Source organism: Sparus aurata, chromosome 4 (genome assembly GCF_900880675.1).
Source record: "Sparus aurata chromosome 4, fSpaAur1.1, whole genome shotgun sequence".
Taxonomy (NCBI): domain Eukaryota; kingdom Metazoa; phylum Chordata; class Actinopteri; order Spariformes; family Sparidae; genus Sparus; species Sparus aurata.
The window spans coordinates 13,021,717-13,162,481 of NC_044190.1; the positions used below are offsets into that span (position 1 = coordinate 13,021,717).

The 140,765-nt window shown below is 40.9% G+C and overlaps 1 protein-coding gene and 1 long non-coding RNA gene across 2 annotated transcripts; one reads left to right on the forward strand and one right to left on the reverse strand.

The window, feature by feature from the left end:
* Nucleotides 1–73,926: 73,926 nt before the first annotated feature.
* LOC115580321 (uncharacterized) lies at nt 73,927–79,254 on the reverse strand. The gene is made up of 3 exons (XR_003983845.1): nt 79,114–79,254; nt 78,871–78,951; nt 73,927–74,754 (listed from the first exon to the last, which is right to left on the reverse strand). It is a non-coding gene; the product is annotated as an uncharacterized LOC115580321 (long non-coding RNA).
* Nucleotides 79,255–79,840: 586 nt separating this feature from the next.
* tshz3b (teashirt zinc finger homeobox 3b) lies at nt 79,841–120,957 on the forward strand. The gene is made up of 3 exons (XM_030414565.1): nt 79,841–79,979; nt 80,514–80,990; nt 115,612–120,957. The coding sequence occupies exons 2-3, from the start codon at nt 80,951–80,953 to the stop codon at nt 119,259–119,261; spliced, it is 3,690 nt and encodes a 1,229-aa protein (XP_030270425.1). The 5' UTR covers nt 79,841–79,979; nt 80,514–80,950; the 3' UTR covers nt 119,262–120,957.
* Nucleotides 120,958–140,765: the final 19,808 nt, after the last annotated feature.

Below are 140,765 nucleotides of genomic sequence, written 5' to 3' on the forward strand. Positions count from 1 at the left end.
ACCTGTCCGAACATACAGCACGTGCTCCATGGCTGCTTCTTCTGGCAACACATCTCTCTGCAACAAACTGAAACAAGCAAAACACACTGAGATGACCTCCCAATTACAAGATATAACAAAATTAAAGTAATTTTGAGAAGAAAAAAAATCTCACACTTTTTTCCAGGCGGGTGTGAAGTCCTGATATCAAAATAAAAAAGGGTTAGATATACTCGGTAATTTACTCCAGTGAAAAGTTTTAATTATGCGTCGATTTTTTATCGTTGTAGAAGTTCATTAATTAGGTTTTTATTGTGGTTGGCGGCACGGCTGAAGAGTGGCGAGGTGTCAGGAGAGAACAGGAGCTAGATGTGACAACAAGCAAGGTGACAAAGAAGAACTCAGAGACACAGCAAACTGACCTTGCAATGTTTTTCACTGATGTACTTCACTTTTCAACACATTTACAACGTGTGTGTGTGCGTGTGTGTGCATGTGTGTGCTTGTCTAAAGCTGTGATGGTCTCTATGTGTGTGAAAACTGCCATGAGTGTGCCTAAACAAACTTCTGTAATTAAATTTAGTTTTATTATATTTATTTGTGTGTGTGTATTTCTATGGATATACTTTATGACAAGTTTCATATTGTGTTCATACCCTGTTGGTAATAAAAAAAAAAAGTTTCATATGTTTTTTATATATCTATAGGGGCATCTATAGAGTGAACATGTCTACAATAATAATACAACACAGTATGTGAAAACAGTTGTGACAGTGCAATCTCCTTTTTTTCTGCAGGGGCTGGATGAAATCACCCTGCTGATGTCATCGTCATTCTACAGTTTTTTTCAGGGTGTGAGTTTAAAAGGCATGGGCATTTAGCAGGCAGGAAGTGTCCGACAGAGGACATTAATTGCACCATGTATAACGTGCAATAGGTAAGATTTTTAGTTTGAAACATTCAAAAATGAACAAGTATAATTAACAGAGGCAGTTTTGAACATATGTTGTGTTGCAGAGATATTTAGTAAAGTTAATATGCTCACCAACCAGATCCTAGCAACTTTGTACCCCATGAGGTCATAGTCCAAAACATTATGAAAAAACTGACCCGAGCTCCCAGCCCGGACAGTGTCAGCTTTTAGGAGTGCTAGCTGCATAGCTAGCTGATCTAACTAGCTAATGACAGTTATAGTTTGCAGCAGTGAGCAGTAACTCATGCTACCCACTATTTGTTTGGGAGGCAGCGCAACACATGGTCAATTCTTACATATTGCACCTTTAAAGATTAAGTTCACATATCTACTACTTAACTGCCATCTCTACTCGCCTGCCTGCCTTCAACTGCCTTCAAGTCAAATTCTGCATATACATCATTCTACACAGTGGTGCTCAAAATATTCAATTGTTGGAACAAGAAGAAAAACACAGTTTTTACTTTAAGGATAACATGACTTTAGTATTTGTGTCTATTTTGTGTTCGACTGGAGGGAATAGTTTTGTCGGTGATGTTTACAGCAGGAAAGCGTTTTTTTAATGTATTTTTGGTAATTGGGTAAACCAAACAGGTTTAAGCTATATTTAAGGCAACATGTCAGATAATACATTATAACACAGGTATGTATTACACGATTGTTCACACAAGCAAGAATGTGCATGTATTTATATAAGACAGGTGTATAGTGTTTGAAATCAGAGTTGATACAATATTCAGGCCATGCAGCAGGAGAAACTGAACAGGCACATTGAGTTAAAAACACTTAAAGCTTTGGACAAATCCAGGTGGTGTTGTACAAGGTCCAGGCTGCAGAAGAGGGTGTCGAACCCCCTCCAACAACCTTCTCTATCCTCCCCTAAGTGTCCTCACATTTAGATCTTTTCTCCCTGACCCCTCTCACCTTGTACAGTACCCCTCCACGATCCGTACTCTAATCCAGGTGCTGGTCCTTCACTAAGTCATCCTCATAAATAAGGTCAGCGCAGACAAAGAGAGGAGATGTTAGGGTAGAAAATCACATCAGCGGAATAAAACCTGGTTATTTTTTCTACGTTTGTAGGAATCCTTATTGTGCGAAGGGTCAAGCGCCCTTCGTTTTGCTCTGTTCTCATGGGGAGGTGGAAGATGAGAGGAGAGAGAAAGAAAAGTTCATTTTATTACACAAAAAAAAGAAGAAAGAGAGAATGAGGGCAGGGATTTCGCTGACGATTGGGGAAGAATGAAAAGGTTAATTGGGCTATTATCCGGCTGTAGTTTTTGAAGGATTTATAAGATGTCCAGGAGTCGCTCTCACTTTCTCTCATTCTGTTCGAGACGTGTGCTCATGCACAAGTGCAAGCTGCCTCACACATGTCCACGTATGCAGGCACAGTTTTCATCGGAAATTTAAACAATTAAAAGAAGACATAGCATAATGAATGCTACGCCACAAACTTTATCAGTTTTGCTGTTTGTTCCGCACAATTAATGGTGTAATTTAAATAATAAAACAAGAAGGAGCTGTGGGGTGATGCACATGTTTTAGGATCAGAATAAGCTAAGATGATGTAGCAATGTGAAAAAGAGAGTAATGTTCAAGAAGGACGTGGGCTTAAAATTAATTCCTAGACACAAAAGGAGTACACCAATAAAAAAAAAAACAGTAACAGTGTGTAATTCCACCTAAAACCACAAATTTACACTCACATTTTAACAAGTCTTTTTGTGCTTGGATGAAACAAATAACATACAATGTCCCAATTAGTGAACATTAGAGATGCTATATCAAAGCCAAAGCTTTTTTAATGAGTCAGCATGATAAGGATTCTTATGCGCATGCTCTGTAGACCTAAGGGCTGTAATGCACATGCTTTGTCCACCCTATTCCTAGCCCCCATGATCCCTTTCATAATTCATGGGAGTGACTTCTGGTTCATCCCATCACTTAACTGGAACCAGTGTTGTCCAGGGTAAGAGGATAATAGTTCTCTTTCTTAGAGTGATTGGTATGGACTTTTACTCTCTGTCGATTGGACATTCTGACTTTGTGGCAAGCCTGGCTATAAGATGAGGCTATAACATGAGACTGTTGTTCACTCATGATGGACTAATATGGACACATGTGCAGACACACATGTAATCTGTATGTACTGTCTAGAGCTTGAATTCAGCTCTGTATGCTACTGCTGTAATATGTTTTGTCAAAGGTCATAACAAAAGAAAAAAAGAGAAGAAAAGAAAAAAGTAAATTGCAAAAGACAAGAAAAGATCAGGATGAAGATTTTATCCTGTGGGTAATGGGGGCGGGACTTGATAAGCTTTGGCTTCTCCCGCTTTTCCCTTTCGGCCATGTGTGTTGTATTATTTGAACAATGATGAAATGTGATGTTTATGAATTGACATGCCCGAAATAAATAAATAACATAAATAAATGGTGTATCATTCATGCATAAAGCTCATTGTGAACAACATTTTATTGTGTGAATACTACTATAACACTACCATTATCTATTTTTATCACTAAGCCCACTAAGCTAATAATTTCATAGCCTTGAAATTGACTTGTTACAATCATTTGTTATTTACACTAGGGCCAACAAGCACCAGAAGTACCACTCATAGTCATTTCCAAGGTTACCTGAATATTCTAAAGTGTGACGAATGTCTTGAGTTAAGCAACTTTGATTGGAATGAAGTAGCCAGAAAATGCCATGCTTCAATGTGCTGTCTAATTCTCTTAAAAGTGCATTTTGTTAAATAGTTGACTGTTGAGTCATTTTTTCAAATTGTCAAAAAAAAACCTAAAAACTTTGGGTTGTGCATGAACCCACAGTGTTGGTTGTTGACAATCTGGGAAAGAGACTCAAAATCATCTTCAAAGAATCTTCTTCTATAATCACTAACTGCACCTGTAATACATGAATTAGACCATGAATATACAGAAAATAAAGCAATTTCTTTCAAAGATGTATGAAAGTTACTCTACTGAGCAACATTATGCATATGGGTACAGGTCATAACCCTTCTGCTAAGGTTGATATTCAGGAAAATAGAGGAAACCACCACATACATTTAAATTAAGCAAAATGGGGACCAGTGTAAGCACTGCATTTAGAGTTTCCCCACACAAAATTGAGCATACAAGAGTTCACGATGGTCTGATTCTGAATCATATATTTATCAATTAATCAAGTCTGATTCAATTTTGTCTCTTTACTGAGTGTTATCTCCTCAAATAAATATATGTAGTTTATGTCCCAATCATGCTAACAGTGTGCAACTGAAAACATTTAAATGTAAAATCACCTACAAAGAGAGCTCTTCATGTAACCTTGGTGTTAACTCGAGTGTTCCACTGATGCTATCACAAAGATACAATGCCTATCTTATCAGTGGCTAAGGCATCATGCAAATAAACCCAATCAATGAGGAGCTTCTCTGTCAACAGGACGGCACAAGAATAAATGAGGTTGAATACATGTATAGTAATGTAAATATAATCTGCAAATACATGTGCAGTTGTTATTGAGACTGAACCAAACAGAAATTAAATCAAGTTGTCATGATGGGAATGATAGCAGGTTCCTATGCTTGGAATTATTTTGGCTGAGGACACGCAAATAAAGTGCAACTTTCCACATTGTGCAGGATCATTTCAGTCTTTCATGGGCAGAGTTTATGATCTGATACACAAATGCAATCACCAGAATTAATGTTGGCACTGTCATTTCTGCAAAACCACTGATACATTGAAACTTACATTCAATACATGTCTTTTTTGTTGCAACTTACATTTGTTAAGATTGATTTTTCAATTTTAACTTGTGACATGTGGCACATGCTCTGGCTACATTTAGTCACACAATCCATGGGGTTAGGAAAAGATCTGTTCTGGCTTAAAATACCTATTTGTCACCACAGACATGGCTTAAAATGGCCTGACTTCCCATTGAAAATATCTGTTTTTAAGTCACCAGAAATGCAGTGCTACTCTTACAAATGTTGAAACTCCATGAGATTTCTCAGATCCGGCAAGTTCAGGCTACATCTCTTCTGTAGCAACACAGAGAGCGGAGATGTTCAATATGGAATCTTTAATGCAAAGCTTTACAAACACTGTAACAATGCCTAAAGAACAGCCTGTCTCCTGTAGGTACACCCACCTGTGAGCTTATGCAGACACACATATACACGCAGCAGCGCACACACAACACACCACAGTCATTTCTTTACTTACTTATTTGCTTACTTGAGAGAGAATGGAGGCAGAGGGTAGTACGCTGCCCTTGAGAGTGGCCCCTTGATTAGCAACCACTCATTTGTGATGTTCTCTGGCAAATCAGTGGCCATTCACATGATGAAGAATGCTGCTGAAAAAATGAACAGCTGTCACCGTGTGATGTGTTAATTTCCTGACAGTCTCTGCGCTGAAACCAATTACTGATTTAAGGGCAGGGAGAGAGAAGCCCTCTGCACACGCTCATTAGGCTCCTTCAAGACTAAAAGGATAAAAGCAAAACAAGGAGAGGAAAAGAGCGAGAGAAAAGAAAGAAAGAAATAGAGACTTTCACACTCTTGCTGGCAGCTGAAAGCCTTGTATGTACAAAATGTCACTTTAGAAATAATTAAAAACAAAACTACTGGAGACTATTGCGTTTTCCAAGAATCACATATTAGTGAAATTATGTTTTGCAGTAAAAATAGTATTTACTTAGCACGGTAACATTGTGCAATCCCACAGTTCTGTTTTTTACTCTCACCTCTTCGACTTTGAGAAATATACTTCCATTATTCCATGTGACCGTGAATGTAGTGGCCTTTAAACTATTGGACCAATTACTCTCACGCTTCCCATATTTATATGCATATTCAGCATGTAGTACGTGCTGTATGTTCATATTAATCTTACTATATTGCTACCACTTCTAGGTACTAGATACTCCTAGGTATCACTAGGATTCAAAATACCTTCCTTGTATGAAAATGCAGATTTCGTCAGGCCAAGGAGAAGGACTACAGTGGTTGAGACAGACTCCTGTACATACAGGCCAGATTCACTGACAAAGGGGCTCAGTAACATAAAGAAGCTACACCGTAAATCTAGAAAACATGTATACAGACTACAGGAAACAATTCTCCTTAACAGTGGAAAAACATCACCATCAACAACGCAGCACACACACATCAGGCAATGTGGACAAGGCATCAGAAATCACATAACTTTAACCACAACTTCAAACTGTGCTACAATCTTCCTCACCCTGCTGCAGTCTAGTAGTACCATAGAAGTCACCACCGGTGTTCTCCATAGATGTGTGCTCTCCCCACTGCTTTTCACTCTCTACTCTGTCAAGTGCACCTCAGGAAGCCTGTCTGTTAAACTGCTTAAGTTTGATGACACAACAGTTATCAACTTCATCTGTGACAGTGACATGTCTGCAAAGGAGGTTGAACCACTGAAAATTTAGGAGATAATAAAAGAACCCTTCCAACTCTGCTCCCATTTGTACTCAAAAACACTGCGTCTGGAGATCTACATGACAGGGCGGCTAAAGTGGGTGTCCATTATAAACTCAATCATCAAAAAGGAATGTACAGAGAATGTACTTTGTGTGCCAGATCCAGCAACCTGGACCTGTTGATCCAGTTCTAGCCTGCATTCATCTAGTCTGTTCTCTGCACAGCCATCCGTCTATTTTGGATCAGCCACCAAACCGAACAGGAGTAGACCATAAAAGACAGTTTGGACTGCAGAAAAAAATCCCTGGTGCCAACCTGCCTTCCCTAAAAACCTTTACATGTCCAGATTCAAGGAATGGGCAGGAACCATCACTGTTGACTCATCACACCTGAACGCAATGTTTTTCAACTTCTCTCTGCTGATAGCTGAAGAGCACTGTACACCAAAATGACCAGAAACAGTGACAGTTTCTTTAGAGAGGCCATCAGTGAGGAACAGTTAACAGTCACATACTGTCAGAAACAATGCTTGTGTAACAATGCAACAAACAATGTTCATAACATTACATAATCCATTACTGTCAAATGAAAATTGTGAAGTTCCATATGTTGTTGTCTATGGTGTCACAAGGTTGTAATGACGTTTAAACAACAACAAAGGTAGTGGGGTATCTTAAGTTTTGCTTGATGCCTTACATGAGAAGGTATTAAGCTAGCAGAATTATCCTTGACCAGCTAGGACCAGCTCGCTAACGTACCTTACAGAATTCCCCCCACACACAATGTAAAAAATAATAAATTAATGAATTAATCAGTTAATTAATGCATATGGCAGGACTGCAACTGATCTCATGTAATATGTTTTTTTTTTTTCTGTGAGTCTGGCCAGAAGAGTCCAACTGAGAGGGTATGCACTGCTAGTGTGCATTGAGTTAACACTTATATATCCATATATCCATAACTTTCAATAATTCACTCATAATTCAAACAGGTGAGACTTGCACAAACTTTCGTGGCACAAGCACAACCAGGCCCACATGCCTCTTTGAGCTTGGTTTCAGACTACTGTCATTGTGCACCAGAAACCTAGAACAATGACAATAAATACCAACACATACAGTAGATAGCACGTTCAACCAATAGTCAAGCAAGCAGACAATATTGAATTACATCTTATTATAAGATATATAGTTAAAGATTTACATTCTATGAACCTCAAACTATCTGGCAGACATATCACACCAGGTCCTTTCTACTTCTGAAACTCTCTTTCACATTGATAACCCACGTTATGCTCCATCTGTGTCTCCCAGACCCTCCCAGTCTAAGGGCCAATGGGGGCAGCCATGTCCCTTGTGGGCCTGCTTGTTCTCTACTCCCTTCCACCAGTAGAGATAATGTGGGAATATTTATTCACCGTCCTCTGTGACCCGCTGTGTGTGCGGAGTGTGATGCAGCTGTAATTGGGCCGGTGGTTAAGGGGGCTGCTGGGTTATTCCAGAGACGGGCCCGGCATCTTTAGAAACATGGCCCCCGGTCTGTGTCCCCATCCCTGCTCCCTCGCTCAGCCTAATCTGTTAATAATACCTTTGTCTAATGGTGTCAATGGCTATATATCACCTCAGGAGTGAGGAGAGGGAGGGAGAGGAGAAGAGAGAGAAAGCGATGGTGGTGTAGATTCAAATGTATGCTTTCGGATACTGCTGGATAACATACCAACCAACAAATGACGACAGCCATCTGATAGTCACTAACAGAAATGTTGAGCATAATTCGAAGCTGGTTTGTTTGTTAGGCTTAAATGTTTGGTTTTTTTTTGTTTTGTTTTTTAACAATATAAATAATGGAAGTGGATAATATTATAGAACTATGTGATCGTACAATTCAGTTCAAACGTAGTTTATTATCTCCAGATTATTTTGGATTAGATATTTATTTTAATTACTGGATTGGTCCAAGGGGAGGTATGGAGGGTTAGAGTGATGCAGTAACATAAGTAACATCACAAAATCTGTGACATTTGTTTAAAATAGATAAATAAGGCAATAATAGGTTACATAAATACTGCAGATTATTTTTATTATCATCACAACTGCAGGGGAAGGTAAATGGGATTTTTTTTAATGCATTTTCTGACTTGTATGCTGTATTGATGGGGGAAAAAACACCTTAGTGCCTTAAAACAGCCATGAACGCTGGCCCTTAAATCAACCGTTCAAGTCCCTAACAAGGTTAGTCGTCACGCGGCCATGGTCACCAATTGCTTTGAAATGAAGGCAGATATTAATGAGGTCTTAATGGAGCAGGGCTTTTGTTGGAAACGCCTTGATGTTGAGAGCTAAAACAAAACATTCTCATCAGCAGCCTTCCCCAAGTCTTTAGAGATCAAATTATGTCTAGATATCAAATAAATGAGTGACTTCCACTTAATTTCACAAAGAAAAGAGGATGAGAAAAAAAAATAATTGATTCCTTGACTTTCTTACAAGACAGAGAATTGTAAAACAAACTAAGAGAGGAAGAACAAGTAATTTCTTTGTTCATAAATAGATGATTATTTTTAATTTCTTCAGATGAAATGCAGAGTGTCTCCCATGAGATGCACTTGGCTAGTTATTCTGCAGTGCCTGGGTATTTTATTTATAAAATTGGGCTTGAATAAACAAACTTTATTTTTCCTGATAAACTGTTAAAAGGCAGCTGTATGAAGTGTAAAAAACAAACTTTTTCTGAATAAACGCAGGCCAGATGACTCTTTCTCTCTTTAATATATACAGTACATATATATTATTGCTTTTGCATTGTTTTCCCATTCAATATATCCACATGCACTGTTATGCTTTGCAATTATGCAATTATGATTTTGTATTTATTTCAGTACAGATCTGTTCTAATGTGGCCTTTGCTTATATGATTAATTTATATTGTCTCCCAGCACTATATATTAAACATCATTACACATAATTTGTTTTAAGCACAACTTGTATCATTCCTGCAGTATAAGATAATTACCTCATTATGCTTCTGTTTTTAACTTTTGACAACCTCCTGCAGCCAGTGCTTAATCAAGGGAGAAAAGGAGGAAAAAACTTCTTATAGCTGCGCTTTGAATGATGTTCCTTTTTATTATTAACCTACAGCATCACCCCCCTCTGTTATTTCCCTCTGGTATTGTGCATGTCTCCAACTGGGCGAGGTATCCTCCCGTGGACGACGACAGTGACTGCTACCCCTGGACAACAGTGTGGGAGGACAGCTTGATCTTCAGGCTTCTCTATTGACTGGGACTGGTGCAGCGGTTATGGCTGGCTGCTTCCCTGAGGCTAGTATTGACACCTAGGTTCTGGTTTGGATAGCAGGGTCGCAGGACTAGGACTCTCCTCTTTTGATTAATTGAGCACAAGCCTTGATTAATGATACCTTTAGCCACTATCCTCTTGCCGTGAACTCAAACTTTTATATAGCTACGCTACAGGAGAAGTCCTCCTGCAGAGAAGTCAGCATGAGGCAGCTGTTGAATCTTATTATATTACAGTCAAAATCAAGCCACATTATTTTGATTATTATAATTATATTAATCAAAATAATGTGGCGGAGGCTGGAAGTCAGCTTGTTACCTCAGGACCTCAGGTTACCAATAATCTGAAGAAATTTTAAAGAATATAATTATAATTTTTAAAATGTCTTCAGATTATTGGTAACCTGAGGTCCTGAGGTTACACGCTGACTTCCAGCACTCGTCAATGCTTGTTATTTCCTGGATATTGATTGATTTGATTTGTTAAAAAATCCAGTATTGTGATTGTGGCTGCTCACCATGTCATAATTTCCCTTGTATTTCTGTAACTGGGTGACTTTTCATGTACATTTCAATTTATGCAATAATACTTTTGATGTACAATTTTGGGGGATTTTGTGACCTGTTTTGTCACCTTAGCTGTTCTCATACAGTAGGTGGAATCGCAACATCATCTGCTCAGTCTGAGCACGTGTGGATACCAAAGATTTTCCCAAACACTGTCTTACCTCACCTTACCTTTTAGACTGCTCACTGAATAAGGGAAAACAGTTACATTTAAGTTTCTACATCTCCAGAGTATCTTCATACATGGTAAAAACAGACATTGCATCCACCGTCTCACCCCAATCACACCTAAAAATTAACAAAATGCTTTCAGTCATAACTGCCATGTAGTGTCACTACATCTTTACATAGCTGCTGTGCTGCACATAATGCAGCTGAGTCATCAGCGATAGTTCACTGAGTCACTAAAGACTCTGTGTTATCCTGCGTGAACTGGAAGCTCCGCAGAGGTCCTCGCCTTCCCCCTCGCCTTATTACTTGTTTTAAAGTAAGCAGCTTGGGTCGGTACACTGGTGTGGGCTAATGCATGCAGTTTGCGCAGCTGCGGCGCGGGACGGCAGACAGCCGATCATGGCGTGATTTATGACGCTGACCGCTGGCTGCGTAGTGCAGGCTAATGACACATACACTAAAGTCATTGATTTGTATGAATGCCCTCCGCTCTTCATCTATCACAATTTAATGTTGGAGTTTGTAATGCAGAGGTAGAGAGGAGGATGAGGTGGAGGGAGAGAAAGAAAGGGAGGAGGAAATGGGGGATGGAGCATCCCAAAGAGGAGGTGAAGCAGAAGAAGAAGGGAGTAGAGAAGAGAGAATCGACATGCAGCCACAATACAGGCTGGCATAGATGCCGTGGGAGAAGAAAAGCAGGTAGGATGAAGGTAAAGTGGGCTCTGGGTACCCCAAGGCCCAACACTCTCCTCCCGTCCCCTCTTCCCTTCCAAGTCATGAGTCATTTGCTGCTCCTCTAATGCCTCCCCCTTTTCCTCTGCTTTTATGGAAATGGCTGTGAATTGTGCACACTGGACACTGTGCTCAATAAAGCAGATAATAGCAACAACAAGGAGCGAAACGCAAGAATTACCTTTAGTCTGCAGGAGGGAGAGTCTGATGGATGGATGAATGGAGGAGGAGACCAGAAAAAAGGCGCATGATGAAAAAGGATAGGTGCGTATGCATTTTAAATGTTTTAGTAATAAAAATGTATTCAGAATCTTCTTGTATGAACTCATTTAGACCCACTAGCAAATGTAAGCATTTTCTATGTTATCTAGTAACAGTATACTTCAATATGACAGCTGTGTACAAGTGTCCTCATGGCCTGTGAGGCCCATTTTCACTTGGGCAGAAGGAAGAAGTGTGTGTGTGTGTGTGTGTGTGTGTGTGTGTGTGTGTGTGTGTGTGTGTGTGTGTGTGTGTGTAAATGAAGCTAGTTGTATGTGCGATGCATGTTTCTCAGTTTGCTTCCTGCCTCCCTCTTTGTCATGCCTGTGTATCCCACCCTTAGTGAAAAAAATATGACGGAGAATGTGTGTTGCAATCCATAAAGGTCTCTCAGAAAGGGAGAAACAGATAAGTTAAAGGTAAATAATAAAGAATGGTAAGTGGTACAGGACAGCACTAAAGTCGATGGATTTTGTACATTAAATGCATGTATGCAGCATGCACTTTATGTGCAGCTTGGGTGATATATATCAACTCTGAAATTGCACAATATGTTAAAAACTATGCATTTTATGTGTAAAATTATCTGAATCATTTAAAGATTTTCAACCGTTCCTTCAACCGTCTGTGGCATAAATCACATTTACACAAAGAAAACTAAGGGAACCAAAACAGAAGAGACATAAAGTAAAATATGGATATTCAAATTTATATCAGTAGAGACCAATCTTGCAATTGGCAATTGGATCACATGCACCGCGATGCCCGTTAACATGTTCTGACTTTGGTCTACTACATAGTGATAACTATATTATTACATGAGTAAACACTTCATAACTGCATTAAAAACAAACATCGGGTTATAAAGTGTGTAGGGGGCACCCCCCTAATTTTGGCCCCTTGTTAGAAACATGGCCATCTTCAGACCTTAATTTTTCGATCTCAGCAGCACGCCTGATAAGCTTCACGACTGCATCTTGCACGGTTGTTGCACTTTCATGTTGACAAAAGACGGACATACATACATATACAGTTAAGTCCTGGCAATGACCACATTTTGCCACGATCACTCATACAGGATGAAAACATTAGCAGCCAACACCGTCACAGCCGTTCAATATTACAATTAAAGGGTTAGTTCATCAAGTCATGAAAGCATGTTTTTTAAGTCAATTCTTACTGAGGTTTCTGCCAGCACCCAAATACAATTGAGGTGAATGGAATTTAATTTGTGGTGCTCACAGCACTAAAGAAATTATGATTAAGAAATTGAACAGCAAGTTGTCTTTCTAGAATCGAGTCAGCCTGTGCTAAATTAATAACTGCAATCCAATGGGATCTACCAACTGAAATGATACTGTGTCCTTTTTTTTATGTACTTTAGTTTAGACAATCAAACCGATCACTATACTTTTTATCCTTATGTATTGTTTCAGAGGGATACAATTAGCTTTAAAATGTGGAAGAATATCAAGTTATATTCAGTGGAGTTCATTGTTCTGAGAAGGATGCCCTTATCTTTCTTTTTCTCACCATCTCCATCTTTCTTCTCTCTTGATCATCTTTGTCTCTCATCTGATGACATGTTGCAGATGGAGCCATGACTCATGGATTACATCATGCCCTTTAATTACAGTGTATGTAAACAAGCCTGTCAGTTATGCTAATCTGAACCATGGCTGGTTGGGGGAGACAATAACAACAGATGAACAACAGGAAGAGGACCAGTTGGACACCTGTTTCTCGGCCAGACCTGTCTCTCAAACCTTCACACGAACATCATGTAAGAACATTTGGAATGATTCTGTTTCACCTCCTTTGCTTCCTCACTCAGGCTGGATCATTTGGAGTGGGAATGTACACAACCTTGTTTTCATTTATGACTGCACACAACTCATCTACAATGAAAGTCAAGATAGTCATATCTGGAAATAACACTGATGTTTGGGCTCTGAAACATCTAATTGGTTCCATACTTAAGAAGACATGTACGAATTATTGCAGCAGGTTTTTATCTGTGTGTTGCTGCTGAGGGTTTATAAGTAAATATTACACACAACAGCTTTCCATCTAGCTTGTGTTTTCCTTCATTTACTTCCCATTTTTCATGCTGCCAATATGTCATCTGGAGCCTTTGATACATAGGGAGCCTCCATACCCTTCTTCTTTTCATCAACCGAAAGCTATCGTCCCTCGCTAACCCCTCTACTGAACAAGCTCCTTCATCTCCTTCATTCTTCCAAAAGGAGTAACAGCGAACAGGACATTCATTTATAGAGTTTGCGAACGCCGTGCAGTGTGTGTTTTTTGGAGTGGATGCACATTTGCAAGGAAATCAACTTTTATAGTGGTGAGTATCCTATACCTATTACTTTAAATAAGGAAAATTGAACTGATGCATGACATGTTTTCAACAACACATTTCCTTTATTAACACTACATGGAAACGGTTTCCGTAACCTTTAACAAACTGCAAGGAGTTTGGATACAAACCAGTCTCAAATTAATATCTCTGTATTATTTATATAGGCTAACAACTAACCCAACAGCCAGAATAAATGTTGGCTATGTACATTTTTGCAAAACCACAGATAACTTAACATCTCTTAATGCTGCAAGTCTAGGTTTAGGTTAAATTTGATTATTTCTTGCTTGTCACAGTGCTGTGCTCATGGTCTGCTTATGTTTGGGTACAAACAACAACAACAAAAAAAACACCTGGTTAGAAAAAGGAAAACATCATGGTTTGGCTTAAAATAGCCTACCTGTTTTGGTCTTTACGAAAATGGTTGGAAATGTCCTCAGGTCTCCTTTAGAATCACCTGGTTTTGTCGTGACGAAGAATGGCTGGAGATGGTCCTCCTTCCCGTGAAAAAAAAGGTCACCACATAAATGGCAAAATCAAAGAGAGCTGCTTGGCACCTATGTGGACTTGGAAAAACGCCCCTCTACTTCCTTTATTGTGAAGTGTTGAGGAAGAATCGAGGTGTCTGTAGCTGCTCTGCTGTCTGGTGGTAGGGCACTAAAATACAGTTTACTATGTTCCACCTTTGTCATATTGCAGCTTTTCACTGGTCTTCACTTCTAGAGGCCAGTGGTGCTTATACTACTTTTGTCCACAGGGGCCACCAGAATGAACAAAAAAAGAAAGCTCTTTTTAGCTGCTTTCTCCAATCTCCTCACCTTATGGGGCTCATGCAACTTCTGTTTCAAAGTCTAATCATTGTACACCAACATCTCCCAACAACTTGGGTACATAAATATAGTACTTCTTGCAGCAGAAAAAAAAATAAAACAGGGTACATAAAGTTCACTAATAAAGGAGAATAGAAGCAACTGACTTGTTGAAACAGCTCTGCCACACCATTCAAAGATAGGAGAAAGGTGAATATTGGCTGGCATATGACTGTGGATGCTGAGAAAGGTTTGATTTGTTCATAAGTTAAGACATTTATTTGACCTTCACATCAGAAAATGTAGGTAGAGGACAAACTGAAGTGCACTGCATCAAAATGTTATAAATTACTCTTATAGTCTAGAATTAGACTATAAATTATAACTAGCGTAATTTCTTTAGAAGTGACATGAATCATTTAATAAAGCTTTCCATACTTAACTCGAAACAGTTTTTCATTCATCTTCACACTGCTGTCCAAGCATCAGTAAAGTCAAAGTGAAATGTCTGAACAAAAAAAAAAACAAACACTTCAAGCCTGGTGTCCATGTACTCCAACCAAATACCAAATAAAGTTATTCTTTGCAGTCACAAATAGCATTGATGTAATTGTACCTCCTTTCTACTTGTTGTGGCTGGCTTATTTTGCTGGTTCTGGTTTATTTAGTTGAACTTTGCACTAGTTCCCCTTGCACAGATGTAGAAGAGCTTAGCCAGTGAAAACAATGGCCTTCCTCTACACAATGCTTTGTTTGCACAAGTGGTGAGTGTAAACCATTAATTTTTTAATAATTAATTAAAATATAATGAAATCACTTTACTTTCATCATTCGCTGGGCTACCTTTTGTTTGTAGCACAAAAATACATTGTACAATCGCCACGTTCTCTTTACCAGTTAAATTGGGTGTTAACTGTACACTTTAATGCACAGCACTGTCGATTATTTATGTGTATAACTTCATTCATTCTCACTGTGAAATATCTTAAAACTTCCCTTATGAGCCCCTGAAAGCTTAAAATGGTGCACACAAAAACACAGCCTATCACTTAAATGTATCCAAGCTGTTTATTTGATTAAAACATTCTGGGATTCATTCATGAACCATATGGAAATGGTTGTACAGCTTGAACCTGGGAGTGGAGTCTTGTACCAGCTCATGTTTGACGAATGTCAAACACACTTAATTGGAAAGCCCTTTTGTTCTGGATGTTCATTTGCATTCAGTAAAACAAAAACAAAAGCAGCTTGTTGCATTTCACAAATGAATAGAAGATTTCTTGAACCATGAAATGAGAGCATGTCTGCTTTTATCATATCAATTGGCATTGCCACTCACAGAGAAGGCGCGGATGATTTGGAAGTATTGATAGTACAGATACCAAATCAATAAATGTTTTTATTTTGATGCCATCATTCTCCTGCACATTTAAATCTGGCTAAACATCTTTTCATGCAAATCCCAAGGCTTTTGAAAGGACAAACAAAAAGTGATAGTAACTCAGCTTAAAAATACATAAACGTGCACACCGATTTGTTAACAACATTAGGACCAACTTATATTGTGTTCACAAGCATATAACCTACCGATACGATATATTTAAAAAATCTACACATACATATACACTGAACCTTACTGGATAACACTTGTGGCACATGAATTCAAACACAATGCTTCATAAGCACTTCATAAGCACCCTCTACAGAGAAGTAAATTATATGTTTAATCCAAAACAAAGCACGATATGTATCAAGAAAACTATTTTGTTTTTACACAACAGTCTATATATTGTTGCTTAGCAAAATTGCTGATGTTTATCATTCTGTTAAAACTGCCTATGTGTGCTTGTCATGGCCTTTTAATCTTCATCAGTGCAGCATTGTTAGGGTTTACTGGTATATGGCGGAAATTGTTCAGCTTTGACTTTGCACTCTGTATGCCCAGGTGAAGATGCCCCTTGATTAAAAAGAAAAGCAAATACCTTGCTACTATTACCAAACACCCACAAACACACACAAAAAAAACAAATCCTTTTTTACTTAAAGCTTCCCTCAAGGCGTCAGTCACCCCTCCCCACCTCCCCAATGCTGTAGGCTCATAGATTTAAGCAGCCCGCTTGATTGCCAGAGCCCTCAAACCTCGTCTGAGAGACGATAACGAGACGTCACAGCTTTACACTCAGGTTTTAGAAGGAGAGGGAACATTTGTCATTTAAGCGTCTCTCCGGTCTGAGCGTCTGTCAGCCCAGGCTCCACTCTAACGGCAAGACGGATCCAATTACCAGCCGTGGACATCTCTAACAAGGTGCCAGGAAAAGGCTGCCTGGACAAACAACGCCCGGGCCCAATAATGAGAGGCCCTCATTTGAGTGATTTGAGTCTCTTTCTCGTTCTTTCTTACTCTCTTTTATGTATTGAAAACTGCTACAAAATATGCAGTGTTCTTTATCTTTTGTTTATTTTTTCTTTCTTTTTTTTTAAGTTTTGGTCATACTTTTAAAAGAAATGAGAGGGGAGAAATTGAAAAGAAATGAAACATGCATATTAGCATAAAACTTTCTACTGTACCTGTAACACGCACTTGCATGCTGGCAAATACACACAGTGCTCAAACTTTGGAACAGGTGATTATTAATCATTCCAGAGCTGAGCTTGTCAATACAAATGATCCCAATAACAGTGCCGCATCTACAACACGCAACAAAGGGAGAGAAACACTTTCACAAGTAGCTCATTTCGCCTCATTCTCTCGCATAGCTAACCAGGCCATGGATTGTCAATGCCGGGGCCAGGATCAATGAGCCAGAGCTCGGTGCGTCTCATCGATCCCCCAACTCCCAGATATCAAAGCGACTCTTCATCAACAAAAGCACTTTGTCCTTCCCAAATAATCAGATCGAAGGAGCTCCTCTCCTGAGACAGAGTCGCTTCAGTCTCAATAGCGCCACGTACCCACCTCCCGGTTCCCTCCCTTCTTTGCGCTGTAGTCCCCTCCACCCCCCAACCCCTCTGGGAAACCGGAGCGCTTTGCTGTCCTCACAGCTTCCTGTGAGTGAGACGCATGTTCAACAAATGACTGCATGCTGAGGACTTGTGTATGAATGTATAATCCAAGCAACATGAGCAGGTACAAATCAATATGGTTTTCCTTGCAAGAAGGAGGAGGAAAAATTTAAAATTCTCACTGGGTTGCAAAACAGTAAATGCCTTTTAAGTGTTTGTTTATAGATGCTTTTTTTTTTTTTTTTTGCTGTGTTTTATAAAAAAGGCAGCTCACAAATCACAGTGTGTATGGTCTCCCTGTGAAATACCTGATACTTGATTGATTACAATTTTAATTACTTTTGTAAAAATGTTGTCATACAATACTTAATAATTGCAGTGTATCAGCATACTTAGCCCTTGAGTCCTTTTTACAATAGCAATGCACTAAAATAGAACCAAACTATAATTGTCCCTTTCACTTAGTCAAACAAAAAAACAAAAACATCTCATATACATTATACTTTTAACTCTTAACATGTCATCGCACTGCAATTACGTTTAAAAAAATCTGGAAATGTTCATCTCTATTTTACAGCCAGAATTTTCTGAACTTTATCAAATATTGTAAATGGTGTATCTTAATAGTGTAATTTGTATCACTTCCTTAAAAAGTGTCCAAAATTGTATAAATTGTTCTGTTTTGTTTCCACATAATGACATTACTGTACTCTAATTATGAAATAGGTACCAAGTAATTTACAATACTTCTACCCTTGTACACAGTGTCTCAGTGAAAGTACCGACTGTGTATTTTATATACATATCTTTATTTTTAATTCTACCAAATATGTTTAGGCCAACTGTGTATAGATGATGACCAGAATATTGTATGCATATATATATATATATATATATAAAGAACCCTTGGTCCTTGAACTCTTGATTTGAGTTGCAAAACACTCCCCCCCAACAAAAATCTTTTGAACATGAATAAAGAGAAGAAATCTTAGGAAGAACCACGGACGAGGAATCCCTCCTCCACTCCTCCACTGACAGCATGCAATCAATGTTGTCTGTACAGAGCAAATCCATATAAGCACATTATATACAGATTACAATAACACATCATCTGATACAAGTAGATTATAACATATATGTGAATAATTTCAGAGAAGAGCTGGGGAATGCTTGCAGGATCCAGTGTTTGTGATGGAGCCAAAACAAGGTAAATAAAAAGATTTTTCAAACCTTACAGCTGCTCAACGGGGATAGAAGTATGTTAAGTTTTGATAAGAATTAGTAGAAACAAAAACATTGTTTTTATTCTTTTGTTTTAAGTGAATGTGTTCAGTATTGTATTCATCTTAAATCATATGATTTGTCCCAGAATATTAGTGTCAGTCAGTCTGTGTTTTATAGTCAGGGAGCAACGTCAAACAGGTGAGTAATTCAAGTGAAGGCCGTAATTTGCATCCATCAACCTGGCTCCTTGGACAAACCCAAATTTTTTAATTTCTCTCCCAACCAATGGAAATGCATTTTTACTTGTCAATTTTGGAGATATTAATAGATGGGGCTGCAGTGACCATTCATAAATCTAGTTTAATATTTTAAGAGGGTCTTTGGGCAGAAAAAAAGAAAGGAAAAGGAGAGAGAAAGGAAGGTAGAGGAGGGAGGATGGTGGGGGTCGAACTTAACTCGCTGCCCAATTTGATCAATCGCCACAGTCCTGCCTCTCTACTCAGAAAATTAGAAATGGGAATCTTAAAATCTGGAGCCGTTTATCATCACAGGTAACATGGGGGGGCCGGATGAGACTGTATGTGTGTGTGTGTGTGTGTGTGTGTGTGTGTGTGTGAAAGAGAGAGAGAGAGAACGAGAGAGGGAAAGAGAAGGTGTGTGCGTGTGTGTCTGTGGAGGGAATCGGTCTGGATATTTTAGGGGCAAGGCATAATCTAAGTTTCTTTCACTGTAAAGAATTATCAGTGTGGAATAAGCTTTACAGAGACACCACACGCACACACACACACACAAACACACACACACACACACACAGTCCGGGATGACATAGCTTTGTTGAGCAGTAAAGAGGTTTTCAACTTAGCTGATAAGCATCGACAGAGGCAGAACAAAATTGGAAACTTTTTGTTATCTTTCCATTGTAACAGTGGAACAAGTCAAAGTTGTTCACAGACACACACACACGCACAAACACACAGAAACAACACGTTGGCTGTTAGTTAAACTGGCACTCATTAGGCACATATTTTAATAACCTGACTCCCTGCTTGACACGGAACCCTCAAATCCCTTCGTACTCCTAATTGTTTTGATTAGCTGATAAAGCTGGTGTACCTAAGTGTGCTGCTGGAGTGATGGTAATGCATGCAAGTTGCATAAAGTCACCGAATCACACCAGAGGAGGAAGGGTGTAGGCAAACTGAAAAAGATGTGAGACTTGCAGAGAAGGAGATTTTTTTTTTTTGTAAATGAGATGAAGATATTTGATAGCATGGCTCAAGATGTTATTTAGAGAGGAGGCTAACTAAGGCCAGAGTCAAACCTTTATAATTAGGAGACATGAGAATTTACTGCCGAGCGGTCAGGGTGTTCCTCTAATAGAGGTGTCATATGTGGACTGCTAAACAAGTAGCCTGAAGCTTGCTGCCCATTTGTTAAAAATAAAGTCCTAACTACTTGACGTTAGACGCCCCCAAATTTCATGATGTGTTACAAAATAATGACCGGCGGCTTGCAGAGTGCAAGACTTGCTCTCTTTGTCAAATGAGCCCATGTGTTATGTTAAAGTTTTCTTCATACTTTAATCATTTGTTTGGAAGAAAGTGGGAGCCCCTTGTAACGTATTACTTTGAAAACTTTGAAAGGGACAAATTAGGAACAAACGCACATTGGTCATTTGTTCCATTGCCTAACTCAATGTCCACCTCTGCATGTCCACCTCTGGATGGCATCGGGAGCAGCCTTATAATGGTAGAGAAAAAAAAAAAAAAACTCACATTATTAATTTTTATGTCAATGAAAGTGCTTTACAAGTGTGCCTCACATTCACCTATTCATATACACTTGTGCACCATTGGTGCAATCTGGAACAATTTGGGTGTAGGTTTCTTGCTAAAGGACACTTTGATATGTGGACAGGAAGAGCTGAGGATCAAACCATCCTGGTCTCTTGAAGAAATACAGCCCCAAAGAAAACATACTTCAGCCATCTAAGTTGTTAAATTGCTACATTGTTCTTGCAATGATGTACCCAAGTTCCCGGAGCCAAGGTTTCTGGAGGAAGCTTCATGAAGCTGCTTGCCAACACTGGTGTGGATAGGACCTTGTCCTGGATTTGTCAGTGGTTCTATTGGCCTGACGGAAAGTTGCATCAGTTCTAGTGGACTTTCTTACAGCCTGCAAATGAATAGAGTGAATTGCTTAGAGTCCCTTCACACTCTATTGCTACCTCACACCTCCTACAAGTTATAGGACTAGTTTTTTGTTTGTTTTTTTTCTTGGCCATGATGCTGTCTGAGTGAGCATTCCTTTATACAGTATAACTCTGATTTGTCTGGTGGTGTTTCTCTGGTGTACTTCATCACTGGCTGTGACTTTCTTTTTATTTGACACCAAAATGAGAAAAATTAGTTTATTTTATGGGATCAATTAGCCTAAACATAGAGGAAAATTCCAAAGTGTATTATGCATAACCTCCAAAGATATCAAGTCTTAACTTTTCCATCCTTTATTCAGACTTTAAAGCTTCCCTCTGTTACTGAACCTCCCCACTTTTTTAGCTGGACTTTAGATTTCCTTCCCTGGTGATGAACGTAATTTTTCATTGTATGACTTGTGTCTATTTTTAGGGCTACAGGCCTAATTTATTTACTATGAACCAACTATATTATTATTATTATCATTAGAGTTATTACTAGAGTTAAAGTGATCATTTTTTATTTTATTGTATATTTCTATTCACTATTTATCTATCTTTTTAATTAAGTTTTTTTTTTTTTATATTTTTTCTGCCCTTCTGTGAAATTTAGCAACCATGTTCGTGACAGCTCCAAGTGCTAATCTGACCATTCGGGTTCAAGAGTCTACCTGAGCAATACATATTTTGTTTTTTGCAATGCCATTTAGATGCACAAATAAGATGTAGTTTGTCGACAGATAGAGCCTGACAACAGTCTCCCCTTTCTACCAGTGTTGCAAAGTCTGTGATTTCTAGGACAATTTAATTTGTAGATGCAAGAAGACAGGCGGATGGACACCCCTCAGAGTGTACAATGTCTTGTCTCCATGCCATCTTTGCTGTCCCGGCGGCTTTGATTCAAGCAATTACCAAGCGACTGGAGACTCATGCTGACATTTGTCTATCAACAGAGCTGCAATTCACTTCTCTAATTAGCGTCTGTAGAGATGGAAGGAGGAGAGAGTGCAGGTGGGGGAGAGGTAGAGAGGGGGGACACCCAGACTGAGTGAGAGAAAGATGATCAAGCCGTGAGAGTTGCTTGCTTGGACAATTAGGGGCTGGAAACTATCACTGAGCATGATCCTTTTCGCCGACTAAAAGCCGGAAAAAAAAAAAAAAAGCCTACCACACAATTTCCTCCCACCACACACACATTGTATTTAGTGCTATATTTGCCATGCAGACGGATGTTGGTATTTATTCTGATTTGTTTGTGGCCCAATAAGTGCAGGATTGCAATGCCGTGCTTCCCCAGTGTGAAGATGGATTTCTGGTTCTTTAGCCATTCTCTTCCTCTGAGGGCCTGGAACAAAGCAGCATCTGCACCCAGGAGATAGCCTGGGATAAAATATGTATTAGTTTCTTCCAAAGCCCCCCTCGCCTCTCTGTCTCATACCACTTTGGATGACAAAAGCAGAGAATGAGAGGGAGAGAGGAGATGGGAGTTGTGCGGAAGATAGTGTAGATTTGAATCTACTGAATCTACTTACTGGGGGAATAGCCGGCGTTCGTGCGACAACTACTGCACACCAGCACATAAACACCACAACAAACAGCAATATAGTGAAATGCTGCTGCGATTCACCACTTTTTTATTCCTATGCAGTGTCTCGTCTTACCGCACCACCCCCCATATCTGTAAGTAAAACCATTTAGTCGACTCAAATTTCTTCCATATTCTCTTCTCTGCCCTGGTTTTCTTTCCCCCCGCTTTTCCCTTTTTCTCTTCGCTCCACTCTCTGTTTTTCTAATTTCTTCTCTTTCCTCCTCCAGCTGACAGGCTCTGGGTTTTCAAGAGAAGAAAGCGGGCATTAATTAAGACAGTGCCAGCTGTAATTTTCTTGGGAAGTAAATTTCTGCACAACTAAAGGTTACGGGGACCTTTTCACTGTCAGAATTTACTACAGCCCGTGAATGTTAATGCAGCTAATGAAGACATGCTCTCAGAGTCTGAACTTAAAAAACTACCACTAGCAGGAGAGGGCGAGAGAAGGAGGGAGGGATGGAGGACGGAGGCAGATTGCTGATGCACTGGAAGATGGTGGAAATCCTGCCATGTGACAGATTCATATTTATCATCATGATTTGTCTCAATTGACAGAAGATAGTGATCAGTAAATCTATTACTGTATTTTTGATTAATATTTATATGTGTTTTGACTCCTGTGTTACTGAAATCACTGTAGGCATGATTTACATTGTGTATTGATTTTAGAAGAGCCAAGAGCATCAAAATTACAAAATTATAAGGTGAACAAACATAATTCAAACTGTATGGATTATCTGTTGCCATTAATAACAGAGACAAGCAGGATAGTAAATTAATCAGTAAAAAGAATATGTATTTTTCATATATATATATAATAGTATATATTTTGTGTTTTATTATGGATTTAAGCTAATAGCTATTATGTCTATTGTTTTTGGTTAAGTTTTGAATTTTATTGGTCTGTCCATGAAAATGTCTTTCAGCAGTTGGATGCAAGTATAAATCCATGACCTTGACCTAGAACAGTGTAGGGGTTTGGCGGGCATAGCGGGTGTTGCAGTTGCCTGTGTTTTCCTTGTTTCAAATCCAGTGTACATGATGAATGAATGGGCTCCAAATGGCTGCGATCTAGATAACAAATCCGGCGGCAGCAGCAGCAGCAGCCAGGTGAACAGGCTAAAAGAGGCACAACACTGGAATACTTGGAGATCAACATCGAGGTTGGGATGAATGTAAATTTTGCACAGAGCTTCGATTTCAGTTCAGGATATTCATCTTGAAGTTGTTGGATGAAAAAATGATGATCACTTGTTTTAGATGTAAACAGTTGGCGCTGATTTAGCAACATGCATTCAGCGTGTAGTCTTTTGTCTCTATAATATGGATGGATATTGGTCTTACTCTTTTCCTAACTTTTTCTTACTTTCTTACATGTAGAGTCTCTCAATTAAACGGAAAAGAAAGGACATAAGTAGCTTATAGAAGCTGTCTCTATTGTGAACCCCTCATCTTGTGAAAATCTGTCAAGGTGACTCAGGAAGAAATATGAACAGAAGAGGTCATATCTTAAAGCATTTTTTCATGTTATGTTCAGTGACATTAGCCGACTTCCTGACTCTCTCCTGCTTTGAAGTTACAGTGACAGGAAACCAACTGAAACACACCGTTACCTTGAATAAAATAACAGATTAACCTATACCATTCATTCAGACTGAAAATGTCAAATGCACTAGTCAGGTTCACCAGAAAATTTTCTGCAGAAAAAGACTGCAAGGACCCTGCTGTTCAGAGAGAACACATGTAGAAACATTTATGAACTAGCTAGAATGGTGTCACTGGCATACTTTATCAATCATCAACGGGTAATCAGACATTTTAGATAGAGAATGTATTGGCTGAATGTTTACTGACATTGTGTTTTATTAGTAGTCGCACAAGACAAACAAACCAACAAAAAGTTATTTTTTTTGTTATGGTTATGCTAAGGTACATAAAGCACTTGTCTTGGTTCAATATTCAGAAAGGCAAGAGAGATTTGAGGTTCAGGGGTGGACATCGTTAATTAAATACCATTTAACCAAAAGCAGAATCTTTAACAAACCTCAACAAAAGACATGATAAATATTTATTCTGCATAGAGTCACTGTAGTAAGTGTAGATATCAGTGCAAGCCTGCAATTATAATACATTCGTTTAGTCTGGTTAGACATTTTACAATAAACCTTGATGACTCACTCATTCTGACTTTTGGACTACACACCAAAACTATTTGGTTAGGTTTAGGAGAGGATCATATTATGGGTTAAAATACACTTTAACCTACTGAAATGTAAGTGATGTAACTCACGTCATGTAGCATATTGCCACTTACGTCTAGGTAAGTAAGTTACGCTGTTTATGTATATTAACCCAGGTATGTAGCAAACCCGAAAAAACTAAACCTTTGGCCTTAAATGGGATATGAACCCCGTCCTCTGAAGGTACAATCCACTGTATAACCCATCCAACCCTCCTGACTTGGACATGTCTTGGTCTTTATACTACTCCACTAGTGTGGACTGATGACTGTTGTATTTGATCAATTGAGAGTGAGAACAGGATTCTGTTTTTCATCAAGATAAACCTATTCAAGAGATTTGCACTTCTGTTGACAGTGTGGATGTCACAGACATAGTGGCTAGATATTAATACAGTCACTACAGTGCGGGTCAGGTTTCAAACAGTTTTCTCTTTGTGCACATTAAATCTATTTAAAATGGAAGCTCTACCAGTTGAACAACATTAAACTATCACAACCTCCCTATCCATAAAAAAAAAAAATCTTACACCAGACACAACATTTCAAGGGGAACAATGTACTTAGAGCATGTTTCATGCTGCAGTTTCAACTAAGAGTTGGGACACACCACAGTTTCTTTAACTATTACAACAATCTCAATAATCCAGAATCCTTAGTTGCCCAAACTCAAGATAAAAACTCAAATAGGTCCAGTAGATCAGATCGCATTGCATTTACAGACCAGTTATTTTTTTCAGTTAGGTGTGAGGGCATCTTGGCCAACAACATTTTGATTCAGAAGGAGCTGCTTCAAAAGGCCTTGAGGCCACTCACAAACAAAACACACCTCTGTCTGATAACCAAAGAAATGAGCAAAAATAATGCAAACAGATAAAACAGTGAGAGAAAAGGAGATAGAGAGCAAGTGAGGGAGAGGTAGATCAATGACAAGGTCAGAAACCGCCGAGGAGCCGGCGGACCTGGAGAAGTCCTGGAGAAAAGTAATATTTAACCCGAGGCTAGAGAATAATTTCACTTTCCCTCAGATCAGTTTAAAAAATCTCTTGCTGTCAGAGCTTGGCAGATTTATACAAATTAATGGCCTTTAGTTGAAAATCTCCCAGCGCTTGGATTATTAATTGTTAAAGTGCATACATTAAACAAAATGAGCAAAAAGTCATTTTCATAAATTATCTCATACTAAAAAAAACTTTGTAGGTAAAATGGATTGTTGGCTTGGCTTTTGTACAGACAGAGAGTGATACTTAAAAAGTAACTACCATACATGCAAGGTGTAACAGAGAGGGAAGAGAAAGCAAAGGAAAGGTAAAAAAAAACTAGATGAAAGGACCGAAACTGAGGAAAAAAGACAAAAGGAGAGGTGAACTTATAGTTTAGAACAGATCTTATTATGCCTTTTTGGCTTCTTTCTGTATATAATGTGTGTGTGTGACAGAGAGAATTAAAACAACATAACCAGAGAAGTGTGAGTAGCAGGTATTGTTGTGTTGCCAGGTCTGCCTGCTGTCCTTGCAGAATTATAATTACGGACCACCACAGTTAGCTAAGCTTGCTCCAACACATCGGACTGGGCTCAACATGCATACCCACCCTTCTGCTTGAAAAACAGAAACTGAGCGTTGTTCAGTTAGAGTCTGTTGATTTTCATTTCATCTGCCATTGAAAAGAAAAACTAAAATTGACAGAACACTTATTATCATAATGTAAACAATCACAACAGAAGCATCCGTAGAAAATCAAAACAATACAGAACAACCACAATACATACTCTTACGGTTATGAAAATTAATGGTGATTGATAACGTATATATAAATATATATATATTTTTTTTTTTGTTCATGGGGACATTAAATTGATTTTCGGACAAAGAAAAAAAACATCCTGATTTGAACGTTATCAAGTCTTCATATTAAACAAGACCACAGCAAAATAGCAAGAGGATGGCAGGACATCAAATAAGAGTAGTGTACAACATGTGTAACTATTCCTTTACAATGCTATTCTAGTTCACGGAGTTGGAGATTAAGTAATTAATTCATTTATTATGAATTAATTCATTTTTCTATTTGTCAAACTTAATGAACTTTTGTGCAGTTAGCATTACAATGGATCCCCATTGTGACCAACACAAGAAGTTTCCTAAATCCTTAAGCCTTTATGGGTTTTTATTTTTTGACCAATAAAAGAAAGATATGATCAATATTATGTTATATTGTTTATTGTTTCATGCCAAAGAATCTGTGAAAGTCATGTGACACTGCTAAAGCAGCTTCATACAGTAATTTCCCAGGAACTTTTACGATGTCATCCAAATTTGCACTTTGCACAAGAAGTGTTTGCCTTCTTTGTACAGTATTGAAGTGTGTTTCAGACACTTCCAAATTTCTCCTCAGAATTACACTCTCATTGTCCACACACACACACTCTCTCTCTCTCACACACACACTGGGCTGAGTGATGGGTACTTGAGGTGTCACTGGTCCTACTGGCAGGGATAGAGAGAGAGGGCGGCAGGCAGAGAGTAGGATGAGATGTTATTTCCTAAATTTGGCCCCTAGGACAAAGGAGAGGCCTGTTTGATATTCATCTATCCGCCAGTGGCAGACTGGCGGGGGAGCCTGTGAAAATCTATTCACTATGATAATGAACAAATTGTCATACATTGGGCTCTGTCTCCCCTTGACAGTGATAGTTATCAAAGAGAGAGATCGAGGCAAAGGCCGAGTGTGTGTGTGTGTGTGTGTGTGTGTGTGTGTGTGTGTGTGTGCCGCCCAGATTGTCTCCGTTCCAGAGCAGTGGCTGTCATTAGAAAGACAAGCCTCCTGGCAGGAAGCTCCTGTCATGTCACAGCCTCACACTTAAATGCTGTCACACCTGATTGATACATTCAGCGCTGCTAGTTGTGTGTGTGTGTGTGTGTGTGTGTGTGTGCGCGCGCGTGCACGTCTAAATAGTACTCCAGATTAATGGTTTTTATCCCTACATTTAATTGTAGAACCATTTTTTCACTACCTGCGGTGTATTATCATGTTTTTTTCTTGATAATTCATTTCAGGATCGATTTATAGGATGTTGTTTTCAAAAAGGAGGACTACCAAAGAGGTTCCCAAGTCATGAATTGAATGTATTATTTTCTGCAAAGGCAAATGACAGAAGTTAGCGGTTTGGTGAAATGTCAAAGGTCATGGCAAAATTTGGTATCACCCAAAATTATACGCAAATACAAATCTTGTATCAGCCCAGTTGCCAGAACAAAATGTTGGCATTTTATCTTTCTGAAACCCACTGAAGGTTTCAATTTCATACCTGTCATACACTACGTACCAAATTGACATTTTAGTAATACATGTCATATCACAATCACATTTCATGTTTATTTAAGACCTGACTTATCAGTTGGTGAAGGGGATGGTGGTGGAGGTGTACCTTGGCAACAAGGCTGCCAAGAGAGTGACTGCAGTTTGAGGCTGTGTTTCAACATTTGTACCACTGGATATTAGTAGGAAACTTTGGGACAATTTCCAGACATGTTTGTGGTGAAAAAAAAAACTTGTCACCACAAACAAAAACCTCGGAATTCTCCTGCTCTGTTCTCTGCTGCAGCAGAAAGAAAGGTAAAGTTTCAACATATCTGCGAAGAAACATACATTGCATCTTTTTATTCTAATGAATCCATCTTTAAAAAAAAATATATCATGATTGTGTATAGATAAGGCATTCTAAGCACCTTATGAACACACTGCTTATGATATTATTAATGACCTAACATAAGATCGGGTCATGCAGTATCTAAGGAGGCAAAATGTTTGTGTAAACTTTCCTTTGCATCAGTGATTGTTACTTGTCATCTGAAACATACTGCATTGCTCTGATTTGATGTTAAGACAGATGCTCAGTGCACTACCACAGTACAGTTTCACTCATGTTATGTTCTTATCAAATGTGTGTCAGCTATTATGTAATTTGCATGCAATTAGCATAGAGATGCCCAAAGGGTCTGAGGTCACCCAGAGTAAAAAGTCGAACATGTCGGTTAATCGGATCACAGCTCACATTCAGTGCAGAGATAAATGTATTCACTGGGGGGATTCTTTAATTGGAAGTGGAACATTGTGCTTGGTTGTACCTGAGGACAGTTTATATAATTTGCATATACCATATGATTTATACAGTCTTGTACTTGATTTAAGAAAAAAATAGAAATAGAAGCAAATCCTCCATGTATTGATTATAACGATTTCTAAAAAAGACAGATGATTCATCTTTGAACACTTGGATAGCGAACATTAATTCATAAAGAGGACTTTTTACACTTTACACAAAAAATGGTGGTATCGTGGAAAAAAGTCACAATCACAATGGAAGCTCAAACATTCATTCTTTTGGTTAGTTGTCACTCATTGAAGGAGTCCTTAATGGCCTTGCAGTTGTGGAAGTATACATGTTTTATTATCTCTGGCTAGTGAAATGGCAGAATGACAGGTTATACTGGGAACTTCTGCAGGAGTTCTTTAAGTTCCTATCCGTAGGTGTCTGCTTTGTCTCAGGTGGACATAATTTACAGGAAGGGACCTCTGAATTCCAGAGAACAGAGCAGAGAGATGACAAAGCGGTAGCACAATCAGTGTCAGAATTTTTTCAGTTTACGGAAGTTTTTCAAAGTATCAACAATCAGTTGAAAGAACGGAGGCGTTACAGGTGCTATTAGACATCATAACCAATAGTTTCATTCCTAAATGATTGAATAGGTTGATGGCTAATGACTCCCAAAACAACATATCAACACCACCTTGTGGTTTGCTATAAATTAAGTACATTACTTCTATAATTGTAATAACAGACACATTAGGCATGTGACATAAGTTAACTACATTAGAACTAACTGTTGACTTTCAAACTTGACATGAAACATGGCCTTCTGGGTGGATGGTCTGTCTTTGTTTTACCTATCCATCTACCCTGCTGTTTAAACAGTGGTGGAACTGTTAAAGTATGAAAATGTACATTTACATTTAGTCAAATACAGTGTTTAACTTATATACTTTAATTTATTGTATTGTCTTTCCACACACTTTTATACTCCTACTGCACTACAAATAAGATACAGTCTTCTCTTATACTCCACAATTATTCTACAGCTTTATTAGTTACTTTACAAGGTATTAGTTTAAAATTGTACCCACAAAAATGATGAGCTTATAAAAGTACAATGCCTTTTTAGAGGTTTAGTAACCAACAGTAAAGAGCTGAACGAGCATCAACAGGAAAGTCACTGTCTTGCAGAAATCATCATTGATACAGCTTCTCAAAAGGATTTGCTGCTTTCCCTTGTAATTATTTTCATCATTTAAGTTTATAAATTGTATTATTAGTATTAATTAAAGAGAACAATGTCATATTTGTATCTATCTTTTTTTTTTACTAACTTTACAATAAATTCATTAACTTTTAATAAAGTCATGATTATTATAAATATAAGATGCAGTATTATAAAACATCATTTTAAAAAACAGCTCCACCTCTGCCAGTTGCAACAGTACAATCTTAGCTTAGTGTTGTTAGTGCATAAGTAATAATAATCCAGTGATATTTATATAATGATATGACAGTTACATCAAGTACTGAAAAACATACAGAATATCCTAATAAAGAATACTTGAAAATAAGTACCAATGAAGAGCAGGTGCTGAATGGAGGGCTCTGTGGGTCACCACCATCCATACAGGTATTAGAGCTCTTCACCAGATGCCCACCATAATGCCCTTGACAGTGGAAATCCAAACAAAGTGTGTATGCTCCAGAGGACGTGTGGTGAATTACCCTAGGGAAATAGTAAAAAATAACAGTAATAAAGGCGAGGCTGTAGGTGGCTCTCAGAATGCTTGGCCTTATATTGTAGATAAATCATCCTAATGGCTGACTTAAAAACTTTGCATTCTTAAATAGGGACGAGGGAGTGTAATGCACATACAAATACAAATATGTATAATACATGGATGTAAGGCCTTGTATTCAAATGTGGTGCACAGGTAGCATTTGAATTATTGATATTTGTATTTTAGAAATATTTGATGACCTCAGTCCAGTCTTGCCATTCCTGCTAGAGTCACAGGGACAAACTCCATATCTGCACAGCATTTGGTTAATTTACTTAGTCACTGATGCACACATTCTAAAGATGCCTGTTAAAGTGGTTCTCAAAAGTCAAATTTTTAGGGGGCCAAGCCCGAGGGGCTTGCATACGCGTTTCCTAGGACCAGTGGTGCTAGGAACCCTATTGTAATTGTAAAGATTTTTATTTTTTTTTTTCTAAGGCTAAAAGTGGTGCTGCAGGCTAAACCGTGCAAGGGAGGGTGGTGCAATTTGGAGGGTTGGTCCAGACTCCTGCGAATATCTCAGACACAAAAAACTACATATATTCGCCTGCAGGGGGCGCTATAACTTAGGCCAACACGTTTTTGCCTATAACTCCCAAACCGTATGTCGCACACTCAAAAACCTTGTATCCCCAGATTCCCTGAATGGAGCTGAATCACTTTGCGATTGGCCACGCCCACTTCCGGTTAGAAAGTTTTATCGCAAAATCGCAAAAACTCGAAAACCTACTTTTTCAAACTCCTCCTTGGGATTTTGTCCGATCTGCGTGAAACTTGGCACGTACACTCTTCAGCTGGACCTGATCTAAAGTTATCAAAAGATTTTTGCTCGGTCAAAAAATGCGCAAATTATTCATGAACACATTTCTGTAGTTAGCTATAAAAATGTAAACTGTTTGATATCTCGGATATCTAAATGCTGTGAACACCAAATTTGAGATCCTTGCTTGCCATGACACTGGGAAGGGATGAGCCCAATTTGGCGAATTTTGGCCACTAGGGGACGCTACAAATATGGGAAGTTAATATCTCTTGAACGGCTACACGGATTTTTACAAAATTTGGTCGGTATGATGTAGGGCCAATCCTGAGGCCATATCTTGAAGGTGGTCATGACTGCTCAATGTTGGCGTGGCTTATTACAACATAAACAACAAACATTAATTTCAGCCAAACTATTATGCTGAGAGCTTTGTAATGTATATGGTACAGATAGAATAGGACACAGTTCTTCCAGACAAAAAATTGCACTTGTACTCCACTAGGTGGCGCTATAATGGATGCAATCGCGTTTTTGACTGTAACTTCCACATTTTAAATACCACATTTGCAAACCTTATATCCATATGTTCCCTGAATAGAGCTGGGTTTTCTGACATAGGACACGCCCACTTCTGCTGCACATTGTGTTCGCTAAATCGCCATGTATGCAAAACCTACTTTTTCGAACTCCTCCTTGGGATTTTGTCCGATCTGCATGAAACTTGGCACGTACACTCTTCAGCTGGACCTGATCTAAAGTTATCAAAAGAATTTTGCTCCGTCCAAAAATGCGCAAATCATTAACGAACAAATTTCTGTAGCTAGCTATAAAAATGTAAACTGTTTGATATCTCGCTCAAACTAAATGCTATTAACAACAAATTTGAGTTCCTTGGTTGCCATGACACTGGAAAGGGATGAGCCGAATTTTGCGAATTTTGGCCACTAGGGGGCGCTAAAAAGATGAGAAGTTTTTATTTCTTGTACGGCTTCACCGATTTCACGAAATTTGGTCTGTATGATGTAGGGCCAATCCTGAGGCCATATCTTGAAGGTGGTCATTACTGGTCAATGTGGGCGTGGCTTATTACAACAAATCCAAATCGGCACACATTCAGCCTTTTGCACTTCCAGTGCACTTCCCATTACAGCGAATACCACAGCTCAGACGTTGGCCTGTGTCCTCACTTTTGCCCAGAGCCCGTCATCCTTTGGGGCCAACTTCCGTGGGCTCTGCGATGCGTGGGGTCCGAGTCGCGCGGGGGGGCTTGGCCCCCGTTCATAACTGCTTGCAGTTCTAGTTTAAATTGTCGTTACTTTTATTGACCAGTGGACAAAGATTAAGGGCTCTATCTTATGCTTGGTGCAAAGTGTGGCACAGCACAGCAGTGTCATTGCTAGTTTCAGACTGATGCAGTGATCATTTTCACACCCAGTGCTCATTGTAATCTAGAGGCAGTAGAAAGCAACAGCATCATAGACCATCAAAAAGCTGTTCTAAAGTCAAAGGTGCAGTCTGTTTATTGCTATTTGAAGGAGGGATTATTCAGAAAGTGTGATGCGCCTACACATTATTTTAAACATTTCCATGCACACAGTAATGTCACTGTTACAAATATCATGGCAAATTTAAGCAGGAAAACTAAAAGCTGTAGTTATAAATTCTCCAAAGGACCTAGAAATAAACTTTTAGCTTCTGAAATAAAAAATGTCTCCACAGAATCTCTGGATGTGTAGAAGAACATAGAATGTGAATTAACATGGAATACTTACTGATCCTGTCGGCAAGTCAGGAGTTTTAAATAATCAATGAAGTTTATCAGCTCTTTCGCATCTGCATGTTAATGTAGAGATACAAATTGTTTCTGCTGCAGAAGGATCGCCGTAGGTCATTAAAATGTTCCTCATTAAGGACATATTTCAGCTCTCTCATCCCACCAGTTAATGATCAGGATGATACGTTTTATGACCTGTCCAGCCTGATCCACAGACTGCGATCCACACACACACAGAGGGATGTGCAGCAGCGCTCCTCCTCCTCCTCCTCCTCCTCAGTCAAATATCAGTGTATTTCTTCATATGCAGTCAAACAGAGTTGCTGACATACATCACACCACATCACTGTCCCTCAGCAAAGAAGCGCACCATTGTTAAATATGATAACCTCGTGAGGCACCTGTCTCGTGAAGGGAATGGTAGATGACACTCGGATTGGTTTCAATTGGGTTCCGCCCAAAACACACACATGAAAGGTTCAGAGTCTGAATACAACCTCTTTGCGCCGTGCGACACACTTTGCGGCCAGCTGTTTAAGTAGCTAAATGGACTTGGACAGGCCCTAAATCTTGAGGGGTTACCGAATGGTCAGAGCATCCTTGTCAGGAAAACAACCACAAAGGTATACTGTGACAGTGGGTGACCTTTAGTGGCTGTAGTAAGTGTTACGGCAGCAAAGGAGGAAGTCGAGTCAAACAAGCACAGAACTTTAGGAGATCTCTGTTCATGCCCAGTGTGACTAAATAATGTGACTAAAGTTACGTATATAGCGCAGGTAAGTTCGTAACTGAAGTAACTTAAAAAAACCTACTGATTTTAAGTAGTTTTCCTGCCTAAACCCAATCAAACCAGGAGCATACAGCAAAGGCCTGGTACACCTGTCACTGGTTCACTACAATAGCCTGTTTTGTTTGTCTTTGTTGGATGCTGTTTTTGTTTTGTTGTATGCTGTTTGCTGTCTTCTTTTTGTGATGCACTGTGGTTTTGTGAAAGCACCCTACATTTTGTTGTACCTCCACAGTACAATGACAATAAAGGCTATTCTATTCTATTCATCTATGTTGTTTTGAGAACAGTGATGTACAGTATGTCATTTTAGGAGCCACATAAATCGACCTATTCAGGTAGAAAGGTATACCTATTAGGTGTGAGGATGTGTGAAATATATGTGCTAGGTACCTCAACAGAAGTGTAAAGAAGAAACTTAATTACATTGAGTGGTACTTTTGGTACCATCCAAACTTTTGTTAATGGAAACACAGAAAAAAATAACATTCTAATGTGTTACAAACTGAAGTGAACTGAACTGCATGGTGAAAGCAAATTTTAGATGACTCGGCCACCAAGACGCCCACAGATTCCTGTCACTTTCCATTGGTCTTTGTATATCAAAAGTGGCTATGATGAAACCAGGAAATCTGAATATTTAAACATGTGTTGCCAACCCAGCAGTTTACCTGGAGAGGATTATTCACATGCAAAACAAGCACACCTAAACAGAAATCTCTGATGCTGCTCCAATCCGCTTAACAGACAAACGACAAGAGAAACAAACGCTCCCAGCAATCTCTACTCTACCTGCCTAGCACGGCCAAGTGATGGAAAGAAGCAGTGGGTGAGTGGGTGGATGGGGGGGGTCACTGATATACATGCCGTGCCCTTAAGGAGATGACGGCCCCTGTCACAAGGCAGAGGGCCCTGCGACACGCCGGGATATAAATCTACACAGGAGATAAAGAAAGTACATGATGAATTAAGCCGGTGCATATAAATTCTTAAGAGCCTCCATTTTAATGCCGGTCATTATTCAACAAATTTTTCTAAGAAATGCCACATGGGCAGGAACAAGTAATTAGGGAGAGAAAAGTGAAACTGTCACCCGTAATGGTTTACTCCACCGCCTCACCTTATCAGGGGAAGAAGAGAGAGAGGGAGATAGAGAGAGAGGGGGGGACGAGAGAGAGAGCTCCATGGGGCCATGCTGTAGCTACCAAACTGCCATTAGGCCAATTCTGAAGACTAAGTGTTCGGGAGCTGCAAATCTGCCCACAGTCTCAGTCCTGCATTCAAAGCATTGTTAAAGGGAATGTTGTTTTCCTCACCTCAGTCTCCCGCTCTCCCTCTCCCTTCTTCCGCTCTCTCAAATCGGCCAAGGCCTCAATAAATCTACGGTCACGGGGGATATTGTTAGTGTTGGCCAAAGTACTATTAAAATGAAGGTAAATTTATGGATGACACTTTGTAACAATTAATCAGGAAATGTTGATTAATAAAGTTGGTCGGTTATCCTCCTGAAACCGAGGGAGGCTTCGCCACATTGTCAGGCTGATCATTTTATTCATTATTTTTGATTAATGTACCCAGATACCCTGACTCTAAGAGAAGAGGAAAGGAGGGAAAAGGGGGGTGTGAGGGGGCACTTATCCTCTATGCAAAATCATAAATAGTGAATGAGTGTGTATACGGGTATAACCTTGGCCGTGGCAAAGGGATTTGAGGGGAGGGTGGGTGGGATGGGAGGAGAGGGGGAGCGAATGTGCGCATTCAGCAAAATAAACTGCAAGTGGGGATTAAGGAAACAAAATAGGTGGGGGGGGGGGGCGCGGTTTGATGAACATCACCTCTCTGGACCTGTCCGTCTTCACTGGACGCCCATGATTAATTAGTTTGTTTAGATACTCAATTAGCCCAGCCATGCAGAGAAAGGCATGGACAGAGCATGTGTGAGAGAGAGAGTGAGAGAGGATGGAGCGATGAAGGGTCAGGGAGGGGGCGGGGGGTGGGGTGTTGTGGGGCGGGTAGGGGGTTAAATAAAAACGGTGGAAAAAGATACAGAGAGGAGGTGAGCTGGAGGAGGGAGAGATGGAAACCTGAGATATGGGAGAACGGATCAGAGAAAAGTGCGAGGATTACTTAGCCGTGTAATGTAATGTAATTCTCTTGTGTGGATCTGATGATAATCTTAAGATTCGATATCGGAGGTTTTTAACTTTTTATACACAAAGGATCCCCAAAATGCTGCATTGAAACATGAATTATCATCTACCTACATCCCAACGTTTTGCCCAGGTACAACACAATCGATTTGTCCCCTTACTTTAATTCAAGTTGTTGTTTCTATTTGGCCGAAACACGTTTCCCGACCAAGGGGGCCCTTAATGACTGATATATTTACATTAAACATGAAACATGTTTCTGCTTAAATTTCTCTGTCAGAAATGAACGTTTGACCAACGGAATGTTGTTTTCGAGGCCAAGGAAGAGGCAATGGCATTACTTTGTCCTCATTAATCAACTTACCATTCCACTGCACTGCCCTCTTGGGACTTTAAATCAAAGTTGATGAGTCTTAAATCCAATTTAGGCTCAGGGACTCTGATTAGGGGAATATGTGATCTCAGGTGTGAGAAGGTTGATTTTACCCCTCACGACTGACAGCAGCTGATGGTGAATCATCTCTGTCAATCAGCTTTTGATTATAATTTTTTTTTTTTCAAAACAAGCTTCATTGTATATATCTAATATGTAGCACAATTAGATGCTGCAATATAGGGAACAGAGGAAAATATTCAAATTAATTCTTCGAGGTCAAGCTGATAAAAAAGCAGTGAGATTCTCCTTCAGCCTTACAGTTGCCACACTAAAAAGTCAGAGTGCACTGATTAAGGGCCAGGACTTAAAATAAAACACTTATCAAGTGCATCAGAAGCCTGTGATATGACAACCAGTTTTACCACAAGCGACTCATACATTAAGAGTGAACTATTTTGGCAACTTTCTTGCTGATAAGTACCATTTCAAGTCTCCATTATGAGAGCAGCCTAGTGTGTGATGTGTGCCACTGACTGTTCAACTACTTTTGAGTCTATGAGCTCATCTTAAACTAAGTGTTTTATCCAGTGGCCCTATTGGCAAATGCTTCAGGAAACCTTTACCTCATCTAGTCTTGCTAAGAATCTTTGTAAAAAAAAAAAAAACAAGTAAGTGTGCAGCATTTGCTTCAGCTGTGTTGGTTAGCAGTTGCTCTTAAAGTTCAAATGATATTGTCTATGTGATAAGGCATCACTTGTCGCCCTGCATTTACCAGTGTCTGAGAAGTTAAGTGCAGCTCAGGCTGCATTTTTCTATGTGCACCTGACCCAGTCCGACCTGAACTCCACTCGAGCCCGATGCAGTTAATGTAAGCTGAAGCAATGAGTTTGTGTTACCCTCTCATGCAGTTGTTACCATGGTAACAGCTTGCCTTGATTACAGACATGGGTTGTGTACACTAAAAAAGTTAAAAAGTTGCCAATGTCTTGCATCAAAAGCATTGTCACATAAATAACAAAACTTAATAGAATAGTACGAATGTAGACAGTAGGTCCATCAGACATTATCACTCTGTTTCTGTCATCATGTCATTTTAACTATACTTTATTTCTCCTTTTTTATGATTTATTTACAAAATTGAACCCAAACCCGGCCATCATTTCAACATTTTTGTCCAAACCAGAATCAGAACCCTTCATTGACAAAGGATGCATTCAAGGATATTTCAGCAGGGGTCACTTGCAGTGTTCAAACTGCTGACAGTGGGTTGAAAGTCTCTTTGATATATGGTGACACACTTACATTTGAAACAGGTAGACAGTTCAAAATCCAATGAAAGGAAGGAAAGTAGCAGGGAGGTAGGACATCTGCAACAGCTAATCATTAACATGACAGGTCATCTGACAACATGTTATATGCTAAGTAATACATCATGTCCTTTGAATGCACACACAAGAACGTCAGTTTGCTTGTCTGGAATACAGCTCAAAACCCCAAACTGAACTTAAGTGATGCTCCCACAGGGCAGAGAGAAATAAAACATGACTTCTTCCTGCAGTATTTTCTGTCCAGAGATGTTAGCAGATGGTGGAAGTAAATAAAGCTGACTAGAATTAAACAGAGTACATTATTATCAACAACTGTTAACACAGTAGGCATCCCATCCCTTTTACTAATAAGTATAGATTAGTCAAAATGTCCTTTAAATTCCACCTTTGGAGTGCACAGCGTGATCGGATTATTACAATTTCTGCTGCTCCGGGGCTCTCAGTCATAACAAAACAAAACAAAACAAAAACATGTAAATAGTATGGGATGATGCGAGTTGTTGTCGTCTGATAAAAGAAATCTATCAATTTAGGCACAAATGTTAACAGTATTTTTTTTTAAAAGGTTTTATTCATATACATTACTCTCCCCTTGAAGTTATAGTGACAAGCCACCAATTGAAAAGGTTACTTTAGACAAAATGACGGCTTTCTCTGGGTTATTACATTATTAAAAACATTTGTGGTAACATAAGTGCACAACTTAACAACATGTACAGCAAATGTCAATTTTAGACATTGTCATGTGAAAATGTTGCATTTTATATCTTTAAGAGCATGACTTCCACTTTTATTAAATGCCATTGTACAAGGAATTTTAAAAGTAGCTGCAGCATGTGGAAGAAACTAAAACAACATATTTTGTCTCACTGCTTCTGAGAATGAACTTGATGGTATTAAAGGTCAAAAGCAACCAAAAAAAAAAAGATTTTAGCATAAATCACTTTAGGCTTCAGTTTCAGTTGACGTGAGGCATGTGTCATTGTTGGAGGTAGTGCATGTTTTGTGCATGTGTACTTGAATGTGTGCGTTGATGTGTGTTGATGTGTGAGATAGTGAGAGAGATATACTACTATTTAAAAGGTAGGTAGGTAGGTAAAAAAAAAAAAAAAAACACTGATTGCATTACGTTGTAGTATAAATTAAAATGGATGAATATCTGTCAAAGAGTCCATGTGTGCACACCCATATCCTCACACGGTCAAGCATGTGTTCAGTCAGGAGCAGTATGGTGCCATGAAGCCCTCTTTTTCACTTTGTCACATCAAATTTGCTAAAACAAGTGTGAAAACACAACTGTTCTCTCTGACTGTCTCTTCTCCTTTGTTCTCTGCTCTGCTCCCCTCCCATCCACTCTCTGCAAGCTGGGACAAATGGCTGCTTTGGGACAGTGTGTGCTTGTGTGCGACTGTGTGCATGTGTGTGTGTGTAGGGGGTGTCTCATTGTGTTACGTGTGATAAACTGCTGTGACAGCAGAAATGTTTGTGTGACAAGCGCTCCGCGGTTGGAGTCCATTAGCTGCCTCTTTTGAGTCTCCTTGGCGGGTTATCACTCTCTCTAACACACACACACATACACACACATACACACACAAATAAATGCATATACTTACTCGCACACACATGTACAGCGCAGAAACGAGTCAGCTTTCTACCACTCTTGGTGCTTGTGTCCTAGCAACATGTGTCTCAGTGCATCGCTCATGTGTGCAGGGTTTATTGTGTATGTGTGCGTATGTGTGTGTATGTGTTTTCCTACAGCTTTCATGTTAGAAAGAAGAAATGTCTGAATGGTTGGACTTAATAATCCTTATGCATGGTATTTCATACATAAAGGTTACACGACTAAAATAATGCTCACCAGTAGCAGTGGCGGCATTTTAAGGGAGGACGATGTGAGAAATGATAGTCATCACAATCTATGTTACAAACCCAACATGGAAAAATATTATACATTTGTTATGTGCCACAATGGATTTTCAATATGTTGTAGGTCCAAAGGATTAAACTCTTTATATTTTTTCAAAAGAGTCCACCATACATTTTGTATATACCATCCCTGTAAAGGGCAGGAATTATGTTGTGATTGAAGTGACAATTGTACCACAGTGTGACTCACAATAGACCGTACACTGTGCTTTTTATTGCATGCTCTATTAACTGAAATTGTTATAAACCCTATCAAAGTAATGAACTAGTCCTATGTTTGGATTTACAACAGTGCTTTATGGTGTATTCACCTTCATCACACATGCAAGCCTAGTTTGTGGCAAAGGGAAGGGCCACAGCTTTGAATCTGGATACTTCATTAGTCAATCCAGTCGCCAGAATAACTGCTGGCAATGTACAGTTCTGTAAACATAGATTTATTCAATCTTACATGTATTTCTCTTAGTTGCAACTGTATAGTTTTATTTTGGGTTCATTTTTTAATTCATATTGTGACAACATTGCGCTTATAATCTGGTTAGGTTTTGGTGCAAAAACTGCTTGGTTAGGGTTAGTAAAAGATAATGCTTAGGCTTAAAATCGCTGGTTTTGTAGTCACAAACACCGCCAAAGATGTCCTGACGTCTCATCCAAAATAACTGGCTTTTTGTTGCCGTAAACACAGCTGGAATTTGCTATATAAATATATATCTGGTGCTTCCTCACAAAAAAGGTTGGATGCAGTGGTCAATGGGTTTGCAGCCTTCTTGCCTAGTGTTAAAATAATGCGACATGTATTGTAGAAATGTCAAAACGGTGCATATGACATATACACATTTGAATGTGTCCATGATTTGCTGAAACATTGACAGCCAACATTTATTCTGGGTACTAATCAGCATCAGTTGTCCATTTTTCCTGCAATGCATGACTTTATCAGGAAGATCTAGCCATGGCCAAAATGATTCCATATTTACTCCCTAGCGCACTTGAGTAACTTTCCATTTGACCTGTGTGCCCAAAAATGATCCTGAATTGTACACACTTCATTAACCTCAAAATTCATATTTCATTCAATGTCAAAGTGGTATAGAATGGTAAGTGTCCACTGCACTACTTAAAGGCAATTAAACATTGTAAAAACACGGTGTCATGTGTCATCTGTCAATGATGATGCAATGATAAACTGTTCATTTCAATCTTGTAGGTGTCAATTTAAGGGGATCATGAATGAGTAAACAAGTGGGAGATTTTGGACAGACCAATGTTTTCATAAAACTAGCAGTGACCTGATGATGTCACTTGGTCCTTCATGTTCTCCCCTGGTGCAAGATTAGTACAGCATGAGCCTGTCTCAACCCCCCCTTCAATGGCTCAATAGTATTTGGAACAAATCGCTCCATTCCTCGAGTCCAAAATTCCCCTTGGAGCAGGGCTGCTCTTGTATCGCCGCTGTCTGGCGTTTAGCCCAGCCTCGCCTTCCAAATGGGTCTAACCTTGAGGGACTTGTTTGACCCCCCCCCGACCAACACCATCACCACGCCACCCCCAACTCCCCAGTTCATGCACATGTGCACAAACGCATGCAGATACACACTTTCCCAAACCAAGTGGATTGAATAATTGATGCCTATCGTTCTGATGCATTTGTTCAGCTACACAAGTCAGACAGGGACTGTCAGAATGTCTGTGTGTATGCGTGCCTCTACTGGTTACTGTGTGTGTGTCTTCCAAAATCCCCCACTCCCCCATCATCACAGAAAACATGTACTGTCCCCTCCGACATTCATCATAAACTCCATATGTTGTTTTTCCCCCCCTCTCTGTCTCTCTCGTTTCATTCTCCAAGAGACCCAGAACTGACAAACACACAAACCATTTCTGATGTGAAACAGTGGACCAGACGAGCTTTTAGACCTCTCACACTGACAGTTGAGGGAATAGAGTGTGGAAGGCTGTGGGAGAGCCATGCAAGTTTAAACAGACAATAAGAGAGGGGGAGAATAGTTTGTTTTTAAAAAAAAAAACGGGAGAGAGAGATGTTGACAGATGAAACAGGGAAGAAAGGCAGAGAGCAGCCAGAGAGGCACTGAATTCACTTTGTGTATTTCCAAGTCAAATGTCTCAACTATTTTGCCTCTGTGGTGGCAAAACTGTGTTTGTGGCGTGGCACAATGTCTTCTGTGTCTTGTTTGAGGGAGAAGACTGTCATAACACAAAGAGATATCAGCCTTTAAAAGACACGGGCAAAACCAAGGACATGGCAGCAAGTTATTCAAAATGTGGCTTTACCCTTGAAACAGACACAGGTTTATCGTGGTAAACTAAGGTTTTATTTGGATTGGGGTCATATTTATATCAAGTAAGGTCAGTATTTATATTACATAAGTGTTGTTTTGTTTGCCGTGAAGTGGTAAAATAGGCAGAGAATCCCACTGTTCTATCCTTGCAAGTAGCCACTGAAAATGACGACAGAAAGACAACAAGAGGAGAAGGCAATAACAAACATTCATCAAAACTACAGGGAGGATGGGGCTATTCATTCTAGAGGCAGAGAAGAGAAATATCATCAATATTTGACATTGTTTTATGGAGAAGCCACTTGATTTCGTCCCAGGTCCTGTGCGGGTGACCAGCAGCAATCAATTACCATTGACAAGATTTGTGTACATGGAAGGCCTTCGCACTTTGTTTCGCTCTGCCCTGCCTCTGTGAAGTTGCCTCCTCAGAGATCACAAACCAAGTCCTTAGTGAGTGTTCCATCTTCCCGCTGACTGCTTGGCATCATTACTCTAAGCCTGCCAGTATAAAGAGAATATTGGACTAATTATGTGGTGTGCTAGTGAAATTCAAAGTGGAAATGGGCCTGTGTTCAGCAAACACTGATGATGAGCAGACTAATGCAAAAGTTTAGAACAAAATTCTTTGTAAACTGTAGTGCTCTCCATTATTGCTACCAAACGTATATGTAATCAGAACCTAAATATCCACAGTAGGTGAAGAGGGAGTAGGACATTGTCAGAGCCATTTGCTTATAATGTAGCTAAATGTAAGGTATATTCTTTAATTAAAAATGTGGTGATGTTGCTCATGTAATTACTGAACAAATATTTGTCATGGTGAATTATAATAACAATGCTATATTGTACTATGAAGTTCCATCACCCATATAGGCTAGTAGTTTGCCAATGAATCCCTGACCAGACAGCAGCACTGATGCAGAACAATTTTGCAAAACCCTGGAATACATTTAATGACAAAGTTTCATAACATTAAATGCAACCGTTATGAAATAAGATAAATAATAACATTATATCATATAATAATAAATACATTATGGGACCTAGTCTCCAGAACAATATGTTGGCAATTTATGTTTATGAGAAACACTGATACCCTCAAATCTGTCTGTGTCATATATGACATATTGACATTTCTATGGTGTCAATAATGTCCGCATTACATATATATGAGCTGATTTGTAGGAGAGCGCCGGGACGCTGTGTCTGCATGCGCCACCATCTTTTTCATGTCAGGGGACGGATGGGACGTCAGTGGCATGACAGCTGGCGAGACGGTTACAGAGACCGCTGCTCAAGACAGCATGAAACCACTGAATATTCTTTACAAGATGTCAGGACAATTTCCAACTGTGTTAATGGTTATTTTGGCTTAGTGGAAGACAGTACATTTCAGCCAAAGAAAATATTAACCTATTTGTCTTAATCATCATTAATATATTATAACAAGGTTAATAGAGTGACATACTGGGAGCTGTCGAAAATTGGGGTTGTTTTGGGTGTAATATCAGAAAAAAAGATTTAACCGTCATAAAGAATTAGGGTGAATTCTGAAATTAAAGAATACAAATACAAATCAAATATATAAATTTAAAATACAGTCTGGTCATAATAACATGATAACGTGATATTAGATTCACCACTATTTAAATGAAAAAAAAAAAATAATAATAATAATGTTTGTCTGGTACTTTGGTGATTTTAACAGGCTGATAAGGCTTCTAGCAGGATAGGCCGGATAGGATTTTAGCATCATGTACACTAATGCGCAAATGTAAATGTCGTAAACGCACATGACCCGCATTAGCAAATCAAGGTAATGATTTCAGACCATGAAAGCTTAAGTGCTTGTTTTTCTTTTGTTTAACAATGGCTCACTTACGTTCCTCCACACCAAGTTTGTGTGTGTGTGTGTGTGTGTGGGTGAGTGAGAGAGAGAGAGAGAGAGAAAGAGAGAGAGAGAGAGAGAGAGAGAGAGTTACATAGTAGTTGATTTGTGTACAACAAAATAGTGCAGGACTTTTACATGTAAATGAAAGTTGGTTACATTCAAGCCATTCAAGCGAAATTTGTTCTCACACATCGTGATTCAGCCTATAACCCCCAGCTAAAGTTCTCTGGAGCTTAGAAACCTGGAGCCTGTGGCAATTTTAGCGATGCATTTTACCCCAACTGACAAACATTGGTTTGCCTGAGCTGAAGGTGGAAGCGACCATAGCGACTGCATAGGCCACAGCAAACAGGAGTGTTGTGTAGCCTATGGCATCGTAAAAACATCTACAGTGTTTGTGTAATTACTCTTGCTGCCAAAAGGGGGAGACCAAATGTTCCGCACTGCAGGTTTTTATAATTAGTTTTACAGCGTTACAGTGAAACCTACTAGAAAATCTGAAACATGCATGTGTATCATCTTTCAGAGCCCCTAAAACGTTCCCATACAGTCTCGTTTACGTTTGTACCATATTCCACAGAAGAAATCAAGCTATTTGACGAAAAACACTGATTAAAACAAAAAGCACTTGAGCTGCCAAATGCTTCATTATTTTCACTACTCAATATGCAAAATCATGCAGCAGCCCACTCAAATCTAATCAGATCATCTACTCCGTGGAGACACCTGTAGTTTAAATATGGTGTTGCACGCATTGTTCCTTTGTGACAGACATACAACAAAGAATTATATAAAAATGCCATCAAAGGATATTCTGCAATGTGATCTCACTTCCTCTCTGAACAATGGATTTCTCCCTTTGGTTTCTTAATTCACAAAGGGAGGCGGTTGCATAAACTCATACCAGAAAAGCAAAACGAGCCTCCAGCTGCAGAGCATTTTACTTGTGGATTATGCCGCACTTAAAGCCTGCACATTTATCGTAGGAGTGTTGACTGTGACCCATAGTAATTCTCGATGTATAGAGAATATTTTTGCATCGCCACATTACTCACTCATAATGGCTGTGTGAATGGCCGGTCACTTTAGACTGTTGAGGCTGTAGTAATGTAGCGTAGGTAACAGCGGTCCCTGTGAGTGCCGCAGCACTAGCAGGTGATTTGTAGCTCAGGGAGACTAATGAAGTGGTCGCTCTGCCACCCTGCTTCTTTTGCAAGATCAATTCGGCGTCAGGGCGCGTACGGTGGCCGCACTTTATGAATGATGGAAACCTCCTTAGGCCATCCATATACCTGTATCCCCGGCATCACTACCCCCCCCCCCCCCCCCCCCCCTACACTTTCCCCCCTCAGGCCCCCCTGCTCCAGGAGGCAGAGATTCAGCAATCTTTCTTGTTTGGAGAAAAATACATTACCATCGGCCTCCCTGGCTCTCCGGCCTTTGCCCAGCACACACACAAGCTGTATACACACCTGCACAGCTCGATTCTATGTCTACTAAAGGAAATTAACAATTGTGTGTTTTGTTCTGCATGTGTGGATCTGCACACACACATACTCACACACTACTCTTGCCTTTGTGTGTTTCCCCTTTTTCCTCCCATCAAACCCACTTCCAGGGTTGTCATCATTAGTGAATATGATCGACGTGAGGCAAGGCTTTCTGCCATGCTTTGGCCACGATGACATCCTCTAATACAGAAAAGGTGTTCAAGAGGCTGGAGAAAAGAAGAGCTTTTAAACTGTTAATGCATAATGCGATAGATGTTTTAGTCAGTGGATAATAATGAAAATGAGCTTAAGAGGCGAGCAAGGGAGCCAGTCGCTCTCTCCCTCGCTGGCCTTTGATCCCATCCAGTCTGGCTTTTAAAGCATCTGCTTCCGTAATGAGGAAGAGTTTACCATAGCCGATGCAGATTCAGGAAATGAATTCAAAAGTTAATGGTGTGTTTGTCCCGATGATTAAGAGCTGCGCCTCGTTCTTTATGACATTGCTGATCCTCGCCATAAAACAGGTTGTGTCGAAGGGAAAAAAAAAAGTATTTATCATAAGTTATAACAATTATCCTAAAATACCCGGGGAGCAATTATGGCTGTTTTAGCTGTGGTATTCAGCGTAGGTGCTTTTAATGTGACGGGATGAGTGAGGCCTTGGGCTGGTGGGTGCACAGGCTGATCTTTGTTCCAGCATGTGTCAATAAGAAAAATCTGTCAGGGGTGTTTTGCTGTTCCGGGATCACAGTGCAGCTCATCTAAAGGCGTCAGTGGCAATTTGAGAGCAGGACGTCATATATAAAGATGTCATGAGCCGACGCCTCCCGCTGAGAGGTTGAAAGGGAAAAGTAGAATGACAATGAATACTTGCCACAGTTTTCTGGAAGCTATGAAATTTAAAGGCCTCCCCTTTCATTTCTTGGTTAGATTAAAATATAAAGAAAAAAAGGGGGGAGGGTGGATGGGAGGGAAATTGAGACAACAGATCGTGACTAAGACTCAGAGGAGGTGGGAACAGGGTGGTGAGAGGACAGGGAAGAGGGTGCTTGAAGCCTTTAGTGGTAATCTTAACTTTTGAGATTGATTGGTTCAAGCTCCCTGCAAATCAGCACCTGCATGGCAGTCGTCCTCTTTAATGATAATCTGGGTGTCAGCAGCCAAAGAGGGAGAACAAAATAGGTGGCAGAAGAGGAAGGCAGAGTATAGTCGTCCAATTGAACCCAGCTGATGGCCTCCCTCCCTCCTTTAGCATCTCTCACCTTCCCTTCATCCTTCTTCTCCTGGCTGAGAGGAGAAGATGAGCAGGAAGTGTTTAATGTTTCCTCTGATGCCACAACAGAATGAGCTGGGCCCCTGGCACCTGCACTGGAAATGAGCTATATGCCGATGATCCTGTAGTTTAGAATATTTTATTGCTGGGAGAAACTGGATTTCTTGTTTTATCAATAAAAGAACTTGTGTCTGGTGTCAGGCACGCAGTATGATTAATTTAAGGTCGTTTTATGCAGAATGTAGCCAAGTCGCCAATATAATGTTGGAATTTTACATTTCTGCAAACAGCAATATGTTCCAATCTGTACGTGCAATTTGTGCCATGTCAACATTTCTACTACACGTGTCAAGTCGTTTTGACATTACATCTGAATGGGATGACTTTCATGCCAGGAGGTGGAGGGGAGAGGCGCCATGTGAGGCTTTGTGAGATGGCTTCCAAGTCAGAGCCTGCTGTTTTGGATGGCGTTTCATCATCTTTAAACCACTGGATACTTTTTACGGAGGAGCTTGGATAATTTCCAGCAATGTTTACGGTGACAGAAGCCAAAATATAATCTTTTCTGAAGCCTATCCAAGGGGTTTTTCTGCCTAACAATAACCAGACAATAAGCACAGTATTGTCACAGTATCAAATTGAAAATTCAACTTAAATAAATATAAAGTTTCAACATATCAACACTTTACCAAGCCCACATTACCAATGTCTATTCTGATGATTGGTCGACAGAATAAAAAGTTAACAACAGAAGGAAATCCTGATTTGTAAATCAGATAAATAGATTTACCTTAGATTAAACACTGCTGCAAACCAGTATTCATATTGTCGGTTTAAATTGTATTCAATAATATAAATAGATATATCTGAAAAAAGTTCATCACAAGATCCCTTGGTTCTTTTTCTTTTTCAGTGTAGAGTTTTCAGTTATTCCCGTCGTTCTGCTGTTACCTGAGCATAGCTACCAAGTAAAACAATGTCTCTTCCTGTTTTGATTGTGCAATGTCAGACATGCTTCAGCCTGATTGCAGACCAAATAGCACAGCAAAAGCGCTGTTTATAGGGAACCAATCAATACCTGGATGGCGTTATTTTTCTACAGCCATTACACTGTGCAATCAGAATTTTCTTCAGTAGATACATTAAAGCAAGAAAAGTTATCTATCAGCAAAGAAAGGTTTTTGACAGAATACACTTTGAAAACATGACAGCCTTGCTAGCTACAGAGCAATCTTGGTTGTTGTTTCTGTATGGACAATGGTGTGACAAATGTCTTGAGGATCATTTTTCTCCTATGTTTTGCACAGTTTTCAGGTTGGTTTCAACATTTGTTTGATCGTGACTCTATACGACAACACTTAATAAAAAAAAATCTGCTTTACACACATTTTGCGTGGAGTCTTCATACTAAAAAACAAGTGAAGTGAAATGTCCTCACAGAGACCAAAGTATACCAAAAATGAACGCCCACCCCGGCCACAGTCTGTTCACCCTGCTGCCATCTGGCAAAAGATACAGAGGTATCCACTGCCGTTTCACCAGACTAAGGAGCAGCTTCATTTCCTAGGCTGTGAGACTACTAAATTTACCATCAGTTAGGGGTGGGCGATACTGCAAATTTTGGTATCGATCTGATACCAAGTAATTACAGGGCCAGTACTGCCGATACCGATACTGATACCGAAAATTCCTGATCATTGAATGATGTTGTACTTTTGCCTTCAATTAACTGATCATGATTATGATAATAATAAAACGCAGGACAAAGATTTTAGCCAAATAAGAATATATTTCATATTTCACAAATATTTAACATAATTAAATCTATAACCTATCTTCATGGAGCTTCAACTTCAACAGATACACAAAAGGGTTATTATATTCTGCCATATTCATACTTCAGAGTGAACCTGGGTGAGCAGAGTGAGAGAGGTGGAGAGGAGCACTGCGCAAAAGGACTGAGAGAGATGCTGCGATCACACAAACTCTGTGAAGAAATACAAGTGATTTGCTGAACTTATAGAAGAAAAACTACAACAAAAATATCTCATCGCGCTAGTATCGATTCGATACCAATACTCATCTTGGTATCGATACTATCTATATTTGGATCGATCCGCCCACCTCTACCATCAGTCCTCTATTTTCCAAAATAGATGTCGCAGGATTCAAAGGACTCAAGCATTGTTTCGTATTTGAAATCCTCATGATTTAAAAAATGACAATATATTTACCTTGTACATCGTACCTTGCACATACACAAATCAATCTAGAGGCATACTTAGAAAATTGACTGTCTCTGTAATGAGTCATCCACACAAACCTTAATTTTCTTTCCCCGGCACACAAACAGACAAAAACTACACTGCATCACACACATGTACCACAGCTGGCTGTACCACCACACACACACACACACACACACACACACACACACACACACACACACACACACACACACACCCACCCCTCCAGAGCAACAGGGGATAAGATTGACCACGAGATACAGTATCTGTGCAGCAGCCACAGCAACGGCGGCGGCAGCACTGAAGCCCTCTCCTTGTTTCCCCTGAGTGTTCTACATTTATTTTTCCTTTATATATTATTCAAGTTCAAATAATTAATTCAGGATATCAAATCAAGATGTAGGAAATCAATCAAGAGCCTTTTTCAATCTGCCTTTCATTACACAGAACCCCCGGTCCTGGCTGAGCCTGTAGCGGAGCTGGCCTGGACTTCTATAAAGACAGACTGAAACACTTACGTGGCATCCCGTCCGCTGGAGAAGATGACTGCTTTTCTTTGCACGACCATGCTGAAGTACTTAAGCTGCATCCGATTGGGTGGTTGGAATTATTTTTGTTTAGCGCTGACATAAAAATGAACCACATGGCAGGCTGGGATCTAATGGTCCAGTGTGATAATGACTTTTTTCGCCGTTTTTACATCACTTTTAGGGTCTTTAAAGTAAAATTCAGTTGTTCTATCAGCCGAATGTTTAAGTGTGACAGAGACTACTTTTAGAGGGGGGAATGAAAAGATAACCGTGTTCCTTTGATTTCACTCAAACTTTATTGGCTCAAGAGAAAATTTCATTTCACAGCCAGAAAAAAATAAATACAGTGCATGAAACATGAAACACATCCTTTCTGGATACATCCCAACTTGAAAAAAAAAAAAAAAAAAAAGGATCCAATGCGTTTGTGCAAGATGAAGCAGCTTGTAGCCTGAGCAGAGATTAAGTAAGAACAGATGTTATTCGAAGAAAACGATCCCCAGTCACCAGACATGTATACATGTTCTCTTTATGCCCGGTCCTCTTGTCCCGTCTGCTGTCACCGTGGCTGCCAACTTTATAGGAAACCCACAGTGATCCCGCTTAGAATCAATAATCCCGGTCGAATGATACCGAGGGGCTGGATTCATCTCATCCTCATTTAGGTGGATACTTTAGCTACATTTGGAGAAGCCATGACTCTCCCGTCTTGAGGCAGACGCAATAATGTTGCGGTAAAAACGTCGGTCAAAGAGCAGTGAATGCGAGGCGGGAGGGGGGAGGGAGGGTTGAGGACAGGTAGTGAGTTGTGTGTGCGGCTGTGCAGTTGGTGGAGGGCAATTTATTGAAGGAAACGTATCTATATTCTCGTAGAGCCACTGTGAAGCCGAGATCTCCATCGGGGTGATAATTCGCGGTTGTTAAAGTGACACAGTGTTGGTAGGCTGGCCGAGGCGCGGAATGTGAGGGGCCAGACCTGACAATTAGAGCTCTGTATATCACACACACTCTCGAAGGAGGGATGGAAGAGGAGAGGGCAGGAGAGGTCAGGACGCACACACACAAACACAAACTCAGGGACAAATCTAACACACACTCGCAAATGAAGGGAAGCGCGGCAGTGGAAGTACTGTAAATACAAAGCACGCAGACCCCTTTGGAGAGGGAGATACCGTGCCGCACATACACAAAGCAGATGGCTCACATTAACAACAAAACAGAGCAAACAACAGAACAACAAAACACTTCGCAGGTAAGTGCATAATAGAGGTTAATTTAATTTCCCCTCGCCGCTCATTTCTAAGCCATGAGACAAATGTGACTGATAGCAAAAAGCCTGTGCATGCACATTGTGCATTTGTATCAGCCTCATCTGACTCGTGTTTTACATCATTAACCATCACTTTCTCTGACACCGCCTCAGAGTAATATGGGCTAATTGGACAACAGAGGAGGCGGCGCACTCTACAGCACATAATAAACAATTCAAAACTCCCATACAGGTAAAAAAGAAAAAAAAAAAAGAAAATAAATCTATCTCCATCCTCAATACACTCACACAAACATGCACATGCTTAATACATTTATTTTCCCATTGCTCTCTTTTGGGCCGCATCGTCAGACAGCCCGGGCCGAGGCGTACGAAACAAGCATCGATATGTGTCTGCGATATGAAGGTGAATAATTGTTGTAATTAATGACCTGTGGGTATTAACTGGAGCCATCTGACGGACCTCTGAGGCTAATTCTGCGACTCAGCCTATTTGGTATCTGTAGCATCATTCACATTCTCAAAACAGCATATTAAAAGATTCTTTAATTGCACTTGTGTTGCACTATGCGTATTACGTACAGTTATATGTGTGTGTTTGCCCTTGTGATTTGCTCAAAACTTCTCCTCCGTCAATGTGTGTGTGTGTGTGTGTGCGTGTGTGTGTGTGTGTGTGTATGTGTGTGTGATTCCAGCGTGTTGTTTTCCGCTCACGTCCGGCCCCTGTTCCTCAGTGACACACACACAAACCTGTCCAAAGTGTCTGAACTTATTCCGTGTAAGATAGCTGCAGCCATTAGCTTCCTGTGACCTTTTACCACTCTTCTTCTGCCATCACATTCACATTCCGCCTCGTCTGTGTGTGGGTTGTGTGCGTGCGTGAAAGTGTGTCTTTGACAACAAAAAGTGCTCTGAAATTTCCACAAGTCCACATACCAAAGGCTACTGGTGCCGCGAAAACAACCATAACCACCCGCAGATCTGTGTAGGTATCCACCGTATGTGCGCCGTTAAATGTTGCCATTGGTATATAACCACATGCACACACACACACACGCACACACACACACGCCCACATGCCCACACACACACACACACACACACACACACACACACACACACACACACACACATGCGGGGATGTATTTGCAATGGATTTTTCCTTTTCTTTTATTTGCTGTAATTGGAAAATAATTCAGGCAACGTCAGGAGGAATCAATAAAGAATTAATGAAAGGAGAGGGGGAGTCATTAAAGGCAATAAAGAGGGAGAGGTTATGATGAAGATGGCATCATGGAGACACAGAGGAGACAAGTGCTGCTGCTGCTGCATGTGTGTGTGTGAGAGAGAGAAAGACACCGTGCAGAGAGATGTTTTCCATGTCGCAGTATAGCTTGCAGTTTGTTTTTTTGGTTTTTTAGTGTTTTGCTGTTAAACGCTATAAAAGTTGAATTAAACATTCACAAGCATTATTATTACTTTTTTTAATGAATTCTTATACTGCAGAAAAGAAGCAAAACTGAGTTTTTGAGGGCTCGTTCTGGTTCAAAGTCTAGTTTGACTGTGGCAAATTACACTTCTTTGGTATTTTTAATGTCATTCGAACAGCACATCTATTAATTAATATCATGAACTTAAAGCACCTTTTTATCATTATATCCTTTAATAAAAGGCCATCTGATTCTCCCGTCTCAACAGCCGGTGTCACAGTCAATCATTCAAAAGGGTAATTATATGACATAGCTACACTAAAATACCTGCAGTCCCTTAATAGGATCCGAGCCATCGAGATCCAACCTTAAGCTTCCATCCCAGCCCCTACCACTCATCTGAGTGCCGTAAAGCTGCCAGAGGAAACAATACTGCCTCTCTCCTCACCACTGAGGTTAATGGCAAATGGGGCTATGGCTGCCGGTGATATTGTTGGATAAATGATTATTGATTAGGTAAAGGTTGAGCTAATCATTAGGCTTCATCCATTTTACGGACTCTCTCCGTGACCTTTCTGCCTGGCCCTCTTGGATCACCAGGATTTCTCCATACGATGATTTGATCGCTTCGCAGACGGGCACAGGGGAGGAAAGAGAGGGGGAGGAGGAGGAGGAGAAAAAGCAGAGGCAGATTATTAGTGGAAGGGAGCTGTGAAGGAGGGAGATGAGGATGTGAGTGTGCAGATGTGGGGCTGATGCGGACGATGGAAAATACTGCACCTGTCCACTGAATGTGCGGCATTTCATTTTCTTTGCACACGTTCTTGCAAATTGTATTTTTCTATATGAGAGAGAGGTATTGGGTGGATGTAGTATGTGTATACTTTTAAATCAGACAAGCTTCAGACAGCTTCTAATTCCAGTAAACGTGATTTTGAATATATGTGTGCAGATGTACAGTTTAGGGCTTGGAAAGGTGTGGGCAATTCAGATATTTCTAATATGTATCCAGGCAAACATTAAAATCTTTTATATAGCAATTGCAGCAAAAGTTTTAAATTGCTTAAACACATTTTAATTTATTGTCAAATTGGGAGTTATTTGAACTACATGTAATATTATATGCAGTTATACATTTCAGAAAGTGAATACGCTGAGAATCTAATAGCAATCTAAACATGAACGTATAAACTAAATACATAACCGACTGCTAATAAAGTCTTCATCAAGACCACGATGAATATTAAACATGTTCACTACTACAGGCTATAGTTTGAAGCAAGAAGCGATCTATTCAATGTTTCAAAGTTAAAAAAAAAAGAAAAAAAAGAACCTTTAATTATTTAGGTAGTTCAAACCTAAAGTATTTGATTAATATGAGTTTCTCTTAAAGTTTATGCATCTCATGAGTAAGTAATAATACAACACAAATCTTATTCAAAACCCATCGTTAGTTCAGCTCTAATACACATACAGTGTTTGTGAAGCCAGGTCTAAATTCAAGTTCAAATTCATCATTTAATCTGCCGCTGCAGCCTCTCAATAGCAGCCTTCTTGAATTACAGTATTTCATATTGAGCCGAGCGTATAGGCTAAGCATTAGATACACTATAGGCAGAGTGAAAACACCCAATATGAAACATCCGCTCTGAAACCTTGACATGGTGACAAGGAAATGCCTCGCTCCTAACAGCTCTATTTATTGAATTGTAGCGAATATTCCTGGCAGCGGGACTTTAACCAAACCCAGACTGGAGCTCACATCTGCACCCAATCAGCAGAGAGAAAACCCCTCTGTTCCTTCTCCGTTCCATTTACTCACCCAGCCCAGCACTGGGAAACAGAATGTTTATTTGAAGTAATACTTTACTCTGAACTACTGGATGGCAATATGTTAAGATTTTCATTGCTGCATGCAGAATTTGTTCTAGAGAGTAATGCAGAACATGATTCTCTCTCTCTCTCTGACTCTCTCTCCCTCTTTATGCTACAATAACCGGAAACTGTTGTTGGTCACAATTTAAAACACCGGAGCCAAACTATTGGCACTTTTTTTCTCCAGGTTGCTTGTGTATATGCCACTCATCCTACTCAGTTACGAGTTCAAGCTGGTCCAAAGCATGAAAGGGTAAGATCTGGTGTGATGCCAGCTAGCACTAGATAGTTTATCTACTTTTTACTTTCTTTTTACAATTTATTTAAGACATCATACATCTGTGGTTCATGGGGATTTTCAAAAGTGGGAGCACTTTTCTGCACACATTTCTGCACACATGGCAAACAATGTATAATACAGTGCTGTACTTGAAAATTCAAATAACACGCTTTGCATCTAAAATCTTCTTTTTATTGACTTCCCTTATGTTATTTAAACACTACAGGACACAGTAAAAATGTATTCACATATGTCGCTGCACAAGTCTGTTGCTTTTACAAGCCAACAAACTCCCCCACTTCTTTGACAGGCGGGCCTGGTGGTCAGCTCTGTGGTAAGCCCAGTCCTTTGGAAGCAGGACTTCAGAGTGATGGGAAACAACATACAAGTTTGAGGATGTAGAATACAGTACAAGTATGTACACACTCACACACACACACACACACACACACAGTGCAAAACACATGCATTCACCTTCAGTAGGCATTTGCAAATCCAGCATGCTGCTTAGAAAATATTGAAAAACAGCTTATACAGCAGGTGGAAAATTGAATGAATGATGACGAATTGAACAGGCAATGCACATAAAGATAAACAAAAAAGTGCATCTTTATTATATCATATGTGTTGCACGGGACACAGAACTGGACAGAGACATTGAATTAAAAAGTTTTATCTGCAGCCCTGGTTTTAAGATATTGGGGTTTTCACATCCTAAAGTAAAAATGGCAAATTATCACAGTAGGACAAAAACCTACCACATCTTTAATTTGGTAAAAATTACTGTTTTAGTGTGCAGATAAAACTTACCAATAGTAACACTGCTTTGCAATAAATAACTTCAACAGTGCAGTCTTATTCATCCTATAACACAAAATTGATGTATCAATTACAATTTGGAACTCAAAATTTTGAATAATCAGCAATTGGTAATCAGTAATTTACCCAATTACTGTCCTGTACAATTTTGAGATATTTAAGGTACTTGAGTATATCCTCTTGAGAGTTACCTCTACATCTATCTAAAAACTTTAGTTACTAGTTACTTTGCAGCCTCAGATTAGTCAGTGTTGAAGGCTATACTTGTGATGCATGAGTAACCATTAGATACTGTTGTGGGCAGAACATTGACTGAGACCGAGTGAGTGAGACTGAGTGGTGACTACAGACAGAGAGAGAATGCAGCATCAGAGACAATATAGTTTTTCTTTAAAGTTCTACTTGGATCCCCAAACTGAAGAGCACCAGAGGGACACCTTTTTCTACACCCAAGTAGCACTCCATGCATTCTGTTTTTTTGATTGACAATATAGTTCATTTTTAAATCCATGTATTTAACCAGCACTCTGACACATAAAAAACTGTCTACCAACCAGAAAATTCTGTATATAGGCCCAGATAATCGGTTAATCCCTAACACATACCCCACTACACATTTTAAATAAATAAATGACAAGCAAATAAAAAAAAATCACAAAAGTCATCAAATGACTTTGACAGCTTTCTGTGTGCTCCCACTCCCCATGGTGGCCTCTAAAAATGCTAAAAAAAAAAAAAAAGTGAAAGAAATTAACCAGTTGCTGGTTTGTTCGTTCTGGGCTACTGTAGAAACATGCGGCGCAAGATGGCAGACTCTGTGGAAGAGGACTCGCTCCCTCTGTGGATATAAATACTATTCAGGGTTACTTCTAGGGCAAAACACAACGATTCTTGATTTAAGGTCATTATACAATAACAGTATTGTAATCCAGTGCTGCCTGTAAATCACCCAAAATGCTAAAGTGTTAGCACGCTGACACGTTAAACTATGATTTTACCTGCAAAACATCAGCATGTTAGCATTGTCATTGAGCATATTGCCATGCTTGCAATAGCATTAACATATAGTCGGACGAAAGTCATAAAATTCAGATTGAACCTTATAATTCCGAGGTCACAAAATCACTTCAATAAAGTTGCATGTCATGTGGTTATGTTTTAGATTCATTGCTCTCCTCTAAGCATCTGAGCTGGCACAGTGCTGAAAGTACTCATACACTGAGACTTGCAGAGGATTCGCAGACAAAGCGATGTGATCTCATGCTATATTGGTTTATTCCTCCACAGGCTACTTTGGAGGTGAAAGCCAATTCATCTGCACTTCTTGTCACATGGCCCTCTCTTTGCCAAGAAGAGAAATCCTTCACATATTGCTCACCGTCTGAATATCGTCACTCTCTCCTTCCCTCGTCCTCTGTCCTGTATTCCTTTCTCACCCTCTTTTCTCCCCTCGCTTTCTTCACCTCCTCTACCCCTGCCGTCTTTCATTTAAATATTTCATCCAGTTGTCTCGCGGCTTCTGCGGCTTGCCAAGTGTCATCTAGATCCCAGGGCCCGACACTAAAGTGGAGCATGGAAGTCATTTTTAGAGGCGTGTGTGTGAGAAGGAGGGAGACAAAAAGAGAAAAGGGAAAGGGGTGGGATGAGAAGGAGTAGCGGCTCGTCTGGGGTCTGAGACATCGGGTGGTGATAAGAAGTGAAAAGGTGGAGAAGACATGGGAGTGATAACTAATGTACTTCCTGTGTACTTCCTCTTCTCCCCTGTCAAACCCTCCTTCTGCCAACATCCCCTCTCTCCTTCAGCATAAAAGATATAACTGATGTGTGATGCATTGTGTGTGTGTGTGTGTGTGTGTGTGTGTGTTTCTGCGTGCGTGTGTGTGAGAATCTGGGGTGATCCGAGATCTGACATGAGTTGGTCTGTGCGTGAATATGAGATGTACACTTATGTGTCTGTCGGACAAACTGATGGCTGATGTGGAGAAGGATGTGTGTGTGTGACTCACTGATGGTTGACGTGAAAGTGGAGTCGTGAGGGATGACACAGACAGATGGGAGAACGAGGGGGGAGAGATGAGTGAAAGTTCTACTTAGTAGAGTGTGATGCGTTACCTTCCGTTTAACAGATGAGTGTGTTCCTTTGCACTTACGGGTGTGTGTGTGTGTGTGTGTCCCTGTGTGTGTCCCTGTGTGGGTGTGTATGGTCTCTCATACCCACTCATAGACTGTTGGTTCCAGCTGGGGTCAAATGCACTGGATCCTAACTACCAATCTCGCAAAACTCTGCACGCCAACCTGCAAAACAAAGAAAAAGAAGCGGAGAGTGCCAGGGATGAGATTGTGACCATGAAGTACCAATCTGTGTCATCCTCTTGTCCTCACCATGATGCCGACTCCTGTTGTAGTTTAGATCGTAGTCGTGAAAACACGATGACAAACATGGTTTGCCTTTTAACACATTTCTCCCTGCGTTGTCAGGTAGCTCAGCCCTACTGACACGAACCGCCTCCCGCTACAACCACATAAGCCAGGGTACAGTACGACACGCCACGAGTGGTAAAATCACATCGTCTGTACATCCTTGTTTCCTGCAGGGAGGGACACCTCATCCCAAGTGTGAATGAAAGTCATGCTTCTGTCGCTACTGCGTAGGCTGACTGGCTTACAGCGTTTTATAAATAGAGTAAAGATAGAGAGAGGTTTAATAGAGTAATTATAGAACGCGTAGCCATGGTGCCCACATGGTCACAGTTACTAATGCAGTACCTGTGTACTTTATATTATCAGTATCAGTGGTGTAAAATAGTCTCAGCTGCACCACTTTTTTTTTGCTTTTCAATTGCTTTTAAATCTGTTCCGCAGAGCTAAGACTGTTGTCCTTTTTGTTCACAGTGATCTCGGTCACTGATCGCTCCGTAAAAAAAATGAATAAATATGTCAATCACATGCGGTGTTGTTCCCAGAAAAAATCCTGCATCACTTCCAACAGCACCCAACAATAGTGTGAGCGGGCATGAGACATTGAGAGATTTAAATTCTGAAGTTGCCCCTGTCACTGTCAGATGACGGACACACCTTTGTTTCAGAAAGAAGATAAGGAGTTATTGGTTTGGTTTGATTGCATTGCTGTATTTCTCTAGCGCAGTGGCCAGGAACCACACGAGGGGTCATGAGATCAATCTAGAGGGTCATGAGATGAAAAACAGAAATTTGCTCTGTGAATTTATTAATTTTTTTTTTTCCAGATTACTCTCTCTTTGCTTTTGTCTTGTGAAACATCTAATCATTTCAGCTTTAAAGGCCTCAATAAATCTTTCAAATACAGCAGTCATATAAGGGAAAATAAAACTACTATCTATTATCTGTTCTATTTTTCTATTAGCATATTTTTCCAAATTAAAAGCTTATAATGGTTGAACATACACGCAAATGCCTGGAATTGTAGTTTTTTATAACCTTAACCATACATGGTGAACTATATTTTTTTCCTTTTTATAAAAAATGACTTGTACTCTCTAAGGTAGCTTTCAAGAACAATTTGCGCATAATACTTAATTTGAGCGATAGAAATTGAAGGAAATTGAATGAATAGCAGTATAATGGTATCCTCAGAATAAGTCTCAGTTTAAACAATGATGTTCAATGACCGCCCATGTATGTGAAAATTCAAAGATGAACAGAATGTTTAATGTAACAAGTTACTTCACTTTATTATCATTTGGTCATTAAGGAAAAACACTGACCATGACCAAGCAGTGACAAGTTTTATGATTACAGCTGTTTCAGTAATTTTATTCAGATCATACAGTTGTAATGACACTTTCGTTAGGAGATTTGGTGAAGAAATACGCAGGGAGGTGGTCTGACATGTCGGCCACATGTACGTACGAGTAGAGCAAGCTAATATAACCATGCAAACAGTTCTAATCTATGTTTTAATATTTTTCATCGTGTAAGTCTCTTTTCATTTGCCTCACACACACACACACACACACACACACACACACACACACACACACAATAAATGAACAATGTGTTTCTGTGTGTATGACGTTTTCTGTTCCGCTTGCCAGGCTGCTCACTGACCCCCCAGATGTGTGTTCAACCTTTCAACTCTGCTCTTTCCCCTCAGGAGAAAGACCCTGCGCTCTGATGCACCTTTGTACGTCCAAACACACACACACACACACACACACACACACACACACTGATCCATCCTTTGAGTGTGTGGATTTAGCCTTTGCGGGGCTGACTCTGGCTTGTGCTCATCCACAGTAACAGATAAAAGGATATATCACTTCCTCAATCCCTAAAACCACAAGTGTGTGCTGCTGGACACACACAAACACACACATACATGCCAGGCACTGAGCTCCTGAGTCCCCAGCTTAGCACTTGATCCTCTCTCTGGGAGGCTGACACTTCAGAGGGAAAGCCTTCACAAACTCCTCTGGACTGTGCGCACACACACACATGCTCAGACCCTTCACGGAGCGTACAGTAGAGTCAGAGTGTAAAGCCTCGGAGGCCTGTTCATGGTGATCTGCTGGTCAGCATCTGTTTACTGTCGAGGACGCTGCTTCCTATTTCCACGACCATCACTCATGAGAATCTCATCGTTTGAGGTGCAAGGGACACATTGAGAAAATCACGCCAGTAGACAATCCTCTGTGTCACTGAATATCCTAAAGCTAGGACGACTCCCTGTGTGCATACGGGGAAAATAATTTGAGCATATTGACCCCTCCACTTGCCTCCCCCCGAGGAGTGGCAGATAGTCTGCCGTTCAGCCCAGCAGTGAAGCCCTAATTCAGACAGGCGTGGAGCAGACGTGGCTCCAGCGCGGATGTCAGGTCAGCTAGAATCCTTTCGGGGCCCAAGGGCACCTGACCGCCAGTTTCTAAGGAGAAACTGTAGCCACTGCACCCCAGGGTGCCCACTTTTAACAAAGTATCATATCTATCTACTGTTCATGCGGAGGCGAGGACAAGGGTATGGACGTCGGTTCAACGTGAGGTCAGTGTGAGTATATGTTGGGAGGGGGTCGCGTGCACACACACAGGCACGCACATAGTTCAAGTGTGTGGAAACCTGAAGCTGATTTTAACTGACATGTTTTTTCCTGTGGATTTTATTGTATGCAGGGTTAGGGGAAATGTTATTGCATATTATAATATGAAACTAGAATTTTGGTGATGGGTGACAAATGAAAGGAAAACCCATCAATAAGTGTCTTATTGAGGTGTTGGTCTATCATGAGCTTCCTGAACAGCTATAGTGCTTTCCGAGTCCACAGCTCATTTGGTGTTTGATGATGGTGGTAGAGAGCATTATCTTAATATTTGGCCCAGTATCTTCCATCTGCAAAGGCCATATTCCGTAATTATCATCATCTATTATTTTTGGTCACCACCTGAATGTTTTTGGGAGAAAGGTTTTCAAAATCGTTGAAAACCAAGGCGTTGTCCACACTGGCTGCTCGTTCAGTTTGTGTTGGCTACGTTGCTGCAGCTCACTTGCATGTGTGTCCACACAGGCCTTGTGTCTTTGAGTTTGTCTTTGATAATTACCAACAAATATGATAACATGAGTGTTCTATCCCCCCGTTGGAAGAGAAAGAAAGTTGGAGGGGGAAAGACAGGGATGGAGGAAGGAAAAGAAAAAGAGTGCACCTTCGCCTGTTGTGCGTATTCTCTTCATGTCAGTGACATATTGTACAGATACAGACATTAAAACTGTGGTGAAATGCTGGTATGATGTCGATATGATTGTCTACAGGTTGTTTTTGAGTGAATTTTTGCAGGGAACCTAAAAAAGGGGGAGACTCTTAATCAAGTTGGCAGTGTGGCTGCTCAACCCTGTCAACATAACACCGACATGATGATGAATATCTCCAGAATTAAGATTTCTGTCTTGTTATTGCTTTAAAAAACGTTTAAACTTTGCGGTCTGAGCCAACGTAAGTTAAGTGTGCACTGCACATGTCAAAGGGCAGAAGTCAGTTTTATAGTATTATATATTGTTGCTTGCTGTGTGTTATTTGCATGAGTTTGTTCTGTTGTATTGCATGCTTTTTATTGTTGCAGATTGGTTTGTGTATGCGTGAAGAGACCGGCACAAAGAGAAAAAAAAAGAAAGGAAGGAAGGCAGAGGTCTGTAGAGAGGACAGAGAGGCCGGTGGAGAGACACAGAGACGTGAGGAGCAAGGATGTTGGTATACAGTCAGCGCCCACACTGGACTGCAGGTCTTAAACAATGCTGGAATTTTGATAAATTTGGGACTCAAACTGAATGCATAAAAAAAAAAAAATGATGAATACATTTTAAACTTTTGTACCTTGAAATTAGGCTCTTTTGGTTTCCTCAGGGGGAACGGTGGGTTCCTTTTTTATCAGGTGGAGAACAACCTCCACTGTGGCAGAGCAGTTTCATCGAGGTAAAAGGATGAAAATGGATTTTATGGATGTCTTAAAGGTAAGTTAAGGGTAAGGTAAGTTGTAAGTTGATTGATTGTTGAGTCTCATCTCCAACTCAAGTACGGACGGTTTGGGTTTCCCAGCTCTTCAAATATTGACGCTTTGGATTGGTGGCCGGCCCGAACTGCAACCCAAAGTGACGGATATGAAAGGTTGTGGATGGGACTCAACAACCTTTAATGTCAATACAAGATGATTCATAAAATGTTTTACCTCAGATTGGTGAAATATTCCTTTGTCTATTAACTCTTTTTCACATTCTGGCAATGAGCAATAGTTAAAAAAACACAATCAACTGCAAACAACTGAGTCCTATTTTCCACTATATTATTAACAAGTCAGACATAGCATGTAGTATGTGTATAGCAGGGGTACTCAAATACAAATCTTAAAGGGCCACAAAGATTTTTTTGAATGACTCAGAGGTCCATGTATTGAGGTCGGTCAGGCCACATGCAATAATACTGTCATATTCAAAACAAAATGTCCTTTTCATTCTAAACAACAAAATCCGAACTAAAATAAAATGTAATTTCCATTTTAACATAAATTAAAATACGTAGTTGAATATTTCCTCTTTTGGTTTGCCTTCAAACATTGTGTCCATCACTTCAGTCATGCATTATTTTATTTTATTGTGACATAGATGTGACAAGAATCCTGCTTGCAGCTTGATATGACGATTTCAGTGCATTTATTTGTGTTTTGCTTATCTCTGAATTTTGAGGAAATGTCTCTTCAAATTCCTATGCTTCGTCTCATAATGCCGTTTCAAATTGGAAATCTTCATCACAGCTTCTCCTGGCATATTGTAACGCCACTTGTGGACTGTGGCGCAATGGATCTTTGGTATTCTGTTGTTGTTGGTGTAATTATGGTTCGTGAATGTGTTTGTGAATAAGATGATATGTAAGATGGTTGTGGGTTATTTCACGTCCTTTGTTCTGTGATTAAATGGTGTTTTAACAAGGATGATACAAATTTTGGCACCGTGAGTGAAAGGGTGTTTGCCGGGAGAAACTCCCCGTCCGTTACATTACTTGCAACACTGAATATACATGAGATCGCTAGCTAAAACTTGTCAAACTGCGCAAGGTGGTAACGTAAGACGAAGGATTTAAAACCGCTGCACTGTGAGATACGTGGAGATTGTCCCGGTTGGAGGCATAATAAATGCAACTTTGAAGATCCTATTTCTGCGAGTTGCCGATTATCACTGTCCACTTTGTCATAACAGTTTATTTGGAAACACGCCATATTCAATCTCTTACCACCAGCAAAATGTGAATACGCGAAGTGCTCCGAAAACGAAAGTGAAAGTTAAAAGTTGCGCTCTGTCTGTGTATCGTTGGCATGGAGACAAGTCCCGGTATACACGTGCTGACCCAACCAAAACACATAGTGAAGGAATAATAGTTCGGGGGCCACAAACAGGAGGCCGGCGGGCCGGATGCGGCCCGGGGGCCGCCTATTGAGGACCACTGGTGTATAGTCTCACTAGTTCACACACACAATCTCCTTCTGGAGCAAGAAGCACCTTATTACTTTGACCAAGATTTACTTCTATTCTACTATGTCTTTATGCAGAAAAAAAGTGAAAATAAATATGATCTGTCTGGAAGTCCTGATAAAGTGATGAGGAGTGTTCCATTTTAAGCTAGGACCGGCAGCTCTGTCTCCTTCTGTTGGTCCATCATTTCATTGGACCACAAAGATCCATCCATATAGCCTATATGATAATAGGTACAGAAAGCTTTGTCAACACTGTGACTGCCACGGAGGTCAAGTGTTTGTGAGGTTGTGAGCATGTGAATGGATGATTGCATATATGAATGTGCGTATGCCGTCGGCTGGTTGCAGCTTCGCATATTTGGGCCTTTTTTTATATCTGATCAAAACAGCAATCTTTACCAAACATCGATCACGTTCTTTGAAGGTCCTGAACAAAAACCACAACAGTTATTATTGTTCTTTAATTGACATGGAGCTAAACGTTGTAGGTAAAACAAATGAAAATTCCAATAGTCAACATTTTGCAGATACAGTTTGTGTTTTGCTTTGACCACAAGAGTTTGCAGATACTTTTAATGTAAATATCTCTGTGTTATGGTGATAATGAATATGATCTAATAAAGTGTGTTTGATGATACAAATGATATGAATATATTTTTTGGGATACAGACATGATAACACATTAAACAACCCTAACCCTAAACATCAATGGATTTCTACATTTGTTAATCCTAGCATTAAACCTTATTATAACCAATTATTAACACACTAATTCAATACTTTAATCAAAACCTCTCAAATTTAAAAAGATACAGACCCTCCACAGTGCATACACATACACACTTACAGCTTGTGCTGTTACCCTGAAAGGATCAAATGTCCCTTTTGACATCTCAGGGCCTCTCATTAGTGAGACAGCATCAGCGTTATCACTGCAGACAAATGTGTGCCCCTTTTTTTGGCCCCTACTTCACTTTCTCTGTAGCTCCCTGCCACCATTACGTTAATCTGCCTCTCTTTCCATTTAGCAGGTATCTTATACAGTTAGCGTAAGGGTGGAAGTGGGTGGAGGAGGGAGGCCTTGGTGTAACAGCATGGAGAATGTCACAGTAAGATAAACACACTGGTGCAGCTCAAGTGGTTTTGGGCTCCACTAGGGCTGACGTGACGAGAGTATTGGCCCGTGATTTGTATCCACCGAAGCTGTCAGCATGGAGTGGCTCCCACACACTCACTTTACATCCAGAAATACACAGAGTTTGACTCCTGAGTGTTTCTGTAACCTAGTGCTATGTTTGTATATAGCAAGCCATATCATTATAGCAAGTTAGGTGAGCTATTATAGGGCTTTTAATGTTTCACCTGATCCATTACTATCAACCAAACACAAACCATGTTCAGCAATACATTTTAACATTACTTTTGGATTACATTATATGACATTTAGAGTTGCTCCTTGACCCTACCATTTTTTTGACTAAAGCTTGTATGGGTTTTTTTTTATTGATGAATGTGTTTATATATATATATATATATATATATATATATATATATATATATATATATATACATATATATATATGTATATATATATATATATATATATATATATATATATATATATATATATATATATCTGTATATATATATACATATATGTATGTATATAAAGCATTTTGAGAAAGCATATAAAGCATTTTGACTGGAAACATCAAAAACCAGGATGATTTGTGCAGGGCCAAGGACAGGAAGGCTCTACAGGGGGTCAATAAAACCGCCCAGAAACATCACTGGTACCCATCCATGGAGCATCAGTGATATCAGTGAACACCCCTATGCAGCTGTCTGGCAAGAAATACAGATGTATCTGCTGACATAGCATCAGATTTCTGAGTTGCTTCTTTCCATCGGCTACGAGACTCCTGAGCGCATCCTCAACACTCATTGTTTGGTGTGTAGCGTAGACTACAACAAAATTTCATTGTACAATTTTGTGTTGTAGAATGACAATTAAATGAACCTTGATCCTTACATTATGCCTTATCAGGATAATTGCCAGAAATCAAAATGGAAACATTACACTGTTAAACAGAGTTACAAGTGGTCTTACATGTTTTTTCTTGCTTTAGGTGACACAGGTGGTGACTGACTGATTTTCCCCTCTGGGCTTACCTCAGCATAATGTGCCCTCTGCTCAGATTGTTCAGCATGACATATAAATAAACATAACTCAACCTGATTCGATTTGACTGCTACTACCAGCTCTTGTTCCGTGGAAACTACTGCCCCAACGCCAAACAAACACCAAAGACAACTCTCTGGGCTTTGGGTTTGCCAGAATCATTCATGTAATCAGACTGTAGGTGAAGTGGTTGTTCACATGTGGAATCCTTCAGTGCCTGCAGGGCCTGTTTGTTTAATAATCAAAAATAACATTTAGTGCCTGTTAGTTGAATACTGATTCAAATAGTTGTATCATCCCCAGGTAATTTTCTTTTCTGCTACTGTCATGATATGACACATAAAAAAGATGGTAGATTTGTATATAATGTCAAAATAATGACACAGACCAAAACACCATGTAAAGTTATAACTTCTTGATTTGAAAATGTATCAACTTTAAGTAGCCGATAGGTTAGCGACATAAATTGATTTAATTCAAGCTAATGCTAGCACACCTGTCAGCATGCTATGTATTCTTGTGGTCAGAAAGTTATGCAACATCTAGTACACAAACCGCCCAAAACATGAAAATGTGATATATTTACAATGCGGTAGGCATGTCTTGGGTACTGAAGCAGCATAACGTGACATAACACAACATTTCCTGGGACAAATGTACGAACTGTGGGACCTTCTGTCTAAACAGAGGACCAGCCTTTTCGGTCACACTATATTATAGAGAACACTCATTAGATGTACTTATTTGTCATATTAGACAAAAACAACAAATAAGAGTAAACACAGTTATACCGTAGTTATAAACCATACACCTAAATCACGCTGTGATTAGAAACTGCACATAAATGTATATACTTTGACTGCTATTCTGAATTGTATTGTATTTAGAAACAAAATAGGAGATTAGCTTTGCATACAAGATCGTGCAATAGAAAATCAAATGCAATGCCATATCAGATCCAACTATATTTATCATACACTACCCTGCTACCAAATAACACTGTAGACACTACATTTGATTGTTTCCGGTATGGGGTTCGGATCGATCGGGGCTTTGCTGTGCTTAGACATATTTCCATGACTTACCTGGTAGTCTGACCTCCTCTTTCATTTTCATTCACGCAAGTATCTTTTTTTGGCCTGTCTTCGAAACGGACGTGCTATAACCACAAACGGCCACGGTCATCCTCTCCTCCTCCTCTGCGTGACGTTAACGTCATGATGTCAGTGTGAATGTCAACACAGAGACAGTGTTGCTCTGCAAAATAGAGCAAAGAACATCTGTATTTCCTACCTGTTAGACCTTTATTAGACGACCGGTACAATTCCATTCATGTTGCAGTACATTTTTCTTGTAATGTGTTGCTTGTAAACCTCTAAGAAAGTGTAATAAGATTCTAACCAAAAGATTCAACTGGATGCATGTCTGCTGCATTCCGGCTCCAGGAAGGTTTTGCTCTGTCATCCGGCAACCCCCACCAGCTGGCGGCAACACGGATTGTTTTATTTAGAAAATTAACCGGATGTTATGCTGTTGTTTCGGTGCGTAACTCCCTGTGTGCGCTGTAATGAAATCGGCTGAATTGCTGTGTCGTGTTCCGGCATCAGCCAAATATAGAAGTCCTATGTATCTGCTCTGGAGGGCTCTGGACTGCTAGAGCTGGGACAGAGGAGATACGGAAGTTAATACATAGACTATAGTGAAACCTATCAGCTCTGCTGCCTTGATGGAGCAGAGCCAGACCATATCTGGTGGAATCTAGCTGTAAGAGGTAGGAAATAAAGATGGTCTTTGCTCTATTTTGCACTTCAGTTTTCTTGTAATGTTTTTCTAATAAACCTCTACCAAAGTCTAATAAGGTGCTATCAAGGTTGTAATCAGCAACAAACGACCCTGTATTAAAGTGAAACTATGTTAAATAATGCAAAAATAAATGCATCATCCTCTGAGCTCTGTCTTTTGTGTGACCGTTATTAATACGGCACATTTGTCAAATTACACCCTGTGATGTCTAATTAAGCCATCATAGGTCCATGTTTATAGCATTAAGTGTTCAGTCTTCAGTATCATTTGGTAGTAAGGGTAACATATCCTCTATTCTAATTAATGTATTTTGGATCTGTAATAGCATTGCATTTAATTTCTTATTGCATGGTCTTGTAAAACTGTATGTGATAGTGTATGAGTGTCTCATAATTCGTTTCTAGAGTATGATTTGGCTTAGTACATCTTATTACTGTAATTCACTTAGGGTATAATTATCTTTGTTAACTGTATAATAAAGACCATGCAATTTTCTAGTTTATGTATATTTTGAAATAAAGTATGACTTTTAACACCTTTTTAGCATACTAATGTCAAATGTGTGAAATAAAGTGCGACCCAATCTTATTTTGCCTGTGCAAATAGTGGGCTAACACTTGAGTCCCCAAGGAGTACATTTTCAAATAATTGGCTGCAAAAGGCTTTCTTTCAATGTTTCAAATTAACTAAAGTGATGATTTATTGAATTTACAAAAACATTTCCAAAAAAAATGAGCACAGGATTATTGGTTATCCGTCCATAAAGGTTTTTTTTTTGTGAACACAGCAACTGTATGCATAGCTCAGGAGTGCAGCGCGAACAGACCCGCCCTCCAACATGTAGCTGCAAATTAAAGAGAAATCTGTTTATTTCAACATAAGCCTTTATATAGACGTTGTTCCATTATTGTTGATACAGTGATTTATATATTTGGTTGATAGCTGTTTCTTGCCATATATCTCAGGCAAAGGAGTACCTGAAATTATATGTGAATAGATTCACCAAAAAATCTGTCGTTATCCGCCCACCCCCATGCTGGTGGAAAGTCAGGTAGCCCACAAAACATTTCTGGAGCTAAACAGCAAAACAGCATTGCAGCATCCTCCAAAACAATTCGAGGGACTTGTTTTAAAACGTAATAAAACAAAACAAAACATAAGAATGGCTCTACAGACCGCCTGGTATAATCCAGTGCTCTGGAAGCCCAGAAAAATCCCAAATTTATTGAAAATAATATTTACACCAAGTGGGAATGAATTTGGAACTATGGGTTTCCAGAGGGTTGGATCACACGAGGTAAACTTCATGGGTCCATTATTTTAGTTGTTTCTACTGTCTTTATATATTATTAAACAAGTCTCCATCGAATTCACTTATTGAGAAGAATGCTGCAACACTGTTTCGCCGTGAAGCTTCAGACATATTTTGTTCACCTAACTAACAGGGAGCAGATAATGAGTGAAATTTCATTTTTTGGTGGCCTGTTTCTTCAACTCATATCTTGTTTGGTTATACATCTCCCTATATAATTATTTATATGTGTTCACTCTTAGGAATCAGTGTTGCTAAATAATACTGTAAACATTGTGAAGTGAGTCGATGGAAATTGAGGTTGTTAGAATGTTTAAAAAATAATGGAAATCCATCTCTACAAACATCTTGAATTTCTTTTTTGCTGGCAAAAATCTGAATTATTGAATTCATGCACACAAACACCTTGGCAAAGCCTAATGTGGAAGCTGACTTTGGTATTAAACAGTAAACTCAAAATAACATGCTGAATTTATCAAGAGGAAATTTTTAAATTAAACGTTGTTAAACTATCAATGTTATATCTGCAGGCTGGAGAACCAGTAGATGTACTTTTTTTTGCAAATTTTGCCTATAGGTTCTTCTTTTTAAAAGTCATAGATGCCAATAATACTCCACCACCCTTTATGCACCCTTGTCTGATTTTATTTTTGAATTCTCATCTTCACTCCCTTTTGCATCAGCCCATTTTCACTTTTCATTTGCTCATAATGAAGCTCTCTGTGCCTCTCTCTACTGTTTTTCTTTCTTCCGAGAAGTGATTTGTGAGTGGAAACAAGGAGGGAGGGATAAAAGGCCCAACCATCCTAACGTTGAACATAATTAATAAAAGCTGCCCATTCCAATTTAAGAGGCTGATTAATGCAACAGACACGCCACGGCATGGAGTGGACCATCTATCTCTCTTTTTCTCTCTTCATGACAGGATAGAGACAGAGCATGGCATTGTTTGGTTATATTTGTAGACCAGCTATTTCCTGATTCTCCTGGCCTAAGTCTCAACTTTTGCAATTACATAGAATCACCACTAGTTCAGTTTTTTGTCTTTATGCCGATGATACACCCACTTACTGCCATGCTGTACATCTTGGAAAAGACAGCGAGAAATCTCAAATCTGCTTTAAAAAATCAAATGAAACATACTAGCATTTTATTCACATACATAGTATGTATGACTCTAATCCATTAAAACATCTGTCTAAAATGATGTGTTTTTGTGGCGAAGCTAACAACTTTCATTCAGGACAAAGATTCGGGAAAAAAAACACTGTGATGACAAGAACCTCAGTTTCCTCAATCATAGTGAGTAACACTGTTGCACTGGGTGATGAAGTTCCAAGCAAATTAAAAATCGAAGGTCGATGGCTCCCGGCTGCATGTCGAAGTATCCTTGCACAAGATACTGAACCCCGAATTGCTCCTGGTAAGCAGGTATCACCCTGCATGGCTCATTGTATGAATGTGTGTGTGAATGTGCTGTAAAGCTCTTTGAACGGTCAGTGGACTGGAAAAACACTATAGAACTGCAGGTCCATTTACCATCAGATGATCAGATGAACTCAAGTGGACACACCTTGAAATATATGTATACTTTTCACGTGCGGGAAGAGATCATCTCTTTGTGTTCTTTCATGATGCTACGTTTTAGATGGTTCTCAGTTTACTGCTCATTTAAAAGCCAAACAGACATGAAAAGAAATGCACACGCACACCTATTACTAGAAGTTTAACAGCTATTTAGATCATATGTACACAGCTGTTGCAATTAATGTTACAAAGACAAAAGGAAAAAGGTAACCAATTGTTTAAGAAAACAGTGCTATGTCCAAAAGGTTTAAGGTTTTTTCGTAGAGCCAAACCATCAGAGACTGTCAAAGTTAAAACATTGTGATCACTTTTTTCTTGCAACATGCTGCGTCAGATAAATTGGGTACAGAAAAACAGGTAACCGGTCTTTTTTTATTTAAAGAGGAACTCCCTTGGGCTGTAGAAGGAGTCCTGGTGGTCCCTGAACCTGACTTTGAGAAACCGCTATTTTCAAGCAGTGTAACCAATGAAGTACAGTAATGGAGTGTAGTGGCCTGAAGTGTAGCTATGAAGTCTTCCCTAATGACTCTAGCACATGTGTGTCTGGCTTTCAGCCCTCTCATTAACGTCACTGGACACTGTATACTCTGTGGTAGTGTGTGTGTGTGTGTGTGTGTGTGTGTGTGTGTGTGTGTGTGTGTGTGTGTGTGTGTGTGTAAGACGCTGCTGTTTGCCAATATAGCAAGGCTTAGAGTGCTCTGGTGATCTCATCTCCGCTTAAGTCTGCTCACCCTGTGGCTGTGTGTGTGTGTGTGTGTGTGTGTGTGTGTGTGTGTGTGTGTGTGTGTGTGTGTGCACATGTTTATGTACGCGCACACCTACACAACTTAACTGTGTACTGCATGTACACTAGTACACTTCATACACAGGTGAGGGATGTCTTTCATTCCCCAACGACTGGAAGGATGCAATATGTGTCACCTCTTTTTATAGAACATAGCTTCCTTTTTCCTCATTATTCACTCAGGAGCAAATGTTTACTAAATGTTTCAATTTCATTTTTGTTTCAGTTACAGATGTTGCAACTCTGGTTTATGAATAAGTGAGATTTTAGTGTGTGTGTGCGTGTGTGTGTGTGTGTGTGTGTTTGTGTGTGGTAAACAGGGTGGTTTGCTCCGTGGAAGAAGGAATTTCCCCCAGCAGTCCCCATCAGTAATAGTGCCTGTAATGAGCTGCAGCTGTCAGCCTGGTTTCTGCACACACACATGCACGCAAAACACACACATGTACACAGTGAAGGAGGAAGCAGTGACTCACTCAGCAGTGCGCCGTCACACTGTATGCTGATAAACAGTGTAACTCATCAGACTTGCATCAGACAGTAGACACAAACATTTCCGCAGAAATACCTCCTCCTTTCTAAAAATATCTGACGCTGAGAATTTACTTTACACTTTATGACTTATTTTAGCAAAACACACGAGTTGTGCGTCTCACATGAACATGCAGCAAAATGAGAAATTGTCGTCATTGATCTTTTAATAAAGATCTTATCCTCCCCCTAATCTTATGTTTATAAAATACATGAAAAGAAAAGCATTTCTGAGTATTTCGACATCAAAATCTGTCTCATTTGTCTTTCTTTAAAGATTATTTTCCTTGTCTGCAATCGGGGACCAATACATCAATTTGTCCAGTCAGATCGCACCGCAATCTCGTGGCCTCGTTAGCTTGTGGGTCGTGCAAGCTGGAGGAATAATATCATGGGGATTTCAGCAAAAAAATATGCATGGTTGCAATTTAATTGACTAATTCTACCCTCATTTCCAATCTAACAATGTGCATGAAAGGAAGCAAAAGGAGCTCAAGTTGCCATTTCACAGCATTTTTTTTCTTTTTTTTTTACCCTGATGTTCAGTTTACAGTACTTTATTTTAGCAGCTAGACACTTGACTTTTGCTAATTTTAAAAGAATTGCTTACATGATTCTGAACTGCTGACATGTTTCAGAGGACCTGCTTGGGAAAATGACACAAAACATCTGTTTTGTTCTCAGACACGTTAAAGCCTTAAAACATAGTCAAATAAAATAGATATTATAATGTGGTCTTTATCTACCATTGGTTTTAACAGCACTTTTTACGCAGCAGTCCTGTCCTAAATCTAAAATATTGCATGCAACACCCTGCAATAACAATGCTTCACGCCCCAGCTGTCAATAAACATCAATAGTAATAAACATCCAAAACAATGTGATCATCAGGAGCGTACATATAGTGAAAAAATACACGAGGAGCAACAGTAACACAAAACCATATATCAAAACATCAAACAGGCCTTTCTAACATTATATCAAATACAAATTTGCTGTACCTCTGACACATGTTTGTGAAAATAACTGAAACTGAAGTCCAAAAGATGTCTTTTTCCTGTTTGTAATTTGTCTTTTTTTCCAACGATGAGCCCAGTGCTGCACGTGATTTCACAATTTTTCTTTCTCTCTCTTCTCTTACCACAACGTATCTGTGAACGCAGCTAATTTTGGATCATGAAAAATTAGATAATGAATTTGATATCATTTACATTCGTTATTTTCAGTATGTTTGACATTTTTATATGTTGCTTTATATTACTGGTGTTTCTGATGTATTTCTTCCACTGTACTTTGCTGATAATCAAATTGTTTCCAGATAAAGATCCAAGTGGGTTTAAAAAGTTCCGTGGCATGGAGTAAATGTGCTGGTTTTACCTTGTTATCATTAATCAACAACCTTTAATTAAACATGACTTTATCATTTATTTATTATGGTTATTATTAAGTTTTACCTTATATTTCAATTTTGTTGTTGTTCTTATCACCATCATGGCTGCAGCTGAGACCACCACTTGTCTTTTCTAGTTGATGGAAATGTTCATTTATACCAAATGGGATCATTCCATTTCTGTTTTTATCACATTTCAACCAGAATATATGCAGCGTGTAATATCATAATCACTACTTCATTGCAAATCATATTGGTAATAGTCACAAAGAATACATATGAATCTCTATCTACAGATTCAGGCTATGCTCATAAAGTGTCAGTCAGGACCACTGACCCTGCAGTTTAGTTTCCTGACACTGACCCACCAAGGCATTCAACTGAACATTCAGTTTTCCCCCTAAAAAGCAAACATCGCAACCAGTAACCCACAGAATACCGAGAGAGATAGTTAAAAGCAGCACCTCATACCCGCCCAGCTGACGGGGCCTGGCCCTCGTGACCTCTGCCAATTTTTTTTATCTCATTTCACTCTAACTTTGTAGATCAGACTTTAATTTTGAAGTGCGGACCACAGGACAGTGATGAATAGGCTACATCAAGCAGGGCTTAAATTACCCCTCTCCCTGGTGGCAACACTGACCGCAAGGAGAGGTGTGTGTGCGTGCATGTGTGCACGCGAGTGTGTGCTGTGCATCTGTGTGTGTGTGTGTGTGTGTGTGCGTGCGTGTGTGTGTGTGTGTGTGTGTGTGTGTGTGTGTGGTGACCTAGTAACAGCAGACAGAGAAAGAAAGAGGGCTGGTCAGCACTTGCCCTCTCAACCCTGCTAGCTCCGCAGCACACCCAACAAGGCAGGAGGGGGGGGACACAGGGGAGGGACGGAGGGGGGAGAAAGAGAGAGAGAAAGAAAAAAGGGAGAGAGAGAGAGAGAGAGAGAGAGAGAGCATCCACTCCATCTTTTTCAGCTTCTCATGTCAATGCCTTGTCTTGTTTTTCGGTGCGAGTTTGTAACTTTTGAGGTTATTTGAGGAGAGTCTAACCCTGGCCTCCTTTTCCTTCCTCTTCTCCATGCAAATAGGTGCCTGAGTTTTATTTATTTTTTTTTTTGCCTTTCTCGAGTGAACGCCACGGCCAGCGGTCTGTGTTAGGGAAGACAGATTTTGGAGGTCATTCAGATATCGACGAAACCTTAACACTACATAATAAAACAGTCCGTCTCAAATTGAGGTGGGGAAGGCAGGAGGGTTTGGCCAACAGCCACAGGCACGGCCTCGGGCTGAGAGGAAGAAAATCAAAAACAGGGTGACAAAAAGCAGATTTTTGAGAGGGGGCGAAAAAAAACAAGTAATAAAAATAAAGGAGGAGTTTAAAGGGAGCCTTGTGGACTTTTTTCTTTCAGCCTGGTCACAATAAAAAGAGGGATCATTTATGTTTTTTCTCGATAACACATCAATTCTTTTGTCACATGAGCCATCGCTTTGCACTGACGGAGTCTCACTTGTTTCCCAGTAAATGTACTTTTTCTCATAGAACTCATACGTGGTAGGTTAAGGGTTTTTCAAGTGTTTTGTGGGAAACAGTTAAGAAATAATAACAGAGTGAACGATTGGTAAGAAAAAAACAGGCTATTACTCAAACAGTAGAACTACATACAAGTTCACTTGGTCACCTACTTTTGCATGTCATGGTTGCCCATTTTGTCCTGAGGTGTTCTGTCATCCTGAGAGGGAGGTCGGGTGAAGGGCTTCTTGGCCTGTGCTACACTTTAGAGTTCAGGAGACACAGCGCATCACACTCTTCCTTTATTTCGCTTTTATTCTGCTGCGTTTTCTTTTCCAAGCTGCTCTGCGGACTGTCCCTCCCTCTGGCTCTTTATCCAGTCTACTAGAAACCAGTGTGCCATGAAGCCGGTGCACCCCGCAGCCTCTCCACACCAACGTGATCATAGAAGAAGAAGAGAATGAAGAAGAAGAAGAAGAAGAAGAAGAAGAAGAATTAGAAGAAGAAAACGAAACAGAAAAAACGAGTAAATCAAGGAGGGTGTAGATTGCTGGAGCTCAGAGATAAATCGCAGCAGTTGTGCTTTAAACCTCCTCCTGTTTCTACTGAACGGAACGCATCTATTTGCGTTGTGAGGAGGAGGCAGCGAGGCCAGTGTGGAGTGTGACACAGCCCCTGCAGCTAAAGGAATATAGTACTGGAAGTTTAAAACGCGCATCTGCTGGTTATATCTTAGGGGAAAAAAGTGTGAAACCTCTAAAAGCCGTTTGTTTGTTTTACGATACACTGATCTGATAAATTATCATTTGCAGGTCACCAAAACAAAAAAAAACAAAAAAAAAAAAACGTCGTAAATATTCTTGTTTGTGTGTTTGCGCGCGTCATGTCCGTGCGCAGGCGAGGTCTCTGTGTAGCTTATATCAATTTAAACGTTATCTTGGCTCATCGTTGCTATATACAGAAGCATAATAAAACGACTGGATCGAATTTAGACTGGGCGCCACGACCGTGTGATTCCGTGCGTCCGTGGAGAGGCTGCTGGAGCTCCGACTTGTGCGCAAAGGCAGCAGCGGCAGACGGCAGAGGCAAGGTCCTGTCAGCCCCCCCCCCCACGCCACTGTAAAACCCACTTCAACACACACACACACACACACACACACACACACACCACCCGGGTTACTGAGGGAACAACTACATAAATTACTGACCTTTATGCGTAAAACAGGTTTTACACACACAGGCACGCGCGTGCTCAAACTGATAATCTGTTTATCGCTTCATTTGTCGGTGGAATCAATATCATAATAATGATTAACTCCATCACTCGTGTATTTGTTTTCCCCCACGTGCATAAAGTATTTGGCTCAAACGCTGAAAATACGAGTGTTCATGAGTCATCCACGCGGGTTGTCATAACATTGCTGTGCGAGTTTGTTTTTTTCCTGCAGTCCGCGTCCTATAATTGCGCTCTTAATATGTCACCGCAGATTAATTTCGCTGGTCGGTGCATATTGTCTGGAGGAGGAGCAGGTAAATCCGTTCCGATCGTGAACACGAACAAAACCTGAGCAATCACGGTTTCAACCAAAAGCAGGAGTTCAACCAACTTAGTTGAAACATGAGCGCACCGGACACGAACACACACACATAGGATGAGATCTGTGCCATAAACCTGCTGCAGGATCGTCAACATCTGAAGTTGTGGTGTTATTAGTCAGTCGTTCATCTGATACATGTTTCTTTTTTTTTCTTTTTCTTTTTGAGGGTTTTAGTTTATTTCCTCGCAGAACACGAATTAAATAATAATTTACTCTTGCAGTACATTTAAAAACTTAAGTATTATCCTTAAACACTGAATGAAAAAAAACAAAACAGAAAAAAACAAACAAAAAAAAAACACACACACACAAAAAAAATAAAAAAAACAGGAAACACACCTCTGCATCGTACCCGAAAAAGTTTTTGGTCAAAGATAGGAAGTTTGGTTCTTTCTCTGGATCTTTCACAATAATCCGAAAGTTACAAATAAAAACGCACAGGACGGAATTATTCATTGTTGCCACACCAACAATTAACCGTATAATCTGACACCGCAGGTCTCCTTAACATCGGTTCCAAACTGATGGTTACATCGATGACTTCGGGTAATATTATCAGTTTTACATGAAATGGCGCACAGCTCTTCCCGATATGACACACAATGAATTACGTTTTGTCACACAGGTCAGTGTTTTTTCTTAATGACTTGAGCTCAGTGAAAGTAGCATTAGACAAATAAATGTTTCGGGAAGTTTCACGTGAACGTTTTAATATCATGAACCAGAGATGAGTGTGTGTGCCTCTGCTTTTATGTGACTCTCCCTCTCTCTCTCTCTCTCTCTCTCTCTCTCTCTCTCTCTCTCACTCTCTCTCTCACACACACACACACACACACACACACACACACACGCACACACACACTAAGTAAAATTTGGAAAAAACTGACCCTATTTCAGAGATAATAATCATGAAGGTGAAAACTAAGATATGACTTTGTTTCTGGTCATAATAATAAATTAACTTGGTGAAATTATAATAAAGTGAAAAAGTAAAATACGTGTGAATGGTGCACACACAGATTTAACTACATGGTATGTGACAACAAGCCCTCCACTGGATTACTTTGTAGAGTGTAAAATTCTCACGTTGTTGTTTAGTCTCTCCGATATTTTGGCGTCGTGATTTTATTCCACACGTCGACGGTCGTGAGGACTGCAACTCCTTCAAAAACTCCCGCGAATCGCAGCTACCAGTTTTATATTAATCCCTCAAGTGCGAGTCATAGAAGCGCACCGAACGCGTTCTCTCCATCTGGCACACAAACTCGCTGTTAAGTTTTCCTGCCTAAAAAAAAAACAAAAAAAAAACAGCTCACCGTCACACCGGTGTAAACCACCACGACCTACATCCGCAGTGCACATCAGAGGCTCGTCGTAGCGCTGGCAGGACAGCACTACTTTAAAACACAAAGGAAGTATTATTTTGTAATAGCAGTCATACATTTTAGTTTTGTATTCATGCGTTTAGGAGCTGTATAAATCAAAGCCCCCCCACCTCTCTCTCTCTCTCTGTCTGTCTCCCCCTCCTCCCTCTCTTCTCTCTCATCCAGACGGTCCTGTAAGGTAGTCGTCGTAGTGGGTCACGGCTATGTGTGTGTGTGTGTGTGTGTGTGTGTGTGTGTGTGTGTGTGTGTGTGTGTGTGTGCACATTGTGGCCGGCTCACAGCAGTTTCAGCCGAGGTGACACTGGAGTTTCATTTTCAAAAGACACCAGAGAGAAATAGAGAGAGAGCTTCATGTAGCTCCAGGAGGGTTACAGAAAATAAGAAACTGCTAAACAAAACAAAAGAAAACTAAAAAGAACGTTGGTCTGTCGAAAATATATTTTATTGAACTGGTTCAGGAAATTTGGAGAAAAAAAAATATAACAGAAAACAGTTTAGTGTATGTTTGACAGAATATAGATTTGAGATATTCAGTGAGCGTTACTTTATTTTGTTACTTTTTGTGTATAAACTGGGAAGCGACCTGGTCAATTTCATCTAATTGATATCATAAAAAATTATAATAATAATAATAAGATTTGCTGCGACCACAAAACAGAATTCGCATCCGGCACATCAGCAGGTACACATCCCGTTATAAGAAGACACGTCACATGTCCTGTTTTTTGTTATAATATACAACATTTTATAGCTAGCAAGTTTGGGCTTTTTTCATCCAACACGCAGGAATATACTGAAATGTTTTACGCAGAGTAAGTGAAAGTGTTTCCATGTCTCAGAATTCAGCGTCTTGGCACAAGTTGATGATCTGCTCTTGTAGCTATTTGGGGGAAAACAATGAGACGCTGCCGTTGTGAGAATCACAAAAAAAACACTCGGACTCCTCTTCTGCGTGAAAACACCCGACCAACAAGCAGCGCGCTCCGTGGCGGGCTTTTAAAGAAAGTGGACTGTGTCAATCACACGGAGAGGAGAGCTCTCCATCGCCCGTGAGCGCGCGCGCGCGATGCGTGTGCTTGCGCGTGTGAATGACTGCGATGTTTGAGCGTACACCGGGTGGGAGGGGGTATTGTAGTATCGCAAGGAATGTGCGCTCGGCAGCTGCGTGTGTGTGTGCATGTGTGTGTGTATGACACTGATGGATGCGCCAATGGAAAGACGGACAGATGCTTGGGCGGATCTAACGGCATGCAGTGGTGGAGCGGCGCGCACAGTCGCGGCGAGATTAGGGCGAAAACATCCTCGATCGGCGGAGAGTCACCAATCACCAATCCTTCCACCGAGCCCGCTGAACGGAGGAGGAACGGACAGACTCACCGGTGAACCCGAGGAGAGACACGGGGAGAGGGGCTGAGGGGAATCTGATTCCCTCGGCGGATCCAACGAAGAAAGCTGATTTCTCCGGCTATTGACGAGCGTGAGAGACGAGGCGCAGCAGCACCACATCTGGCGCAAAGGGAAGACAGGAGGAGAGAAACACAGCCTTTGGCAACTCACCCTTATTGCTCTCCCTTGTTCTTCCATTCAAGAATCCTTTATCCTTTGTTTTCACCAGCGTGAAGCCGAGCGGAGGATTGCCTGAAAAATACAGGAGAATATTTTTTATCCACTTCACCAACTCAGTTGAATCCAAAAGAAAAACTTTTGTTCCTCACAGCAAGGTGAAGAAAATGGAGAAACGACGTCTCCGGCAAACATCTGAGTAGCCTACATCTCAACCGAGGAGGATTCTGAGCTTACCTGAGAAGAGAAAAAGTACTTTATTCCGCTCAGTGCCGGTAAAAAGGGACAGCGCTTTGGTGAGGGATTTTTGCGCCTCTCCGGTCACTTGAGGCGCAGGAAGGAGAGCGGAGCGCTGTGTTGGGAGACACGTCTGATTCGCTGCGTGGCTGATTTAAATAGCTCCTATCAGGCCACGTAAAGAAAAAAAAGAAAAAAAAAAAAAAAAAGAAGAAGAAGAAGAAGGGAGAAAAGTACCATCGGCGGCCAACAAAGTGTTTGGCAGTAGGCGCTAGAGCTCGGCTGATCCGTGCGCTCCAGCCAGCCTGCATGCATGGGAGCAGCCTGAGCCCGTCCCCTCCTCCTCCTCCTGTACATTATTACAACAAGGGAGACCCAATCAAGCACGTATCTCGTCGATTCACGCACACACACACACACACACACACAGACACACACACACAGACGCACACACGCGCTCACTAGCACGCGCCCGCACGCGCACCGCACACACGCTCACGCGTACATACTGACGGTGTGACTTGCCCCTCAGCGGATTTTTCAAAGCGCTCTCGGACAAAATATCGTAGCCGTGCCAGGCAGGGCAGCGTGTGGGCGACCAGTCCCGGCCGTCACCTCCTCTTCCTCCTCCTCCTCCTCCTCTTTTCGCCTCCGCTTTCGGTCCTGAGAATAACAAACTGAAAAAGCTGCATGTGGCTTTTTTTTTTTTCTCTCTTCTCCGCTCACCGCCAACAGGACTTGCCAGAGGGGAATGGATTTTATGAGATGGTTTCAGGCACGTTTCGCCCGGTCCACCTCTTGGCTTTGAATAGTGCGTGATTACCGGGAGGGACACGCGAACACCTCATGGAGGATCAGCCCGTAAAGTAAGTATGCGTTTCCGCTCGGATCACGCTGTCAGCCCGTGCTTGTGAATGCTACCGTAATGTGTGTGTGTGTGTGTGTGTGAGTGTGTGTTTGTCAGGTTTACCATGTGCCCGCACGTCTGCTCCCCTCACTTCAGACCAACGTGCGAGCGTGACTGACATTACGCACATTTCTGAGCAAAAGGCTCCCTGATTACCCCGCTAGTTCGGGAATGAACGGAGCTGGAACGAGGCAGTGAATGACAGAAAAGAGAGTGAGAGGGGGCACGAGAGGCAGAGAGAGAGAGAGAGGGGGGGGAGAGAGATAGATAGAGAGAGCGAGAGATAGAGAGAGAGAGAGCGAGAGAGAGAGAGAGAGAGACTGGGAGGGAGAGACGGGGAGCTACGTGACGCCTATCAGCGGCGGAGAGGTTGAACCGGAGAGGAGGCGCAGGGCTTCAGTTGTGTCAGCTCTTGATGTGTTGTCCCCTTGTTTGCGGACTTTTGACTGACGCGATCATTTCATCTTTTTTTTTTTTTTTTTATCCCTTCAAGCTTGCCTGTTGCAGCCCACGACGTCAAGTAAGGAGGATCACACGGCGGAGCACGGCGCTTTTCGAAACCTCCCCGTGTGTTTGTACCGCGGAGCCCCCCCTCTGTTCCTGCTCCCACCGCGTCCATCCGAGTCGGAGCGGGCGAGACAGCGACCGACGGAGAGAGCAGCCGGCCCGGGGGCTGATTCCCCCCCCCTCCCGATTTTATTTTACTGTCCTAGCATCTACTGGCTCTTCCTCCACTGATTTATTTTTGTGTGTTCGAAAAACTGCACACCCTCAACCTCCGTGTACACACACACCCACCCCGATCTATGTGGGAGCCCTGAGAGCGCACCCAGGGGGGAAAACTGTGTATCAGAGCTCCGAGGATCGCCCAGGCCACCTCGGATCACCGGGGCCACAGAAGAACTCCCCTGCCGGCCCACCGAAGCCGACATGCCGCGGAGGAAGCAGCAAGCGCCTCGGCGCGCCGCAGGTAAGCACTGGCTTCAGTTTGCGTGCAATTAACCCCCCTTCTCTCTCTCTCTCTCTCTCTCTCGGATTCTCTCTCTCTCTCTCTCTCTCTCTCTCTCCCCCTCTCTCTATTTGTGTCCCCCCTCCTCCCCGCCTCCCTCATTCAGTTACTTTTCATTGATATTTTCCTCACCCACATAGTAACATTTATGTAACTGCAGCAAGCATCTTTTGTTGTGCACTGGAAACCAACACGTCCAGCACTGTGCAGACTTTTCCCAGCTCCAGAGCCCTCAGCACAACTTTTACCCTCTCCTACTTGACCCTCACTTTCATTTCTATGGCAGTAATTACAGTTGTAATCAGCTGCTTCGCCCTCTGCTACACCACCTGGTCAGGGATTGTTAGAATTCTAAACAGTGTTTTTTTATTTATTTTTTTATTTTATTTAATTTCATTCTTTATTGAACAGGCAAAGCTCACCCTTTGGTGCTCTGTAATAGTGCTGAAACAATTTGTCGGTCAGTTGGTTGACCAGCAGAAAAATGAACCACCACTCGGAAATCATTTGAGACCTTTTTTTAAAAAAAATTTTAAAAGTCAAACATTTGCATTTTCCAGCCACTTGTACAAATGCAAACATTTCTGCTTTCCTCTTGTTTAGTTGAGTCTCTTTGGGGTTTGGAATAACGGTCAGACAAAACAAGACACTTGAACACATCACCTGAGGCTTTGGAAATCTGTGAGAGCAGTGTTTCGCAATTTTTGTGTAGACAAAAATGATAAACAAGGACAATTATGTTTATATTCGTTCTTACTGCAAATAATTGGTGGCCTACGGATTTTTTTTTTTTTTTTCCATACACGCATTTCATAGCAGGGTGTTTACAGGTGTGGTTAAAACAGTCGTCCTGCTGCCTCTTGAAAAGGTCACAGGTCAGCCTCCACGTAACCGGTGCATGCATCCCAGCAAAGAGCCTCGGTGTGAAAAGTCTTTCTCGCTCCCCCCTTCACTTCTTCATTTTTCTCCCCTCGCCTCCGAGATCTTTCATAGGCTGCTCTCCACCTCGTTTTTTAATCCTTGGTGACGCCTCCCTCCCTCTGCTCGTAGATATTGACTGTGGAATTAAGGATCTATACTGGAGAGGTTTGTTGGAGCCCTCGGGTCAGCTGACTGTCACGGAGGCCCCGGCTGATGTCTGTTGGGGCAGCCGGATTAGCTCAAAAAGATCCCGATAGATTACAAGAAGCAAACTCCTTTCGCCGCTTCCGTCTCACACGATCAGTGCCGCTCTTTATATTTTCAACTCAAACATTCCTTCACTGTCCCCAGTGCAGTGTGTGTCTGACTGCATGATAGTGAGACTCTTACACCATCAGGTTTTTTTGCAATATTGTCTACAGGAATTTGGAATCTATTCTTGATGCACAGCATGGGGTTTTAGTGACCCAATGCTATTTCCTAGTGTCTTTTATCCCCCATTTTATCAGCGTATCCCCACAACATCCACACAGATATGCTCCCGAAGTTTGTCCTCAGTCAGCCACCGTCGATCCCTCTGAGACTTTGATTTAGTAACCGCTCCGCACGTTTCTTTGAGATTCACCAATCCTTGTTTTTTTTCATCAGGGCTCGGTCTGTTTTCTTTCTTCCCTTCGGTTTCTGGGAAAAAGACTTTTCTTCTAGTCTAAAGATTATTTCACAGCCCAGGGAGGGAGTGTGTACTGGAAGAGAGCTTTAATGGACAATTGCCATCTTTGATTTGACGCCTGATTGATCACCTGTCATCTGGCCGAGCCTTTGATCTGTTCATTCCCGATAAGTGTCAATAAATCACCCCTCTCTCCCTCCGTCCTTCCGTCCCTCCCTCCCTCCCTCCCTCACCCCCCCTTCCCCGCTCACTCCGGTAGCAGAGGAGGGCTTGCTGAAGTCACGCCTGGCCTCGCAAACTCCCAGCCATTAACACCGGTGTTTAATTGCAACTTTGTGTCTCTTTTTCCCCCACTTTTGTTTGCTTTTCCCCGTCTCTGCCTACGATTTATTGTGCATCAAGGAGTGAACTTTTCTTTTTCATTTTTATGTTCCCATCAGAGCGGAGGGGGGGAGAGTTTTGGCGTTCTCTCACTCGATCATTTACAAGACGAGTCATCTCTTTTGAGATTCCGACTCATTTAAACAAATACGATCCTGACCCTTACCCTTATTTTTTGTCTTCTTATAAATGTTGCTTTAAAAAATTGTATTCATTATAATGAATTAGTAATGATTGATGAATGACCTTTAGAAAGCCCTTTTACCTCCGCACACTCGTCTGTAACTTGTCTGTTTAACTCTCAAGGAAGTATATTCTCCAAGAAAGCGAACACACGCACACACACGCACGCATTCTAACACACACAATTACATATGTGCAGCAGTGCATGCACAGCAGACATGCCGCAGCGACTTTATAGTACATATTAACCAGCACGCAACACTTTTTTTACGCACACACATGCGCGCACATAGAGTGGTATGAAAAATGTAACTATTAGCCTAATCGCGAGGCGGAAGACTGGTTTGCTCCATCAGAAGGGCCCGTCAGAGAGACTTTGTTTCATATTTGATTTAATTGTCTGCCCTCTGACAGCCACATTCATCAATGGCCCTAATGGTCAATCAGAGGCTGGCACACAGAGAGAGAGAGCCTCATGTATTCTCAGCCCAGGGCCTTACTTGATCAAAATGTTTTAGCCCTAATGGACACAGTGGGTGGGGGCAAAGGAATGGGTGAACGGCTGGATAGATGATGGACGGACGGACAGACGGACGGACGGATAGATGGATAGATGCGCGGCGGGATGACTGAAAGCCTTTTTATTCAGCCGGAATGAGCGGGCGAGTGCGCCGGCAGTGAGAGCAGAGGGGAGAAAACGAGGCATTTATTTCTTTGATGAGCGGACGAGAACAAACACGAGGCAGGCGAGGGAGGAGTTTCATTTTAGGCTATTGGCAGCTTCCTATTTTTTACCCTTCGCCCCCCCCTCCACCCACCCACCCTCATATCTCCTTCTCCCTCCCTCCCTTGCTCGCTCGCTCACAGCTGCAAGTTATAAGGTTGAGGAGAACTGCATGGCACACAAAGAGTGATGACAAATTGATTGCACCGTAGTGATGGCAAGAGTTATGGGAGGATGGCAAATGATAGGCCTTGATTAGGAACTTGGGGATGGTGGGAGGAGGGGGGCAGAGTACGCCCAACCTTGAGTTTTTTTTCACAACAAAATCTCCTCCTTTCTTTCTGTTTTCCCTCTCTTTCGTGGCACTGATTTGGCCTCTCTATTGTGCACCCAGAGAGGGAAGCATTCTTGAAGGGTAAGCAGGTATTTCATCCGCTGCCTCAGATCAGTAGGGTGACAGTCACTTGTTAAATCTGGTTAGGGTCAGTATTTATTGAGAAGTTCAGTATAAATCTGTTGATTTGGAGCGTTACAGTCTACATGTGCATCCTCCTGAACATCGCGGTACGCTCCGCTCTTCTCCGGGGTTTCTTTCTAGGGTACGAGTGAAAAAACGAACAAAAAAAAACCCTTCTTTTTACTTCACACAACTCCGCAAATATCTCTGTCCTCTCCGTGATCCCACACACTCTTCCCCTTTCTTTTTCCAACAAACCTCTCCTCCTCCTCCTCCACCACCTACATCACACACACGCACACGAACACACACTTCCCACCCCAGCGACAGAGCGCACTCAGCTGTCTGAAAAGAGGAGTTGTTTTGCCAGCTTCATTAGCGTTCTCCTAATTAGCCGAGCATCTGATGGATCTCTGACAGGCCTAATGATTGGAGATGACAAGCTCCGCACACTGTCACGCTCGCCAATTAGGTCTGTGGCATAGTTGGATGTAATCAACTTGATCTTACACTGTCCTCATTTGCACCCCTCCTCCCTCCCCCGCCGCATTCCCTTTCTCAGCCCCACCTTAGGTGAGGCGTTGGACGGTGGCGCCAAGAGTGAGAATGGCGCTTGTTGAGAAAGCCAATCCAGGTCATTCCTTGAAATTTAGCGGTGAGGATATTTCATGGAACCAAACGATGTGTTTGATTAAGTGGCGAGTGGCTTCATGTAAGTCCAGCTGGCTTATTTACGTACGCATGTATACGTGCACACGCGCACCATTTTCGGAGTATTTATTTTTTCAGGGGAAAGGACAAAGCTCGGGCGAGCGGCGGGCTTTTGTCCCGCGGCTTCAAAGTCAAGCTAGACCAAACAGATCATTGTTATCTGGGAGGAAGCTCCAACATCAAACATCCCCAATATTTTTTTTACCTGCTTTTTTTTTGTTTACACTTCCAAATTCTTATATCCTCACATGTGCGACCACAAATCTATTGTTTGTAGGATATTTAAAATGAAGGATGTTTAGCAGTAAGTAGCAGCTGTGTGTGTGTGTGAGTGTGTGAGTGCAAGGGTACTTTCCTCTATGAGTCCACTGCAGATTGATGACGTTGACACTGGTCATTATTAGCTACTCAATGACACTTTCCCGGAGTGGGAGGATTTTTCAGTGGCGTTGATTTTTCAGAAACACCTATCATCAGCACGGTGTCCAAAGAGGCTAAGCATGATTTATGTAAATATTAACATCAAGACAGATCTGGTACTGTCCAACGGGAGATAGATGGCAGCCGTGGAGGAAAAGCAGCTGATTTCTGTGATTTCTCTGCCTCTGTGTGTGTGTGTGTGTGTGTGTGTGTATACGTCTGCAAGTGTGTGTGTGTGTGATTGATTGCAGATGAGAGCGGGAGATTAATCATGCTTGATGTGTGTTAACGTTGCACTCGCGGTGGATCTAAGTCGAGATGCAGTGGCCCACTTAGATATCCTCACTCACACACACACACACACACACACACACACACACACACAGACTCACAGGGGGGGGGCGGGTACACTCACACATACAATACTGATACACACACTTTCACACTGCTTGGCTGTGCATCGCATAGCAAACAATTTTAACATGAATTGTGAGTTCATTTTAGTACCCTACGGGGCGTATGCCATTAAAAGTGATCTTATTTGTTAAAAAAAACAAAAAAAACAACCTGTCTTGGCACCTTGTGTGTCACAGCCGATAGTCCTGGATGGCAGTAGGATATAATGAAACATGTCAATATAATGAGGTTAATTAACCTTGTTTAAAAAGGGGTTTTGATACATCTGTCAATGAATGTGTGATGAAAAGAGAGAAAAAGTGATTTTATAAACAGCGCCTTCCACTCAGCCCTCTGCGTCAGTGTACTGCAATCTTCAAAGTGACAAAAAATGGGTAACACCTAACATAATAACCATCAGCTCATTCTGATTCAACATGAGTTAATAGTTGTTTCACTGTTAACAAACAAACCAGCTTTATAAACATTTATTAAGCCATGATTTGCTGCAAATGTACAGCCGATGTTTATCATACTTTGGAAACGGTTCATAAATACTTCGTAGTTTATCAACAAATGTCATAAATTATTATTATTTTTTTTTAAGTCTTAATTTAAGGGTTTATAAAGCATTTTATTCTTTAGTAGCACATATCAATGGTGTTATGATAAAGATCTAGTAGTGTGGGTGTTTCTGATTTTGAGCGGGTTTTTAAGGAGAGGAGAGGAAGATTTTATAAACAGCACCTCTCACAGCCCTGCTGTAGGAATTGTTAAAAATGTGTTGTTGTATTGTATGTATTAATGTGTACTTACATTAAGTTACATATTCATTGTGTTGTATTTTTAGCTCATACATATCAATCAATATTAATAATAATAATGATAATAATAATAATAATAATAATAATAATAATAATAATAATAATAATTGTAACTTTTGTATATTTTTTCAGGACATTACTTTACAGTTCAAAACATTGCCCGCTGTTATTTTTTTAATCTATTGCATTCTAGTATCCCTTTGCAGCATTTCAAAGCTGGTCGTCTGGAAATAACCTTTTAAGACGTGATGGAACAGTTACGTGAGTCTGTCAAATTCAGAGGTTACTCTTCCTTGAAGTGAAAGCTGTTCACCCCAGTTTCCAACAAAATGGCTGAATTTTAATGACAGCCGCTTAAAAAGTTTTCTATCTGCCGGCCGTTCATCTGAACTGTGCTTTTGTCTTTTCATGCCTGTGCTCCGGCTGCTTTGCACCTGACTTAAACAGATACAGATCATTCGGTAGATCATGTAACTAGGACCGTCTGACAGATCAGACTGGGGAAGAATAACAATAAGTGTAGATTTCTTTGAAATTAAGTGTAAAAGAAAGTTTATGGTTTCCTAAACCTGAACAGTATTTATTGAGATAAGTTACTAAAACTTGTGTGTTTTTGTTTCTTTAGAGACATGACATATTGCTATGTAGGGAACATTATTCTTTAAAAATAATGATATAATTTTAAAAATCTGCGGGTAGAAATGAGGACACTGCCCATGTCTAGAATGGTCTGATACACAGATGGACAGACTTGAGCAAAGATTTTTCATCTTTGAAAAAGTTAGTTTCTGCGGCCGTCAAGGACATAATCAGTTCCACATTGCTGACCGTTTGTCGTAATCACCAAATGTGTAAATTAAATTGTTCTTTTAAACATGCGTTTTAGTTTTAAATTAGTTTTTTTCGAAAACAGATTTTGTCTTTTGTTTTAGTTTTTTCGAAGGAGATAGTCACAGGTACGTAAGTATCTCAGCTGAAGGTGTGTTGGAAACTTTTACCTGAGTCCTCAGAAAAGAAAATTTGGCACATTTCACAGCATTTTTGATAATATTTGATGCTGAGCAAGTGCAGCCAGCGGGATCTTCTTTTCTTATAAATATTTTTCACATCTTAACTCGTTTCTCAAATGTATGTCGAGACCGCCGTGAGAGATCACAAGTTCTGTGAAGTTGTCAGGAAATACCAAGGAGAAGAATTAATAAAATGAACAATTCTGTAGCACAGATAGACATTTGTTTTAGGATTTCATCTTTTTCAGGACTCAAACACCTTCAAGTGAAACATCATGATGGCACAGTCACTCTTTTGTGATTTAACGACAATTTTTTTTATAGATATTCAGCCATGGTTATGTTAAAACTTTACATGTCTATGTTGCAACTTCACATTTCTTTAGGTTATAATGTTATCTTTTAGTTTGTGACAACGCTGGGATTATGGTCTGTTAAAGTTAAGCACAAAAACAACTTGTTTAGGATTATGTGTTATATGTGTTTTGGTCGCCACAAACATGAACAGAGGTGTCTCGAGGTCTCATTAGGAACACTACGTACTTAGTCTATGTGACACATACCAATGTGAACGTATCACAGGTTTGCAGAATAATTAACTGCCAACGTTTCATCCTGACAACTGGGCTGAGATATGCAACCTGTAACGAGGGCTCAGAAGTAAACATAGCAAGTGAAAAAGGTCGGGAACATTCAGTTAAACCAGCAAGCTTACATAGCCAGTTGTTGTAGTTAAGATCGCTCCGCCAACCTGCCAGAAAAGATCACTTCTGCCTCCCCAGAAGCTCCAACAAGAGCATAACCAAATCCCAATGCTCCCCTCACCGTCCTGAGCTTGTTTCCCAACTTTTGCAGTCCCAGTCATCCTCTGCATCCCCGTCTCAGTTCCTTTTCCCCGCATTGCTTTGCACAGTGTGAGTCTTTCCCAGGCAGCTAACTGACATTGTGATTAGTTATGGCCTTCTCCTGCTTTTCTCAGCGCTCCTGCCCCACAACGCCTCGCCACAATGAACCGGGGGAAGACGAGCGGGAGGAGATATAAAGTGGGAGAACTGTTGCATAGTTAAATATTCTATCATAGGGGGAGACAGAAAGGTAATGAGATTGTAAAAAAAGATTATGTGCACAGGCAAGAGAAAGTAGGAGCGAATGAAAAAGCAAGCAAGTAGACAAACGACAATCATGGCGAGAGAGAGACAGAGGAAGAGGGAGGGGAGGGGGGAGGAGAGAGGGAGGGAGGGAGGGAGGGAGGGAGGGAGGGGAACTAGCGCTCACTCGTCCCCCCCTTCCCTTCCTTGAGGATAAGTGGCTGATGGTTTATAAACAGTGTTTCTTTCCCTCCCTCTCCCAGAATCTTCCGTCATGGCTCCCATTAGGTTGACAGCTGTCAATTAGAGCTCCCTTGGTCTGGCGCACTGCACTTTATTGCAGGCAGTTGATGCTGTCATTTTGCTCCCAGTTTCGCCTTGAGCGTTATCACGAGCGCTCAAACAGTCAATAGCTGATGCATCAGCAGTTATTTCTTAAATTGGCTCACAAGGCTGCATCCGTTCCTCATTTTTTTTCTTCTCCCCTCTCTCCTCTCTCCTCTCTCTCTTCCCCCCGTTCTCCTTTTTCCTCCCCAAAGATTATTTTGTGAGGAGAGGGGTGCGGGTGCAAAGAGTGCAAGTGAGGTTGCAGAGCACAGGGCACAAACACAGAGAGATATGCTCAAGAATTAGCCTGTGCTATTTTTTTATTTTTATTTGTTTTGCCATGAAGTTTACCAAAATGACATCCACTGCAGCTAGACATACGTTTTAGGGTGGATGCCCTATGAAATATTAGGGTGATTGTATATATTTTTTTAAAACAAATAGGTCAGACACAGATATAGTACACATTATAAAACAGGTTTGAAAAGAAAAGAAATCAAGAAGAGTTACCAAAAAAGAATACTGAAATTCAAATGTTTGTTTGTCACGCACTCATAAGATGTGTGCGCTGAAATGCAAGGCGGCGTACCGTGTAGACCGCGCTAAAAAAGGCTAATGTGCAATAAGGAGTAATAAAGAGTAAAAACAAGCACTGGAAAAAAGGATTAAAACATGCAAAAATAACAAACAAAATAGATGTAATAGAGGGGAAAAGTTGAATATACGTGTACAAGTTTTAAGTCAGACTATGCAATAACATTTTGGACCTGCTCAAGTTCAAATACGCAAACGCACAGGGCAGTAAAACTCTAAACTGTTTGTGTACAGAGTGAGAGTCAAGATGTCGATGCTGATCTAATCACATTAGTATTTTGTGTCGACTACGATTCACGGTCTGTGTTTAAAGTACATAACGGACAGCCCTTTAATAATAGAGATCAAAGGTTGTTGGGCCTAATCCAACCGGCAGCCACTTGCTGTGAGTTCGGATTCAAAGGGCACACTGGGAAGACGGCTGCAACAGGAAATGGAGTGAGCGGAGTGAGATCTCAGCACACCCACCCACACAAACACACACACACACACACACACACACACACACACACACACTTCCTGTGCTGACACAAAGCAGATATATGTGTATTTACCGCTGTGATCCTATAGTCGGCTACAGACCAGACCTCCTGTAATAAGGGGGAAAAAAAAGAATCTGGGGTGGTCTCGTGTTCTCCTAACATCACACAGGTCATACTCGTGAACAAATACTGAGTCTATATCATGAACGACAACAAGTGGCTCTTTGGTTTCTGTCCTAAGAAATGTCGACAAACTTTAGTTTTAACAGTCAGCTAATTAGTCAGTGTTTCCAACAAGACAAGCGGCTTCTGTTAGTGTTAGCTATATTTATATAACTTGTACAGCCTGTTATACATTCTGTCATGTTCAGGAGACAGGAGCTAAAGTGTGTGTGCATGTGTGTGTACAGAAGAGGCTCATGGAGTTTAAGGAACTGCAGGCTGAGTAGGATGATGAAACAGTGTCAAGACGAGGTGTGCGTGTGTGTGTGTGTGTGTACATGCAAGTTTGAGTGTGTGTGTGCATCCTTTGAGTGTCATCTGGGCTCGGCTCCAGGTCTGGGTTTCTTCTTACCCTCAGTGGGGGTTGCCTTTATGTCTGCAAAGTGTGTGTACGTGTGTGTGTGTGTATGTGTGTACGCTCGTACAATCAGAGCCCCTCGCTTCCCTTTCCCATGGAGGCTTTGGCTGAACCTAGACAAGACTGGCAGCCATCAGTCTCGTGTTTGTGTGTGCGTGTGTGTGTGTGTGTGTGTGTGTGTGTTTGTGTGTGTGTGAGAGAGAGTGTGGGACGGTGGCTGTGATGAAAGGCAGAGGAGCCAGTGAGGACCTGTCTGAGGCCCTGGTAATCAGGGCCAGCCTGAGCTGACATCCTTCTCAAGCTGACAGTGCCTTCCTCTTCTCTCCTCACACACACACACACACGCACTCACGCACGCACGCACACACACCCACACACACATGCACACACGGCTCAATGGTCACCACTCAGTCACTGCCACAAGACAGTCCGACATGATTTCCCCCCCTCTTTCATGTTCTGATCCGTTTCAGATGCTGGGAATTATCCTCACCATCTACAATACCGCAAGTGTGTGTGTTAGCGCGCATGTGTGTGCTTGTAATCCGAAGGTTTATGAGTCAACCAGGGAATGCATGGTTTGATATGGTCTGGTATTACAAGGGTGTGGTAGGAAACGCGCGTGTGAAACAGCATACTCACTGCGCGTCTGTGTGTTTCTGTCTACGTTGCGTGTGCTCTCAGAGGAGGGTTAAGAGCACGGAGGCAGGTGAGAGAGATAGATAAAGATGGAAAGATTGAGACAGAGAGAGAGAGAGTCAACCATGCTGAGAGAGGGGAAAAAAGTGAGAGAGATGAGAGGAGTGAGGAGGAAGGCTGTTTTATTTTATACTGCGAGGGCCTGTTGCTAATTAATGTTTCTTGGTCGGTTTCTGTCGGAGCTGAGTAATGTTTTTGATCTTTATGCCTGATAACTGCATACCTAATGAGATTTCAAAGCTGGTGGAGATGGGAGTTGCTGCTCCCTGCAATTATTGACAGATGCCTTTTCTCCGCCACTGGCTGCCGCGCCATAAATCCTTCCTCAGTAATGAGCTTGAGAAGTGCCACCCTGCCAGTGAGCTAATGAAACCGAGCAAGGGGGGCCGCCTGTGTGTGTGTGTGTGTGTGTGTGTGTGCATGCGTGCAAAAGAGTGCATCACACTCCTCTGACACATTTTTTTTCTCTTTAAATGCACTCTGCAGATGTCAGCCACCTCGCCTGCTAGCGACAGAGAGAAAAGAGGCAGGAGAGAGATAGTCGACGAGGAAAAAGAGGTGGGGGAGAAAAGAAACACAAAGCAGAAGCCTTAGCCTTCTGTTTCTCCACTTTATGAGAAGTTTCAGGGTGGTGCTGGGGGGGTGCTCAGGTTACAGCCCCATGTTAAGGCTATTTGTCTAGGTTTGGCTGTTTTATTTGAAATACTAGTATCTCTGTTGCCAAACGGGACTGTGATTGATATCACTGCGCCCCCCTCGCTGCTCGCCTGCCCAGATCCAGCAGTCGCTTCGCTCTCCTTTTCTTCTCTTTCTCCTCGATGAACTCTTTCTCTCTGTAACTCAGCCAGCGAACGCAAAAAAAAAAAAGAAAGAAAGTGGCACGGGAAGAAAGAGAGAGCACGAAAAAAAATGAGGAGAAACTGAAAAGGAAAAGCGTGGCAACCTTTTTCTTTGCCCCGGTCACGTTAGCCCAGACAAAATATCTGGTGCAAGTTGGTGCATTTATACAATCGACTGGGCATCGATGTGGTGTTTTTGCGAGGTAACGTGCGCGTCTGTGTGTGTGTGTGTGTGTGTGTGTGTGAATGGATACTGTATGTTCGGTGCGTGCTTTTGGAGGTTTCCAGAAACCAGAGGAGGAGAGCAGCGAGTCGACGAGCGCCGTCTCACTGCCAAACAGTCGATTTCCCCCTCTCATCGTCCGCTCCATACATCACAGACCCACCCTTCTCTCCTGACACAATGACGTGTGTCATTTATCAAACAGGGCCTTGCCAGGGCCTCACATGTGTGTGTGGAAGCGCGTAGAGGTGTGTGTGTGTGTGTACACGCATTTGTGCGAGTATACAAGCACATGCATGTGATTCGGTGTGTAGGGCAGCCCTTCCCTCTGCCTCTGAGGTCCACTCCTCCAGGGAAGGAGGAAGGGAGTGAGGGATGAAGAGTGAGAAGGAGAGAGAGAGCGTCAGAAAGAGGGGGATTATGGGTGTTGAATGAGTGAGTGAGTGTGGGAGAAGTCGGGGGAGCGGAGGCACAAAAAAAAAAAAATCGGCTGGACTAGTTTCACTAATGTTCTGGCACAGCTACTTTCCATATCCCCCATGGGTGATCAGGAGAAAAACAGTGTTTCGCGAGTGATATTGATATAGCAACTTTAAACAGTATTTTACACACAATTACTCACATTTCACATCATAAATAAGTATGGATTGTAAATCATACCTCCATTAATCTCCTTGATGCATGCGCAGGCATGCCGTTGTGTTTGTGTGTCAATAACAATCTGCGTATGTCTCTCTCCCATGCTCATGTGTCTTGGGGGTTGCTCGCAGGCGTGTATCAGTCACGATGTCTTATCTAAGACACACACACACATAAAACTCACAACTGTGCGCGAGTCTCTCCCATGGGTTTCAGGGCAGTACAGTCTCTCTCTCTCTCTCTCTCCACTTTTCTCCGTGATTCAAAGGGAGGCCTTATAGAAGATGGATGCTCCTTAAAAAAAGAGCCCGTTGATGGATATGAATCTGGCCCTGCCATTCATCACTGCTGTATTATTTAGACTGGATCGCTACAGAGCTGTAACCTGAGCCACAGCTACGAGTGTGTTTGAGTGCATGTGTGTGTGTGTGTGTGTGTGTGTGTGTGTGTGTGTGTGTGTGTGTGAGAGGACACAAGAGTTGAAAGTGGGGGAGGGCGGTGGGAGGAAGAAGGGGACAGTCGGGGTCTCAACAAAGAGAGGGAAAGGAGAATAACAGTGAAGAGACGGAAGGAAGTGACTGAAAGTGTGCTGCAAATAAAACACAAAAAAGAGAGATTAAAGGTTAAAAGCCTATAAGGATCCTGAAAGGTCAAAGGTTGGAACTGGAAGTTAAAGGACACCTTTCTTCTGTCCTCTTCCAATGTACGTTGGAATATACACAATGATATCCTGATTACTTAAAAAATGAATTAAACAAAGTAATATTTGGAACAAGTAACTAAATGTAATGTTTACAGGTGTCGTAAGAAGCTTTCCTGGCTCTGGAGGGAACAATGTGAAGCCTCCAGTGACATAACTGGAGTCAGTGCAGGTTCAGTCTGATTCTGCCTGTCAGACAGAATGCGATCTGAGCAGTGTGCATGGCAGTGCGCTTTTCTTTGCTGGACAAAGCAACACGCCGTTGTGGCGTGGTGCAAGCCACTGGAAATAAGGGGTTTGAGAGAGCAGTGGTGCCATTGTCATGTTCTGTCTGTAAGGGCCATGAAGACATCTGAAAATGAAGAAAAAAACTATTTGGGAGTGATGATTTGATTTTACCAGAACTTTGTAGCCCACTGCTCATCTCTGATTTAGCTAGCAAGGCTGCTAGAATAGCTGCTAGTAAAATAGCACAGCATAGCTGTTCAACTCTCCATTGTGATTCCAACAATCTTGTAAAAGTGCAGCGCTAAATTGATGCATCGCTTTTTGCTCAGGAGTCATGCCATTCATTTCAAAAGAAGTTTCTCTTCAGAAACATTTTTCAGGCTTCCAAGTTTTTTGGGGCCCATAAAGAGCATTAGAGTCCTCCCTTGAGAGTGAGCTGGATGACATCCTTCTAGTTTCCCCGATACAATAATAGCGCAAATTAGTTTAATGATAACTCTCTTTGAGACTTCTTTTAAAATATTTGTCCGACCTAATGAATCAAATTCTGGTAATGCATGCCATTATTTTATGTTTTTGGTCCCTGAAAAAATAATCATTATTTTAGAGCAGTGTCTTCTGTAGTGATTGTTGCACCGGGCCAGCCGGTGATCATCGTGACCAAACGTCAAAATCACCTCTCAACCTTGTGTTGTTCCTGGAGGCTTTCGTGCATTCCTGTAATTGTTAGACTAAACGTCTAAAGGAAGCAATGAAGAAACATAAGGATCTTAAATCCTGGCAGCTTTGAGATGACAGGAATGTCCTCTTGACTCCAAAAGGGCAGACTTCGGTAATCACTTCTAATTGCTGTGTATTTGTTTGAAAATACCTTGCGATAGACATAGCGGGTTCTGTTTGTTTCCTTTTATCGTGGCTAATTATGAAAACCAATGAGTGTCTATGTTCTAATGGCAATATGCAGCCAAAACACAACAGTAACCTGATTAAGACGGAACATGTCTCTAGATGTACTGTCTGAAACTGAAAAATGTAAGTAGTGGCTCACTGCCCGAGACTATCATTGAGTGGATTATTGGCCATAATCATTTAGTGCTTTAGAGCTTTGGCAATGCCATCTTCCGCCTTAACAACCGCCATGCCTAATAACTATTTTTCTACCAGTGCACATGAAGCAGTCATGTAGCAAACATGTGGCAGATAATTATACCGGAGGAAAAACACCAAAGCCTCACTGCACACACATCATTGTAAATAGCTGATCCCGGACTTTTCCATCCATAACCAGTGTAGAAACCCAGCTGATACAGATACTGCTTGTCAATGCTGCATGTACATGTAGTAAATAACTTATAACTCCATACATAGAAACTAAATAAATGTTTTGTTTTTTTTATTCCACTGGATTATCTACTGCATGTTGCTCGATATGGAACTGTAACCATTGCAACCATTTCTTGCCAAAATTAAGACTTTTTATTTGATCTAAAAGTCACTTAGTATAATTTTACATTAGGGGTGCGTCTCTACCTTATAAGATGATTGGATTCGTATCAAGGTACATGGGCTACGATACGATTTAGGAGCGATTGTTTTTTATCAAGGATAAATATCCAATATCCAACTGTGACGATTAAATTCGAACACTTGTTGTGTCATCCTGGACCTGAGGAACAACTATCCTGTTTTCTGGATCTCTATGAGTAGGGTCTCTCTGAGCTGTATCTGTTTGCATTGGACCTCACTGAACTGGATGTCCCTGACTGTCTGTATCCACAGCTAACGATAGCAACACTTTCAAAACATGTCGTAAGTCCTTCGCAATAAATTGGGCTAAAGATGTCGTGATTACCTTAGACCTCGCCGAGTTGTGGCTGGAAAAAAAGTTTATTGTCCATGTTTTTTGTCTTGCATGTTCTTGCTAGTGCTAGCTCAACTAGCATCCTCGTCATCTGCACAGGTTTCGCCGTGCGTCTCACCTGGTGTACACTGAGATACGTGCTACCACTGTACTTAAACACTGCTCTACAGAGCTAACAACCAGCCAGCTTTTTGTCCAACTGTCTGTCCTTATAAAACGCAAATCCCTTCCATACTTTTTAGTTTAGATTTGATGGTTGTAAAGCCGTCGCTACGCTACTGCTTATCTTGTGAGAGTCTTACACTGAACTTTGAACTTTTAGAAGACATGGAAGATGCTGTGAGGAAGTAGCAGCATGACAGATTCACTCAACTGATTCATAACTTTAAAATTTGGCCATCAATCGATTGACAGTACATTTAGATAGATCCAGAGGCCCGCCTATCGGTGTAGTTGTGTCTTTAACTTACTCTTAACTCTTTAACGGTACATTTTTACACCCATATTTCATATATAAATTAATTTTGGTGAAATGGATCCATCCTAGAAAAAAATTAGATAGAACATTAAAGAATGAAAGTAAGGGCAGAAGGAGTAACAGTAGCATTTGCGATTGTATTGGTATCCTCTATCCTTCCTTCTTCCTTCCTTCCTTCCCTCTCCTCAATCTCTCTCACCCTTCCCAGGTTTCTATAGCGCTCAGGCAGACATGGTGATTTATTGTAGCCATCCATCTCTTGTACTCATCCATCACTGGCCGGTTGCTAGGCGATCATGGCAGCAGCTGTTTGCTTTTGAGTTCAACAGAGGGGCCGTCAGTCAGCAGCGGCAGGTGAAAAGCATTACGAACGCGCCGTTGTCACGCCGAATAATTAATCAAAGGCGGGAAAGATAATTAAAAAGATATGACCCTTGTTGGTACTTGGTCCTGGGTTTGCCCAGGAAGGGAGGGGAAGAAGGGAAAATAGAAAAGGTGAGGGGAAGAGGACTCTTTCTTTGTCGCGGCTGCTTCTTTGCAGTATCACGCTCAAATGGTTCTTTATGATTCCAACAAATCTTGTATTTGATGGCTGCGGACTTTGTCGTAGCTTTAGACGCCTCCTCTCCTTCCGTCAAACACTCAGAAGGACATGGAGGAGTGGAATGAGAGAGTGCTGATAAAACAGGCTCTCCTGTTAGTCAATGGCACTGCTCCATTTAATTAGGAGGAGACGGGCTGGAAAAGGGAGAGAAAGGGTTTTAAAAAGGCCTGGCAGAGAGAATGAAAGAGCTCTTCAAACTGGTGTGGATTCATCCGTCACCTCTAGTTGCACTTGCGCAGCTATATGCAGAAACCAGACCGAGTGATAACCAACTGCTCGGTCAGTGTTTCAAAGATTGGTTATTTTTGGCATTTAAATATTTTGGATCGATTTACCATGAGCGAGACAAATGGGAATAGAAAATAGAGGAGAGCATGACGTACGGAGACATGATGTGTGATTTAGCTTTTCAACCTGGAACGTGTATAAACACTCTGTTTTGGACCCTACACCCTTCAGAATGCATTGTTGTCACCTTTACTTAACTTACCTGTAAATGCTCGATGTTAAGCCATTAAACAGTATGGTCTATGCAGTTTACAATAGGAATCATTCCTTCAGAAGGAGGTGGACAGGGTTGAAGTTCTAATGTCACACCAAACTCAATGAAGTTCTGCTAGCTCCTGTAACTCAATCTGAGAGTATCTTTTACTGATCTCTTGGAGTCTGTTATCCATTTTCCTCTCCAGCCAAAGGTGTGCTAGCTACAGCACCTTATATTAGAATTTGAACCTTTCCTGATTCATGATTTATAAAAGAAGCAAAAAAGAAAAAAGGAAAACAAATTTCCAAACATCCACAGCTCCGGCGACTGCCTTGGGCTTCAAAGTTACATATTTATGGTCCATCTTGTAAGATGACCCACGTGTCATACCATTGAACAAGGTCATGTTGTCTTTCCTGGAACAGAAGTTACTGTTTTGATTTGTTTTTCTATTAGTACTTCCTAAATGAATAAATATATACAAAAAAGTTCCAAAGTATATGTCAGTATATGTCAGTATATATTTTATCAATAACACTCTAGCATGCCCATGGGATTTTTTTGTGTAATGACAGTGTGACAAGTGATCAGGTTGGATGAAACTCTACTGTGAGATAGACTTTTCTGTCATCACTGTGTGACTCTCCATAGGGAGTATCCTTTGCAGATTGTGAGAGATTTTGGTTTGTTCTTGTTGTTTATCCTTTAGTAAAAGTAGTAGTAAAAGAAATATTTCAACTTAGGTTCAACCTTTTTCATCGGCTGGCTTTGGTTAAGAACAATTATTATTGTTTGCCATTTTTGGCTCAAACCTGAGTCTTGGTCACATATTTAACCTGAAAACCTCTTTTTTTTTGTTAGTTTTTTCGAAGACATGTATTACAAAAAACAAATGAAATCATGGCGGTTATAGTGAAATTATATTTTTAATTATATATGTTTTGTTTTATATATATATATATATATATATATATATATATATATATATATATATATATATATAAATGTATATATGTATATGTATAGTATATATATTTTTTACAAGTTGATTTTTTCTGTGTTCACCATCATTCTGTCCATGCATGTCTCTGGTGTGTGTTCATGTTTAGACTTTGCTTCTATGCTCATCTTAGGCTTCTTATGTGCATCAGCGGTGAAGACAGAATCCGTAGCCTTCTCCTTTTGTGTCACTTCTTTGATCTCCCGGGCTGGGTCCTCATGTGTTTTGACATCCCGTACCACCATTTATTATCTAGTGTTTATACAGAGTGAGCACACCGGTGGAACCAAACGTTCTGTGCACATAGACACACACAGCCAGGACTTGAGACATAACAAGAGCATGGGACGGAAATAAAAAAACAAAAAAAATATTATTTATATTTCCCTGTTTCTTCATGAAAAAAGGAATATTATAGAGGATATTATATTCTATAGATAATAGAGTTTTTTCTTTAATAGACATTAGCTGAAAATAGGATACACTGTCTTTGATCAGTTACCTTGAATGCACTTGCCAGAGGTTAGTTCCTAGTCACATAGTTTCTGACATTACTGCCTAAAATATTGTGTCTGTAGAATTATGCGATTATTTGAAAAAAATTGAAACGGTATTACTTACCAATATTAAGTTTGTGCTCAGGTGTTCTGCAAGCAAATAAAACTTATTTTCTGGTCATTATGATTTAAGTAGTTAGGGTCTTCTTATATTTAAGGGCCGAAATTGTTGTCAAAGATTTGTTGTCACCCTTTTGTCCACGCCTTATTGTTAGTACAAGTTACCATCTCCAGTCTTCAGTGCATCTGCCGGAGTTTGTCACTGTCAAAAGTGCCCAGTAAGTCCAGTTAAATATAGAGCAGTATTCTGCTGGACAGCATAGCCTGCTGCGTTAGCATGAAATAAATAAACCCTTTATAACGATGAAATGTAAAGTAAAGGAAGTTTCTGCCCCGACATTTTCACTGTAGCAATGGACCAGGAAGAGAACCATCTGTCAAGTGCTGAGAAATGTGCTGTCATAAAATGTCATGTTAAAAGATGGCAAGCCCTGAAAGATTGCGAAAGTCTTTCTGTGGTCAAAGGACCGAAGACAGGACCGCTCAAAAGGACTTGACAGGAGTGGGTTTGAGGGAAAACCTGAATGAACCAAAGCACATTAGCAGAGTTGAAACTGCCATCATTGTTTTTAAGATGGTAAAATACACTTGGAAAGACCAGCAGGCTATTCTTTTTACATTTACTGTGTCTTACTTCTAAAGTATAAATGTTTCTTGTTATCATTTATCGCTATTTGCCTTTGAAAAGAACCCGTCCAAAAGAGCAGTCGATCACTTGTGAAAATGGGGCTAGTCTCGCTTTCAACTTGTTCAATGGCCAGGAAACGTCATGTCAGAGGATGATCAAGTTGTTGTTAAAATGCCTAACAACAAACTTGCACGTCGTAAACATGATTACCACTTGTGTGATGTTCATTCTCCCAATTGTGGAAATAAATGACTAACAATGGCTGACTTTTCATACGTTAAATGCTTTTCTACATAAATAGCAGTGCAGAGACGGACAGGGAGGTAGAAATGAAGACATGGGGACTCATAGGAAGAATCAACAGATTGACAGATGCTTACCCAGGTAGTCAGGAAAGAAAGAGAAGGAGAGAGAAAGGTAGACGTACAGCTATAGAAATACAGAGACCAGGGGAAGAGAGACAGAGAGAGCAGCAGAGCTGGAAGCAGCAGACAGAGCATCAGTCAACATTTAACATTTTGCTTTCTACCTTTTCTGCTACTCTTCCAGGAATGATTTAGCCTCGAGCCTTGCCCCAGGTTACATCCAGTCTCACTGCTCTTCCTTTCTCATACTCTGCCCCTCATCCGCCGTCTTTATTTCTCTTTTTCTTTTTTTCTCTCTCTCCCTCTCTCTCTCTCTCGCATACACGCACGCATTCTATCTTTTAATCATCACACAACCCTGTGATACACAAATGAAAGTCTCTGTTTTGATTGAACTAAATGAAAGAACACAGGCTATTTAAAGGCACGTTGTCATACTGCATCATGGGCAATCCACAGCTGGGGAAGCAGAGAGAGAAAGGAGGGGTGTTTGTGTGTGTGTTTATGTGTGTGCCTTTCATTAGCACTTATAACCTAGTCAATAGACACTTGATTGGTTAACATGTAGCTATTGATTTATTGACCATTATAAGCTCGGGTCTTAAACGCCTCCCCATACACAGCTACAGCTGCAGCTGTATGAGTGGAATCAACTCTGAAACAGTATTGTCATAACTGAAGTCCTGTAAATAGAATATAGTTAGAGTGATGATTTCCTTTCAGTCTGACACTATCCATTATGTTCTCTTCAAACCTCTAGAGTGGTCTTACCCTCAAGAAGAATCTCAACTGCCAGAATAAATATTAGCATAAGGATCTGCAAAGCCATCTATATGTTGAAGCTTTACATTTTCTTTGGGTTTAATTTTGCGTTTTTATCTTGTCACAACACTGTGCTCTGGTAAGGTTTAAGCACAAAAACCACTTGCTTAGGTGGAGGAAAAGATCATGTTTTGGCCTCAAGTATCACATTTGTTGTCACCACAAACACTGGAAATTGTCCCATTATCCATTTTAACATTCAAAATGTTAAAATGCAGTTTTGAACTGTAAGTGAACATGCAGATGTTTTGTAGAATTGTCAATTCGGAATATGGCACAAACAAATTTGAATGTATCAGTGATGTGCAGAAACATTAACTGCCAACATTTTATCCTGGCAGCTGGACTAGGATTAAATATCATCTGGCTGTACTGCGACCAAGGTCTTGAAAAGTAGGCGTTACTGTGGAATCTATTAATTGTCGAACATTTTCTGACCACTTGACCACAAATCATTATTTCAAGAAACAATCTCAGCAATGTTGAGCCAAAGCAACCGTTGCATATCCCAGCAAAGAATTTCAGCTATTAAGACTGATGTATTCACGAACCCCGACTTACAGCACGGGACGCTGGCGCTGCGTCACTCAAGCAATGAAATGAGATATCTATTATTTGGGAGAGTCAGCAAAAATGATTGCTAAACTCAAAAGTTTAACTCACTGTGAAATGTTGCTGAAATTATGCAGCATCTTGAGGCTTTAACATACAAGCTGGAGACTTTGATGTAAATATTTGTATATTAAAATTAATCAACGCTGACTGAGAGATTCTGTTTGGTAGTGCACAAAGCATAAAATTAAAAATACTTCTGGCACTCTTTGAAAGATATGTCACAGCATGTGTCCTTTCCTTCCCCAAATTAAGTTTAGACTTTGAATGAAACGTCTCATTCATCAACATCTTAACATCACATCTCTTCAATCTGAGCTCAGCCATAGACCCAGGATCCTCTCATTCTGGTGCGTGCACAATTTTAAAAAAGCTATTTGATCGAATTTTGCGAGATCATGAGATAAATGTGACCTCTTGTTTTGTTTCCCCGTTCTCAGGGTGATGGAGTAAAAATTTAGTTTTGTGTGGTTTGTGATTTTTTTTTTCTTTTCTGCCACACAGATAATGTGATCAAGTCCCAAAAAAAAAACTATTCTCTTCTACTGGAGGTAATTTTAGTTAAACAACACATGACCGGGGGTTTTGCTAAAAGTGCAATCTTGCCACAGGATTTGGCGTCTGTCGTCAAAAACACTCACGGGGTAACTTTCCTAAACAAACCTGGATGTCAACTTTTTTTACACACATTCTTTAGCAGCTTAGTTGAGATGTGTCAGAGTCAACGTGAGCATGTGTATGTAAAGAGGAGAGGGAGAAAAGTTTGTCACTTGTCGATAGAAGAAACACTGAAGGGAAAGTCTTGACAAGACTCTGTGTTTATGGATTCCACAGGCCTGATACAAATAAAGACCAGCACACACACACACACACACACACACACACACACACACACATCTTACTGACAGATTGTCTTCATGTGTGTGTACTGTGTGTGTGTGGGAGTTGTGTTGTAAATCATACTAATCAATTGTGGCCTGTGTCAAGGCATGCCAGACACGAACAGTCTGTTTTACATTGTGTGGATGTGTGTTTGTGTGTGTGTGTTTGGGTGCTTGTGTGTGTGTTCAGCGTGTGTTCAGCGTGTGTGTGCATATGTGTGCAGCTGTCACATGATGTCCTGCACACAGCTGTCACAAATCACAGTTATGTGTCTCCAACCCCATGGTTACTGTATGTATTTTGCTTGTGTGTGCGCGTGTGTGTTTGTGTGTGTGTGTGTGTGTGTGTGTGTGTGTGTGCGCAAGTTGTGCGAGGCTATAACATGGAGAATCTTCCCGACATGATCCGGTGCAGCAGTGAGATGGATTGGTCTAAGGGGCTGACTTGGTCTCAAATACACACATACAATCCGGAGAAGAGCTTTTTGACATGTTTAAATACGAGTGTCCAAACACAAAAGATGATACACACATGGTTAGCACCTTTAAGGGCTTCACAACTCTGTGGTTTATTAGCATAGCAACATGTCCTCATTCCCAACTTATCAAATACGGCAGCTTGGTCAGTGGCAATAAGCTTCGCTCTTTGACGCGCGACCTAACTGTCTGATTAGATTTTCAAAATAAAGCCTGCTCATAAACTTTTATTCTGCATTCCATGACAGAGTGCGACTTTGGAGTGTTATTAATTTTGATTTGCGGTCTGATTAGGTTTAGGCAAATAAAGTACTTGGTTGGGGTTAGGAAAAGATCATCGATGGCTCACTGTAACTAACGTGGGATACCAAAGTGACGTTACTCGTGTAATGTTATGTAGGTGATGTCAGCCACGTGACACAAGTAACATCATTTGCGCACCTTCAGCTACAAAGGTTACAGATCAAATGACCCTTGTCTCTTGGTCACAAATGGGATGTGTACCTTGGTCTCCTGAGGGAAGGTCCAGAGAATTATTTTCATATCACAATATACATTGCAGAAAACCTAAATATCACAATGTCAAGTTGTTTTCCAATGTATTGCAGCCCTAACACACACACACACATGCGAAAAAAACGGGAACATTTTCAATACAAGAATCGCACATTTTTATTCATCCTGTCCTTTTTAATATCTTGAGCTTATTCATCTCCTGTATGTGTGTTTGCACATGCATGTCAATGTAATGTCTATGTGTAACTTCTCCAGGGCCTTGTTTGTCTTTTTTCTCTACCTTTTGACCTGATTGACATGTTTTACAACACACACACACACACACACACACACACACACACACACACACACACACACATAACACGCATAAAAGACCTTTCTCCTCTCTTTCTGCTGGTCTTCGGGCCTAATTATATGATTTAAAATGGCAGTCTACTTCCTGGGATAATTCATTGGTGACTGTGTATTTACTGCCCCGCTGGAAACACACACTCACACTGTCGCAGACACACAAATCCAGTGCTTTGAAACTGAAATCTCATCTTTCCCCCGTGACAAACTTGCACATGCTCAGACACACACACACACTGCACCCCATGGACGAGAGGAAAGGTGTTGATGGCTTGGCGAGGGCCCAAGATCTATCATGGGAGATGTCTGCAATCGGACTAACATGCTAACAACACACTTACTACAAAGCCAACGAACAGCCTTGGTTTTAGCTCTCAGGTTGCATTTTAATTTTACACTACCACAAAGCAGATTAAGTGTGGGAGTTGAATGAAGAGAGAAAAATCAGCAATCAGCAAGCCTTTGATGGAGAGCGACATACCACCTTATCAAAAACACATCATATAGAAAACTTGTGTTGAAACTATGCAACAATTTTTTGGTGCTACCTTTCATAATCCAATTAATACATAGCCCTTATATTTACATGTGATCATTCCATCTTTCTGGGGTTTAAAGGCTGTGCTACAGTAAAGGGATATCATTTTCTGAACTTACCAGACTGTTGTACTTAATACTCATCTTTACCCAATTAGACATTATATCCACATTACTGATGATTACTTATCAAAAATATTATTGTGTTAATATTCTTTGAAGGTACAGATAGTCATCCCTATCATATCGCTATATTTGATTTTGGCTCCCGCAACTTGTATTTATGAAGATTTCTCAAACCGATTTTTTAAATATTGAGATGTGTGACATGTATTGCCATATTATTTTCCAGCCAAATTGCCCAGCCCTAATTGGAACGTGTAGTGTTGTGTGCAGTGTAGAAAGAAAAGAGGAGTGAGCAGAGAAACTAGTCACTTGAGCCAGATGATCCATCATTGTGCTTCTATAATATTTGCCTGTTTCTATCCAGCAGGTCTTTGGTGTGCCATCATGTGACATGTGCTATTGTACATACAGAGAAAAAGTCAAGTAAGGGTTAACTGTACCTTAGCCCTAAAAAATGGAGAGGCAAACCACCCTGTCTTTACATGATCACTCTCAACCTCCTCTGCTTTTTAGAACATTTGCTTCTAATAAGTATAACATTACAACTGTAATTCAGACAGTCGCCCTAAAACCCAGCCTCAGAAAGTCCACATTTACAAACATGTCAGCAGAAATGACGATGATACCTGAATTATTTTTAAAAAGTCTGAACTCTAGTGAAAACAGACTATGTGGTGTGTGTTTGTGGGCCTGTGTGTGTGTGTGTGTGTGTGTGTGTGCATGCACACAGCCATATTAAAACACATGTGACTGTGGCTCTAAGCCTCATTAAATGAGCCTCATACATGGCTTGGCGCTGTAAACATGCTAATATTTCTTAATGGCACTCTCCTACATTGATATGCATGTGAACTCTAGGCCGTTAACCCCCTCCGCCCCACCCCACGCCGCTGCTCATCAACAAAGACCCACACACACTCACACACGCCGCGCGCGCACTCTCGCCGCCATTACGGGGCCCCCTGGCTCTCTTTTCCATTAATATCAAGTGATTGAGCGTAACATTAGCAGATAAAGCGGAGACTAAGATGACATATATGCCGTGGATGGAGGAATTAAAGCCTAATATAATCACTCGGCCTTGCATAGAGAGGAACCATCGCTCGTCACTCCGCCTGACATTTTGATTTCCGACGTTTCTGGCACAACAAGCGAGCAGCAGGGACAGATGGGGACTGATTTCTCTTTTAAGCAAAGAGATACTTAAGTGATTGTTCAAAGGGGCTCCCGCACACACTTGAACCTCATACATGAAAACACACACTTCAAAATAAGCACACAGGCACACACAGAGTATTGATCTTTTACCTCTCAGGATGGCTGTGTATGTTGGTGTGTAGGTGTGTTTGTGGGCGAGTGTGTGATTTTAAGCTCTTGGTCCGGCTGGTTATTTTCAGTGGAGAGCACATCAGTTTTTATTAGCTTAATAAATCACCTTTGTTGTCAATCAAGCAGCAGAGAATAATTGGATATGGTTGAAGCCTTGCGTGATGGATTATAAATCATTCAAGATTAAATTAAAAGATAATGCACAAACTTAATGGTTTGTGTTTTGTAGTCTAAATTGCCTCGGAGCAGTGCTGTTTTCCAGCTTTATTGCCAGCCGTTTTTCTTTCCTCTAAAACCTCTCACAATTTACACCTTTTATTGCTCAGACGGAGCTTTGCCACTGCTCTTTTACATCTGTGTTTTATTTGTTTCACAAATTCATTTTTGAAAATTCTCTATTTTTCTTTGTGGAGGACGAACACAATTTTTAGATGCAGGATGTTTCTGGGTGTTCATACGTGTCTACGCGTTAGCGTAAAATGTGTGTGTGGATGACAATTTAGTGCGCGTGCACCCTCTAGCTTTATACAGATTTAAAGGCCTGAATTTTGCCTTTGAGTGGCGATTGCTTTCAATCAGTTCTCAGCAGATGCACCTCAGGCCCGTACCAGTGATAGCCAAGAAAAAAAAGGCATTAGTGCACAAGAGATTGAGAAAAAGGGAAATAAAGGAAAGAGGACACACAGATGCTGGCAGGAAGAGACAGAAAAAGAGCTATATCATGTATATTATGCTCCGGCGGCCAGTGAATTTAAGCGTGCCCGTTTGCGTTGAAACAGAGCGGGCGTTATCATAATCGCCTCCTGCCTACTTGACAGGACCTTAAAGTGATCCTGTCATTTTATTTACACCCGGACCACTGTGTGATTTACTCCCAAACACACATGCGTGCACACGCACGTACACAAACGTTCCCTCTTGCTAACTTCCCCAGCGAGCCCAGTTGAGTAGGTCGGATGACATCTTTTGATCAGAGCTGTCCAAAGAGATCAGAGCAGACTGGCAGGTAATAGATACCCAGCAACTAACCAGACTGCACCACAAAGAGTGTGTGAATGTGTGTGTTTCCGATTGTGTGAATGCGTGCTTGTGTGTGTGTGTGTGGGAGAACAGGGAACACAGACATTTCTACTTTCTATTTTAGCAAATCTCGCTCCAAGTGCAAAAGCATCGACATTACTGCATAATTGAGGCTGGCACACAGCTGCGTCTTCCTTTGCAGTGTCTGTGTGTATCTTTGCCGTGATGTTTGAGTCCCTGCATTATAGTATTTCTTTGTGTCTGCATGTGAGCACCGTCGCGGACCTGTGACAAATTTAAAAGGGAAACTAAAAACAAAAGGAACTAATTAGCAAAAGTGAAAAGAGCAAACCCATGTGTGTGTGTGTGAGCCGGACTTGAGATGATGGACACAGGAGGAGAGGGAGAGATAGTGAGGAAGAGGCGGGGAAGCTGCAGAAAATGGCAGAGAGAGAGAGGAAGGACAGGACGAGCTGGAGGTAAGGATAGAGGGAGTTCAGATCGGAGAAACAAATGGGAGATGGATATTGCTCAGCTCTGCTTGGCTAACTGCACATAACATGTTATTTTTTTCTCTCTTTCTGAGCACACACACACACACACACACACAATCCCTTGGGTTGAGTGATCATGACCCTTGGGTGCCCTGCGGGCTTTTAGAGTGTGACTATTCAAAAGTGCAAGTAATCTAAATAATGAAGGACCGGACAAAGGATCAGCATTATAATATTTAATAATAATGGTCCACAGGTAATAAATAATGTGTCATAGTATGTTAAATGTTTGTCAGCAAGCATTATATATTTCTGAAAGTCTAACCAGATGTTGCATAGTATATATTGTTGCTAACTTGAAGTTGAATTAGCCCTTTTAGTCAGCCGGCCCTCGCTAACATTGGAGTGTTACTTAAAATGGATTTCCTGTGTGGCCTGGTGGTTGCAACAGAGCGTCAGAGAGCTGGTTGAAGTGTGTTTTGGTCTATAATGCACACCCTAATTTATCATACTGTTCATTTCATTCAGTATTTTTTTTTTTTACATACTTTGAACCTGAGACAGATTTTTTTTTGTCTAGCAGCTATAAAGCCTGGATGCTGGCCTAGTTATTGTTTCACCTTTCCTAGCATGCTTGACATTTTGTAATAAAGCAGAGGGGCAGCATGTTAATTGGACCAACATGTTATGACCCAGTCACACCAGCATGTATCTGTTCTTTTAGTTTTTTTCATTTGTCACATACATAGTTTTTTTTTTTTTTTTTTTCTGTCATACCGTCTGATTGGTTTCTCACACATGGCTCCATTTAATTAGGTATCTATCTTTGGTATTTTCTACCACTTCACTGACTTTACCACTTCTCCATAATTTACTCATGGCTTTACATTCAGAGTGAGGTCGCATAGAGGCTCAGCGCCACTGATGACAAGTATCCGTGTTGGTGCATGTGTGTGTGAGAGTGTAAAATATTAACTTTTCTCATGTGTGTTTAGGCGGCCAAGAGTCAGACATGGCTAGAAATACTGACTTGATAATTAGTTGGCGCACAGTTTTTACACTTTTGTTTCCAGTTTTTATAAATAACCAAATATGGCTGCTTTTAGAGCATACACACACACACACACACACACACACACACACACACACACAGAGTTTAAGTTGACTTTCCCAAGTGGAGAATCTCATTTTAAAGTGGTGCTGCAATATATTTGTACAAAACCTGTATCTGTTTTGTTAAATAAATACTGCACACGTTTAAATACAGCTCACACACACTAACACACACACACACACACACACACACACACACACAAACACATCAGCGAGTGTGTCAGCAGCTCTCCAGCCCAGGCATACACTCTTGTATTGGCAGTGTAACAGCAGCATGTAAATACACTGTCAGCAGCTCCCCAGCTGAGTGGCATGGGGAGATGATTAGCCAGGCTAACACTGTTCACACACACACACACGCACACACACACACACACACACACACGCAAACATTTACGGACATACACAAGCATGCTACAACAGCGTCTGTGTTCCTGAATAATCACGGTATTTCAGTGTGTAGCGACGCTGCAGCCACAGACAGACACACTAACTCTTGCCAGTCCAAATCTAATCTCCCCTCTCTCATGCTGCCGCTCTGTCTCACTAACACCACTGCCAGCATGTGCTGTATATGCTAATATTATCTCAGCTTTTTTGAAAGGCATTCTGCATATTTCGGACTATCGTGCTGTTCATTACCACTTATCAGCATGGAGATAGTCACACATAAAAAGTATTCATATACAATACAAACACATACAGGCCTGAGAAAAAAAAATGTATATGTAAAACACATTTTATAAGAATACAACTACCAAAAAACACAAGTGTCTAACAGACATTATTGAAATATGATAATAGGTAATAAAACCGAAACTGAGTCAGGCTTTTGAGAAGTTCTATTTGTTGTTATCATTTCCACATGTACAAGATACAGCTAAAACATTTATTTCACTCTGTCTGTTCGTACACAGCCTTAAAGATAACAATATTCTTAACATATATTCTTCTGCATGATTTGAGTAAACATACATTTTATCATTGTATTATCGTAATGATGTTGAAGCCACATTTCTTTTTCTTTTTCTCCGAGGTTTTTTCAGAGAAACATTTAGATTAAAGGTTTTCTACCTGAACTGAAATTCTATGTTTGTGCATCATTCGTTGTTTTTTCAAAGGTATACAGTTACTATTGCATAGAACACTATTGAAGCTTGCAGGAAAACTGATCCCATAGAACATTTTTGTGTCATTACCATCATGACAAAATTTACTATTTCTACCTTACCCTATTTGACACATTTCTAGCTGCGGAGGCTGGGGATGGTCGATTTACTGAAACATACCATATAATGAAATAAAATGATGCACCGCTAGAGATTTAGCCATGCTATTCAAACCATGGTAACTTTCTTTTATAAATTTGTTGCATGTGTTATCAAACAATATTGATAGGATAATTTGGACATTTGTATGATTTTTCAATCAGTTTAAAATACTTTGCTTGAGTCCAGCAAATGAAATACCAAATCAGGCATTCCCCTCTTGAGTTGTATCTATAAAGTCTATGTAGAAAAATAAAAAAAATAAAATAAATATTAATATATATAATAATAATATTATATATATAATGATATGTAACATAAAATCACATATTCTGTGTTGCAATCTTCCATGGAAATGAAACTTGTGGTGTTGACAGTTCATACTGAAAAAACTAAAATGTACACTTTACTCTAACTACAGGTTATTTAAGTCTAAGGATGTATTCTGTGCTTAGAATTAGTACAATACTCTTACTACTGAAGTGACCAAAAACAAAGTGGAAATTTACATTGGATTATATGAACTCTATAATGTACATTTCAAATGATTCAAGTAGTTTTACAACAATGTTAACATTTTTAGGAGGCTGCATAACACTAACAGAGTAACAGACCCATTCTAGTTTTCATAGTGATTTGTGCATGGCTCAGTGTGCTGTGAAATTTCTAGCAACCTGGTGTGCCAGAAGTAATTAGTGCTTCATATTCCAATGATACCGTAAGTCTGTTACAGATCTGGTAAAGTCATGTAGCTGGCTTGAGCAAGAGCTCCATTCTTCAGGCCTCTCGGTCGATCGAACACCTCCTGGGATCGATAGCACGCCTCGCCAATCCTAAGGCACTCGCTGCAGACAGCCATGCCCCTTTAACCACCCTCGCTGCGCACACACAAAGAAGCCACCCCACCAATTTGTCTGTGTATGTCAAATCACAATAATTAAGCATTATCGATCTCAGATTCAATTAACTTCATTAACGTGGGCTGCACTGGTGATTGGGGAGGGATGGAAAAGAGGGAGGGAGGGAGGGAGGGAGGGAGGTGAGGGTGGAGATTATAGGACCTCATCAAGTGGGAAACGGCATGGGGGTAGGTGCGTGGAACACAAATGCCCTATGTACAAACACACAGAAAATTCAGACACTTGCCATCATCTCAGGCCAATGAATATCTTCAGCTTTTCCTCAACAAAAATGTCGCCTTACATGATGTGGACAGCCTCTCTCTCTCTCTCTCTCTCTCTCTCTCTCTCTCTCTATCACATACACACACACACACACACACACACACACACACACACACACACACCACACATGCACTGAAACTGCACAGTCCAAGCACAAGTGTAAACAGACAGCTCTGACGTGCCTGTGTGTCCGATAGGGCTGTTAAGTGGTTATGTAAGCATGATAAACTGTTTCCTAACATCATAACATCTGCAGAGTGCATAAGCATTTCCTCCTTTTACACACACAGAGACATAGTTCACAATCGCTGCTTCATAATCGTCCTAAATATTTCTATTCGACTGTAAATAAAAAAAAAAATACTTCCATTGGACTGTTTGTTATTAGAATCATTTACCGTAATTGCAGGGATTAGTAGTTTTGTCCAGATGTCATGCATCGTTTCCAATGTCTCACGGAATCAACTGTGGTTTTTGCCTGCTTGCCTCAGTTTCAAAATCAGCATTCTCTCCCGGCCTGAAAATGAGATCAATTCCACCTCTTCCACCCTGCTGACAATTCATCTGGAACTCACTCCCCCCACTCCCCCCTACTAATTAAAAGAGCACCTGTATACCTGGTGTGTTTGGCCCAGGCTTCTTCAACTCCAGCGGTTTTGTGTGTGCGCCGATGGCTTTCTCCATATTTATCTCAGTATCTGGGGTTACAGTGTTGTGAACCTCGCAGCCTGGACCCGAGCCAGTGGCCTTGGGGATCATCTCTGCATGTTCATGTTTATGAGTGTGTGTGTGTGTGTGTGAGTGTGTGTGGCCCCAGTCTTGACTTCCTTCCAATCCCTGCCTCCCTCCACCTTCTCCCTTCAGTCTCTTCTCCTACCACATGTCTTGTCCTTTCTCCTTCTCCTCTTTGGTTTACACTATAAATTCGGCCACAGCTTTATTTGACTGCATTAGCTACAACAATAAAGGCGATAATGGATGAGGTTAAGTGTGACATTCTCCCCATTCTGCACCAAAACCATGATGTGCCAGGTTTTGTCTAAAGAATGGAGAGTGGGACAATGAACACCAACTCTCTTGAACCATATACAAATACTACAGTGACATTCTATTGGGGAAAAACTAATAAGACTGTGTACCATTTGAGAAAAATAGAAATTCTGATTTGTTAGAAAAAAATTACATAATTGTGTTTAGGACGATAAAAAACACAGGATTCAAAAATTGGTTTGATGGGGATTTTAACAGTATTTATTATTACAATTACTAATACTTTGAGAGAGTTCAAATGAAGTGCTAGAAGTAAGTAACTCTAAGCAGGAGAAGTAGGAATGTAAACTTGACTCGATCTATGAAAAAAACAAGACAAAGCCCAAACAGCAACAATTCCAGTATACTGGTATAAAAAAAGTGTATAATAATATTCATGATACATAATTAACTAAGGCGCTAATATCATCATTATCATAAGAAGGATCTGCGATCCAATGCAAAACTAATTTTTCCCTTAGCAATTGTCCTCAAGCTTTCAGTGTGTGGTGACCTGACCCCTAACCCTAACCGAAGTTCAAAACTTAAACCAGCCACATTTTCACAGAAAAAAAAGATAAGGATATTCTAAATGGTCATTAACATCAAGACAGCTGAAACTGCAATCAAGAGGGATATTTACTCTATGATGCTGGTAGCTGTAGTTAACCCTAAAGTGTCAAGGCAGTGTATTTGCTGCAAGACATTGTATCAATCTATTGTAACAATGTACCTATTAAATGTCAAAATGTTTCCATATTTCAACATCCTCTGCCTCAAACAAGTCCAGAAATCCGTCGTGCGCTCCATGCTCCATGTAGGTGGATGTAGCCTACACACCGAGGTTTCATTCAGCACACACCGGTCTTGCTGGCAAACACTATTTTCTCCCTGATCCTCTGCATGTGTCTCTATACATATCACACACTTGCAGGTACACAGATGGGCACCCACACACACAAATACACAGCATGCTCTTATCACACAAAGGCAGCTAATTTGAAGTGGAGTGTGTACGTTGTGTTTTAAAGGGGATTTCACATTGATGTTTGGCCTTGATGAGAGCTGCTGTGTTCGGCTGTTTCCTCAGCAGGAGCATTGTTCTCTTAAACAGCTGTCGTTTTGGCTGATTCAGAACAGATGGCATGTACATGTGGGTTTGCTCGGCTGCATGTATGTGCGGGCGGGTGGATGTGTCTAGGAGACAGGGTGGGGGAGAGAGAGAGATAGAGAAGGGGAAGCTCTGAGGTTGGGAGAGTGTAGGTATACGTTTGTGTGTGCGCATGTTGTGTATCCATAAATGCTAAAACGTGCAGCTGAAATGGATCATCAAGGTTTTTAAATACTTGTACTTAATAAATACAATGAAAGACAAACAGTAAGTCATGTATTGTACACAGAGGTCATGTGCAGTTTTTAAAATACACCAAACGGCGTCTAATATAACATGCTTGAAGTGTTTCAAATGGATCCTTTTTGTTTGACTGAACGCTGGAGCAGACTGAATGTTCAACAGATAAGCTGCTGAAATTGCCTGAAGGCAAAGAGTTGTTAGACTACAGCAGTTACAGTACAACTGGTGTGTGTGTGTGTGTGTGTGTGTGTGTGTATCTACTGTTTTGTGTGTGAGATGTGTGATGGGCTCTGGGACATCTGTGTCTCTGTGCATATGTTTGTCCCACGGCAGTGTTGTATCATCGCCGATGGCAACCAGTGGCCTGACAATGACAGAGATTCCTTTCTGTGTTACTGCTGATGCAGTACTAGCACATACACACACACACACACACACACACACACACACACACACAACTTGTAGTGCTCAGTGAGAGATGGATGTCTGCAACAGCTGTGTTGTGTTGTATGATGTGGCTGGCAGGTTATGTAGGTAGTCCTTGTTGAAGTCCATATTTCTCGTTGTCATGTCTATATTTCACAAAACTGTAGGCATGATTGCAAGGTTTTAGGTTCAAGGTTCATTAAATTTAATTGTAAAATAAAATTAAAGTTGTAGTGCCTTAATGCTAAACAAGAAAAGAAGACAGCTATGTTTTACAGTGGAGTGTTGATGAGTTCATGAGTATCTCAACCTGAGGAAGGAAGCTGTTCTGTAGTCTGGTGATACTTCTGTATCTCTAGCCAGATGGCAGCGGAGTGAAGAGACTGTGACTGGGGTGGGTGTTGTCTTTTAGCATCTTTGAACTCTGTGAAGACATCTCAAGTCACCAAATGTCACTGATGCTCAGATGATGATCTGGGCATGTTTAATCACCCACTGCCGAGCCTTCCTGTCCTGTGCCGTACATGAACCACGGCAGTTTCTAATCTTATCAGTCAGAATGCCTTTCATTTTTCTTAAGTAGTTACCTTGCCTGTATTTTTTTTTCTTTCTGTTGTTACTAAGAAAATGTGTCTGCATTTCCATCATAGATGTTACACAGTTTTACATTTTTTCTCACTTATCCAACTTTAGTGTGTCTTTAAGTGGTAGATTGCAATTTAATATGTGCTCCCGTGCCACATCCATCACCCTGACTGACTAACTCCATGTTTACATACCATCTCAGATGAATGATGGCCTGTGAAAGAAAGGAATGCAAGGCACAAGGCCACTGATGTTCACATACATGCTCATCTTCTTTGCCAGTGTAGTTTCTAAAACAAGAGGTCTGTGTATGTGCCATGTGCATACAAGCGCTCAATTGCTATTCAAAAATCCAGCCTTAATCACTATGTGTGAGCATGAATAATATCTCTCATATCTCTTTTTGATAGACTTATTAACAAAAGAAAACATTCATAGATGTACAAAGAGGCGAGACTGTTATTTGTCTTGATACACATTTTCTCTGTATGATTTCCATTGTATTATACTTAAACTAGAGGGATCTGAATATAAATTGAAAGCCTCAAGCCCACTCCCCGAAGCTAAACTGTAAATAATAACTCTAAACTTTTTCTAATCTTTGGTAATTGAAGCAAATGGGTTTTGCGGAGAGAGATTTGTTGCAGGCAAACGTACATACATTCATTTTTATTTACGAGGAGGCGAGGGCTGAGCAGTGTAATGAGTGAAAATGCATGCTTAATTTAAATGGCGAGTGTGTCTGTTAGGGAATGCATTAGAGTCTGCAGAAGAAGCGTAAGACATATTAATTGACAGACAGGAACCGCTGTCTCCGAGGTTGATACAAGTAATTTATTACTTCAGAAACGAATGCCACCGCCAGAATGTGCTTCATTAATTTCAAATTTAGTTTTAATTTCAAGCTGCTGCCCCTTGAGAAGAATAAGGTGGCAACTTCTGTTTGAAGAGACATTTTTCCCCTCGCCCTCCTTCCATCCTCAATCTCTCTCTCTCTCTCTCTCTCTCTGGCTGACTCTGATTTTCTGCAGTACAGAACAAAGACCCGGGGGTGGAGGGAGAATGGTAGGGGGGTGGCAACTTGATTCCAATTTGAAAACAATGTCAATGTAAAAGGGTGAAGTTAGAAAAGAATAACTGCAAAAGCTTATGATAGGAAATACTTTTCCTGTGAATGCCATTGGATAATGATGTTTCCTGTGGAGAATGCCAGTATATTGTGATCCTATTAGTTCCCTGCTTGGTGTAAAAACATAATATAATTAGATATGATTTTAGTGTGGTTCTAACAAATCTCTCTTTGTTTTTTCTTGTCTCCTGCTCAGCATACGTCCCTGAAGATGAGAAGGAAGCAGCCCTGTTGGATGAGGACCTGGATGGAGAGGACTCAGCTCAGGAAGGGGAGGAGCCTGCTGCCAAGTTCCTCTGTCAGGACAAGGACTTCCTTCTCAAGGACAGGCCAGGATCCACTGGTTTCCATGACTCTCCTAATGCTGCAGACTTTTCTGGTCAGGAACTGGACAGCGAGTCTCACCTGAGTGAATCTAGTGATAGAATGTCTGACTTTGAGAGCTCTTCACTTAAAAATGAGGATGAGGTACTCCTCTCTAAAGACCCCACAAATGGCCTGTCCCTGTCTTCAACCTCAAGCATGATAGTGACTGCCAATCCTGCTGCCCCAGTAAGTGGAGATGAGGCCATATTAGCCACAACAGGGTCTGTCGCTGACAGCCTGGAGAAGATGAAGGCCATTTACACCTCTTTCCTGACCAACTCCTATTGGTCCACACTAAATCTGAACCTGAGCCAGCCGCCTGCAGAAAAACCACCTCGCAGTCACAGTAGCAGCAGTAGTAGCAGCAGTAGCAGTAGCTGTGGAAGCGGAGGCTATGACTGGCATCAGACAGCTATTGCTAAAACCATGCAGCAGGCCTCACAGAACCATCAAAACCGACTTGCCCTGGTTCAACATCCCACAGTGGCTATATCCACAGCATCTACCGAACCCAACCTTTTTAGTACTGTCCAGCTGTACCGGCAGAGCTCCAAGCTGTATGGTTCTATATTCACTGGTGCCAGCAAGTTCCGCTGTAAGGACTGCAGTGCGGCCTACGACACACTGGTAGAGCTCACAGTGCACATGAATGAGACAGGCCATTACCGTGATGATAACCATGAGACAGACAGTGAGGGTACTAAACGGTGGTCAAAACCCAGAAAGCGTTCCTTGTTAGAGATGGAGGGGAAGGAAGATGCACAGAAAGTTCTGAAATGCATGTACTGTGGGCACTCATTTGAATCCCTTCAAGATCTAAGCGTTCATATGATCAAGACGAAACACTACCAGAAAGTGCCTCTGAAAGAGCCTGTTACACCAGTGGCAGCTAAGATTATCTCTTCGGCTCGAAAGAGAGCACCTATTGACCTAGACATCCCTAGCTCACCTGACTCTAATGGAGGCACCACACCTAAGCCCACTTCCCTCAATGACTCCAATGACATACTCCACAAGGTCACCAACCCTTACATCACACCCAACAACCGCTATGGACACCAGAACGGTGCCAGCTATGCCTGGCAGTTTGAATCTAGAAAGTCACAAATCCTCAAATGCATGGAGTGTGGCAGCTCCCATGACACACTGCAAGAGCTAACTGCTCACATGATGGTGACAGGACACTTTATTAAAGTCACCAACTCTGCTATTAAGAAAGGCAAACCCATTTTAGAGTCACCCACCCCAGTCCCCACATCCAATTCAACAGCTGAAGAAAAGGTCCAGTCTGTTCCATTAGCTGCCACAACCTTCTCCCCTCCACCGGCCCCAGTGCCTCCTCCAACCAGCATCTCCCCCACTGCCATGGTTGTGGAGATAAAGAAGGAGGAGAAGGAGGAGGAATGCACTAAAGAGTGCATCATCAACAATGGTAACAATCTCAAGGAGAAGAAGGCAGGGAGTGAGGAGGAGGCAGAGGAAAAGTTTGATGTCTCTTCAAAATACACTTATCTGACAGAAGAAGATCTGGATGATAGTCCAAAAGGGGGTCTTGACATCCTGAAGTCTTTGGAGAACACAGTGACCTCAGCCATTAACAAGGCCCAGAATGGAGCTCCAAGCTGGGGTGGTTATCCTAGTATCCATGCAGCCTACCAACTACCAAACATAATGAAGCTCTCTCTAGGCAACTCTGGGAAGAGCTCTCCCCTTAAATACATGTTCCCAGGAGGGGAAATTCTCTCTCCCAATGCTAAGAACCAGCCTTTGATCTCCCAATCCAGCTGCCAGACCTCCCCACTACCCAAAAACAACTTCCATGCCATGGAGGAGCTGGTCAAGAAAGTAACAGAGAAAGTAGCCAAGGTAGAGGAGAAGATGAGAGAGCCCACTAGTGTTGTAAGGGGATCTCCTCTTAGACGTACCACACCCTCACCCTGCAACAGCGAGGCAGGGGACTCAACACGAGGGGAGTCCCCCAAAGAAAACAGAACAGGAAGCTGTAAAACTCCTGAGAATACCAGTGGAGTGGAAAAAGGAGTAAGTGATGGAAGTGGAGCCAATCACAGCAATTCAAATGGAGATGTTTCCATAAAGGAGTCTGTGGAGAATGGAATGGAGACCAATGCTGTGACTTCCCCCCTGCCTGCATCTCTGTGTGGCAGTACAGCTATCATCACAGACCATCCACCTCCAGAACAACCATTTGTCAACCCTCTCAGCGCACTGCAGTCAGTAATGAACGTTCACTTAGGGAAGGCTGCTAAGCCTGCCCTGCCCTCTCTTGACCCCATGAGCATGCTGTTCAAGATGAGCAACAGCCTGGCAGAGAAAGCAGCAGTGGCTGCTTCCACCCCACCAGCACAGACCAAAAAGCCAAGTAACGACCACTTAGACCGCTACTTCTACCAGCAACATCTAAACAATGACCAACCCATAGATCTCACCAAAGGAAAAAATGACAAAAACAGCAGTAGTGGTTCTTTGGGTTCAACAGCTCTCTCTTCTACCATCTCCACCCCAACCTCAATTTCTCCCTCCTCTACTGTCACTATGACCAAAGCCTCAGCTGCAGTAGCTTCCTTTATGGCCTCCTCCCCTCTGAGAGAAAACGCACTGTCTGACATCTCTGACATGTTAAGAAACCTGACAGAAAGTCAGGCTGTTTCCAAGTCCTCCACACCTACCAGCCTGTCTGAGCGCTCCGACATTGAGGGTGTCACACAGGAGGAAACAGATGATGTTTCACCAGCCCAGAAACGTAAAGGCCGCCAGTCCAACTGGAACCCTCAACACCTTCTCATCCTACAAGCCCAGTTTGCTTCTAGTCTGAGACAAACGAGTGATGGAAAGTACATGATGTCGGACCTGAGCCCACAAGAAAGAATGCACATCTCCCGTTTCACCGGTCTCTCAATGACTACAATATCCCACTGGTTGGCTAATGTCAAGTACCAGCTGAGAAGAACCGGTGGCACCAAGTTCTTGAAAAACTTGGATTCAGGCCACCCAGTGTTCTTCTGCAGTGACTGCGCCTCTCAGATCCGCTCACCATCTACCTATGTTAGCCACTTAGAATCCCACTTGGGCTTCCGTCTGCGAGATCTGGCCAAGCTTTCTGGGGAGCAGCTGCTCAGCCAGATATCACAGCAACATCATCAACGTCACACCAAAGGACTCTCTGAAAAACTGCTGTCTAATCTGCACCCATCCAGCCACCCTTTAGCCTCCTCTCTACCCACATCCTTACCGTCTTCCTTACCCATCTCTCTGCCCTCATCATTAACCACCTCTCTGCCCTCAACTGAGTCCCCATCACCCACCCCTGAAAATGACGACGACAGTGGGACCATGTATCAGTGCAAGCTCTGCAACCGGACTTTTGCGAGCAAGCACGCGGTCAAGCTTCACCTGAGCAAGACTCATGGGAAGTCCCCTGAGGACCATCTCATGTATGTGTGTGAGCTGGAAAAACAGTAGCAGTGACTGTGGACAATGCTGCATTCTTTTTGTAATGGCTCACTCTCTCTTGCCCTGTCTCTCTTTCAGCATTTCACAGACACTTCTTTCAAAAAAAGAAAGGATTATTAATGTGATGGAACTGCACAAAGATGAATTTACAACTACTGCTTTGAGTTTTGGCACATGGTTTTGAATTTTGTGTTGTAGCAGTTGTTTATTCTTTTGTTTCTGTATGAGGTAGACTCACTCTGGCCCAAGACAGGACAGGGAAAGTGACTTTTTTCAAATTGTGCAGATCGGGGCTGTTGCCATGGAGAAGATATAGTATATGAAGGTTTAAAAAAAAGAGATTTAAAATGAACTGGTGTGTATTTTGAAACTTGTGTAAATGGAATTAAGGTCCTTTATATTTTGGCATCACTGGGGTGTGATAAGCTGCATGCATAAACAAAACAGTTTAGTTAAACATTTAATAACTAAATCTGGTGCACTTTCCATGATTTTTTTTTCATTCTCCCGCTCGCTCTATCTTTCCTTTCTCTTTTTTGTGCTGGAGTCGGCATTTAAAATTTAACCCTCTGAGTACGTCAAAGCACTTCTACACCTAAGATCCAAACATTATTGACTGAAGATTTGAGATATGGAATTACGGAAGCTATTGTGAGAATTAGATGGACAATGTGTGCATTGTGTCTGCAATGCCTGTTTCCCATGCATACAATATGCTTGGTCTAATCCTAGACATGAAAGCATTTTAAGAAGGAGATTCTGTATTAACTCTAAGTTGTACATGTTGAGCTTGATTTTGTCTGAGAGCTGTTTGCAGGACTTGACACAGGCATTGCAGCAATGTGGTAAGAAAGAAAAAGAAGAAATCTGTCTTTTACTTTGGTCGATCAGGGACCTATACTAATTCAGGTCTGTGTAAAATATGTACATAACAACATATTAACTAATTCCTGTCTAAATTATGCATCATTTCTATATTTTTAATTTAAAAGGATTGTGACTATCTGCTGGTGCACAGTATATGAAGAAAATTGTTTTGCACAATAGTTTTATAAATGTGTTATTTAATCAAAGGATTCGAAAAAAGATAAGTAGCAAAATAATGACAACAGGTGAATCTTTTTATTCCCAACTCGTGCTCAAAGGGTTAAAGACTCTTTTATACCAGACACTACTCTACATGTGCCGCTGTATGAACACTAAAAGATATTAAAGGTTGTACAAAAAAGATGTTACTTTATGAAGATATTTCACATGTAAACTGTTATTTATAAGCACTCTTGGTTGTTTCATATTGTTGAATGCCTTTTCGATTGGTCCTGTTTTTTTTTTTTGTTTGTTTTTTTTGTTCTGTCTAATTACTCTGCCATAATTCCACACTGCAGCTTTATCTTTTTGGGGATATGAAAGGTAACCATGGTTACACTAACCTCTTGAGTGACAAGTCCTGCTACATTTTTGGCAGTTAATTTGCTGAAGTAACTGACAGCTGCCAGTGTAGAGAAATAAAAAAAAAAATCCTTATGTGTAAAATATTGGCATGTAAACAGCACAGATACTGTAATGCATTCTGTGCCGTTAGTCTTTTTCATTTCGTTCTCTCGTTTTCTGTTGTTGTTGTTCTTGACAATGAACCCCCATTATATGACTTCATATAACCTTGTTTTCTACTGCAGCATTAAAAAAAGGAAACAGTTTTTTGCAATATCGTGTGTGTGTGCATCTTGTGTCATGGCTATCAATTATGTGTGTGCTGTGCTGTCCCTAATGAGCACATTAGACTGGGAGTGTGTCAGCGTCTGTCTGTGACGAGCTGCAGACTAGTTTACAGTGAGTGGCAGTAGCAGGGCCGTGTGGGAGACAAACACAGACACACATAGATTTACACACACGCAAACAGACACCTCATTGTTGGGCTTCCCCAGTAGCCTCTTCTGCTGTCCTAGTGGCTAAGACTGAGGCATATACTGGATATATAAGACTGAGTCTGCAACAAAAGGAGCAGCCTCAGAAATGGTCAAAAATGAAATGACAAATAGTTCATAAGGGGGCAGTGAAGCAATCAAACAACTAGAGAGCACCTGAGTTCCATACTCACCCTCTATCTCTCGTCACAAAGTGTAAAGACACACACGCATACACAAGTTACCCTTCCATATCTTCAGCTCTATAATTTCCTCCAACACCCATTTTGTGACTACTCCCAGCAAGGTAAGAAACCTGGCAGGCGTGTTTGTTTAGGCTTCATGGGAGATGACAACAATGCTGACAAGATGAGCAGGTCCTTTCAAGTGTTTATTTATTCATAATTTTTCCTGTCTAGAGCTGTGAATAAATAGGAATTGTATCACTATCAATTTGATGATATGTGCGGCACAACAGTATGGTACAGATAAAGCAGATGGAGCACAAGGTACTGCTTAAAGGAGGAAGAGGTCTATATCTGTGTGAAGATCTGCATGACAATCAGTATATATTGAGTGCAGATAAGGGAATCGGAAAGGTAGTGTGGTAGTAGGGGCACTAGACCGGTTTCATCAGCATTTTGCCACGACATGAATTTTGCAACATCGCCATTACCACCGTATGAGTTTTTTGCGTTTTAAAAGTAGTCTGCTACTCATAAAACTAAAGTTACATCCTCAAACTACAGTTTTCCTCACAAACAATCAGTAATACAAAGCACTCCGGCTTCTCTGTTGTTGCCTGCAAGATCCAAAACATCATCACACTACGTCCTCATCTACTCTGAATGTCTAAAGCTGCACCTTGTATAACTCTGAGAGAGAATCACATCACATTTACTAATTAACAAAAAATATTTAAGAAGGAAACTCCAGCCAAAACACATTCCCATATGAAACTGATAAAAACATATGTGTTTAATTTAATCTAATATGTTTTTCTTTTGTTTTTTTCACGAGTTAGACTCATGTTTGAATGGAGCTTCCTTTTTATTTTTGTATAACAGGATATAATGCCATCACTGCAAAATATAAATAAAATCAAATCAAATCAAATAAAAATTATAGGTCATCTTGCCCACCCCTAAGTGGTAGGTATTAGCAGGTTAAGAAATTGTGAAGAAACGTGCACATACATCATTAACACACATGCGCATACAAAATCACAAGTGCATTACTCAAACATAAACAGCACACACAATATAGCAAAGCAAGACAGTTCTGTTTGTGAAATACATATATTTTTCTGCTAAAAATAGTCCAATGAAAAACATGCTAATGGAACACACACCTGCACTTAACACAAACACACATCTGTGTGTAAATCGTATAGAACACTACACAATGATCTTCTTTTCTTCACACATAGACGCAGAAAAGGCCAACACACACACACACACACACACACACACACCACCTCTCAACAGCCAGGTATAAGGACTTCATCTGCAGTGACAAGGTGCCACTTTGTGTGAAAATGTCAGCCTTCAACTGTGCAGCCTGAAGTCTGGCACCGTATTTAAGGCTCTCATTAGCCTCAAAGAAAATATGCGTGAAATTGAAGTGTAAGAAAGCCATTTTCTCTCTCCCTTCCTTCACATCCGGCAAGCACAGGCAAGAGCTTATTAAAGTTCAAAACTAGAATTCATGAGACAATGGATACCAACACCGGGATGTGTGCACACAGACACACACACACACACACACACACACAAACAAAGGGAAACAATTTCACATTCATGGATTTACTGTGTATCTCAGTGTAATCATACCATGCATTAGTTATAGTCAATGAAGTAAAATGATTAGTAAATGCTTACCTCCAGACACTGATCATCCACACCAACATTTATGTTCTCTTGATTTATTTTTTAAGCACCCTTTACAACTTTACTTCATCTCAGATTAACACCAGACACCACTATGTGCAAAATTGGTCATTCAAATTTAGACTCAAATTCAAGAGGGGGGAGTATTCAAGATAATATAATGCATCCTGGTTGATTAGAACACCTGTGTGTACTTGTGATAATGCAAGTGCGCCATAAATGTAGGTCCTGGAGTTGCATTTGAAAAGACACAGATATTGACCACTGGGGGCAGATAACGTACCTTGATACTTAGGTCGAACCCTGTGTACCTGTGCACCGCACAAACAAACAGAGTGCAAGGAGGTTCCACCCACCCCTCTATATTATGCGAATACATTACACGCTTTTGCTTACAGAAATGTTGGCCATAAATAATGATCAAAATAGGGTTTGATCATGATGTAATGAAAATCGGAATTATTATATAATTTGACCATGGATTAGTCCTCAACATATGCAGGTCATCTACAAAAATCAGTCAATTAATATATTAACAACAGTTTTGTATATAAGTTAATTAGCAAAGTAATTACTTGTGCAACAAGGCAAACAGCATACAGCCTCGCTGGCTGGTTCAAGCTTTTCAAATGCAGTGAGTTGCAATTTATATCTTTTTTTTTGACCAGTGTGAACGGATGTTACGTTATGCTTTTAGTCATTTGTAGCTCTGCTAGCAGCAGGCTTAAGGGATGGCAATGTCAGTTGTTCCATTTGCCCAGACTGAAATATCTGAAAACTTTTGGTTAAATTCCCATGAATGTTTGTACAACTCAGAGAATTAATCCTTTGATGACTGGCTGACTTTTCCTGAAAACCACTCAAAGCACTTGATGACACAAGTCAGCATTCACCCATTCACACACTGGTGTTTGCAAGGGGTCACCTTTTCATCAGGAGCAACAACCATTTATTCTCACATCCCCATGGAAAAGCCACCAGGATAAATTTTGGGCTCAGTATGTTGCCCAACGATACTTTGACATGTAGATTTCAGGGGAATTGAACCAACAACCTTCTGAATGGTGGATGGCCGCTGAATTAAAAAACAGAAATAATCATCGGTTTGGTTAAAATAATGACAATCATTAACTGCAGGTCCACTGCTGTCCAAAGGCATACTATGTGTATATGCGGTCCTTTTAACTGTCTGAAAAACATGCATAGAAATTAAACAAGATCTCCCCATTCTGTGAGCTATGTAAAATGTTCAATGGAAAGAAGACTTTCTGTCTGAAGCCAGCTATGCCAGTGAGCATTAACATCTTAATAGTGGTTTTGGAGCTGGTGCTATGTGCCAACATACCACACCCTCATTGTAGCCCACACAATGCAACCGTCAGATTCCTCCAGGAATGTAGAGAGAGCCTCCAAAACAGTAAGCCGCTCGTATGCATTTGTGGAAGGTGTGCTGCAGATCCAGATAGCTTTATCTAAAGCAGGGGGCTGTTGAGAGGGTGGGAATACAAGCTCAGTGGATCTACTCCACACAATGGAATCACACGGCATAACACAAATAAAGCCAGAGTACAAGCGAGCACCATCCTTACACAAAGACACGCCGAGAGCGCCCTGTCCATCTCGCTTTCTTTTTCTGTTGCAATTTCTTCTCTCTCCTGTTCTTTCTTTCACTTGCATACACAGACAGACATTGCTACCTATAGGCAGAGTAGGCCTCACATTTGCCATTATTTATTTTTTTCTAAAACCTAATACAGTTCTGACTGGTATTATTTTACTTATTAATCTTAAAAGCGGACCATTGCAACATTTTCAAAGCAGGACAGGCCGAGCTAGTAGCTGCCAGAAAAAAAATTGTCAGAGGAGAGTAAATACAAATATCATTAAATTGATTCAGTGGCTATGTTGATGGAACATCATTGACAGAAAAGGTACACATCTGAGGCTTAATCTAATTTCCGATTTTTACCACTACCCCTCGTTTTTAGGTGCCACCTCGCCCCTCAGAACAGAAATACAAGGGGTAGCGGCTGAATTCTCTCCCTATGAAATGGGACAACACTTCAAGACCCTTATATATCATCAGTTGACATCAACAGTGTTTTATGAAACAGATGCGACAGAACATTTTACAATATGCTGACTTCAGCATATGAGCGCTTGACTAATACCTGGAACAATCATTACCCTTCCGTAAGGTTCTTATGCAACGGAAATGTTGTTCACTCCTCCAGTAAATAGAACGGACCTTAGATATGACTTGGCAACGCAAGATATTCTAGTCCACTCAGCGATGAGCCAGAAAGCTAATGCTATGCTAGCAAGATTCAAAGTCAATAACATTGCACACGGTTGACAAACAGTAAATATAATTTGACAATATGTTTAACAACAAGACTAGCTAGCAAACCAGTCATGTCATTGTCTCTAAATCAATATCAAGATTTTCACAAACAAATGATCGGCCATGTGTAATTTTACTGCGGCCACAGCCTGAAGTAGAAAGTTGAACAGCGAACGGGATGTGAGATCATCACTTATGTGATACAAAGTATCAGTAAGTTTAGAGGGGAAGTGTACTTTCTGCAGCTTGTGTGTTATAGTCGCCATCCTGTTGTGTTCAGAGGATAAGGCACTGAAGGACTGACGGACTGCCCTCAGTGTAGACAGACTGATACGCCAGCTAGTGCATTAATTTAGAAAGGTGAACAGACAATTTGACTGGAACTACTTAGTAGGTGTCTATATATCAGAGATTAATGGACACCCTACAGCCAATCAGAATCAAGTATTCTCCAGACCATGGTATAAATGTATTTAGGTCAGATTCCTATGCCTGAAGAATGAGTTCTTACTACCTAACCCTTACCGAACCACTTGCATTATAGGGCTGCATTTTGCACGTGCATTGGATAATTAGGGTTCCAGGTACAGAGCTGGGCACTTACTATTCTAACTTGGCCAACTCTGCAACTACAAAAATACATCTTTACAGAGCCACTAGCATGGCCTCTGAAAATTTTAGAAGTATCAGAAAATTGGTTGGAGCATAAAATATTTATGATTACATACGCAACGATCAGAATTAAAGTTAAAAATTAAACATCCATAGTTGTTTTTCAAACACTCTGTTAATGTAATCCGTTTCCTCAGGTCTGTGTGGGTGCCTTCCCATTTCAAACAAGTGAGAACAGCAAAGACAAATGCAAAATAGAATCTCTATAGTGAAAGAAAGCTCATTCCAACTTTGAAATTCAGCGTCATGTTCTAACTGATGGAATCCTGTGAACAAAATGTCAGAGAAGGTTTTCAGCCCTTATGACCCCATGCGTTGTTTTTGTTTGTACAGTCTTCACACAGCAATACTCACTAGCCATGTATTGTATGAAAATACATTTGTTGTCTGTTAGAAATAATATCAATATTCTGTGTGCATATTACACATATTACAGATAGTTACATATACACACAGGCACTGTGGGCAGGACTTTAATAAGTTATAGCTACCGTGGGTCTGAGCTAACAACATATTGGTCAAGTAAAACATTGTTTTGAGAAGAAGAGACTTCATAAAAGAGCATTAGTTACTCAGTATGTGGGAATACCTTTGGATTCCGTATGAAGACTGCGATTAGGGAGATGAAGTGATGGCAAGAAAGAATCACAGCTAACCTCACAAGTCATCGCTGCAGTCAGCAACCTAATGCTTTACCACAATACTTGTGCAGTGAAAATGTACTATTTTGACAGCCCCACTTACTTTATTGAGTCTTCATTCTGTACAACAGTAAAGAAAATGCAAAGCTTCAGCTACACTGTTTACTCAGTTGATATTGATTGACTGGAGTTTCAACTAAAAGAGGGCTTTCTAAGAAATATCTGCCAAGAAGTGCCAGGAGGCTGTAAAAGGGTTTGCTGTGCTTGAGCATTGTCAGGTTTAACCAGTCTACTCTCTGACCTGAAACGATTCAGATTGATTTTCAATTTTTCCAGCATGTCTTTGCCTTTTTACTTAAAGGCATCATTCCCTAAAAATGCACATACAGTACTGTGGATCCAGCCATTAACAGCCCCATGCTACACACTATGCATTAAAAAGAAAGAACAAACAGACAAGAAAATGAAACACATTTTCCGGCTGCATTGCTAAGACTTTTCTCATGAAACACTGATAGCAGACCCTACTCATATGAGGTTATGGGCAATGATGCTGTGTTTAATCACATCTGAAATGCCATACATACAAGCTGTCAGTTTGGAAAAATCGGTGAAATCACCTGGGAGGAGTTCGAAAAAGTAGGTCTGCGAAATTTGGCAAATTGTGAAATGGGCGTGGCCTATATGACAAGATTCAGCACAATTCAGTGAATGTGTGGATATAAGGTTTTTGAATGTGCGACACAGTATATGGGAATTATAAGCCAAAACGCACTTTCCTTGCCTGTATACTCTGAGTTTTAGTGTTAATTGTTAAGTTCAGCTTTGGGGAACTTTGATATGCAATTGTGTTTGTGATTGCAACCTGTCTTGATAGTGAATCCCTTCAGAGGAAGGTAGACCCCTAGAGTCCAAAATGGAGCAATCCATCTACCTCTGTCGCACCATCCAATTTGATATAACCCTACTTGGCTGGAGAACATGCTATTCCACAAAAGAGGTGCAGCGTGGTTTGTAACCAGTGAGTAGGGGTGTGACACTATACAGAAGTCATGTTCGGTATATACCTAGGTTTGAGGTAATGGTTCTGTATAATAGAATAAAAGCAACAAAAAATCCTAAGGTCTCTATTCATTTATTTTCAATTGATAGTAGTGCAAGTGAGACATAGTTCCATATAGCGTTATGTTGTCAAACCTAAGATTTAAATCATTAGACAATAAAGGTTACCTAATCATTGGATTGACCCATTAGTAATTTCATCTCATAATACATTCATACCATTACACCTCATTAGTTGTGAGACAGCATTTGTTACGATTACACCTCTTGAATAAAATGTGTTAACTGGTGAACATATGCAGCTGGCCCAGCAAATGATCAAACAGTCACCAACCTACCAGCTTCAGAGATTTTGCGAGAACTGGACTTAAAGGGGCTTTAAAAAGAAATTCTAAGTATATCAACAACATATGAATTGAAAAAAAAATGTAAACTAGTTTTCTTGTTCTGCTCTAAAGATTCCAACGTAAATGCGATGCTTTTTGTCTTTGTGGCTCGTGATGCAGAACATTTCCCATTTTCTTAGGATCCACATTCATTAAAAAGCACAATATGTAAGAATTTTAGTTTTAGAAAATCAACTGAAATTATGAACAGAATGAGAATAAATAGCCGTTTTGACATTATGATTTCTAAGTATTGTGTTGTGGAACAAACATGCTAACTAGCTAGCAGTGTTGCCAACTTAGCGACTTTGTCATTATATTTAACGAGTTTTCAGACCCCTCTAACTACTGTTTTTCAAAAAAGCAACTAGCGACAAATCTACTGACTTTTTCTGGTGTTAGTGGAGCCTTTTGGAGACTCTGATGTGAAAGCATGTATCGTTCTTACACTTCTCAGCGAGCAGCGGGTGCCTCCATGGGCCCCTCCCCTGTCCCAAAGCCCTCACAGTCCTTGCGCAGCAGTCCCTCCCAGCTGCAGTCAGAGCTGGAGATGTTCAGCCCTCCGCGTCGATACTATGAATCGTGAATGTGTGAAGCCGCCGCTGGCTGATGTAAATGTAAAATTTTCTTTGTTTAAAATAAATCACTGCACTAAAATAAGTTTGATTGTAGTTCTAAACATATTAAGGGTGTTTTGTACTCACTTTTTGTCCCTTCCACAACGTTAGTCATCTCTCCTACAGTGCCCATTACAATAAAATGCACATGGCCAGTTATGTAAATTTGGTGATGACGTCATTTCATGACTTCTAGTGACTTTTAGGACAGCCAATAGCGACTTTCCTTACTGAGGAGTTGGCAACAGTGCCAGCTAGTCCTCTCCCTTCCCATACCAAAGCTCCTGTGCTAGTATGTAAACACTAACTGAGCCGCTAGCTGTAGTTAACTGAGCTAAGTTGTTAGTGCAGTTAGTGCTTACTCTGGTGACATGCTGCCCCCTATTTGTTTTGACTATGAATTTGACAGATGGCCAAGTCTCACATATTGAATAATGTTTTAGACAAACTTTTTGGAAACTTGCCTCCAACTTCCAGTCCTTATTTGGGTGATGGTCTTAAAATACACTTCCCTGGATCTCTTTGGGTGAGTTCATTTCTTTATTCTTCCATGACAGCTATCACTTCACATCATAATTATCATGTTTCAAAGTCTGCTGTCATCTGAGTTTTACATACCTCACTGCTCTAATGAAGATTCAGTCAGTAATTCAGTATGTTGCTACCTGTGCCACCATAGATCTACTCTGAATGCACACATTTCCAAAGTACCTTAAAATAACACGTGATGAATGTGCAATTTCCCTAATTTACGGCTGGCTGCTGTATTCAGGGTTGTGGGCTGGATGGAAATCTTAAATGGGGCTTGAACAGCACTCCTCACAACAAGAAATCAATATGCCATGCAGCCTAGAGAGGCGACCCGCTATCTACTGTGGCCGAGGAAACGCTCGCAGGGTAATTTCCTCTAAACGCTACAAACACAGCTCAGCCACTTCGCCGACACAAATAGAATCCCAGTCACACGCTCTGACACACATACACTCAAGAAGATGTATGCTGAATGTGTACACCGGTGTGTGTGATCCTGTGTGTGTGTGTGTGTGTATGGCTGAAATACAATGACTGAATGTGTGTGTGTGTGTGTGTGTGTGTGTGTGTGTGTGTGTGTGTGTGTGTGTGTGTGTGTGTCTGTTGAGTGTTTTCAGGCATTGTGAGTATTGTATAGATATATAGCAGCAGGCTAGGAGGAAAGTCCAGACGTCCCTCTCCCATGCTATCTCCACCATGTTCTGGGTGTGCCCCAGAGTTTTCTACCAAACCTCCCTGAAAAGGCAAGCTGAATGCCAAAGCACTTAACAGATGTCCTTTGATGAGACTGACTAAGTCCTTAAACAAAAACTCACAGATTTCTTCATTAAAACAACAAAAATGGTAGCAGATTAATGAATTATGAGATTTTAGTCAACAGGTTTACAGATAACACAATTCAAAAATATGACTAAAACTTGATTTTTTTTTTTTTTTCCAACTTAGATCTCTGAACACACACAATATTAGAGAATGTGTTTTACAACATTTAGATGCTGGGAACTGTTAAATTTTATTCAGCTAATAGTTAAGGTTATTCAGAGTTCTTTAGCATTTTATCTGCAGTTATGATGTAATCAGGAATAGAGCTGTCCTGAATGAGGAAGGCAAGTGATTTCAGACCACATCCATTCTCAACATATATTCTGTTCTCCTCTGTAGAGATTCTGTCTGCCAAAGATCTTAAAAAAAAATGTATACATTGCGTGGCAAGATTCAAGCTACAAAGTAGAATACTCAACCAGAGCAGAGTGACTTGGAGGGAGGCAGACTTGAGTATTGTTGCCCTTGTCACTGACAACTAAACTTGACCAAAGTTAGAAAAAACTCAGCTTATATAAAAGCAACTTAAGTTATCACCAGCTAAACATTTTTACACTGACATCAAGTTCATCAAGAGCAGCTATGTATGTAGGTAATTTCATCTACAGCAGACTATGTGTAGGCAGAACATGTTTATCTCTGGGGCATCTCAGACTCTCTGCTAAAAAAGGCATGTGTTACTTCTCTCAATAGATATCAACAGCACAAGGATGTAAACTATATGGCTAACCAGATCAAATCACAATCAACCTAATACATTTCATTAGAGCCAACCATGACGAAAGCAAAAAATGCTACCTGTAAAAGATGGACTATTGCCCAAAGCAATGGTTGCAGCTTTGTAAAATTGAAACATCAAAGAGAATCAAACAGTCTCAGATACTGATGGAAGCCACTGGGAATAGAGTACAGAGGTGATTTACAAAAACTCTGACCAAAACTTGGACAGCAGATGTTTGGATCTCAAACTTGGTTCAGCATTCTGAAAAAGCTATTCCACCTCTCTCATTGAGTCAAAGGTAAAACAAGCTGACTATGGCAATAAGAGAAAGTGCTTTGTCATTAAAACTAACCCTTAATAAGATCACAAGAGTGGTCAAGTCTTCCCCCAGTGTTATAGGTATGTTCTCATGTGTAAACGTGTGTTTGTAAATGCATATGTGAATGTGTGTGCTTGTAGCTGTCCTTAAGAATCTCGACCTCCCCCTTTGGCATTGATAGTGCAGCTGCATTATGAGGTCAAAAGTATGACCCCATTTAAAAAGATGAGCTCCTTTAATAGACACAATAGAGCCCTGCTTCATGCAAGTGGCCTCTGTGATATCAGCAGATTAGTGGAAATTAGATTTGCTCTAATCTCAAAATTAAATTTATCAATTTCAAAGTTTGTCATTAAAGAAAATTCATATGTGAGACTGAAACAAATGTCCTCACTGCTGTTATGGCAGTTCATCTGAAGGTCGGAAGAGCGTATTTGAGTGGCTATTGATTGATTTAGTGATCACTCTATTAGTGGGTTGCCATGAGGTGAAAAGAACATAAAAACAGCCTACTTTGATCTTGGTTGGTGTGATCAAATTATCGGAACTTAAGTCTAGTCAGCTTTCCTGTGGGAGGAGGAATGGTATGAAAAATTAAATGTTTGGAACATGCAGCTCTGGGAAAATTATTTTCAACTAGATGTGCTACATAACCTGTTTTCTATGTAAACCATGCAAGTAAAACCGTAAAATAACTATTGAATGTTTAGCATGTGGGGAGGCAAGTCCTGCCATTAAGAGTCCATTTGCCGTAAGAGTGGAGAAGGCTGTTGTTTCCCATAGAGACACAGACACAGAGAGAATGCCGACTGAAATAGTCATCCACTGACAGGCTCATAACAGTAAAGAAAAAAGTAAGAGTGAAAAGACCTAAACAACATAGCATGATGTTTATTTGGTGCATTTTTGGCTTGATTGAAAAAAAAAAAAGAAAACTTTCATGACAATAAAATGCATTCTTTCAACAATGGTTATCTATAATGCACATATGAATCACAAGGTGGCCTCTAAAAACAAACCAAAAAGATTAAGATCAAGTCAGACACAGCTTTTTCAGCTGGTCACAAAATGTCTTATCCTTGAGAGGCCAAGATTGTGGTGCGGATAGACTGAGATTGACAAGATTGACAGAGCTATCGGGTAACTGCGCTATTTACTAATGGCAGCCAGCGACTGCAGTCAAAGGTAGGTACAGCAAAGAGTATACTAAACAGGTAAAGGAGCAGAGAGTACTTGACATGTTCAACTGGTAGGTGACCTGGTGCGCAGGCAGGAGGCTGGTTGGTGGAGAGGCTGGAGAGCATGGAGAAGCCAACACTGGGGAGGATGAGGAGAAGAACTGGGGGCTTGGGCAGAGAGTCAAAGTAACACTAGGATATTACATTCCGAATTGGCTCTAAGTACCATGGTGTGGTGTCAGAAACAATCTGGTAATAAATGCAAAGGTGACCAAGGTACCTAACCAAGGTGTAATGAGGAGATTCACTGCAGATAGTGTGTCCAGCTCCAGCCCTCAAGGGATACCACGCCTCAGCTTAACTCTAAGAAACCACTGGATACATGTCCGTTGTGTTCCGGCTCAGGTACGGTTTTGCTCCGTCATCTGGCAACCCCCACCCCAACTCCGTTTTGAGTTTGGCACAGTGCAGCACTTCCGGACAGCTAGAGTTGCAAGACCGAGGAGTTCCTGCGTTAATTACATAATTACGCATGATCACAGTTATAGGTATGTGTTATAAACACAACAACACAAAGTGTTCCCAACCGAAGGATTAGAAGAAATGCTTTTATATGTCTCTTTTTTTAGATTTATGTGCTGGCGTCAACACAGATTTGATGTTTCGGTGCGTGACTTCCTGTCTGCTCTGTTCCTGAATTCAGCTGAATTGCTAGTGGTGATCCAGCAGATAGAAGTCATGCTTATCTGCGTTAACACATAAAGTGAAACCTATCAGCTCTGCGTAGCCGGACCGGACATGTATATAATGGAATCTAGCTGTAAGACGCACCCCTGAAACTCAAAAGCAGCATTCCACACCAAACACAAGTCCATACCGAATACCAAAATCATGATCACTTTCCAAACTCACCTCTCGCGTTCTTCTAGTCAAGAGAAGAAGGGTTAGGGCACTCACTGTTCTGTTGCCTGATATCCTGGAGATCACACCCTCACTGCTCCACTTCAAGCTCATTATTGCGGTTAAATTATTTCCTCCCACAAGAACGTTAATTAACACACACGTCCAGACCACGTCTGGCACAAATTGATTACAACATCAGAGCCAGTGAGTGTGTGTGGTTGGCCTGTGTAGGAACAAAAGGCGATTGGCCCTCAGTGGGGCCTGCAGGCCTATAATGGCAGCAGAAACATATTACATATGCCACACAATGTATAGGATACCACCCCCTGTGTGTGTGAGTGTGTGTGTGCATATGAACAAGAATGCATGTCCTCTGCATATGCTAATGAGAGAAGGGAGGTAACACATGTGTGTAGCTTTAACAAAGGGATAGTGGTAATCAAGAGGTATCAGACACAAATACAAAAAGACAGCGCCTGTGTGGCAGCACAAACACACGCACACGTAGAGACACACACTTCAAACTGAGAACGTGAATGTCATTACGACAGAGCAGGATGGGTAATTTCAGGCTTGGCCTCAATCACCAGTGTTAAGCATAATTTCAGTCCTGAAGGGGTTAATTAGGGGCTGTGAGGAGAGGACTGAATTAATTGGCTTGTGTCTGAAAAGACAGAGAAAATAATAGGGGGGGAGAGAGCAGGGTTGTGACGTTTTCATACATCACAATCTGTTGACAGTGTTGACTTGCTGTGGCTATAACTATTTGTGTAGTAATTATCAGAAGTGTTTGATGGAAGGTAAATGACTTACAGATGTTAAAGAATGAGGCAGTATGCTATATTATTTACTATATACTATTATTTATTAAATGCAAATTGTCAACAAATCTCATAGAAAAACCAAAACCAACACTGAATTGATCCTTCTTACCAATATTGTTCTCTGTGAATTTTCTCTGATAAACTGCATCCTGTTCCTCTGTGCCACAGAGCTCCACTGTTGTCCAATACAGTCAGTGAGCCGCGATGTTGTATCACGAAGTATCACACAACAGACCATCTTCCCAAAGCTGAAAGCAGAATGTTTTTCTGAGCTCATGAAAAGTTGACTTTTTCAAGATCCCTTACAAACATATGACGATCTTTTAGAATATGATTCAATAATGTAAATTAAACTAAACTACCATTTAGTGAGAACCTAAAATTCAACAATAAACATCTACAGCAGTAAAAAGTATAGTAAAACACTGACAGGGGCCATTTTACTGCACAATCAGCACTTTTACTTTTGGTACTAAAGTAAAGTTTTGAATTACTTATAGGGGAGTACTATCACAGTATGGTAATGAGACTTTTGCCTAACTAAAGGATCTGATTACTCCTTTAAACGCTGCTACCCACATGCCCAAGTAAGATGAAGAATATCGGTGAGACTGCTAAGAAGGCTTAACAGGTTTGTAAAGTAGCTACAACAGTCAGACAGTAGAGTCAGTAGATTAAGCAGTTAGCTTGTTAGCCTGTTAGTGCACATTATTCTTAGAAGCCTGTAAACTTTTGGCGATACACATTGCTGCAGAGCTTGTTGATATTTTAATGCCTGTTAGTGCTCCATTTTGATTTAAATTCCATAATCATCAAGCGGTATGCTTTACTGCCAGCCAATACCTGTATGTCACATTTGTCTGCCCTTTGTGATTGTGGCCTGGAAGATGGACAACACAATGCTCAAAAACTAAAAAAACAAATCAATACATTTACAGGCCCAAACCTGAGTCTAATGAGGCAACATAACACTCGTACCTCCTGCCACTACTGACAACTACAGTGGGTTGGTTTTGCTTATTTTCTTTATAATCAGTCAGAACATACGGTGCTTGAGTTAATGCCTGTAGATCAGCACAATGACAGAAAAACAACGCAGGATGAACCAAGAGGCTCAGAAGGAGCGACGTGAACTGGACAGGTGAGCATATCTGAGACGAACACATAAGCTCTTTGAATCTACAGGGTTTTTTTTTTTTTGATCTCTTCTTTTATTTAAGTGTGGGTGTGTTGACGGGCGCCACGCCTGAGTGCCCATGAAACAGAGCTGGCAAAAAGCTGATGGGAAAAAAAGAGTCCTCCATCCCCTCACTCTGTCTCCCTCTCCCTTCTTCTCTGCAGCACTGAAAGGCTCATCAGGACTTGTCATCGCTCTAATGAATATCATTTAAATTGCTTTGTGTATGGGAGTGAGTTTGGATGTCGATTTAATTTGCGCATGTGTTTGAGCTCTTGTGCTTGGCGGGGCGGACGGACGGAGAGCGGCAGCCCTAATGAAACGCCGGCCTCGGTGACAGGCTGACGAGGCCCGACCCGATCAGACGGCTTTGAAAAGAAATTCTGACAAGGCGGTGGAGGTAGGGAACGTAACACACACACACACACAAGCATGATGACAGAATGTTAGATACAAGGATGCAGAAATACACGGACACATTTACACACAAGCACATGAAGATTAAGACACAAGATACACACTTGTGCCAGAATATTAATGTGTGCCTATTTGCATGCAAACCCAACTAAACACATGTACAGAGATAAATATCACACACATCAAATCTGCATTTCAGGAAATAAACTGACTTCAAGCCAGGTTTTGTGTTATCACAGCATCCCAGTGTGTTGTGCTCGTGACTCTAGCTGAGCACCTGTCCTAATTTGCAGATCCTATCCCCTTTTAGTGCAGCCTTGCTAATGATGGCACCTCAGTGTCCCTGAGCTGGGGGAATATGTAAAATCACTCCCACTTCACTCAGCTCAAGATGAGCTTTACCAGGCCATAAGCATGGCCTTATCAAAATGAAATTACAATATATGCTGATACCGTATTTCAGCAACCCAACCCCCCCCCACTCCAAATCCTTGCATGTGCACTCCCACTTCCGCACACCCAGTGAAATATTACAACCTTTCCCAAAGCAAAAGATATAAATCCGCATTGAGGAATTGCAAAAACAGCACAAAGCATTCCCAGGCCAGCCTCTATCTAGTGAGGCGCTTATGATTTAGCATTGCAGGTGTATCAAGAGCTCACTCTCCCCCTCTCTCTCACTCCCTCTCTGCCTGTGGCACACCAGCTAGCGTGGTCGCGATGCCACCCGCTCAGCCGCAGCGCCCTGTTTCATTACTATCACCCAGAGGTTTTTTAATTGAGTCAGATCCAATTATGAGGCAGCAATTAGCTATTAATGTAATCAATTACTCCTCCACGCTTGTCACATCAGAATGTGATGCAGATGTGGAATGTGTGTACGGTGCATTCAGCGTATTACCAGGTTTATCACAGTCATGGTGGGGAAAGGGAAAAGGGTCTAGGTTAAAAAAAAAAGAAAGAAAAACAGAAAGAAAAATATATTAATCACGTAAAAGTCTTTCTGTCCATCAGTTAAGAGGCAAGCTAGGCTGCTTCAACATGGATACAATATGTTCTGAAGCAGAACATATTGTATCTGCATACATTTCCAAGCATGTGATAAATTAGGTTTCATGCATTGCAGTACTGTGAAATTTACATATACATGCATTAGGTCATTAATCAGACCGCTCACTTACTGATCACCTTATTTTGGAGCACTGGCTTAATTAAGATTTTCCTTATAACACAATTGTATCTGAATATCAGCTGTGAAAATAGACTTATTCAGACCTTGAGAGCCTACCTATTATCAGTTTCAGTAGTAGAGATCATTAATAAACTAATACAACAATTCTTTATTAATTCGCTCTGTGCTTTCCTTTCATCCTTCCATATTGCTGTCCTGTCTGTTTTTTATTCATATGCACTCATGTAAACGATCTGGTGGGAAACAAAACTGTACATACCTTGTACAGACATGTCAGTGGCCCTAACCCCCAGTTTCCCAAGCTTTAAATTGATGATGCCGTAAGCAACTACATGGCATTAGTTTTGCATGTGTAAGGTTCCCTAGTTAAGTTAACAATGCTAAATATGCAATATCCATATCAAGTTTCAAAATAAAGCTCACTGATAAACATGTCATATGAGTGGTTGACTGTTAATAGTGTGCAGTGGCAGTTTGGGTAGATTTGGGAACAAATACAACTTGGTTAGGATGAGGAAAACATCATGGTTTGGGTTAAAATCAGACTCACTATCAACTTTCACTTTTGGTTTCACATTGGACTCGACTCAGGTCCCCTGGTTGAAAGCACTGGGCCCCCAAACTGTGGGAAAGCTCCCTGTCAAAAAAATAGACTTGCTACCTCACTGTGTTCCTTTCAATCACCGTGCAAAAAAAGTCAAGGAACTTCTTTCATTCCTCCATTACAGTGGAAATGGACCACTTTTCAGGTTTCCTTCTGGCACTGCTGTTGAAAGACAGCGATGGCAACATGGCTACTGCCAAAGGTGTTAGAATCCCAATTTGACCTAGAAAATGTGCTATGAGAAGGTAGAGTGAAACACCTGGTTATATTAATAAGTAGCAGATTTTGTTACTTGCTGATCTATTAGAAAGAATGCCCATTTTGAACCGTCTCGAGGGAAACACATGTCAGCAGGGGAACACACTTTGACTGACACAAACACTGGAGCATTTCTTTGAGTGAATGCCAGTCCATTCACTTCTGTTTTGCCTTGGTTTCTATCACTCTTCGCCCTCATTGCCTGCTCCTTCAGTATTGTTCTTTTTCCTTTGCAGTACAGAGACCAATCTCTATGCGTATGTAGTCATTTTTCTAGAGCCATTACACTGTGCAATCAGTATTTACTACTTTTACTTTTGTTTGTGTAATATTTTCCATTTTTCAATTGAAATGTTTTTTTATGTGTTGAGCTGGTTTACATTATATTGCACTTTTGTGTGTCACTTCCGCAGCTCCTTCTTCAACCTTTCTAAATGACACAAATCTTCCTCTGGAGGCACAAAGTGTTGAATAAAAAAGCATATTTGAGCTCATAAGCCCTGGAAAATATTGAAAAATCCCCGAGAGCGAGTTACAAAGAAAGAAAGAGAGAGAGAGGTCTCTGACAGTCCAGGCAACCAGGCAAGTTAAACAGACACACATAATAGGATATTAAACTTTAACTACCCCATATTCATTCCAATCATCCAGGAGAGAAATGGGCAAAACTTCAGGCTCCAAATTTCATTTGTGTCTCATTGGAAAGGTTGAATTTATGAGGCCTTTTTGTTAACAGAGAGGTATGTGCTGGATTAAAAAGTTCTCCAGGCCTTTTTTCTCCAGTCTCTCTCTCTCTCTTAGTGACATATGTCTTCATTTGTGAAGGCTCAGCTCTTGCCAGGGTGGAACTTTCATTGGCAAGAGCCTGTTTCCCCCAGGAGAACTGTTAAGCAGTGCACAGGAAATAAAAAGGAATGCCAAGTTACTTCCTAATGTCGTGAGTGATTTCATTACCTCAGATACCGGACTAATTTAGGGCAAGCGAAGGAATGGGATTTCAACATGCAAAACAGCCGACACTTACCCACCAGCAAACTGCATCACTCTGAATTCACACAAAACTGCATTCATAAATGAAAACAAATGGGGATATCAAACTGCATGGAGGTACAATGGAAAATACACTTAACTGCATCACGTCCCGAAGGCAACTTCTCTTACAGCCAACTAAAAAGGGTGATGAGTTAAAAACTGTGCGATTAAGAGGGACTTTAAGGCAGGAGAGGGGGATGAGGCGGAGAAAAGAGATCTCACTGCGGGGCGGACATGAAGCTTAGAAGATCCCTTGATGAGCAGACCGCTTGTCAGCATGGCAAGGTTGTCGCCAGCCAAGATCTCTCTCCTCTTAACTAACCTGCATCTTGACAAGGCAATCACGTCCCTCCCCAAGTGTAATTAAATGATAAGTTCATATTTGAGGGACAATTGTGAGGCGGCTGGTCGGAGAGCGCTGTCACGGCGAGCTGCTGCCGTGACGAATACCCTTATTAGCAGCCACACTGCACCCTGTCAAGAAGAGGGCTGACCGGGAGAGTGTGTGTGTGTGTGTGTGCGTGTGCGTGCCTGTGTGTGTGTGAGTGTGTGTGGTAGAGGTAGTGAACGAGGTAGGGTCGTACACTCACACACACGGCCTCTATCACACAAGAGCATGTGTGTGCACAAATACACATTGTTGTGCCGCGGCAGAATAGACTCACGCAACGTGATCGTTTAAGATATGCCTACAAAGGGCAGATGGAGGTAAAGGGGACATGCACTCCAGCATGTCAGCACAACATGCATCTCCCTGTAAATCAATGAGAGATGATGTGAGCTCTGTGTCCCAGCTGTTTGATATGCAAAGGGCTTTTCTATGCAAATCTGCCTCGACAGCTTTAGACGCAGAGCAGGAGAGTGGCATCGCGGCCCAGGTGTACCGAGGGAAAGAGGATAAAAAAAAAAGAAGAAGAAAAAAACCCCACCAATGACAAACAGCCAATTTGGACAAGAGGTTTGTTTAAGCACCTATGATATTTGCTCCCCCACTTGTCCCTTTTTGCTCACCCTAATGCTGGGATCATCTCTCAAAACACCCCTGGCCAAAAAAAAGGTGCTTGCCAGACACAATGTACCTACAACTTTTATGAAAGGGTTAGCAAACTATTCGCAAAACGTCTTCATCAAAAGAAGCTCCCCAGATAGCATTTTGTGTTCTATTTTCTCTGTTGGTGTCTGTGTGTAAGATATATCCCCTCCCTTTCCTTTCATGGGGTGGATCTTGAAGTGTGTGCTCGCTTTAATCCTGTGTGTGCGCCTCAGTGTAGTGCAGGCCTGCTCTCGGCATGACTCCCATTGTGGCGTTTGCTCATTGTGTCTGTGGAATAAAGCTGCCTCTGTTGTCTAGCCAGCTTCCTGCTTCAAACACCGCACGGCTGCTCTATGGAGATCTCCCTCCTCCCATCCTCCCCTTTTCTCAATCTTTCTCTCTCTCTGTGTCATTCACCCTCTCATCTCAATTGTTTAGCCCTGTCCTTTCAGTCTGTCTCACTCCCTCTTACTTATTTCTAGAACTCCTCCTTTCTTCCCGTCTTAAAAAAATAAAAAAAATAAATAACCCTGCTCTATGGAGCTCAAGCTGTACAGTAAGAGGGATGAGGGAGGAGGATCGGACAGGGACTTTTTTTTAACATGGGAGGAGGGAGTAAAGAGGTGAGGGGATGAAATGACACAAGCAGCCAAAGAAAACCAAAGACCAAAGCGGGGGAAATTAACTGACACATACGGCACAGAAGCATGACTCACTTTTCATGATTGCTTTTCAATGCCTGAGTCATTTTTGAGCTGCCACTTGAGCTAATATACAAGCGCTAATGTTCAACTGGGGAATAGCTGAGACAAAACCAAATGAGAGCGTGTAACTCACACCGATACAAACTCGGAAAGAGTTGCAGACTCTCGAAATCCTCCACAGGTGATACTTCTCTCTGCCCATGATTTCAGAAGTGGCACAGCAGCAAAGAACTGGGCTCCACTTCAGATTTCAGGTTAATAAATCATAGAGGAGAGGCTTGTT

Bases quoted from the DNA above. Each gene is read 5' to 3' on its own strand.
- tshz3b (XM_030414565.1), top strand. From the start codon at position 80,951: ATGCCGCGGAGGAAGCAGCAAGCGCCTCGGCGCGCCGCAG. The intron at 80,991-115,611 runs GTAAGCACTGGC...TCTCCTGCTCAG, and splicing joins AGCGCCTCGGCGCGCCGCAG to CATACGTCCCTGAAGATGAG.